Source organism: Ambystoma mexicanum, chromosome 8 (genome assembly GCF_040938575.1).
Source record: "Ambystoma mexicanum isolate Mex_15411 chromosome 8, UKY_AmexF1_1, whole genome shotgun sequence".
In the NCBI taxonomy this organism is placed as follows: Eukaryota; Metazoa; Chordata; class Amphibia; order Caudata; family Ambystomatidae; genus Ambystoma; species Ambystoma mexicanum.
Window position 1 is genome coordinate 852217462 of NC_090929.1, and position 144179 is coordinate 852361640.

Here is a 144179-nt window from a genome sequence, read left to right on the forward strand (position 1 = left end):
CATGAGAAGACACAGTGATTATCAGTTACGCCCACTAGGACATTTCTGTAGTTACTAGATATATCCTTCCTAACACCACATAGTTGGCTCACTGCAGTGAACCTTGTCTAGGGAGACAAACATTAAGGACAGCCATCGAAAACACCCAGCGATAGAACCCTAACAAACTTCCCATACCTTACTCAAACAGTGACTGAACAAGCCATCAATACCAGCTGACAAGACCATCTACAGACAGAGCCCAAACTTGTAGAGGACAATTCCATGCACCCAGTTATACACCACAAGACAGCCTGACCAAAGCAAAAAATCAACTCGGGATCAGCAAACTAATAAAGACCAAAACAACTCTCAAGCTCAAAATGCTGCGCAAATGACCTGGACCGAGAGAAAGAAAAAGAGCAGAAAAAACAAACACACCTGAACACCACCGAAGGCTCACAACTGCTGAACACACTCCCACAGACAGGAACAACAACTGAATCAATGCTGAGAGAAGAGAGAAATTCCTCTACTTAATTCCATACCTCGCAAACAACCAGTAACCAGAACAAACCAACCTAACGTGCTAATCAACAACAGCAGACAACCAAACACAACCACACAGTAGAAAAACAGACAACGCTAGAAATAACAAAAACATAATCGACGCAATAACACCTTACGTCACTAAAACAAGAGGAACTTCCACTCGACACCCACAACTTTTTGGAGAGGAACCTTATGAAAACAAAAACCCAAGACTAAACCTAGAAGAACTTTTCGACGACACAGACGCACCTGTACCAACACCTCAACTAGAGATCGCCTCGACTCAAACCTTAATACCGGTCAGAAGACAACCCCAACAATAAAGCCCAAACCAGGCTACAACTTTAAACTCCACTGCAACCTAATAAACGCAAGATCCATGTCAAAACACTCAACCGAGATATTTGACCTTCTCCATGACAGTAGCATTGACATCCTATTCATCACATAAACATGGCTGGACGACAACTACAAAATCACACTCCATAGCTACCTCCGAACCAAATTCAAATGCCTTCAAGCAAACAGGAAAGATAAAAAAGGAGTAGGCCTCACAATAGCATTCAAAGGACACCTGAAAATAAAAACAGACAAACCTCTCAACATCATCAACTGCGAAACCATGATCATACACCTAGCAGCAAATCCAAAAACCAACAGCACATTCATCCTGGTGTACTGACAACCAACATACGATGCAACCTTTGTCGCTAAATTCATAGAAGCCATCACCAACATAGCCATAAAGCACAAACATCTAATTATCCTGGGGGACTTCAACATCTGGTTTGAAGAAAGACATGCCAACTCCCAAAACTCCCTGAGTGGACAAATCACAACCATGAAACTACAACAGCTGGTCAAAGGAGTAACACACTCGGCAGGAGACACCGTTGATGCATTATTTGCCAAGGAAAAACGTATCACCACGGCACCACCCATACAAATACTGTGGAGCGACCATCTCATCATCCCATTCGTGATCAGACTACCAACTCATGTCTGCATCCAGCCCCCAAACTCACAACTACCACAAAAAGAAACTGGAAAACCGTCAAAGCAAGCAACCTATTTGAATAACTGGAGATGACCAAACCCTCAACTACAGAATTAGAGCTGGCTGACCTAGATGGGAAAGCGGAGCTACTGCATTAATGGATTGCTGATACAATGGGAAACATCACCCCGGACAAACTTTTCACCCCCTAAAAAAAGGGCAATGGCAAAATGGTAGACCCCACTACTAAGCAGCTTGAAAAAGGATAACAAGTATATGGAGCTGGAATGGAGGAAAGACTACAACCTAAACAAGAAAATACTGTTCCAGAAACAAATCTGTGCATAAAAGAAGGAAATAAGGCGAAGAGAAGGCATTATGATGACAGAATCACCAATGCCACCAACACACAAAAAGAAATGTTCAACATCATTAAAGAAATGAGAAACCCACCCAGCTGTGAAAACACTACAACCCCCTCAGAGAAACTTTGCAACGAATTGGCAGACCATTTCAAAAACAAAATCAACGACATCCGACAAATCATACAAAACAGACCAACCATAACATTCAACCAACTGGACCTAACACAAAGCCACAGCACAAACTCCAAAATGTTCCTGAAATATCAGCAGAGGCATTCGTCTTGCTTGTAAAACACAGCAAGAAAGCAGGATCACCCATATATCCCTGCCCCCCTGACATCTACAAATCAATCCTTGTACACGGAGCGCCATCAGAATACTACAGAAACCTCCTAAATCTCTCACTAGCAACAGGAACTGTACCAAGAGCCTTCAAATCAGCTTATATCAAACCGCTTTTAAAAAACACAAGTGGTGACATAGAAGATCTCTCCAACTACAGACCGATTTCTAACATTCCCAACCCAGCTAAACTCCTTGAAACTTACGTAGACAAATTAACCCAAGAACACGTAGAAAAACACCACCTGCTAGACCAAGCACAAGTCAGTTTCAGACCCGCAAGAGGAACAGAAACAGCACTACTATCCATCTGGGACGACCTAAAAACAAACGCAGACTCAAACACAACCTCAGCCCTGATTCTGCTCGACCTCTCCGCAGCCTTCAACACAGTTAGCCATGACACCTTAACCAAAAGACGAGAAGACATAGGCATAATGGACATGGAACTACTCTGGATTAAACCATTCCTAGCAGACAGAACAAATCCACCCCACGAGTAAATGACTGTGGAGTACCACAAGGGTCTTTGCTATCACCAATGTGCTTCAACATCTACCAGCCTTCAGTAATAAGAATCTTAAAAAATTGAAAAATTACATGCTACAACTACGCAAATGAAACTCAAATCATCTACAAAATCGAAGACACTCAAACCGATCACTCAACCGTAATTGTTAGTCTAAAAGAAGTCTTTAACTGGATGAATGGCAACAACTTGAAAAGCAACACAGCAAACACAGAAATCATGAGTATATCCAAAACACAAGAGAACAACACCTATGTTCCATGACCAACAGAAATGGGAACGGCATCAACACCATCTAAGGTAGTAAAAAATCTGGGGGTCCTGATGGACAACACCCTAACCTTAGAACCACAAATAAATGCAATAATCTAGAAATGCTTCTTCCTCCTTCATACGTCAAGAAGAATCTTACCTTCCCTCTCCTTCACCCACAGAACATTCACAATCGTCGTCCTCATCATGTCAAGAATGAACTATCCAAACAGCCTTTATCGTGGGATGCCAGAATACCTCCTGAAGAAACTACAACTGATCCAAAATTCAGCAGCCAGACTTCTCCTTAAACTATCCAGAAGAGACCACATCACTTGAGCACTAAAAACTCTGCATTGGCTCCCAGTCAAACATTGCATCACCTTCAAAACAATGTTCATAACACACAGGGCAATCAGCGGACAGGGAGCTGAATTCCTACAAAAGAAAATACCAATCTACAAGCCAACGAGGCTCCTCAGATAAAGCAATGAAATCCGCCTGGTACAAAAACCATACCTTAAGAAAAATCTTGGGGGCTCCTCCTTCTCCCACCTAGCCGCAAAAACCCTGGAACAACATCCCGAAAGAAATAAGAAACACCAAAGACCACGTACAATTCAGAAAACTACTAAAAACCTGTCTCTTCAACATCACAGATTCAAATTGAAAATGCTAAACAATCAAACGGAAAACACAAAGAACAGGATGACAGAATCTAGGATGACACTGACAACATCTAGAACCGACTTAAGGAAACTCCTACTACAACAAGAGAGACAATGCTAGGTTGAAAAGGACACAAGGGACACCCATGAGGACCGAATCAGCATCCCTAGCCAACTCCATCCAACAACCCCACCCGCTCCATAATTGCCAGCGGTATCATACTTGAATAGAGTTCTGTGAATGCTAGCACTTGCCACACTTGAACTAAGCTGTGGATATTGACATGGGCCTAAACCGGATGGAGTTGTGAATGATGGCAGGTGTTGCCCCTGGACGTAATTGCAAGCATTGGCATGTGCAACGCTTTGAAGGGGCTGGGAGCGGTAGCCTGAATGAGCAACTGAATACGATGATGAATGCCGACCGCTGCCACATATGGATGGAGTAGCCTTGGCTGACCGATGCCAGGCACCAACTGGATTGGGAACACTCTCTGGGCCAGACTTGAAGGGACACACAAACCCCTGCCTGCCCAGCATACAGACAGGTTTGACGTAGGTGGCCGGGGCCGAACTTGGCCAAGATGTGTGAAAGGGACTGTGAATGTCAGATGGTTCCAGACGTGGAGATGCTCCTGCACCCCACCTGAAGAGAATACGGAAGTTTAGTGCCTCGATTCCGGACAGTAATGCCAAATTAACTGATCCACTAACAATTTCTCCCCTCTGCATACACCTATCAAACTCTAACCAAGCAGAACCACAAGCCTACAACACAACAATCCGCACACCCTTCACTGCACTAAAACAACAAAACAAACCACACATTGACTCGCACAACAGCACACGACGACTACCGACCGGAAAACACCCCAAGCCCAGCCAATGGAGTAACCGGGCTGAGGCCGCCAACAGCACATTGCTGCTCACTGCACTTGTCCAACTTATTCCCACTAACTCACCCCCTCCCCTTTTTTTCAGAGCCGCCAGAGCGCCAGGGGACCACTCTGGTGGTGATAGTGTGTGGTACAAATATCCTTTAACATTAACATTAACATTGATACCCTATACACTTGTGTATAGGCGTGTTATAAATGCCATATCATATCATATCATATCTTTATCCTGCTTCTTCTTTTTCTCCCTCTAACAAAACCTCTCATCCTTGGGTTTCTTCTCATCTCCGTTCAATGTGGCGAGTACTGTGCTGACTTGAACAATGCTGGTCCAGGTCCCACTCTGACTCTTCCTCTTTTTCCTCTCATCACTCTCTATATGATGAGGTGCTTCTTTCTGCTTAATGTAGTTACTACTCTGACGTTCTGCATGTCCAATCCGCTCATCCCTGGCATATTTTCCAAACTATTTCTCTCCTTCTTGCACCACCCACTCCTAGTAATTCCCTTTAGTATAATCTCACTGCTGCCAACTTTGCAATGTATTTCTTTAACAAAGTTGTTTCTCTTTGTGCTGCCATTGTCCTACTACCTCCTCTCTTCCTCATTCTTCCCCGATCTCCCTAATCTCCTCCTTCTCTTCCATCAACAACTTCAAAACCTCTGCACTTCTTACTTGCTGACATCCCACTGGCTCTCCTTTTGATCCCATTCCATCTTCCCTAATTCCCAAAGTCTATATTTATCTTGTCTCCTATCTTACCACTTTTCCCAACAACTCTCTTTTCACCTCTATCTTTCCCTCTTGCATTAAGCATGCTTCTATTGTCCCCATTCTTAAAAAGCCTTCTCTCGACCCTTCTAATTTTCGCCCCATCTCACTTCTTCCTTATCTCTTGAAACTCCTTGAGAGACTCATCTATACTCAGGTTGCCTCCTTTGTCAATGACAACTCTATCCTACCTTCTCTCCAACCTGGATTGTGTCCCTCTCGCGCAACTGAGACGGCTCTTCTCTCTTTTTGTAATTCTCTTGTTTCTGCATGTTATTTGAAGCTTTCCTCTCTGCTCATACGTCTAGACCTATCTGTCTCATCTTGGCTTCCCTTGCTTCATTTGGCTTCACTGACTCTGTCTTTGCATGGTTTAGCTTCTATCTTTCTGAGCGTACTTATTCTGTCTCCTGGGCTGGATCCTCTTCTCACACTCTTCCCCTCTTTCATTGTGTACCTCAATGCTCGGTTTTTGGCCCTTTCCTCTTTTCCTTCTACACTTTTGCTCTTGCTGCTATTATCTTGTCCTTTGGGATTTCCCACCACTCCTATGCCAATGAAAGGCAACATTTCTCTCTTTCCCCACCTTTACTCCTGCTATTCACAATAACTTTTCTTTGTGCCTCCTTACTATTAAATCATGGATGTCAGATCATTTTCTTTTTCTAAACTACTCAAAAACCTAAGGTGTTTTCTTCCCTGCAACCAACATTCCCCCCTTGCCCTCCCTCCTCCATCTCCTTTCCATATATTATTTACCGCTCTCTAGTACTGCTCCCAATCTTAGCCTATACTTTGATACAGCCTTATCCTTTTCCCTTCACATCTCACTATTTCTTGGTCCTGCCGCTACCATCTCTTTAACATTCATAAAGCACAGCCTTTTCTGCCTTTTGGAGCTACCTCTCATCTCTAATTTATTCTCGCCTTTTTTACTGTTCGTCTACCCCCTTTGGTCTCCTTCTTTCCCACCTGGTCCCTCTTAAATCCATTCTCAACACTTCCATACTTACATACATCTCCTCTACCAATTATATCTCCGCAACTCGATTTGATAATCTCTGTCTTTGCTTGGTTGGCTAACCTTTTCCTCCAGGCTCAAATTCAACTTTCTTTGTATGGTTTTTAACTCCCTCCATGGCCTTGCTCCCATTTATCTCTCTTCCTTGGTGTCCATCTATGCATCCGCTCGTTCTCTGCGTTCAGAATCCCAGTTCTTGCTATCACTCCCTACACCCCCTGTATACAACCACGGTTCTGTTCTTTTTCTCTTCTTGCTCCCTATCATTGGAACTTTCTCCCCCTTCTTCTCCATTCTACTACCTCCTACTCTGCCTTTCATACTTCTCTAATGTTGTATCTTCTCCAATCGCAACTTCCGGCTGCATTTAACCTAATTACTTGTTACTGTATCTAGCCTTTTCTTGAAACACTTCTGTGAAGCTACCAAATATCATGTTATTGTACTGTAATCATTGTTATGTCCAGTGCTTCGGTGTAAAGCGCTCAATAAATAACAAATAAATACCAAAAAAAGCCTTTTGGCTAATCTAGATTTGCTTTTCTCAGGACCTCTCTGATTCATGTATTGCCTTTACAGTGTTCAACTTGTCCTTGTCTGTTGTACTTTCCTACCAGGGCTTTGTTTTATAGGCACATTTGCAACTGCCTGCTGTACTCTTCTGCCAGAGCTTTCTCATATAAAATGTGTACACCTTTAATGTGTCTGGTATACTTCCTTACAAGGGCTTTTGCACCTCTCCAAAATTGATAGTCTCTTGTTTCTGCTCCTTCCGATGTTGTATGTGCCTAGTATTTTATTCTGCAGGGCCATCTTTCACATTTGTATTGCATACAGTCACAAACTTGAAAGTCGTGTGTTTTCCTTTCATTCCCTCTTTCAAAGAAATACTCTTTCACTTTCTCTCTCTCATGTGCTTCATTAATGTTTACTATGTTTTGGCATGGCTGTCAATACGCCCCAACATCCCCGCTTCCCCTTGGTGGACTCACCGCCTTTGGCTGGAGTATTCTCCTTCTCTCTTGGTAAGCTAGCAGCAGTTATTTGGCATATCCTCTTCAGTTGTTGTATCCGCTTCTTGGCTTCTCTATGTCCTGTGTCCCTGCTGGGCTCTTCTGCTTCATGTCTTCATGCTCCAGTAAGCAGAAGGCTGCCTCAAAACACCTGCGAACGCCAGAGAGCCCTTGCATGGCTTCTGACGTACCCTCAGTGTGTTTCTTCTCACAGTCATCTTCCCTGTTTTCAATTCTTGCAGCGGTCGCCTCCATGGCCTTCTCTCCAGCCTCACGGGTTCTCTGCTCATTCAGCAGCTGCTCCACTTGTTTAAATCTCCTGGGCACAGTTATGCACCCTGAGTTCCTGGCCTTCTTTGATCTTCATTCCTCTGTTCATCTTCTTTGTTGCAATTTTCTGGTAGTTATGGAACTGGAAGTCCATTCTTAATATTTTATAGGTATAGTCTGGAAAGTCTGGGCAACTATTCTTTAAAAGTAAGTCAGTTGTTGATGACTTGTTGGTAGAAACTGAAAATGTGTTTTTATTCATTTTAGAGGGTATGTCAGATCACAATGACTTACATACAGCTCTCATTATAAGATCTGTAGCATCTTTTCTAGGTGGATAAGGGGAGGTGTTACAGTATCCCACTAAGGCATTAGGCAGGGATGGGGTATCCTCAAAAGTAGAAGGGGGACACCATGTCCATTCCGATGGCACCATGATATTCTCCCAGAGGTTTTCTCCCTCATAAACCTCCCCCAGGGTCAGAACCTGGTAGCAGCTGCCATCTGCTAGCCACATGGGGGGAGATCACTGCTGGGATGCATGACAGTTGCCATATGGCAATTTTCATTGAATCTGCTTTCCCTTATCTTTCCCATTCAACTTTACACTTGATATTTTTATTTATTTTTTAATTATCCTATTAATCTTGTTGAGATCTTGTTAAACAGAATATGATATTGTGCCTCCTTTATTGTATACATTGATCTAAGCCCAGTCGCTCTGTGAAGAAATCCGCGTCGCAAAGTTCCGATCTTAGATCGACTGAAGCGCCATCTTAGGTCCGTCCGCCATTTTGATTTCTATTCTAAAGTGATTCTGTGTTCTAAAATGGTGGACAGAGTTTCCCGCTTGTAACTGAGCCATCCTGACCTTTGTACATAAGTTAATGGGCCTGTTCACGACTTGGCCGTTACCGCCGGTGGTATTACCGCAGGCGGTAATAGCCCTACCGCTGAACTCCCCGGCGCTAATAGCGCCGGATCACGAGTTCAGCGGTAAAGTAATTCCCCATTCCCCATTGAGCCCATTCGGGAATGCCCCATTCCCCATTGGGCTCAATGGGGAATTTTCACGCTCTTACCGCCGGCGGATTTCCCGACGGCGGTAATAGCGCACATTTTCGGTGGATTTCCCCCCAGCTCAGAGCTGGGGCGAAATCCGCCGAAGCCCTGATTCGGTGGACCCTTAAATCCGGCGGTATTAGCGCTACCGCTGGATTTAAGGGTAACCGCTGAAGTCGTGATCAGGCTGAATGTCTAAACTGTCCGTTGGCCGAATGTTTGGGTCGAGTAAAGAGACCTTGTCCCATACCTGACTTGTAGACAGAGGATTACCTGCGCCAACAAGTCCGATCCGCGGACATACATCAACTACAATGTTGTGCCAACACTGAACGTGGACACTGGCTGAATTGCATTATATAAGACATGTGTTAAGGCTTATTGTTAAATCCGGGAATACATTGTTGCCATTGTGACTTGTCGACATGTAAACTGAAGATGATCCACATGCATATAGTTGGACAAACTAGATGTGAACTCGGCACAAACCCTAGACCGAGTATCATTAACCTGTGGAGGGGCTGGACATTATGATAAGAAATGTATAAAAAGCATAATTGTTTAGACGTCCAGTACCTCTAACTTCACACACCGAAAGGGCTGGTATTCGCTGTAATGTACTGAGGGCCAGATAGCTATATGATACTTTGTTTCTTTGTAAACTGTACAGTCTTAGAATAAAGATCTGTGAATCTTTATAAACCCGTGTCTGGTGTATTTCCTTTTGGGGTACTCAGCCTCGATATTTCCTTTTGTTTTTACAATGTGTGCTGCTCATGTTGGCACCCTTAGTTTAACTTGTGCCATAGCAATGTTGCAAGATGCCCTGTGACATACTTTCTTGTAGACCAAGCCCTATCTCATTTTAACTTTATTTTTATTGTTTAAAGCGCTGTATGGAGTCTGGATAACCAGCATTTATATTTATTATTTATATATGTGTTCACTTGTAATGCACTGTTGCCCACAGGCATCAGGGTGCAGGGAAAAGAAGCAAAGAAGGAAAGACAGGCAACGATCATCCAGCATTAGTTACTCGAAATTATGGTTTATAACCTTTTTCTAAAAGCTCAACAAATTGTTTTCCACGTGCAGAACTTTCAGAAGTTTATTCCACAACATGGTGGCCTGGATGGCAAAGGATCTGTCCATATCCCCAGCTCGTTTACGCTTAAGAACAGACAGTCATTTACTCTTAAAAACAGACAGCATTAGTGTGGGTATCTTTAAAAAGTAGCACAGTATTGCAAGTGGAGGTCTGAGAGTCAGTTTGTGTGTGTCTACTGGAATTAGTCCTTAGACAGGTGTTTTTGTAAAAGCCATATTTTGAGAAATGTGTGAGATTTCAGAATTGTGGTGCCATTCCGAGCTGACACCGGGATTGAGATTCAGAGGGTGGGTGTGTGACAAGAGAAGGATTGTTTGCGGGTCCTCTTTGCAGACAAGCTGTGATTCAAGTTGGTTTATCAATTTGCTCCATGAGGAGCTTGTGCAATCCGGTATGTGGAGCTTTGCTGCCAGGTACGCTGGGGAGCTACTAGTGATTCATTTGTAGATGATACATACAGTTTTAGTATCCTTGCCTGGAGAGGAATTCAATGCAGTTCTTGTAAGATGGGGGTGATTTGGTCAAATTTCCATGAATCCATAATAAGACACTGCCGCATGATGTACTGCTTTTGGGGGAGCTAATGGGCATCTGCATGCCTGTCAGAAGGGCATTTCCCCCATCTTTGCTATCATTGTGCACTTTCACTGTTCTCATAACATATTTAAGCAGCCTGTGGTCATGCAAATGGAACTATTTATGTATTCCCATTGAAACAGCCCCACAAAATTAGATGTTAGTTGCAACTTCAAGTGTGTCAGCAATCACCTAATGCTTCTTCTGTACCCTTTGAAATGTCTCCCTAACATGTACTGGTGGTAGTAATGTGTGGTTGTGCATTCCTTTTGCCAGGTAACATCTGAGAGTTGTCACTTTTAACTACAAAATGCCCTTAAAGTGTGTTTTAAAAAAATACATTTTTACATAAGCTACATATCCCTGCGCACTGCATGCCCTACTAAATTTCATTACCTTAATGATCTTATGTGAAAGTGATACATATGCTGCATCTGGTGTATGTTCAATTACTCGCTTGTCAAACTACTACCCCAATAGGCTGCCCAAACAAAAAGGTATTGTGCATACCGCACACTAAAGGCTGGGTTGTGGGTCTGCCTTGCAAACTGCCAGGATCTGCAAAGAAAAGGAATCCTTGCCAAACATGATCTGTGTGTCCTTAAAAGTGATGCATCCAACCACATATGCATATGAAAACATGTGCAGTGTATGCATCTTACGTTATTGAGGCTCCAATGTGTTCCCTATATAATGCTGCAGCACTATCAACGAACGAACAGCACTACTTCTAATAAGTAGATCTATTTGTAAGCATACATGAAAAAGGCAGGCATCTCAGCTTCAAATGCAGCTATCACCTATATCCATTGTAAGGGTTCAGAAGAAGGCAACTACCAGGAGGTGTCATGGTGGTTGGCAAACGTTTGATTAAATTGAAAAACCTAGCTATCCCTAACTTTGAGTGGGCTTTTCCCTGCCTCAAACTAAAATCAAAGGGGTCTGTCAGAATGTCCGTAACTGAAGAGAGCACCGTCCTGAGTCAAAATCGTACCCCTGTTCCTTACACTAAAGCTAAAGAGACTTAATCAAAAGTAAAGTTCTCTCACCAGGAGGAATGACTCCTTTCTCCTGGTCTTTGTTTACACACAGTTCCAGATATAGCCAGGAGGAATGACTCCCTTCCCCTGGCTTCTCTGGTAATGTTCAAAATGGATAATGGCTTTACCAAAGTTCCAATTGTGTCGAGGGGAAATGACTCCCATCCTCTAGATGTTAGTTTCAACAGAACGTCTCAGTTAAGGTCAGGGGGAATGGCTTCCTCTCTCTCTCTCTCCTCAGGTAAATTTCACAACATTTCCAGGCTCTCGTTAGCCTGTCAGTATTTGTTTCTTTGCCACTGTTTGGAGGGTTTCTCCCTCCAATATAAGCCTTGTACATATTTGGGTCCCAGACCCTGTTTGCTCCCCCTTTCTTATCAGGCACACTTTGCTCTCTCTCCTGCCAAGTTCTGCCATGATGAGGATGGCAAATATGCTGATATTGGTTACTTTGGTGTGGGTGCAAGACCCTGAATCCTATTTTACTTTTATTAGGCCCACTTCATTCACTCCCCTGCCAAGTACTGCCACGATGACTTGTATCAATCTAGGTTTCACCTTAGTTCAGGTCCCAGGCCCTTGATTATCTTCCCTTCTCACTAGGTCCACTTGGTTGACTCTCTTCCCAAGTACTGCCACGAGGAATATGTTTCATATCAATATATACTTAACATTGGTTCATCTCCCATACCCTTCGTTCTCTTCCCTTCTGACTAAGCGCACTTGGTTGACTATCTTTCCAAGCCATGAGGAAGATGCTTGTTATCATTATCCCTGAGCGGTTCATCTCTCTACCACATCTCCAAGCTGCTACAGGTCCCTGTGACATGCCCATTACCTTAATTGGCTCTGGGACTCTTCCGGGGTGCTTGTGTCTTCTTGCTGAGCTGTGCTGGACATCACTGGCTGCTGCTACTCTCACTCCGCCTACCTTCTTCCCGGTCCCTTCACCGATGGTGTAGATGCTGTTACTGGACTGCTCATCCATCTCCAAGAGCTTGCCCCACTGTCTTCCAGGCTCCAGTCATGTCTGCTCTACATCACCTTCTATGACTCTTGTTATTGGCCTCTTGCCTTTTGAGTGGCCTGCTCTAGGATTTCCACCGCATCCTCCACATCTCCTTTGAACTTCCTGGGCTGGACTGCCATTCACGCTGGTCTGCAGCTCTCTTCCTTAAAGTTCTTTGTCATTGTTTATTTATTTCTCAGGACGACTCTCCGCAGAAATCTATACCGTTCATGTATCTTTTCTGTGCCATTCTCCTTGTGGCTCCCTGTGGTCACCTCATCTCAGCACTGGATTTGCTGGTAATCTTCATGCTTTGGCTAATCTTTTTTCTGCCAGTACTGGAGTTAGTCATACTATCAGTATTGCTAGCAATCTTCTTTATCTCAGTAGAAATAACTGGTTTCAAGGGGTTTGGTGGAAAGGTGGTAACAGACTTGAGAGTGTTAGGTTTGACTTTTACCCAGGTGGTCTCCTGCCCAGGAAGGGAGTCCCTCCCAATGAGGTCCTCCTGCATTAAAGTACCACTAAGATGAATATTGTGTAGCAGCCTCACCTCCCTAGCCTTGTGAGAAGGGGCTTCCACCTGAGGAGAAGTGACAACAACTAGGGAATTGTCACATACCCTCCCCCTAATGCAGCTGGCTCTGCCATCTCCTAAAGGAAATCAACGTTGCCCTGTTCTTTTCCTTTCGTATGCTCTACATTAAAGCAGAAGTGCTGTAGGTCTAAAGACCAGTTTATTATTCTTTGGTTGGTATATTTTCTTAAGCTTAGAATGGTTTGTTATCAAATTAAATTTCCTGCTGCCAGGTAATACTTTAAGTGCCAAATCACCCACTTGATGATCCATGCCTCTAGACTGATGATAGGATAGTTCCTTTCCCTTAGGAAGAGCTTCCTAATTACGTATAAAACAGGATTCTCTATCCCATTGTACTCTTGAAACAGTCTGACTCCTATCCTCACCTTAAAGGCGTCAGTTTGAAGTATGAATTCCTTGTTGAAATTGGGGACCATTATTGTTGGCAAACTGCATATGATAGACTTTAGCATGTTAAAACTAGCCTGATCTTCTTTTCGCCAATGTAGCTTTTGTGGATCAAATTCTTTAACTTACCAGTAAAACAGGAGGTGATGGCAAAGTAAATTGGAATGAACCTCCTATCGTACCCGGTAAGTCCCAGGAATTCTCTCAGGTCTCTTTGGTTTTTGGGACCATTGTTATCTGGACTGCTTGAACTTTTTCCACTTGTGGTTGGAGAAGCCCATTCCACACAAAGAATTCCAAGTACTTCACGGCCGACTTGGTCTAGGTGACACTTTGCAGGATTGTTTGAGCTCTGCCGTTATCTCATAAAGCTGGAACATGTGGTCCTCCCAGGTCTTACTATGCATAACTTTATCTTCTAGATATGCACCCCAAAAGTTGGAAAAGGGCTGCAATATCGGATCCATTAGTCTTGGGAAGGTGGCTAGTGCACCATGGAGTCCAAAAGGATAGACTGGGAAGCAGAATAGTCATCTAGGGGTGAAAAAGACCATTATTTCTTTATCCGCTGGTTTTAATGACACCTGCCAATCGCCCTTGCTGAGGTTTATCACTGAGATATAGACCGCTGATCCCAGATGACCAATAATGCTGTGAATCCTAGGCATCAGGTAATTGTCGAACTGGGATATAACATTTAATTTCCCAAAGTCTATACAAAACCTCCATGATTGTTCAGGATTTGCAACCTGGACTATTGGTGAGGACCATAGACTTTTTGAGGGTTCAATGATGTTGTTTGGTTTTTGAAAGATCTGTAGGGAATAAGTTGTTTTCAAACTCATTTTCCGACAGCAAGGTAGTCATCAACACGGTTGAGGATTCTATTGGGTCTTCCCTCCACTCCATCAGGAGATTGACATGATATGTTTGAGACTTGAGTCTCCTATCTGGTTGTGAGTTTCAGCAGTTATATGGTCCAGTTATTTCTAGGACCTGTAAGTGTGCAGAAGCAGAAGTCTAACACAGGGGTGGAAGACTTTTATGTATACCAAAAGAAAGGAAAAGAAAATCCTATTTTGCCCTATTTACTATGATTGCTTGCCCTACCTCAACAAAAAAATATTAAGGACCCAGTCAGGATGTCCGACAAACAAAAATGTCCACTGTCCTGTTTCTAAACCTTTTTCTGTCCCTACACTTTCAACCTTACTAAAGAAAAAGCGGGTGTCTTTTTAATTCCAGAAGGAGGTCCCTCCCATTCTGGATGCTGAAACCAAAGTGCAGTTATTTTGCAAAAGAATATATACATAGTTCAATGTTCACTGTTCACAAGTTCAGTCCAAATTAAAGATAGCACAGTTCCCCTCTCTCCTGGGGGGATCTTCTTCCTGTGTTCCTGGTGCCACTTATGTGCAAAAGTTCCTCAAAATCCTCTGGGGAATTCATTTCCCCCAGCCTGTAGCACAAAATGATTCTTTCCAGTTCCTTGTTAGGTCTGGTTCAGTAACCTGCCAGACCTCAGTGTAGACTTTTTCAATCGTACACAAAGTCTGGTCTATTCACCTGCCATACTTGTTTTTCACACCGTTCAGTTCCAAATATATTTGTGTTTTTGGCTCCAGCCCAATAGTTCTAATTCTTCCTGTATTGAGGTGGGTCCTCAACCCTTATACATTCCTCTGGTGGGCTTTACCCATTTTCGTCTGGGCCTCAGACCATTTTCCTTTGTCTTGGTGGGATCCTGTCACCTGGTGTCTACTTGGACAGACCCAGTATACTCCCCTGCAAGGTACTGTCCCACCTAGCTGCACTCTCAATGTTCGTATCTGACTGTTTGCATCCTCTGTTGGTCCCTTGTGCCCATCGAGGCGTGTTTATCTGTTTATCTGCTTCACACAGTTCATATTATATTGTATATTCTCTTTCTCACCCCCTTGTGCTATTTAGGATGTTTTTATTTGGGTTCTAAAGTTTGTATCTACGCGTATGCTTCCGTTTTCATCCCCTTGTAATCCTTGGGGTGTTTTTATAAGGTTTGCAAAGTTTGTATTTAACTGTATGAGATCCCTTTCACCCGCTTGAGCTCTTGCTTTTTCATCCCCTTGTAATCTTCAGGGTGTTTTAATAAGGTTTGTAAAGTTTGTATTAAACTCTATAGGATCCCTTTCACCCACTTGGGCTCTTCAGGATGTTTTCATGAGGTTTCCTAGCTCCCTCAATGACCCAATGACCGGTCTTGCCCTTTCCCTACCTTTAGGAATTCTTTTGGCGGTCTCTGGTCTCATCTGGAGGTGGAGCAAAGCTTTTCTGTTCCTGGCGCGCTCAGCATTCTCCTTCTCGCGGCTCTGCAGCTCCAGCGTCTCTATCCTCTTCGGCTGCCCGAGTCTTTTTTCCTTGTTGGTTTTCACCAGTCTGGCTTCCCAAGTGTCTGCCACTTGTCAGGTCGGCCTCATTTGGACCACTCCTGTACCTCTGACAGTCTGCGTTCTAAACTCCAATCTTTGGGTTCCTCTGTACAGGCCCAGCATCTCGATCCATGTTCCTCCGGGGCTGGCTTCTCGACACAGGACCAGCGTCTCTTTTCCTGTTCCTCCAGGGCTGCCTTCTCGACGTGGTATTGAGTCCTTCTTGTCTTTTTACCACCAGGCTGGCCTTTGGACAGATGCACTGCATGTGTTGATTTGAGGGCCTTCGCCTCCTTGCTTCATCTTCCTCATTACAGTGATATTTATTTTATTTATTTTTAAGGTGATTGGCTTTAAAATAAACCTTTCACCTGTACAAAACATTTAAATCAAGACAGTTACAATTACACAATTTTTGAAAGAAGGTTAAAATCAATGTAGAACATTATAATGACCTTCTGTTAAACATACAAAATGACAATGGCTTAGCACAGTCCACTTAATATCTATTAAACATGCAGTTATACGTGTGCAGTTCTCATATGCCAATCTTTAAAATTCAGTATTATATAACCAGCCTAGACCAATTATATGACCATTTTTAAATGTTTGCCCATCAAAAACATTGTCCACCAATCATCTAGGCTATTTGCTTTGAACTTTTCAAAAATGTTAATCGAATGCTGTGTTTGCTTACCAGTCAAGCCCCTGCAAGTCAACAGCAGGTGGTGCAGACTTTCGTTGGAACCTTCTGTGTTACAGTATCTACAACAAACATCTGCTTCAAACCATTGTTTCCTGAAAATCGAAACCTCTTTAGTCAGATACAAATACATACAGAAACGTAAAAACTGCATTCTTCAAAAACCACCACACGGAAACTCGCTAAGATATTTTGGGAGCATGTTGTATGCTCTGTTTTCCATTGAAGAATTCTGGTTAGATGTTAATTGTGATCTTTGTTTCAATGTTTCCTCCCACTCTCTCCTCCAGAGTTTCGCTTTTACTGCATTCGGGTTTTTTACATAAAGTATCCTCCGTAAAGCACAAATCTTTCAGTGTTTTTTGACAAATAGCACTCCAATCGTTTAGTATTGGTTCAGAAAGGGATGTTAAGGTCTCTTTTAAAACTTTGAAATCCTTCACAGGAGAATTCTCCAAGCATTTCCTATACAAGGAAAGGTACTTCGCTAGGTTATAAGGATATGAGACCGTACTCATATCTTATGGCATAATCGAAGTCCCTTTTGGTAAGTGCAAAATTCTCCTCCAAAATAGGCCTTTTAATTTTATCCATACCGAATATGTTGTTGAGAAAAAAACTTACGGCCCATAGGTCAGAATGGCAGCTCTTTTCATTTTATAGAACGATAATAGTGGCTCCAAGGAAGAGTACAATGGCCCTCATTACAACTCAGGCGTTAAGGGTTAACGCCACCGTTAACCCTTAACGTCTGATTCCCACCTTAACGCCTGCTTTTTGCAGGCGTTAAGTTCCATGGTGCTAAGGCACCTTGGTGCTAATTACGGCATTGTAATTTACGGTGCCGTAATTAGCGCCTTCCCCACTCCCATTATGCCCTATGGGGCAAAAATGGGAATGGGGAAGGGAAAATGGGAAATGGGGATTTACCGCCCCACTCACCTTGTAATGGGGCGGTAAATCCGCCATCCACCATGGTGTAAAAGTAGTTTACACCATGGTGGTAAAGTTGGTGCACTTAGCACCTCAGTTGTAATGAGGGCCAATATGTTTTAAATATGATGGAACCTTGGGCAGCCACGTTTTTCACATTGACCCTCAACTGAGAAAGTCTGGCTCTGTCATTCATGCTAGTGTTCAACAACATACCCAAATAGGTAAATGACTGTACTGTTTTGATTTGCCCTCCTTCAATAGACCAAGTTGTAAGATTCAAACTGTTCCCTTTGGCCCGTTGAGTTATCAAAATGTTTGTCTTGGCTACGTTGATCTTCAACCAATTCTGATCCAAATACAATTGCAGAGCCTTCAGTTTACGCTGTAAGCCTATTGGTGTCTTATCAACCAAGACCAGGTTATCTGCAAAAAGCAGATGGCCAACAGAACTACCATTCAACATTGGAGGAAAAGATTGAGGCTTCCGCAAAGCGAGTGGAATATCTGATATAAAAGAACTAAAGAGATCTAGCACAAAAGGGCACCCTTGTTTTAGATCCCTTTTTGTGGTTGTAGGTTTGGACAGCTACTCCCCACTGTCTAGCCTTACCCTCAGGGAAGTGTCTGTAAAAAAGCCCAGATTGTTTGCAGTAGATCTAGCAGGCATCACCATTTTATTAATTTACGCCACAGTAACTCCTTATTGACAGAGTGAAACGCCTATTCAAGATCCGCAAATGCAAAATACATTTCGTCTTTTTCCATAATTGAACGTGTCTTGAAGATATTTAGAATAAACACATTCTGACCAGTGCCTATGCCCCTAACAAATCCAGACTGAAAGAAATCATAGCACCCTGAACAAGTGGCCCGATCCGCCAATCTTGCCAAGAATGAAGTTGCAAAGATTTTTCCTATCACATCAAGAAGGGCGATACGGAGGTAGTTCTTCAGATCCTCCCTAAAGCCCTTATTGAAGATTGTGAGAGTTGAACAAGGTCTAGAAATGAGTCACCCACTGTTCTTCTGAAACTGCATTGATCAATAAGGCAACTTTTGGCATGCCTGTAGAATTTAGCAGCTGTCAAGATTCACCCAAGTTTTTACTATGTATTTTTGATAGCATATTCTTTTCACCTTTTAACACAATAGCCCGCCTCAACAAAATAAGCCAGTTTTTGTATTTCAGTCTCCTCTTTCTTAGTAGAATTAGCATACTACAACCTCCTACTTGTTTGATTTGTTTTATATTCCACCCATAGTGCCCTTTTTTCATGGGCAACCTAGTGGTTGTATGTAGGTTTGTGAGTATACTCTCTGCGATTGCCCCACCACTTGGTAGAAACAAAATCTGTTACCAACCAGGGTTAGTCAATGAAGGAGTGGAGCTTACCCTATACATGACCTTGAACCTTTTTGTAATACATTTTGCACTAGTATTGTCAGGTGATTACTACCTTGAGAGATGTCAAGGTCCACTCTGTATGCCACTTTAAGAGGAGAGTTGTTTGACAACCATGGCAATTGCAAGATATCATGGTCGCTGGTGGATGAGAGCAAACCCTCAAATTGAGTGATTTGTGGCAAGAAATTACTGCTAACAAAGATACAATCTAAGACCACACTCTTGTTACCAGATTTCCACATCATGCACCCCGGGATGTCACCCTCTATTTTCCAATTTGGCATATGCAGATTCATGTTGGACATTACTTTCAAACAAAGCACTTTACTTTTGGCCAAAGCACCAACTCTAGTGCCCCCCCCCCTTTTTTTGGGTTAGCAATTTAAATTACCACATATTATTATGAAAGAGTTATGCAAGAACTCACAACTATCATTTAAAGTGTTGATAAAAGCATCAATGAAGTCCTGGTCTTTGACCCCCCTCAGGTTCCAATACAGATTGTATAAAAAAATCCACTCAGGCGCATATGTCCCTTCCAAATATTTACAGATGACTAGCATTTGTACAAACAAGCATTTTTCCACTTCTACCTGGAAATCTACACCACTCTTAAAAGTTCAACAAAAAGTCTCAGTTAAGGTCAGGAGGAATGGCTCCTTTCCCCTGCCTTCTTAGGTAACCTCCACAGGCTCTCCTTAGCCTATCAGTAGTCTTTTCTTTACCACTGTTTTGAGGGTTTTCCATCCAATATTCACCTTGTACTTTTTTGTGTCCCAGACCCAGTTTTCTCCCCCTTCCTTGTTTGCTCCCCTCTTGATTCACTCTCCTTCTAAGTACTGCCACAAAGAGGATGACTAATATGCTGATATTGATTACTTTGTTTTGGGCCCCAGACCCTGCTTTCTATTCTTCTTTTATTAGGCCTACTTGGTTCACTTCCCTTCCAAGCACTGCCATTAGGAAGATGACTCATATCAATACAGGGCTCCACCTCGGTTCTGGTCACAGACCCTTGATTCTCTTCTCTTCTCACTAGGTCCACTTGGTTGACTCCATTCCCAAGTACTGCCATGTGCAAGATTCTTATTATTCTCATGTGCGGTTTATCTCTCTCTCAAACCTCCAAGCCCCTACCAGTCCCAGTGACATACCCATTACTTTTGTTGGCTCTGTTACTATTGGCCGGTCCTCCCTGTGTGCTTGGGTCTTCTCGCCAGGCGGCATGGGCTTCTCTGGCTTCTGCTGCTCTCGCTCCGCATACCTTCTACCTGCTCTCTTGACTGATGGTGTAGGCTTCATTACTGGATGGCTTGGTCAACCTCGCAGAGCTCACGCCACCATCTTTTAGGCCCCAGTCACGTCCCTGACCTGCTCCACAACAATGGCAGCAACAGACAAAAGGACTAACATTGTGGGCCTCTTGCTTTTGGGAGCGGATTGCTCTGTGGTCTTTCCCATCTAGTCCTCATGTCTCCTTTGAACTTCCCATGCTGGACTGCCATTCATCCTGGTCTGTTACTCTCTTTCTCAAAGTCCTTTGTTTTTATTTATTTCTCAGGACAACTCAGCAGCAGAAGTCTATACAATTCCTGTATCTTCCACGTGCCATTCTTCATGGCTCCTCGTGGCCACCTTGTCTCAGTAATGGCCTTGCTGGTAATCTTCATGCTTTGGTTGATCTTTTTCGTGCCAGTAGTGGAGTTAGTCATATTATCTGTTTTGTTATCAATCTTCTTCATCTCTGTACAAATAACTGGTATAATGTTACAATAACAAACGTAAGTGCTATCAAGAGGGGAGTTGGTGGTAAATTGGTAACATGCTTGAGAGGGTTAGGTTCATGGTGTTGTGCCAACTTTTATCCAGGTGGTCGTCCTTATTCCCAGGAGGGGAGTTCCTCCCCAAGAGGTCATCCCAGATTAAATCACCTTATGGGGAATATTGGGTAGCAGCCTCACCTCCCTAGCCTCATGGGAAGTGGTGCGTGAGAAAAATTGTACTTTTACGTGCCTGAATTGCATCACTGTAAGTCAATCATGAAGGGCCCATACAAAAAGCATCCTTCAAAGGGACATAAGATCTACGTAAGACAGTTTGCCACCACTCACAGGGAGTCATTCTTGGCACTAAATGTCCCTGCAGGAACTTCTTTGTAGGGAATACTAGCCACAAGACCAAGTCCAAATGGAATGAGCATCGCTCCTCCATCTGTCTGAAAAATCTTAATTCCAATTTTGGCTAGACTTTATTGAGAACCATCATGGTCTAGCCCAACTTCAATTCAGTATCTCTGGAGGTAATCCTGAAACGTCAACGAGGTGGTAACAATGAGACATTTTGGACCGATTTCTTAGATAATATCGTGACCGACTTTATCTAATATAGTGTAAACATTATATAATAAACATTCACATTTAACCTATATGGTCACTAATGAATATGATGACGGCTTTGTTTGGTTTAAGTGTAAATCATGAAATACTATGATTGGTCTCTATTTGTTATACGTTACGAAAACTACGTATAGTTTATGTATTAGTAATTGTACGACATACTGTCAACATTGTTCGTCTCTTTCTCAGTTTTGATACAATCTTGTAAACTTCATTGCTTATTCTTATTATTATTGTCAACAATATAATGATATTGTTTAAACTTGAGGAATTTCTTTGGGGATATCCTTTGGTAGTACCTTCGCGACCAATATGTTTTGACCATTCTGTTGGAATTAAAAACCCACATCGTGACATGCATGAAACCAATGAGAGAATACCACACATTGAAGTACAGGAACAGATGTATTGAACAAAAAATGTGGTGAAAGATATTCAAAGACCAAACAATGTACATAAGGAAAAAAATGCAGAATGTCAAATAATGATAAAAAAAGGAAATCAGAATCCAAAATATATGAAATCAAAAATGTCTCCTTCCAACAAAGCAAATCCAAAAAGAAATGAAAAAGTAAAATCCATTGCTCCATGGAAAAATCAAAAAAGAAAATGCCGACAAATCCACACTCCAACTATTTACAAGGATGAAATCCTGGGTCCATGAGCCCAACTGTCCAAATGAAACCTACAAAAATACACTAACTAATGAAGAACTATATACAAAAATGTGGGGTATTGTCCAAGTGCCCCAAACAAAAATGAAAACCAAAATGAAACCTAACACTAACTAACTAACTATTTACAATGGCAGCGGGCTAGTCCGATGGCTCACTTTTTGATGTCCTGGGCCAGAGCATCATCGAACTCCCGCTCAATGTCCTGGAGGTGGTCCTTTTCCATAGCCCCGAGTGTTTGCAGGGACGATGACATGTTGACCTCCAACTCCCTGCAATTTGCCTCGAGGCCTCCACATGGAGTTCTCCGCCCTGACCATAGTGAGCTGTGCCTCCTCTGCCCGCTGCCGCTCCGCATCTATGGCGTGGCCCAACCGCTGCCACACGGAAGACACTTGCAATCCTGGGTCCTCCTGCGCTCTGGCCGATGCCTGCCCCTCCGATGTTGAAGGCCCCGAGCCATCATTGCTCCCACCATGTTGCTGCTGCTGCTGTGCCTGTGCCTGCGCTCTGGCTCTTGCTGCCTGCACGTCCTCCTCCGGCTGGGGTGCAGTTGTCGTGGTGGCCACCCCTGCTGGACGTCCGACTCCCGACTGTGGCAGGGATGTGTCCTCCACCAGCCTGGCCACTGGGTCAGAGGCAGCTCCACAGGGTACCCAGGTGATACATGGGTGGGAAGATGGCATGAAGGACGACTGGCGCGGAGGGGGTTCAGGTGAGGAGTGGGTCGCAAGAAGGTCCAGAACACGGAGGAATCCAGCACTGGTGACCCGTCCCAGTAGGTCAACACGGTCAAGGAGGCATCCGAGATGACATGCAGTGTCTTCACGAAAACACTGCTGGTCACCTCGCATGCCCCGTTGATGCAACACTATCCCAGCCAGGACAGGCTCAACCCGGTCCTGGATAGCCACGTCCACAGGGAGAGGAAGGCCAGTTGTTGTGCGCCCATCCCCTCCCTGAAAATGGGTCTGGATGTAGGCATTGCTGCTGGTGCCGGATGATGCAGTCACAGGATCAGGGACAGTATTACACACAGGCACCTCCGCAGCAGCCTGTGCTGCCTCCTGTACCTGCCCCTGCACTGCACCACTGGCACCATTGGAATCCCCATCTCGAGATCCAGTGTGTGTCCCTTCCACGGCCTCCTCCTCCTCCAAACCCCCCACCAACCTGGATGACTCCATGACATCTTCCTCCGTCTGACCCTGTGGGGTCTCAGCTGCCCCTTCTGCTGCCGAGGAGTCCATCACCAACCTCCGCCTCTTAGACCTACCTTCGGCAGCTGCGGCCTGGGACATGGCACCAGACTCCTCACTCCCCGAAGAGATGAAAATCTGGGAGGGGAGCAGGGCCTTGCATCTCCGGCTGGTGGTGTGATCCCTGCTGCTTTGCTCCACAGCACCCTCTCCGCCCTCTTCATCAGTTTACGCTGCAGACAGGGAGTTATAGAACACAGGCATCAGGGCACTGTACAATGGACTGATACACACATGACAGTTGCACATGAGTGGCAGTGTCAAACTTCAGACATGGCATTGCACTCCCTAACACACATGTCATTTCTACTCACACACATGAGCAATTCCACAGCAATATTGCACCAGGCAGCACCATTCATACACATACAACAGCATCCGAAGGTGAGCCTGACGTCACATGGAACACGGGGAGTACACAACACATGCACACACACCAACAAACTTACATGCATGTGTACATGTCCACCAACTGTCAGAGTGATGAGATCGCCATTCATGTCACATCTGGCATTCAGCCTTCTACATGTCAGTGTCACATGCATCCATGTTGCATCATGGTCGCACACTTGTCAAATACACACATATGCACATGTACACAGTGCAGATACATGCAGCTGGAACCAACATCCATGTGTGACACCACAACCATGCCATGCCAACCAACCATGTACATACACAGTAATTCAAACATGTGTGCTCCCACATCTGCATTTGGCCTACATGCTTATCCACACATACACCATCCATGTGTCTCACACATGAGAGGACTCGCATGTGTCAGCCTCACGCCCCTGTACATACACATCCATACATGGCCCGCCAGAAACACATGTGCAACCTGCACAGTACTGGCACACCATGACACGCACAGCGTCCAACCAGTATGCATGTACACTTAGCGCTCGACTCCAGATGGGTCTGCCTCTCAAGGACCTGGACGTGGAGCGCTGGGCTTATGTGTTCCAGGGCCCTCATTTGGTGGTCGGACAGGTGGCCCCGGCGCCCCTTGGCATCGCTGCCTTCAAGAGGCGCTGGGCCTTGTTGAGGGTCCTGGACCTGAAGTCCTCCCAGCGCTTCTTGACATGTTTGATGTCGCGGACTGCCACCCCCTCCTCGTTGATGGCAGTCACGATGTCCATGCAGATCCTGGTCCGTCCTTCATAGTCGGCGCGCAAACTTCCAAAGAGGGAATCATACTGCCCCAGGACTTGCTCCACCAGGACACCAATTTCCCTGGCACTGAAGCTGGGGGCCCTCTGCCTCTCTGGCTGGGGGTTGCCAGTGGTGCCAGATGGTGTTGTGCCCGACATGGCAACCCCAGAGGCAGGTGTGGGTGGGCAACTGGGTCCTGGGGCTGGGATGTGGAGCGATGGTATCCCAGTCGGGAGTCTTCAGTTCCAGCAGGGGTGGTCACACCAATTTCATCCCTGGCTGACATGCAGGCAGCAAATAGCAGGGCACGTGGGCAGCAGACAGGCAGGCATCAGCAGATGGCAGGTGGGAGCGTGCTCGGGCCTCTTGGGCGCAGTAAGTCGGCCTTCTGGGCAGGGGCTTGGTCTTCGTATGTTGTCGCGAGGCCAGCTTGATACAGAGTGATTTGACACGTGAAAAAATTGCACGTTGCGTGTAATTCAAGGAAAGGCCCTTATCGCGTAAGCACGCCTGTGACGTTACACGCGCGGGTGTTTCCCTCGTGACGGGTGCATAGTGAATCAGCATGTGAATACACCGCAGGTATGTGAATTCATTGGACCAAAGGCCCTTTAGCGCTTCAGCGCATCAGTGACGTGACGCGCAAGGGTGTTTCCATCAACACGGGTGCATGTTCATCGTACACGTGCAAAAACTGCATGTCCGAGTGTCAGCTCGTGTAATTGGAGGAAAGGGCCTTAGCGCGTACACGCGTAAGTGACGTTGTACGTGTGGGCTGGTTTAAAAGGTACGTGTAGGACGCCATTTACTTGTACGTGCCTTTCGTGGAGAGCGAGTGGGTGAATTTTGTACTTCTTGTTGGTTCACAGGCGATTACTTCACAGCTTTTCAAGTTCGTACTCCCTGTTACCTCTGACAGCGTTCAATTTTTTTGTTGGGCCTGTTTCCTCAAACAGCGTTCACTTCGTCTTTTGTCCTGTTTCCTCGCACAGCGTACAATTCTTCTTTTGGCGGGGGTGTTGCCAACGGTGAGTCGCGCATATATTTACCAACTGTGCTTGCCCCATGTGTCGTGTACCCCTTCAGAGGTCATTGTAGGCTGCATGTATCACGCGTACACTTATTTTTGTGTTTCTGGGTGCGACAGAGTAGTGCAGGTTCATTTTTCCACGCACGTGGTCTATGATGGGTTGCGTGCACGTTCATTTTTGTTTTCATGGTGCCTGTGCGTTGCGTGACCCGTCATCTTTCCCCAGGGGTCACAGACAGCCTTGCTAGAGCACTAGGGTATGTATTCAATCTAGTACGCTACCCCTTTCACCACCTATTGCCCAGGACAATAGTTTACTGCTACTCACATACGCACAACAACATCAGTGCCATGGTTGGGAGGCGACCAAGCGGTAAGGGAGGCAAAGGTGGCCGACCTTCAAAAGGTGGGCATGGTGGGCACGGTAGGGGGCGTGGCCAGGATTTGCATGGTGCCCCTAGACCCCCATGTGTGGAGGACCAATCAGGGACACCCATGCCCCAACCCCCCATGGTTATGGGAAACGTAGCTGACACCATCCCAGCTCAGCCCTTGTTGGACCGGCCCATTGTGGCACCTGAACCGGCACAGGAAGACTCCCAGGCTGACTTCCAGGTCAGCAAGTCTAAGCTGTGTGGCAGTGCAAGTTGGTGTCACCAGGCCACGTGGATCTGGGCAGCAATGTTATCTGCTGCCCCAAATAGGTAGGGTGGGGAGGCTGCAGGGGCAGCTGCAGCTCTATCCACCCCAGCTCTGAGTCTCCCAGCCGGGACAGTGTCGGTCCAGGTCCATCAAACCGATGTTGCCCCTGCCAACATCACCCTGCAGCCAATGCCTGCACCAACACCTGTGGTCATTGTGCCTTCACACACTCCAAGTACACAGTCCACCGGCGCTTCTGCCCTTACTGACCAGAGCGGCATAAGCCACTCAGGATCCGCACCACCTTTGAAAAAGAAGAAGAAGGGTGCTCTGGAACTACAGGCTGAGACCCCAGACACGGCTACAAACTCCGGCACGTCAAGGAAGCCTAGCTTTAATGACGCCGAACCTGATGTACTTGTGGCCTATGTGTCGGAACATAGCCGCAAAATGGTGGTGACTGCAGGGTGCAAGACCACACCTGGTCAAGGTAGGGCACACTGGCAGACCATCGCGGACCACATTAGTGCCCTTGGATTTGTGAGGTGCACAGCTGATGATTGCTACAAGTGGTGGAATGACCTGAAACGCAGAGCAAAGAACAATCTGGCCTCAAATCATGCCTCTACTCTGGTGACTGGCGGTGGGTCTCCACCAGAGGACAACCAACTCACTGAACATGAGTCTTTTGCTGGAATCTTCGTCACAGAGGAACAGATCCAAGGCGTGGATGACCTACCTGATTACAACGCATTGTCCGGTGAGTGCCCATGCATGTGTGTGTAATCCATGTGTATGTTGTTTGGGTGACGGTTTCTGATTGAGTGCCAGGTGAGGGTTTGTACTCCAGAGTGGCATGGGTCACCCATGTGCTTCCTCCAATACATTCACGTGCCTTGGATTTGGGTATGACAGTATCCCTTCTGCCCACAGTAGCCAATTAGCGCCACATTACTGCAGTTGCCCTTGAACTGTCATCTTGCAACAACATTGTTCAGATTTTTTCAGTGTTCATTCAGGCTGATTGTTTCAATTCTCCCATTTCTGCTACACATTTTTCAGCCCTAATGCCACATATGTGACATGCTTCTGTCATTGATTACACCACAAACTGGGCCACATTTGTTACCTGGTTATGTGAATGATTAGACCATTCAGGCCGATAGAGTATTGGCCTGCTCACATTTATTTTTAGGGCCTGTTTGCATGTGGAACATGATAGTTGTTTCTCGTCATGTTAAAGTGACCAACCATTGATGTGTACATCTGCCTACAATCACTGTATTATTGTACACTGGATGTGTTGCAGTGTGTGGCACATGTGTGTGCTGGCATGTGTCATGTATGTGTATTGGACATGCCTCTCACAGGCTAATGTGTGATGCCAGTGCTACCCACCATGCAGCAAGTGTGTTGCTTTTCAATCTTGGTGTCCAAAGTGTCTGCTTTTTGCCTCCCCTTCCAACTCATTGACAGTGCACGCATGCCAGAGCTATAGTCTCTGTCTTGTCAGGCCTATGTGTGTGCTATGGTGCTCATGCCTGTTTCAATTTGTTGTATTTCATGTTTTTGCAGTTGATGACGCACTTGATGCTGGTGAGGTTGAGGAGATGGTGCAGACCCAGGAGGGATCTCAGCCACGACCGGGCACCAGTGGAGGACGTGGTGTGGTGGTGGGTGAAAACCCTTTGTTACTGCAGACCATGCTGTCCAGGGGTGTCTTTGGGTGCACCTCCCCAGACCTCTATTCAGGTGCTGAATCGGATGATGAGACTTATGTGCTGTCGCAGGTGAGTGCTTCTGGCAGGGATTCTGTTCTGTCCAACCCACCTGCACCAGGGGTAGAACCCTCTATGGGGATGTCAGTGTTGGTAGGTCCGCCTTTGGCGGTTACGGATTCAGGGTCACACTCCACACCATCTGATCCTGTTCCTGGGCCAGCAGATCAGAGGGGGAATGCAGTCCTGCAGCCTCAGGCAGTGCCAGCACACCAAGGTGCAGATTGCCTTGCCCCAAACAGGTGTGGTGCCCACCGACGCGATGGCAGTGAGCCACCAGGCAATACTGTATGGGAAAACTCCATGTACGGTATGGCAACCCAACAGGCAGCATCAGTTGAAATGATGGCTCAGGCAATGGAGAGGGTGGCCACTTCCATGATCCCCCCTGAAAGGCAGGTGGAGCAACAACCGCAGGCAACAGACTCCATTTGCCAATCACACAGGGAAGACATGTTGGCGTCCAACACGGACTGACGGGCGGCACTGGAGACTCTGTGCGAAGCCATATCAATAGAGTCACAGGACCACAGGGAAGCCCTGAGGGTAGAACTCCATAATGTCAGGGAGACTCTGCTTGAACTTGAGGCTTCCCGAAATTTTAGGGCAGAACAGCAGCTGAAGCAGCTCACACGTTTGCTCTCAGCTGAGCTGCAGGCAACCCGTGACGAGATCCGGACATCAAGCTAGGCCATGCGTGCAGAAATGCAGGCAACCCGTGAGGTGCTGCATGGGGATCTCCGCACTATCATCCTCCAGAATCAGACCTTCCAGACCCGCATGCTTGCTGCCATGGAGGACCATACCAGGGCTTTGCATGGGCTGCCTCCCATAGCACCACTACCTCCTGATGCAGCAGCACAGGGTGAAGAGACTGACAGCAGTTCTCCCACAATGGCATAGCTGTGCAGGCCATGAGCCCATGGAGGTATTTTTTTTTCTCGCAACATCCACGCAGGTGGGTGTTGTTGTACACCCTGTCCTCAAACCTCCTGGGTGGCCTCCCCCCGACCCCCTGGCCACAACATGGGCATTTTTTTAAATGTTTTAATTTTTTTACAGTCTGTTGCCTTGGTGGCTCCCGTGGGCATCCGCTGTGTATTCCGGCTGGGCACATGCAGGCTTGTCCTGAGTTTGGGTTAGATGCTTGGGTTTGTGACACACACACCCCTCCTGCTTCCCGTTTCCATGGGCTTGCAAAGGGTGTGACCAAGTGACAGTGACTTACACAGTGACATTGGGCTCCCATGAGCTGTGTGGGCAGTCTGTAGTCAATACTGTGTGGACATCCCTAGTGGGTATTGTTGTTGTATTGAACACTGCATGGTGTATTGATATGTGCTTGTGCATCCATGTCTTCCTCAAAATTCGCAGGTACCTTCTTCATGTCTTCACAAGGCCGTCTCCTTTGCCGATGGAGTTCATGTTGTATGCAGTACACTGACACATTTGCGTGGCAGCAGCACTCTGCAGTTGGAAGGGGTCGATGTGATGGCTTATTCAGGTTGTAAAACTTTGACTTTGTACTGTCATGTTTTTGCAATGTTTCATGCTGTGTTGCTGTATTGTGTTGGTGGTTAGTATTTGGTCATGTGTGCTGTTTGTTATTGATTACTTGGAGCATATTGTCAATGGGCTGTTTCCATTCGGGACAGTGCACTTTGTGACACTTGTGTCAGGTCTTGTGCATTGCTTTGTTTGCTTTCACATTGCATGACATGCCATGGTGTGTTGGGTGGCAGAGATGGGGAGGGGTTTGGTCACATGGCGCTATTTACTTGTTGTATTTTGATAGGGGGTAGTCATTCATGCAGCATGAATGTATGTCTTTTAATGACACAGCATTGGTTGTCTTTTGGTAGGTAGGGATGCACACAATGTAACACTTCCAGGTGACCAATCTCAGGCTGGTATGGTTGTGACAGTTGACTGCCCCTTATGTCATCCTCATTGATAGTCAGCTGGTATGTGCCAGGGCTGTGTTCACTCCACAGGGGTGTGATTTTAGGTGAAGTAATTAGTCACCAGCTGCATACGGGCTGCCTCACCACGTGTCCTTTCCCCTCCCATGCGCAGTGGCCATGCATGTGGTTGGGGATGTTGGGGCACCACCATGTCCACCGGCAGGCCCCGGCATGTTGCATCGTTGTGCAGGACACATGGTGCCACTATGATCCTGCAAACTAGTGGGGGAGCGAATAGCAGCTGCCCACCAGAACGGTCAAGGGAGCAAAAGCATGACTTGAGGACTCCGAATGTGCACTCCACTATGCCCCGGGTTGCAATAGCCACGCCCACCTGGTGCCTTTCTGCTTGCCGCTCTGTTTCCTTACTTAAGGAGCCCTCCAGCTTCTTTTCCTTTGCAGATGGGGAGCAGGTGCAGTGAATCTAGGTCACCTGGCCTAAGGCCCGCCCACCTGGTGCCTTCCTGCCTGCTGCTCTTTTTCACCACTTAGCAAGCCCTGCCCACCTGGTGCCTTCCTGCTTGCCGCTCTTTTTCACCACTTAGCAAGCCACGCCCACCATCTTGTATCCTGGCTTGCAACATTATGTGTTACTACTGACTTCTGCAATTGTATTCGCTCTCCACTCTTGCTTCTCTACTCTTTTTGACTACTTACTCTCTTTTCTCTCCTCCTTTCCCTTCTCCCTTTTCCTATCTCCTCACCTTACTTTCTTCTATGCACTTACTCTATCAGAATTATCCCTGAACCTAATATAATAGCAACCTCGTCTGTTTCCTCCACCCTCTCATTACTGTTTTTTTCCTGCCCACCACCCCTCCAGCACTATCTGAAATGTTGTCAGGCCTAGTATGATAGTTGCTTGTTTTGTTCCTCCCCTCCCTTTCTGCACCCATCTCCCTCACCTTTTATTTATCTCCGGCTCTATCAGAAATGTCGTCAGGCCTAGTAAGGTAGTCGCCTGTCTGTTTCCATTTACTTCCCACTCTCCCCCTCCCTTCCTTATCTATATCTTAGCTCTTGCACTATCTGAAATGTCGTCAGGCCGAGTACGATAGTTAATTTCACATCCTTACTGTTCATGGCCTGTAGGAATCTGGTTGTATTTTCCCTTGTTCCCTCCCTTGCCTTGAAGCACTTTGAAACACATTGTGTATAGGCGCTATATAAATAAACGATCATATCATATCATATAAATATGGGCTGTGGTGTATCTTACCTCGGGTGGTGTGGTGGGGTTCCGAATTGGCATCATCATGTGGGTACTCAGAAGGTAGGCACTGTCCCCTGGGGAGGTGATGATCGGTATCATTAGTGGGGTTGTGACATTACTCAGTATCTGACATGCATGCATGTGCAGTGGCATTCATACTCACCTCACTCGCCATGCCGCCCAACTTCTAGGTCCCAGTTTAGGGTTGACATTCTGTATATGAAACTGTCATGGGTGGACTCTGGATAGTTGGCATATACTGAGGTGATGATTCCCTTGGCATCACATACCACCTGCACGTTGATGGAATGCCAGTGCTTGCGTTTTCTATAGATGTGCTCTGATGCCCTGGGAGGACGTGGAGCCACATGGGTGCAATCAATGGCATCTAGCAATTTGGGGAAGTTTGCCACCCCGTAGAAATCCTGGACAACAGCCTGACTTTCTGCAGGTGTCTGGGCAGGTATATGTGCCTGTGGACTGATGGCGTGCAGTCATGATGGCCAAGACCTGGTGTAGGCAGCGTGACTGCGTGGCCTGTGGCACCCCCCCACTATGCCACTTGTCCGCTGAAATGACCCAGTAGCCAAGAAGTGCAGTACATTGAGCACCTTTTCCAAGGGGCTCAGTGCTTGGGAGCACAGGGTGGGTGATGTGAGGTCATCATCCCACTCACTCACCTGGTCGAGTATTATGTGAGGTGGAAACCTGTACCTCCTATACACCTGGTCATCAGGCATCCCAAAAAGGCTGGTCCTGGGTGTAAAAATTCTGGTCCTGACTATCATCCTCCTGCGGTATCCCACGACCACTGCTGCGAGGAACGGTATATTCATCATAGCGTCTGAGCTTCTTTGTTGTTTGTGCGTGCTTTTATGCTGCGCGGGTCCACGTACGCCTGCTTCCTGCTGGCGTACGTGTTTCCGGATTAGCGTGTCTTTTTTGACGCACACATTAGCCCTGTTTGATTCCATGAATACGTGTTGTAGGCGCGCGTGTGGCCGTTCCGCGCATTTGCCTCCTGTACTTCCCCTCGTAACGCCCACATTTTCACGCGTTGTTCCCCATTCCACATGTTACGCCCCCTGTTCCGCCTACTTTTGTTGTGTGCGCTGCGCTATGTGCGCTTTCGCTGTGCGCGTAGCGCACGCTGTTTGGTGAAATGTGCGCCCGCGTGCACCACGCAGGAATTCAGCGCACATCCATGGATTTACACGCGCACTGACTTCCATGAATCGATGTGCGCGGGTTTCGCTGTGATTTTCGCACTTGCGCTGTGATTCACATGCTTTTGCACGCTTGCGCAGAAATTTTTAGCGCACATTAATTCCATGAATCGGCCTGCATATCTTAATCCTTCATTGTAAAATGGAAACGCTGGAAGATGAAAGCTTTAGCTGAAAAGTTTAGATACTGTTTTCCGTGGGTTTTAAGGGTTTCTCTAAAGCTCGCATCTTCGGGAATCATCGCCAGAGTATGGGCAACAGATCTTCCTACACAGCCTTATGAGGAACAGATATCCAAAGACCCAATTAACTCTGACATGGTAGACATCGAAATGGCATGGAAATCCTAGGCTTAAATTAAACGTAGCAAATACAAGTACTTACATGGTGCATAGAGTTGTATCTGCTCATTGATTTGGGCACACCATGACTTGCAGTGACAAATGTGATAGTATTGACCTTTGTTTACTGACAGCGCTTGAAAAAAAATGTTTTTGCCATCCAATGCAAATGTACTGACATCATTAATAGGTATCGTCGTGCATAAACGGTGGCTTCCTCCATATGCATGTATTGCTAAGAAATACCCATAGACTAATCATGTTTCATGTGTTTACTTTTAGAACACCAGGTACTCATCTTTGCCAGGCATTAGCATTAAAGGAGCAAGCAATCACCTCATTATTAATAATCTGGCATTGCTATCAAGAGTCATTCAGGTAGTCACACCAGTGAAAGGAGGTGAGTTCAAAAGCATGCACATATATACCATTGTGGCAATAAGACCCGAGGCAGCGTGCCAATACTGACCCAAGTAATGCCCCCGGGGCCGTAGTTACCGTCAGCGGTATTGGCCCGCCGCCGAGGGACTTATTGCCATTACTACCGCGGCCTGTTAGACTGGGGTACTAATGGCATTTTTTTTCTGTTTCGCGCGTTTCGAAATAGCGGCCAGCGGGAGCGGACACGCTGGGGGCAGAAGTGTTCCCAGCGAGTTCGCTCCCAAGACCAGAAGAAAAAAGAAGGTAAGTGGGGTTGGGAGGGCGGAATGGAGGGGAAGGAGAAGGAAGAAAAAAAAAAACCTACTGCGGTCTCCGACGGGGGACGATGGAAGCCTCCAGCCGTGAAGAGGCTTGGATCAGGGATGGCCCCGCTCCGAGTCTCCACACGGCTGGAGGTTTCCATCGTCCCCCCCGCCGGAGATCGCGGGATAGAAGGTAAGTGGGGTGGGGTGGGAGGAGGGAGGAAAGGGACAAAGGAAGCCTCCAGCCATGGGGAGGCTTGGAGTGGGGATTGCCCTGTTTCGAGCCTCCTCATTGGCTGAGGGGCTGCCACGCCCCTCACCGGGAACAGAGTACCCAGCACGCACGGCTTACAAGGGAATACCGTGTGGTATGGCTCGCAAATGAGTCAATCACCATGCTGTATTCCCGTTGCGCTGAGTGTTGCGGGTACTAATGGTAGGTATTGCAATCAACAACCAAGTATGAAGGCAACCATCACGATTGGGCATCACATAGCCAGGATCTCAGCCAATTTCCAGATATTACCATCAAACCGTAATGTACTCACGCCAGGCATTTCCATTAAACGTCCAGATAGTTGCAACACTGTAGGCATTGTCATCACATGTACGAGTATGCATGCCACTGACTGGTATTGTGATCATAATGCAGCGCATTCGCAGGCATTGCCAGCAAATGTCGAAGGGATCCCATCATTGTCATACACTGCTATCCATAGCCACGCATGCCATTGAAAGGATTTGCCATTAAAAACCAATGTGTTCACAGCATTGTGCCATATTGCTACCAAGTGCCTGACTCCCCCACACAATGCTATGCATTGCCATCCAATGTCTCAATGAATGCATCATTTAAAAGTATTGCCACAAATAGCCCAGACAATGTTTCTGCCGACTGGAATTGCCATCGAAAATCCAGCTTCTCATATCATTGAAACTTATGCCTAATCAGAGGGCTGGGATACTATTCCTCATTCCCACTTTTCTATGATTGCTAACGGGGAGAAGCATAATTGTCTCGATCTCTTATTTTGCAATGATTTTTGAGACACATGTTTTCACAGAGGACTCATTTGTGTTAAGCAAAGTGCAGTAGTCTTTCCGAGATTTCATGTGTTTCAACATGCAATAATATTTTGCCTCTTGGAAGATGAAAGCGCCACCAAAGTGCTTAAAAGAAAACACTACAGACGATCTCGCTTACAAATACCGTCCTGCAAGGTAATCAAATCTGCTTATTACTTAAACCTCAGAATATCAACTTCATTTCCGGCTTAATCTTTGCGCTTCCTCTATTCACTGGATGGAAGCACCGGCAGTAAAGCAGGGGATAAACATGGAGTACATGCCCCCTCTAGCCGAACAGAGGGTGGAATGGGCCCTGTTTCCCTGCTCTCGCCAGGCCTCCCTACTCTACCTCTGCAGAGTTCTCCCAACCTTGTTCCATCCCAGACTTTCTTTAGTTTTACTTACTGTGAATGCAACCAAACGTCCAAGGCCAATTGGTAATGATGTGTTATTATATAGCACTTACGCTTAAGGGCTTTATATATATAGAACAAATATATGTATAATATCACCTAACCTGTGTTTGTACTCATTTATCAACCTCAGAAGGATGAAAGGCTGAGTTGAGGTGTTAAAGAACAGACTAAATCAGTGACTCACCCCCTTTAGTCAAAAAAATAGTAATAGGACTCTTGAGTGGGTACCTTCCCAAAGAAAAGGTCATTTAGCCGTGTTCGTTCCCAAGGAGGGTGCCTATGGACTATTTTTTGGTTGTTTAAGGCACTTAGGTTTAGTCACCCTAAGATTCCTAGGATCATCCAGATGTGGACCCCTGGCTCACTGTGCTCAGAGAGGCACAGCTCCACCTCGCTGATGAGGCCCAACAAGGCTGAAATACGTGTCTGGGCGTGCTGTTGGTACTCTTGTTCAGAAGAGAATTGCCATAGCATTTCGGTGCTGGACTGCCCATGTGGGCGGGACAAAGATTGATATGCAAATGGATATTTTCCTTCTGTGAAAGGTATAGTGAGCTAAAGTGTGGCTGCCAACTCTTGAGTGAGTACCTTCTGAAAGAACAGGTCATTTAGCCATGTTTGTTGACAAAGAGTGGCGCCTATGGACTATTTTTTGGTTTCAACCCCTGAAGGGTGCCTGAAATAAACCTTTGATGAGTTTAGCAATTATTGTATAGAATTCCAGAAATACAAATGTGTTACCTCTATTCTTTCTTATTTAGGATCATTGCTCAAAGTGTTACACTTGTGGAACCCCCTTTTCTTTTTTTAAGAGGCTGCACAGGAAAGACTGCCACTCCAGAAACAAAGAGCCACATCGTGCTGACCACAGCCCAGGAGCTTACATTAAAAAAAAAATCTTTTTTTAGGGTTAGCAAAGGACACCACAGAGGTAGCAAGGGAGACCTCATGGGTCACAACTGCGACCCCTGGCAACTTCAAAATGACATCCCTGTACATACTTAGCCAAGATTAAGACACGGAAATGCAGACCCATAGATACGTGGAGTTTTCCTTCTCATAGAGGACAACCCAAAAAAAAGCATGTCCTTCTTCTTTTCATGTTCAGTACAGATGTTATGAGACTTCTAATGAAGAGCATCATTGTGGGTGTACATGGGACAATATGTGTGTGTGCATATTTTCTTAGGTATAATGTGTAACCAGTTTCTACATGCAGTCCTCCTTTAAACTCTCCCACTGATTTGGCAGAAGCAAACCTGCTTGTAAACAGGAAATAGGCATGCCATAAGCCACCTGAAGTTCTACAAAAAATGCCCATGTCTACAAACATGACGTGTCTGACAGTAATAAGATAATGACTCCAGCTACCTAAAAGTTGTGGCTCGCAAAAACGAGTGACTCTTTGATGTTTGTCACACCGTAACTCAAATATTGTATTGCTGGCAACAGTAATACATAGTAAACAACACCACTACTCACAGTTCTAATGCATTTCAAAGTTGAAATTTATTCGGCATGTTGTCAATTCTTAAATTGTTTGAAACTAAAAACAGTGGATAGAAATACTATTGAGATTGATAACTGTATTATTGCTATTGCTATGAGAACACCAAACACCAAGCCAGTGTTTGTGGGTGTTTAGGAACTTAACATACATTACAATTAATTCATGTGATGTGGTCACATTATACACAGTGCTTCTATGCACAAAAAGCACATGTATAGACACATCTGTAAGCCCTGACCGGGGAATTTCTTGGGCAACATCTGTTTGTAACACCTATGGCGCATTCACAAATCTCTTCAAACACTGCTCATGCGAGGCACCCTCATTTATTGAACACTTCTCAATTTGGGACCACATGTGGGTCAAACAATGGTGTGACATCATTGCCATACTAGGAAAAAGGTGAACTTGCGGTTACCGATCCTCATAAAGTGAAAGGCAGTTGTGCCTTCAGGGGCCCCTGACAAATCCATTTGTTTTTCTCCTAACATACCCTTCCTCTCAGGTAGCTGCATTTGGGGGGTTGCCGGTCCCCACCAAGCATGAAACTGGAGAAATTAAAGAGACATACATAAATCGTTAAGATCGATCTGAGGAGTGTTGGGTTATGTTGGAGCCTCACCCTATTATCAATGCTCCATTTAGTTTTGGGATGTGCTGATGTTCCCTCACTCTCTGACTTCAATATTTACATTGATGTTTCTTTCATTCTCCAAGTGAGTCTGTGAAGTCAAAACCCATAGAATGTAGGCACTAATCTTCCCATAACAGAAACAATTCGGATTCACTCGATTTGCAGTGACTTTAATCCCAAACTGTCAGATGCCAACTGTCAAATCTGTCATTCTGTCATTGGTCCCTTCTGTTGTCACTCCTTTATCTCCTAACAACAGGTCCTCCCCTATTTCACAACCACTGGACTGTCCTCCTATTGTGAAGCACCTCACTGCAGAACAGGCAGGCTGTCCAATGGAAAGACACGTGCGATGTCATTAACCCAGGTCTCAGAAGTCAGGGATGGTTAACTTCCTGCCATTCAATCAACTACTCACACTTGGGAGTTATTTAAAATGCTACAGGCGTCTATGTTCACCCTGAATTCCCATAAGGAATCATTGTATGCTCCGCCCACCCCAGCACTTGAGTAATAGCTGAAACCAACAGATTGTGGCTCATCCCAAAATAAAAGGGGGGCAATACCTACATGCCAAAAGTCTTCATTTATTAGTGGAACAATGCAAGAGCGAGTCAGTGATCTTCATGAGAAAGAGTGCTTATCATTTATGTACAGCACCCTAAAACCAATTACAGGTATTGAAAAGCAAAATGAAAGACTGCACATTTAATACAGTGCCCTTTTCATTACCGATGGACTCTCCTTTTGAAAGTCTCGAATTTAAGAGTACATTAGCACAAAAAACGGCTGATCAGTTCTTGGCACATGGAACTAACAGAAAACACAGAAATGCACTCTTGGGTTTGGAAGACACTACTGACAGATGCGGTTACATGAGTGTTCCAAGATGTGCATTGGGCCTCTGCTTGACTGCCTGCTTGTGAAATCCATTGTGTTGGCAAAGAACTGAACGATGAAGCTCTTTTGATAAAGTGGTCTTTCCCCTGAGATAGGTCATAGCCATAAAGTGGAAGATGACCGTGGATTTTTTGTTGAATTTCTGGCAATAATCATTCAATAATTTCTGCATCCCTATTGAACATTAATGTGGTGATGAAACCACGACACCAGAGAGGTACGCGCCACATCAAGGAGAGGAATAAAGAGGACGGGCCAGGTGTGGGCTCGTTTGCATGCAAGCCCCTTGTCACAGTTATTTATGTGACCCCGTGGTAAACCAAACAAATGGCGATGAGGCCGTGGATGAAACAGCAGGTGACCAATGCTGAGTCCACCAGCTGGCTGCCAACAATGGACCTGCAGCACAGCAGACCCTCGCTCTCCAGGCCTGAGTACAGGGAGGACAATCCTCTCTCCCCTGGAGAGTTCTTGTGTGCCTAGGCCATGTACTAGTGAGTTCCACCTCACAGCGCCACCTAGTGGTCATCATCCTCACCCAGAAACAGCATCACTAGCTGGCGACCAGACGGACAATCCTCAAGCCCAGCCACACAGCCGCCCTCTGGTGATCCAATTAAAGAGTAGGAAGAGAAGAAACCCTAGACGTAATTGTGCAGGAGAGTGCCACGCCCCAACCCACCATGTACAGGGACACACGGTTTGACTTGTTGATTTGAACGGGGAGGGCAAGCATATTGAGCCATCTTTCACGACCACTTGAAGGAGTGCCATGCAGCTAGGTGTCCATCCACCTAGAGCAGAAAATCCACCCCACAGCCCATAATTTCACAGTAGCACAGTTCCTGAATTTGACATGCAGGGGCCAGCTGCAACGCTGATGCCCAAATGGACGCTCTGGATGGAACGCCTCAAAATGTATTTTGACACTGGAGGAGTAGTGGAAGATGCAAGGAAAATATTGATGCTCTTGTTCTATGCAGGATTTGAGGTGTACAAACTGTACAAGGGACTCCCACATGGTGACACTCCTACAGTGATGCAGGCAGGGCATTGAATAACTACTTCACCCCAATGGTGAATGTAGATTATGAATGGTTTCAGCTACAACAAACAGCACAGGGAACCAATGAATCGCTCAATGGATTCTATACCCGACTATGACAGCTGGTGGTGACGTGCACATTCCTAGATGAGGAGGAGGAACAGAGTGGCAAGATCATCCAACAATGTAGCTACAACCAGCTTCAAAAGCAGATTCTCAAAGAACCAGGGCTGCCATTGGTGAGAATATTGGAGATGGGGGGAGCACATAAGATCACCACTTACAGGACAGGGCTACTCAAATGGAGGATGCAATGAAGGGGCTAAAGATTGAGGAAGCACAAGTTGTCAGCTATTCACCTCAGAAAACCTACAAATACAAGAAGGCAAAACCACGGCCAACCCTACTTCCACAAAGGAAAGAAGACAGCAGATGTCCCTGCAAGTTATGCGGAGGAACACTACCACATAACAAGGGGGGCCCGGTATCAAGTTGCCAGTGTGCCAGGTGTTGGAAGCTGGGACAATTTGCAAATTTCTGTAGAGCTCTGTGGCCGATAGGGGCAGCCTGAGGTCTTAACCACCATCAAGAGGCAGGACAGAAAAACAGAGTCGCCTGTGAACTACTACAAAGATGCGGAGATTGCCATTATCGAGGAGAGTGACAAAGAGGAGGTCTTCTTCATCTCGCTGTTGGTACTTGGAACCCAATTGAGGAGACTAAAGCCATGCTGCGAGGTGACAATCTTATCTGCACAAGTGCGAGTACTGATTGACACTGGGGCATCTCTGAACATTAAGCCCATAGGCAACACCACGACTAAGCCACAAAGAATATGAATGTTCACCTATGGTGGAAAACACCCATTCCGTTGGAGGGGGAGTACCAGGTGACGGTGGCTAACAATGACCTACAAACACCAGCAACAGTGTACGTAACCAAGGAAGTGAAGCACACACTTCTGAGTTCCAAGACATACGAGAAACTGGGCCTAGTACATTTGATATTCCAGGTATACCTCACAGACATCAAACATCTATGCAGAGAGTATGATGACCTATTCCATGTCATAGAGTGCTTCAAAAGTCAAGAGGTGTGCTTAGATGTGGACAAAGAAGGTGGTAGAAGAGCTGAGACACATGGAACAGACGGACCTCATTGAAAGGACACACACTGTGGGTGTCACTAATAGTGGTTCAACCCAAGCCTAAACAACAAGGTAGTGGTGAGGATATGTGTAGACATGAACATCTCCAAAGCAATCAAGAGGATACAGCCCCAACACCAACTCTCAATGACATACTGACCAACCTGCAAAGTGCGGCAGTATTCTCCATTATAGACCTGTGAGCAGGTCCCACCAGTTCCCACTACATGAGGGTTTCAAGATTAATCGCAACATTCTCCTCTCATATCAGGCCTTTCTGGTACAAAAGGCTCAGCTTTGGGGTATCCTCCACAGCCAAAGACTTCCATCATACCATCAGCCGGAGTACTGGCTGACCTGAGAGCTGTCATCAACAATAGTGACAACATGCTGATTTACTTACGCACCGAGATGGATCACTTATAACTACTGACTGCTGTATTTTAGCATCTGAGGGACAAGGGCCTCATGCTGCACAGAGAACAATTCAACTTCCTCCAGACCTGAGTACAGTTCTTCTGGTTTGTGTTCCAAGGACAGGGGATAGTACCAGACCTACAAAAGGTAACAGTGATACAAGTTTTCCAAACCCCAACAAACCCTTGGGAGGTAAGAAGCTATCTGGGCATGGTAGATTTTTGTGGCAGCTCATCCCGAACCTAGCCATGATCATAGACCCTCTCAGGCATCTCATCAAGAAGGAGGTGGCGTGGGCATGGTCGACCACAGCACAGAGTGCATTCGAACAATCAAAGGGGATATTGGCTGTCGAAATAAAGATGGTGTTCTTTGATCCCAGGAAGTCCTCAGAGATTTGGCCCCATGGGTCTGGGGTCAGTACTGGTGCAAACTGAAAGTGAGGCGGTACACATGAGGCAGCAAGGAGTTATCACAGAGAAACATTACTCCCAGATTGAGAGAGAGGTACTTGCAGTGTTTTGTGAGTGCAAACACTTTAACCTGTACATATTGGGTCATAGTGCTAAGGGACAACCTACCAGCGAAGACATGGTCCCAATGACACAATGGCAAGCCAGGAGTGTGGACTTTGGTACGATCCAGCAGGACAAACACTTCTTGCTGCTGCTGGTAGTTCTCTCTGTTTCCAGAGGTATGGTTCATACAGTCCACAGCAGCCAAGTGTGTGATCCTGGTGTTACAGGACATTTTCATGAGATACGGACTTCCGCTCTAGCTTAGGTTGGACAATGGAGTACTGTTTCAAGAGCAACAATTTTGGAATTTTGTGGAAGCTCAGAGCATATGATATATCTGGATCACGCTGTGCTTGCTGAGGGCGAATGGAGATGTGGAACGTTTCATAAGAGCCCTTCCTTCTCTTTCACCCTGATCTCAATGAAAGAAGTGGAAAGCATCATCAAAGGCCTCAAGCCCTCAAGATGCCAAGGAGACTCCTGCCCAGCTCCCACCATCCAGGAAGGCACCAGCAAACTGGCCCCTTTCATAATAGCCTTAATCTACGCCTCCTTCAAAACAAGTTCATTCCCTAGTTGGGTCATGCCCCTCCAAAAAAAACTAACCTACACCCCAACAACCCTACTAATTACAGGCCAATCCCTATGGTCCCCTACATCCTAAAGATCTTAGACAGAGGGGCCCACTTACAAATCCAGAAGCACCTGGAAGAGAACAATATCTTGGGTCTTAGACAATCTGGCTTCAGACCAAGGCACAGAACAGAGACAGCCCTTCTGGACCTAAAAATTCAGATGGACGAGGTGAAGGACAAGGGGGAGCTAGCCATTCTCCTGCTGCTTGACCTCTCAGCGGCCTTTGACCTCATTGATCATCAGATCCTCAGGGAACATCTGACAGCCTCAGCTGCTTTCTCCAGCCAGACGACCGCCTGGGTCCAATCCTTCCTAGCTGACCAAACCACATGGCTCTTCTCCCAGGGCTTCAGCCCATCCCATCCCCATCCTCTGTGGCGTCCCACAAGGCTCATGGGTCTCGCCGATCTTATACAATATCTTCACAAAGCTATTGTTTGACCGCCTTGATAACCTGGGTGTCACATACACAAACTATGCTGACGATACCCAAGTTCTTATCACCCTCTCATGTTTCTATGAAGAGGACTCCATACGTATCAACAACCTCTACCTTGAGATCCAAGCCTGGATGGCAGAACACGGCATATACCTCAACGACGAGAAAACTGAGCTCCTTCTAGTCGGCTCCCAACCACGGCTAAACAGCCTGGACCTCTATTACGCTTCTATCAACATAGATGGTAACCTAATCACTGTGGCCAAAAATATCAAAACCTTAAGGGTTTATTTAGATTCCACACTATAGCTCAAAAAACAGGGAAACGCCACAGGCTCCTCCACAGATAACACTAATAGGCTCATCAACTCCTGCAAAGCCTTCCTCCCATCCTCCAGTTGCATCACATTAGCCAGAGCACTAGTGCTCTCAAAAATCGACTACTGCAACACCTTCTTTCTTGGCACCTCAGAGCGCAATCTGAGCAAATTGCAGGTACTACAGAACAATGCCCTCAGAGCAGCCCTAAGTATCCCATGGCACTCACACATCTCCAGCTTTAGACAAGATGCCCATTGGCTCCCTATACGAGACAGAATTACCCTTCGATCTCTCATCATCGTCCACAAATGCCTCTCTAATGACGCCTCCAAATAGCTAGCAGACAAATTCAACAAACACACCTCAACCAGACCAACAAGATCATTGTACTCTCACTGCCTATCCATCCCCAAATTCTCCCTAAAAAAAGAAGGCACCTCCAGTTTCCCAGTCCTAGTCTTGACTTGCCAACAAGAACTCTACCACTGTCTGACACACTAATCACTGTATTGGTTTTCCTGGGTTTGCCCCTTGACCTCCACGTAACTCAGTCAATTGCACTTACTGTTACTATCTTGTATGTCTATTTTCTCCTGTAACCTGCTCCAAGTCTCCGGCGCCCAGTTACCCCAGGGTTCGGAGCGCAGTATAAATAAATACACTAAATTAAACTAAACAAGGTCTTTCGAATTGCACTACAAGAGGGCATGAAGATTAAGGTGGCACCAGTTACATTCCTCATGGTATATCAAACAAGCTCTGTCTCAGCGACATGGGTGTCGGCAGCTGAAACACTCAAGGGGCAAAAGGTGTGTTCAGCGATGCCCAAACACAGCTCGAGAACTATGCCTGTGGTGAACAGGGACAAGGTTCATGTTGCAGAGCAATTGGGTAAGGCAGTGTGACAGCGGCTTGTGGTGTCAGATATCTGGGTAGGAGACACGGCAATCAGCAAGAACCGTCATGCCACAAAAAATTGTGTTCACCCTACAAGGTCTCCCCATGGACAAAGACACACAGAAAAGAATTGAGGGTTACGGCAAGCAGAGGCATAGAGAGAGTTATAACGAACTGCAGCTGGTTCAGGAAGATCAGCCGACAGGTAGGCGGCAGGCCTCAATATTGAACATATGACAAGGAGTCATAAGAAGAAGAAGAAGAAGAAGAAGAAGAAGAAGAAGAAGAAGAAGAAATCCTGACATAGTCAGGCAGGCAGATCCCCAACAACCTGGTGAGGATGACGAGGAGGCCACCAGAAGATTACAAGACTATATATAGTGGAATGAAAGTAGTGGCACTGATAGTTTGGAACGTTAAGTTGTTGGTTCATTTTGCTTTGTATTATGGTTAAGAAGGGATATGGTGATGCAAGCACGACACCAGCTTGTGCATGCCTAATCAAGGAGGGGAATAAAGAGCACATGCAAGGTGTGAACTTTTCAGTTTGCATGTGAGCTCATTGTGTCCGTGTCAGTTATTTATTCAACTGCCAGCTCAACAATTAAGGGTGTGGAAACATCTTTCCTGTAAAATTCAGATAGCTTTGAGTCATAGTTCGTTTCATCCTGATTCTTTGAAGAGTACCAGTTCCAATCTCTGAGGCTGTTCGGAAGCACTACACAGTATCATTGAGTAAGGCACCCACATTTATTCTTCACATACTTCCCTATACCTTTCAGGCTAACTCTGCAAAATAAGAAAGTACATTCTAAATACATGAAGCAATAAGTAATATAGTGCACATTTTCAACAAGGCAGAAGGTAAAACATAAATGCCCAAACCTGAGTGATGAGAAAATCTGCTGCTCAGGCCCTTTGTCTGGTCCTCATCTAAATATCTTCTGTGGTACTGAATATATGTGATGCTTAGTTTATATGTGCATTTCAGTGGGCTTTGCTGTCATGGGCGTAGGACATGGAGGGAACAGGGGGGGCAAATCCCACCACAATTTTAAGTGGGGGATATATAATGGCATTTATCCCCCTCAGCAGAATTTTCTCTCAGTGTGTAAAATACGGTCTACAGCCTGTGCAGTGATGTCAGCATGCAAACCTCAGACTGTCTGAGCGGGTAATAATGATAAACCAGCCTTTGATTGGAGTGGACTAGGCGAGTTGTAGGAAGTTTTATTTCTGACTTTTTGGACGCTTGCTTGTAATTGGTGCTGCCTGGTCTGTGTTTTGTAGCTCCCAGGGCTGTCGAGAGCTTGACATTTAGTTACCAAAAGAAAATCCAAAACACTATGGTGACTGGCGCTCCACTGTAAATTTTATTCAATTTGTGCTTTGCTTTATGTCCTCTACACGTGTTTCAACACCTGCTTTTACAGTGGCTCATCAGGAGGTAAGCTTCATATTTGAAATACAATTGAGCAAACAAGAATAAAAGAAAAAGAAACAAAGAAATACATTTAAATCATGTGTTGGAGATTATGATTCATCTCATATGTTCATACATTTGTTATCTATAGTTGTTGTAATAGGTCCTTTCATATATGCCAGATACATTGATCTCAAGTGTTTTTAAAGATTTCATTTTCAGAATGTTTAGCTCAAACAAATTTTAAAATGCAAAAGAAGAGAGCTTACTTTTCGTTCAACTTGTTTCTAGAATCCTTCTTTTTTTTATCAAGAAATAAGTTTCCTGTGCTCTTTTGGTGAAATTCTATTGTTTCAGAAAGGGTGCTGAAGTCTTTACTTCTAATATTCCTTTATATGCAGTCCCTACAAATAAGGACAAAGTTATTTTGTTAGAAAGTTGCATGGAACTAACTTTCTTAAATTAAACTACCCAGTTTAAAAAGTGGTTGTTTTTTGTTAAAAAGATAAGAATCTACTTTCATAGACTCAGAGCTTCCTGGTCTTACCTCTTTGTTTTTGGCTCTTGATTTGCATGTAGTTCTCGTCTGGATCCCGGGCTGCTGCTGACTGTGAAAAAGTGCCCGCTTTTTATACGTTGAAAAACAGTGTGATGACGTCACGCCTTTTCAGCATGATGACGTCACGCGTTACAACGTGATGACGTCATGCGTTACGGCGATAGACGCCATTTTGGATTAAATGCTATGGCATCGTGATGACGTAACTCCCCCCCTCATCTATTGGCCATATAGATGTGGGGGCGCCATCTTGGAGTCATGTTTACTCCAAAGTTACTTATGCGAATAATTCTTTTGATAGGTGAATACCCTCTTTTGTTTCCACATTCATGTAGATTGACGATTCTGATAATCGTAAATTTACTGGGGACATCGTTGTTCCAATATTTCAAAAATTTGCGTAACTGCCACAGAAATTTGTTATAAAAATCACGCTTATGTAATCATGTTTTGATATTAATTAAGTTAAAGCGGGCGATCAATTCAGCCTGATAAGATAAACAATTGTTTTCATTGCGCTGGAAATGAGTTTTTACGGAACTTGTGTTATTAATGTTACTCATGGAGTCTGGAAGTTAAATTTTCTAGACTCGAGCCTTTTGTTCGATATTCGTCTTTCGATGCCTGTTTTCCAAAAAATAAAGTTATTAATTAAAGTAACCTTTGGTAAGGTCTGAGGTCAAAATAAATTAAATTAAATCTTGTTTCAGAAATAGGAGGAGATACATTGCAGATGACACAGTCACATATAACATAGATAGAATACAATTTTACAAAAAATGGTGCAATTCATGGTCCGCGTTGATACTGTCCATGGAGAATATCCAAAATGCTTCACGTTTTCGCAATTCCTTTTCTCTATTTCCTCCTCTCTCTGTCTGAGCGGGTAAAACAAGAACTCGGCTGCTCGCTCACGTGTGCTCCCTCCCCTCCTGCACAGAGGCATTGGTTGAGGTGAGAGCGGAGGGGGTAGGGGGGAGTTGAAAGGGAGTGAGTTGCAAAGTTACACATTGTGTTAAAGGGGTCAATGAAGCAGTGGGGGAGGCACAGATGAAGGCTAGAACAGTTGTCTTCCCCTCTGAATACATTTCCATTTGGAATTTAACAGGCTTGCTGTTGTTAGTTTGAGTAGTTCATTTGCTGGAGGGCATCACATTGGGTGGAAGAAAATGAAATGTTGGTGCTGGTTTGTTTCATCTCCGGTTATGTTGTCTTTGGGACATTTCTAGTGACATATGAACTTACACACCGGAGCTATCTTTGCGTCTGAATTCTGCATGGGCCACAGGAGAGGGTAACACTGTTACCACAGGAGGTCGACATTAAGCCAGAAATACCCATAGGTTTTCATAGAAGGCTAGGTTGACTTGGGTTAAGTAAAGAAGTAAAGGGGATTTTTGCGTAGCAAAGTGTTTTATTTATAGCACTTCGATGTAACTCACAGAAGTAATTGGGAGAGGTACTTTATGTGCTCACCAACTCAGGCGAGGGAATCAGGATGTATTGCTCAGTGGCCAGCAGAATGCAACTAGGGGGCACTCCACTTCCAGAGGGTGCGCTGAAGTTTCCCTAAGTGTTGTCGGGGTATCTGCTTTCAATCATATGCTCCTTGAATGACGATGGATTTTCATCTCACTTTTTTTGGCACGACTTCAATATGATCATCGGAGCAAATATGGTTACGCGCAGAACCTGCTACACTTTGCATGAACTGAACTGACTACCACCTATCCCGTCTATCCCTGACTGCTGCAACTCGACGGAGAGACCTCATCTTAGCTACCGTACTTAAGGTAAGTCGAAGGGGGCCCCCTCTCCCAGTTGCAGTGCAGGCCATCATGGGTTGGGGAGGATTTATTAGAGGGAACGTCATAGTTTTTAAACACGCGCAGCATGTTGCGAACGGATCAGGGAAGGAATTCTGGCCTCTTAACCCATTTCATGAATTGAGAAACCCAGTGAGGGGCAAACCCTCGTTTTACTTCATGAATCAATCATTATAACAGGAAAAGACAGTGGGCCTCATTACGACCCTGGCGGATGGACCATGGTGCTAATAGCACCATGGTCCATGCCGGTAACTTTCCGACTCCGCCATGGCGGAATGGGGAATTACCACCCCATTCCGAGGTTGGCGGAGTGGTAATTCCCCCTTCCACCATGGCCCTTCCCCATTCCCATTTTTGCCCCATAGGGCATAATGGGAATGGGGAAGGCGCTAAGTACAGTGCCGCAAATTGCGGCACCGTACTTAGCACCAAGGTCCCTTTGCGGCATGGTTTTTAACGCCTGCAAAAAGCAGGCGTTAAAATCACCATCCCGCAAAGGGACCTTGTAATCAGTCGTTAAGGGTCGGCGCCGTTTACGGTGCCGTAAAGCCCTTAACGCCTGACTCATATTGAGGCCCAGTGGCTGTGGCTGAGGGGAGGTGTGTGCATTACCTTTAGTTGTAAATCAGTTTAGGCCCATTGGAGGCAGATATGTTCCCGCAACCACTAAATGTTGAAAGCTACCTCTGTCCTTTTCAAACGGCTCCTACAGTTTTTGGTGCAACGTTCGCCCACGCTTTTTAAAGTCCATACAAGAATTAAAGTAATTTTACTGTTGTCACCGTCCAGACGTAACTTACTGTTCTTGGTAACGTAAGGGGATCTGTTGAAGTGATATTTGGCTGGGTGGCTACTCCCACCGTGGCAGATGTTTGCTGAGACAGCCACTCCAGTCCTGTGGCTGCAGAGACTGCTCCGAGGAGCGCAGCACACAAAGCCTGCCCACCTCATGGCGCATTTGGCTGGTATGGTTTCCCCTTAGCTTTCGGCCCAGTGAAGGGAGCCCGAGAGTAGGTGTTTTCGGGACAGACATAAAAGATCTATCGATCATGAGGTCCACAGGTTTGATTGTGTGTGGGATAGAATTGGTGCTTTATTCTTCTGAGGACTGAGGTTGCCCAAATAAATGCCATTGCAATATTTTATAATAACCCATGCTGTTTAAACACCCTGAAACTATTGTGTCGTTAAAAAAATGGCGAATACGACTGTACCATTGAAAGTAAACATAGTGTTATTAGCGAAGACAGAGCTGGAGTCGGGTGTCACCGGTAATGGACAGTGTAGAAGCGCGTGTTAGCACTTACTCATCTGGTCTCAATATATATACACTTATCAGTGAATCTATCCCTTCGTGGTGCCTGGCTAATGCAGATTTGATGCCCCTGCTCCATGTGCCCTCTCTCCCAAGCTGATTGAACCTCACCCTCACCAACCTGTACACTCCCCCGCCCCCTTCATGTGCCTTGCCTCCTGGGTTGCTGAGCATTGCTACTAAGCAGCCGCATGGCAGTGCCCACAGCCAGTCCTGGTATTTTAGATGGCATGTTAGAATTTGTAGCTTCACATTTACTACAAAAACCGTGGACCTCCAAGTCCCAGCAGACAGTGTTCACAACCAGTATTGGCAAGCTGTTGTGAGTGTCATGGGGCCACTGCCAGCTGTCAACCGGCTCACTGTGCTTCCTGCCTCTCGGCCTAGCAGCTACATGAGCTACTGGCGAGGACAGGAACGTTGCCGCAAGTGGTCTTAGTCCAGAGACCGGTGTATCTGGGGAGGATATACAGACTGCAGGGGCTGTCTGCGCAGACACTGCAGCCCCACGGGGAAGAGGGACAGTTAATGTGTAATGTATTGTTTTCTATGCAATTGCTGGGGTCCTGCGCCAGGCAGTAGTATGTTGCATGTACCGCTGCTTGTCCAGTACTTATTGCATGCAGTGCCATGTTTTTTCAGGATTTACCACATGCAGTGCCTCGATTTCGGTGCAGACGGAATTTACTGCCACTGCTTGCATGGCTGTAAAACCTGAATCAAGCGATGTGCCATGCGGTTTCTGCAAAAGTTTGCTAATGATTTTACCGGGAGATTTACTACCAAACCTTAATTGAGGCCCTACGCCCCTCATTACATGTATGGTGGGAACAGTAAAAACAAGTGGTATTTTGCATACTTCCTATTTTTAAAATACCACCTCATTAGCGGTTGGGATCACAATGGCTATTTATAGCATGGGTTGGGTTGGTGCCGTTGTTCCAGGTGAAGGAGTTTGAGCGCTGGTGTCCCAGGAGTTCCAGCAGGTGTCGGTTCCAGCCGGGAAAGGAAGAAAAGTTACAGGCTGAGTGTGAAGGGTTTCAATTATAAGGGGACGGGGGGCGGTTACGACTATTTTAGTGCGTGTGGCTGGGAACATGTGGTGGGGGGCATGTGTGCTTGTCGGGAATGCGGGGTCAGCTCGGGTTGTCGGTGTCGCGGTTAGCATAGCAAATAGCAGAGATAGGGCAAAAGGTTCATGCCATAGTGTCCGTCTGACATGAGATTTACATCTGTCTATAAACAATGAATCATTTTGGGAAGGGCTCTTGTTGTGAATCTATTGAAATCAGGTAGCATTATTGAAAGGCAAAGCGCAAAGGTGTTATATATGGGAGTGTGGTAGTTTTTTGTTGCCGGGTTCAGGCATGTGCGCAGGACGTTTAGCATGATTGCCCAAGTTTCAACTAGTCCCAGGTAATGTGTATGCCTGCCCTGATCCTAGTCCGGAACAAGCACTTGAAGGACAAGGTGATTCAGTGAGACACACAAAGTGGTTTTAGCCAAATGCAATGTAGCATCGGTTTTGCCACAGGTCACCTAAGAGGTAGAACAATCAACATATTACAATGAAAGGATTACATGGGGTGCACATGGAGAAGGGGTTCGGGCATTTTTGCAGGTGCATTATGGAAGTTGTAGATCGTGCTCAATGGAGAGGTGCGCACTGCATTTTGCAGAGGACAAGAGGTTGGGGGGCCTGAATTGAATGGAACGGGTATGGTTTTGCTGGGGGTCTGTCAGTAAACAATTATATGTGCAGTATAATAACAGAAATGAATGCAAGGAGCACGACGGTTGAGCCAAGGGCGGTGGGTCTGCGGGTAGTAGGATGATATATCCTATTGTGGCAATGGACATAATTCCTCTTTAATAATCAGGTGTTAGGAGTGCTCGAAGGGTTCCGGTGTCCTCAAGTTTCAGTGTTCGAGTGAAGGAGGCTTTCAGTTTCCAGTAAGGAAGGAGCACCGTGTCCTGGGCAAAGTACAGGAGGTGAATATATGAGGAAGGAGTTATAGTTTGTAATGGGGATGGGAAGTCATTCATTGGTAGGTTGTGTAGCCATTTTTTGTTTCTTTAGGACAAATGGCCACATGCGTGCAGGGGTGGGCAAACGTCTTTATCCACGAAAGAGCACAAATGGTTCCTATGCACAAAATGAGCAGCCAGTGAAAGAGGGGGGTTGGCGTAACAGGCCATAAAATTGCTCTGGGAAGCGGTCTCCATGCCGTGCATTTCTGTGTTATAGGCCCCTGTGGGATCGTAAGTGGGCGCTGTGCAGGGTTGCTTCAAAATACATATATTGATCTTAAATTGGGTACGGTTATGGCGAAATGTAATGTTGGCCAATTTAAAGTCCCCATGTACCCACAGAGGTTCGGGCACCAAAACCACAATACATAAATAAAAAAGAAAAGTCCCAAGGTGTCCCCTGTCCCCCACAGTTTTTATGGGTCTTCTCCGCCCCTTTTTGCTCTTCTATTTTTGTAGTACAGATTGAGGATTAACAGTGATTGTGTGTTCCCACAACAAACTTCAAAAGAAGACACCTGCCATGAACAAAGAAAAGGGATTTTCTTTTCTCTGTTTCTGGCTGTCCCTGGCCAAATACAGAGGTAATGATGGCAATCACTAGCATGCCTGTGGGCATCAAGATATTAGCTATTACATCTTCATTTCATTTGTAACGTATTGTTTAAAGCGCAGACCTGGACCGAGAGCAGTGGAGCGCTATACAGAGCGTGGGTAGCCAGCATTAGGGGTTGCATCTTTTAACAGTAGTGCAGTACTGTGAGTTGTGGTCTTTGCATCGGTATGTGGGTCTATTAGAATTAGTCCTTGATCAGGTATTATTGAAAAAGCCATGTTTTCAGAGATTCGCGGGGGCATTCCGACCCAACTTTATGTGCCCCATAAGCCCCAAGGGTAGGTTTAATTTGTTTCTAAGTGGAACTCTGACAGACATAGCATTGTACCAATCATATAAAGTGTTGATGAGAGCCTTACTCAGGGCCCGCTCTTAGAAAGATTCAGTTTACCCAACCAAAAGTCAACAAGAACAGAGGAATCTAATGTTAAACCACAGCCTCTAAGAGCACTGGTAAATCCTAAACAAAAAGCACAGTCTATATTCACGTGTCATGTGTATATGTCACCCTTACCGAGGATCGCTCAGCAAATTAAATGATGGACACTATGAAACTTGATCATAAATTATGAAATATTAGCACGCAGAAGGTGTCAATCAGAAACCTCGTAATGAGGCCACTAAACGTCTGCTAATGGCTGCATTCTGCAGCATTTGAGAACTTTCTATCACCCCCACTATTCTTTTGTTGTTAATTCTCCCACTGTGACAAATCCGTGCCTTGATTTATCACCTCACTTCAATGGCTTCTCACTTGCTCTCCAATTGCTGCCATGGAAGTAGAAAGGAGGCTCGTTCTTTAGTGATTGATATTCATTTCGGTTTTCATGGTGTCCATCTTTTTTTCGCACAGACTGAAACCCAATCAAGCTTTGAGTGCCCTAGCACTGATAGCCCTATAGGTCTATACGGCACCCCATATTGAGCGTTAAAGTTTCTGGAGATCTTTGTTATGGCCCATTCCTAGCTTGGGCCTTTAACATCGTCTGTGGGAATTTAAGGAGAAGGGGACTACAAGCCAAGTGAGAGGCTTAATAATGCTCCCATTCTACTTGAACCGTCTCATAAACCTATGAATAACCTTCAAAGGTCCATGTATTTCACGTATACACATCCTCAATGGTAAAAATGCACTGTAGCCAGAAATGGCTGTGTTATTGGATGTGAAAATAGTATTTGTCAAGTTTAATTGGGGTTTCTTTTTGGATTAATATCCATATTTGGACAAGGTGATTTGTTCTCAGTACTATAAAACGTTTGCATATTAAATCTTTTAACTGGGTTAGGTCAGCTGCAATTAACACATTGCGGACCTCTTTTGTATTGAGTACCACTCCACTAGGGGGCCTGCTGTCCTTTTTCCTTTTGGCCATGGAATCATTATTCATAGCCATAACAAGTAATGCAAAACTCAAGATCATAACAACTGCAGGGAAAAATGCAATATGCTGATGACATTCTTGCCAGCCCAACAACCCCAAAGAAACAACCCCAAAGAATTACGTCAGTGAGCTTTCTCTCTCTACTGGCATTAAACTGAACTGGTCGACATACGAGGCATACCCGATCACTAAAACCACCACATACAGACAACTACATCTCAGAGTACTGGTTACAGCCAAAGGTTTGAACAACCTTAGAAATAAAGTGACATGATAATTGACACAATGTGAGTCCTAGGTAGAGTAATTAACTCTATAAATGATCAAATTGTATATTTACTTATCAGGAAGATCATTAAAATGCTGGTGGGCCTAAACACAATTATGCACTTAGAATGCTTGCATTAAAAAATATGCTATCATTGTGTGATGAAATTACTTCTGCCCAGCGGGAGTACAAGAATGAGCAATGCCTAAACCGCCCACTCAGCCCTAACACTTCTACAAAATAAAAGTGATCCCAATCTTAAAGATGAAACAGGCACAGTTAAGACATATATCTCCTTTGCCTTTGGTGGTAATGTGGGCCGAGGGAAAACTATACTCTCAAGTGTACTATGAATGTGAAACAGTAGGACTCCAAACAAGCTAAGCAACCATAACGCCACCACCGTGCACTGCTAAGTCTAACACCTAGAACATCAAAGAAGACATCACAACTGTCATTGATGACATCACATATCTAGGCTGCTTGTTTCTGCTCACTGACATATCTAGGCTAGGTGTTTCTGTTCACCGACCGTCAGTATATGAAAATTCAAAAGTTGCTATACGTTAACCCTGTCATATGTTTTTAAAGTACTTTCCTTAGGGTTTGGTCTCAGCTTAAGGTGCATATACAGAGGGCAATAAGCAGGCCTCAAACACACAATTCATTTGTATACTGGAAGATGAACTTTAAAGTTATTGACAATTTCTGGTGATGTTGTTTCTTTCTTCCTTACTTTAGTTTCCCTGTATGTGCCCCTGATTTGTATGCATTGTGGGTCGTCATATGTATTGTTTGTATTGACACAAGTGTGCTGTGATTCTTAAATTGTGAGCTATTTATTCCACGTTTCAAATTACTCAACCATTGCATATGTTTATGCATGATTAGGTTCCTGTATTAACAACAACACTCCAATATAATGTTTTGTTTAGATGTTTACATTCTTTAAAACATTAAGAAGTTCATGATTGGTCTCCTGATCACGCCTGACATTGTGTTACCAATATTATAAATACAACCCCATGTAGGGACTTTTCATCAACATTAATTTCATATATAATGTCATCAGTATGTCATCAATGACATGTGTGATGTCATCTTTGCTGTCCTGGTTGTTAGTCTTAGCAGTGTACATTGGTGGCCCAAGTTATGGTTGCTTAGTTTAAGATAACCAGTGAATTTCTAGTGTTTTTCGGTTTTACTTGTAACCATAACATCCCTTTAACAAAGTATTTTCAGTGAATTTCATAGGTTTTTATTAGTGCAGCTTAACCATAACATCCCATTAAGAGGGATTTTTCTCTTAATTTCATAGGGTTTTATGAGTGAAAATGCATCATGACATTACATCACTTTATACAAGTTATTAATAATTCCTCACATATATCACAGATGACATCACACATGTCATTGATGACATCACTGATGACATCACAATTCTGGTTACCTCTTTTTTTGTGCACTGACATATGTAGGGCAGGTTTTCTTCACTTACAGCCAGCAACTAAACATGCAAAAGGTACTATGTTTGTAGATCGTACCTTTCTCATATGTTGTTACACTGCTTTCCTCAGGTTGCAGGCACATCATATAATATATATATACAAAGGAGAGAAAGAAGCCTGAAACACAGCAATCATTTATGTGCATGAAGTTAATTAGTGAGGTTATGAACACTGTCCGGTAATAGTGCTTGGTTTTTGCTTACTTTACTTTCCCTACACATAGGCCCTCATTACGACCCTGGCGTTGAACCATGGTGCTAACAGCACCATGGACCAGGCCGGTAATTTACCGACTCCGCCATGGCGGAATGGAGAATTACCGCCCCATTCTGAGGTTGGCGGAGTGGTAATTCCCCATGCCGCCATGGCCCTTCCCCATTCCCATTTTTGCCCCATAGGGCTCAATGGGAATGGGGAAGGCGCTAAGTACGGTGCCGCAAATTGCGGCACCGTACTTAGCACCAAGGTCCCTTTGTGGGTTGGTTTTTAATGCCTGCAAAAAGCAGGCGTTAAAATCTCCAACCCGCAAAGGGACCTCGTAATCAGGCGTTAAGGGGTTAACGGCGCCGCCACCTTTTACAGCGCCGTTAACCCCTTAACGCCAGGGTTGTAATGAGGGCCATACTCTTATTTGTATGCATTGTAGTCTTGTTATGGTTTGTGTGCAGTAGAACAATTATGCAGTAAGGGAGGCATTGTTAGGTACTAATTACATGTTTCACACTATCCAAAACTCTGAAATGAAAGCATTCATCATTTTACTATCCAACATGGATGGTTTTGAATATTGCACCTCTTTGGAGCATGCTGCAGAGAATGCCTACGTGGGTACATGAGTGTGTACATTTACTAGAAAGAACTGAATAATGTAATGGGGTTTATAGCAATGCAGCACTTAATGAAGTATTCGCTGAATGATAGTTCTTCCAAAGATCTCTGAAATTTTTTTTGCCAACATTACAATGACAATCCTGTGTGGAGACTGTGCATGAAAACTAAATGCACATCTAGATGTCATTAGTGATGTCATCAATGACATTTGTGATGCCATCTTTGATGTCCTGGGTGTTCGTTTTAGCAGTGCACTGTGGTGGCGTGAGTTATGGTTGCTTAGCTAACCATAACTGGTGAATTTCAGTTTTTTTTTGGTTTTACTTCGAACCATAACGTCCCTTTAACAACGTTTTTTTACTGAATTCCATAGGTTTTTAGTAGCACAACTTAACCACAACGTCCCTTTAAAAAGTTTTTTCACTGAATATAGATATAGATAATGTAAATATTCTCAATGTTTACTAAAACTCCCTTATCTTATATGCACATAAAATAGAAAATACTAAACCCCCTGCCACGCTATTAATTTTGATGACCACGGAGCCGTGCGCATGTCCGCGGGCGGACGTGGTCACCATCAAGACTACAAAAACTCAGGAGGTATCTTACATTATTGTATCATACAATAATAACACCAAACATGTTCAAAAACCACTGCATAAATACATTACATTCAATAATAAATAAAAAGTGCAAACTATATATGTAACACACCAACCTTCCAATTACATAACATATGCAACATAACGCAATATACCAAAACAAAACAATTATGCCTCCAACAGAATTACCTGCACAAACTGCACAGCAAAAATCAGCAGCACACGTGCACAGCAGTAACACCAAAACCTAGCAACAAACTAGTGAGTAGACAACATTTATTTGATATATTTGTAAACTTTCTGTATTAGGTACAGTAAACATAATCTATTTATTTAATTCTTTATTTATTTGTTTAATCCACAAAAGATTTTTACAAAATGAAACTGAGATATATTTTACGCAGTATTTGTCTCTTGAACATTTGTCTCTTGAACATTTTCTTTTCTTCTGGAGGGAAATGTTGAGAACATGGTAGTATTTTTTGTGGTTAATTCCGATTTAACAGGTTATTTACAATGTACTCAAGAATTATTGACGTGGCAATAAGCCAACTGGATCTGTCGCCGCCTATCAACTTGTACCACCATGTCTCTTCATTCCATTGAGTATCGTAGTCACACAAATTATTTAGATAATGAAGTCTAATCAGGTGGGTTCCTGGACATGAAGTCACCAAATGCTGTACAGACTCTTTGACCTGTGCCGGCTGGTTTTGACGATAACGGCAAAAGGATGCCTGGGAGAGGCCCCTAATATGAAGAATTTCATTTGTTGCAAGCCAGTTGAGTCTAGCTCTTAGAATTAAATCACGTGCACCTTTATTTGGAAATTTTATTATGAAGTTTTGCAGCTCATTTAGTTTTATTGTGTTGTGCGGAAGATGAGCGGTCAATTTATTTTTTGTCGCCATGTCTGTTGTTTTTGCCCAATCTAGTTCTTTAATTTTCCGTAGGACCTTCCCTGGGTCCTGAATGAGTTTGTCTTCATTTCAGACAACTGAATCTAATAACATTTCATTTTCCTTTTTCCATTTGGTGAGTAGATTGCATTTCTCCTCCTGCATTTCTTTGTTAATCATTTTGTATATTTGATTACTGTCTGTCATTCTGCATTTTCTATATATCATTAGTGAGTTTCAGCTGACAATGCATTGAAGGGACATAAGACTCAGTTTACATCTTATTACTATTCCAGATGTTGACTTTGGTAGGCCTATAACGGATCTCCAAAATGCGGCTTATAGTTTGGGCCAGATTTCAATTGGGATGGTTGCCATTCCCTCGGCCCCATATGCCGCGGAGGGGACTACCTTCATTTTATAAAAGTTAAGCGTTGGTATCAGTGAATAGCGGACATTTTCTATCAATCACTTTAGCCTAGGCCGCTAGCCTTTTGAATTTTCCATGAAAGGTTTCTTGCATTGTTGTTTCACATTTGGAGCTATCCAAGGTGACTCCCAATTATTTGAAGCTTCGGACTGTCTCTATTTGGGCATCTGCCATGTACCACTTGTTCTTATCGGATCTTCTGCTGGCTTTTAGCAGGATCATAACTTTGTTTTTCCTCTGTTGTCCTCTAGATGTTTTTTCTTGTGTACAGGAGCAGGTTATTCATTTGCCGCTGAAGTCCAATAGGTGTTTGGTCGAACAATGTTAGATCGTCCGCGTATAAGAGCCGCAAGATTGTTGTTCCTCTGATTTTAGGTGGAAATGCTTGTACATCTGCTTCTGTGCTTTGGAAATCACCAATGTACGCCAGGAAGAGCAATGATGCTAGAGGGCACTCTTGCTTCACCCCATGTGTGGTTGGGATCTCTGCTGATAAGTCCCCCTGTCGATTTAATCTTACTCTGATAGTTGTTTTGGAGTGTAGGGTGTGAATTGGCGCCAAAAGTTCTGTTGGACACTTCCAATCTGAAAGTTTCTTCCAAAGGAGATGTCTTTCTACCCGATCGAATGCCTGGGTAAAATCGATAAACAAAACAAATAGGTGCAGTCCGTATTGTTGTGCTTTGCTCATGAAAATACTGAACATGAGGATGTTTCCTGCGGACCCGCATTTTATTAAAGCCAGTTTGCAAATGGTCATTGCAGATTGCTGATGCTGGCCAAGATTGACATTTTTTAATCAATACTGCCCCAAAAACCTTACCAATGGCATCGAGCAGTGCTATTGGGTGGAAGTTTTGGGGGTCACTCTTGTTCCCTTTTTCATAGATTGGTATCACAATCGCAGAGGTCCAGGATGTTGGCAGTGATTTTGTCTCTGCACATCATCTGAATATTAAACTTAGTAAGGCTGCCCATTCACTGGAGCGAGATTTTAACTCGAAGTTTGCGATTCCATCAGGGCCCGAGGCCCTGGAGTTGTTGAGTTTTCTGATTAGGTCTTCTATATCTTCTCTGTTGTCAAGCTTGATCAAATCTGAGCTGTTTAAGTGCACATCCTCTTGATGCTCATTATGGACGGATTGAAATACGCTTTTAAAATGTGTTTCCCACGTATGTTGCCCAATATTATTCCATATTTGATCTGCCATTGGCATGTCAATAGATCTCAGCATGGACCAGAGTTCTCTGGAATTGTGGGTGCTTATGGCTTTAGCAATCGCTCCCGGGTCCTGTTGGTAGAGCTTTGCCCGATGGTATTTAACTCATGCCTTGTAGTTCTTGTAACCTCTTTCATTTTTGTGTTTGCTTGTGACGCTTGTAGGGTCCCTGACATTCTCTTATCTTTTCTGAATTCTCGTTGCTTCTCCACAAGTTCTCTGTTGTAGGAGTGATTTATCAGTATCTGAGAATGCTTTTTGTTTGCCGATTGGTGTTTATACGACCTGAGTAGTGGTTGGTAATCAACTGATTTTGTTTCCTCAGTTTGCCTACACAACTGATATTTTAGTGTCAAATCTTTGATGGCGTTTGCAGTAAGTTTGATTCTGGAGCCTTGTGTATTGGTCTCAATTTGCATTTCCATTCTTTCATTTTTCTTGCAAGGGATGTTCCATGTCATTTCCAGGAGATTATGATCACTGGCAGTTGTTCGTAGTACTTTGAACGTGTTGGTCAGCTGTAACAGTGGCTTAGAAACAAAGATGTAGTCAATTGTGGCCTGTGACTCAGCGCGTTCCCAAGTCGGAGGTCTATTTTGATGTGTGAAAATTACATCTAAGTTATGTAAATCTCTTGATTGGACCATGTCTAACCATGCATGACCTCGTCGTACTGTCAGAACGGCCTTTAGTGTGGTTTGTTTTGAGTTGCCCATTTGGCAAACTGCATTTAGATCGCCACAGATGATTAGATATGGCGTCATGAGCGTTGCCAAGGACTCGTCGATCACGTTCTCCATCATCTCCATCACTGCAATAAAATTTGCCGGATCTATGGCTGCTGGATTCCAGTAAGTATTGACTATGCTACTGTGTTTGAGTTGTTTTGTTCTTTTTTGTTATTCATTTGCTCCCATGTTGCTGTGACCGCAAGAACAGATGTGTTGGCGATCAAGATTTTATCCAGTGTCAGGCCACAACCATTTCTACACACCGTTAGAATACCTGAGGATGGGCGACCAAGATGGCCTTTGGCTGCAGAGGCAATTGCAATTTCATAACCCTCTATGGACGGTGGTTTGGCTAACCATGTCTCCTGCAGTCATATGATGTCATATGTTCCCAAGTTTACATCACCGGGGACCGTTAAGTGCAGGTAAACTCTTGTGTTCCAAGAACATAATTTCAGGTTGTGTTGGAGAGCGGCCTTCTGACATTCTGTTGCCTGATTGCCCACCTCCTCTTCGAATTGCTATCTCTTTAGATGTGATATGAACGCTTTCGGTAGCTATGACCAGATACCTTGTATATTTTCGTATTTGCTTGTTGTCACCGTTTGTGACCTGTTACTCTGCACAGATTGTGTGATGGTTCTCGTAGTTATTCGTGCGTTTTCTTTTGTATTTAACAGTGTCTCATCCATATTCGATTTCTTGTATTCATGTTTATCTGGCCTTTGCATATTTTTGGCTGTCACGCTCCTGGAAGTGCTGCTTTTTCTTGTCGAACTTCCTTTATCATTTATTTTCTGCATGTCTGTCTTTCTTTTGGTTTCAATTTCTTCCTGAGCCGTTCTATGTGATGACTCTATGGTATTTTTCCGGCTCACGTTAGAAATGACCTTGTCTTGCTCCTTTCTGCTATGTGTGGATTTGTGGATGTGCAGAGTACTTTCTCTAGAATTGTGCGACGTTTGACCTTTTGATGTTATTTCAAGCATGTCGTATCCCATTAGTGCGGTTGTGCCCTTACATAGGAGTTTTCGTACTGACGATGACTCAATGTACAGATTAGCTGACGCTCTTTGATGGCCATGCCATGGTTCGACAATAAGTCATCTGATTTGATTGTCTGAAGATTCGGTATATGGAGTAAGATCGCAAGAACAAGGTTACAATGTCCTTGTTACTTGCTCTCTGTTCCATTTTAAAAGTCCATCTTGCCTCTTTTGTTCTGGCACTTCTTGGATGATATATTTCTGTTTTGGATCATTGTGGAAAAAGTCCATTGAACATCTACGGTGAGAGTGTGATTGCAACAAATTTCTACAGTGAGGACGTGACTCCGGACAGTAAATGGTCTTGTGCATCAGATTTGTCATGTATGTACTGTCTGTCTGAACACGTCTGCAATCTTATGCTGTGTTACACACTAACAGGGGTGTCGGTTGAGAGCCCATGTTTAGGCAAAGTTCTGAATTTGTTATAGAGTTTCCATGATCACTATCCCTTTGAGGGCTTGATGTGTCAATCAGCATGGCTTGTTTGTCTTTATCCATCGAGGCAGGTAGATCTTAACCTACTGTGTCTATAGCAGGAGTGTCATTTGCTGATATTTGCTCTATACTAGAATCTGATGTTCCACCTTGGTTGCCCTTTTCTGTGCAATTTTGGGGCACTTCTTTTTCATTGCTCGTTGTATGTAGAGTGCAAAGTTGTTTTGCTGTATCAGGCGTGGAGAATTTCTCAGTCCATACGGCATCACTGCCTAGTATGTCTTTCATTGGCACCGTAGTGTTGTGTATCTCAAAAGGCCTTGTGGGAATCAGCGCCATTGTCTTTCCTGGTATGAGTGTAAAGGGAACTTTGCACTTCTCTGCCACATCTTCTTTGTTTTGCACATAGGAAGTTATCTTTCACTGCCGCTAACATTTCTGCATCGGATACTTCCTTGAACTCCTTGTGCTTCGTGTGAGATGTGCCTTGAATAACTCTGTCAGGATGCGCACAGTAGTGGATTTGGCTGTGCCTGATTTCTTAATACAACCACTGCCTCCACGTTTGCCTTTTGGAGCCATCTCAGCTTTGCTGGCACTCTCCTTCCCTTACCTATTGGAATTAATTGTGATTTGATTTTTGTTTTTTTGTTTTTGTTTTTTTGTTTGAGACCTCAATTTCCATGATGTGTCTCATACTTTTTTTCACATTCTGTGTCAATGTTGGCAGGACTATTTCGGAGGGTTCTGCTATGAGTGGTTCCTCCAGCTGTGTTGACTCCGCTAGGATCAGCTCCTGCTACATTTGATCCTCTCGCTCTGCGTGGATCTGGGCTTTCGTACTTGCCCATACGGCCTGATCGCAGGCTGACAGCTTCCTCTCTCCTAAAGCGTCAGCGTATTGCACCCAGGCACGTGACCTTCAATAGAGACGCTGCGGTCACTTTTCCCCTCATCCTTCCGAGCCACCAGCAATGCTGCACTCGGTGTCCCGCCTCGCCCTCCCTCTCGAGCACAAAGGCAGAGCCTCCACTGCAGCACGGCCTGGCGGGCTGCCGACCTTAGGATGAGGGCACAGTTCGTTCATTGGGGGTCGAGCCTCTAGCACTTCGGACCCCCTTGGTCCTCCTCCACCTCGGCTGGTAAATTCATGTTACATTTTTTCTTCTGCGCAATGGTGTGTTTCTTTGAGGCAGTATGTGCTGTTTTTGTTGAGCTATGTGTCTGGCCTTCCTTTAAACCGGCCTCTTTAATGAGGTGTTCATGGAGATTATTGGCTCTGTGGCCTGCTTCTGGGCCTGGTGTTGTTAGTTTTGCTTCTTCTACAGCCTGCACTTTCTCGCTGTCTTGAAACAGACAAGAGCTCCGGAGGCGTCGGCCATCTTCGTCCTCATGAGTTGGAGTACAGGAGACAAGCCTAGCAACCCTCCCAGCCATATTTTAATGTCTTAAGAAAAACCAGTGAGCTGTTGTTAGTTTGTTCTGCCACAAAGTCTGGGAAGTAGGGGTCAAAGGGGAGCTTGCCCCAACAGTCTCCCAATTTCCCCGCCCACTGTTTTCCTTACCTGGTTGTTTCTCTGTTGCCCTCCAGCTGCAAATGTGTTGATCTCACCAATTAAGGAGGGACTTGACCAAAGAGGTTGGAAGGGTGTGCTCCCAGCTCCGAACTCGCGATGGACCAGGACAGACCACTTTTCCACCCACTTCTCTGCACGCGCTCTGTAAATGGGGTTTTGTAGAAGAGTCTCTTAGTGTGAGCCAAAGACTCTGCCTCTCTCAAGTAAAAGTGGTGAACAGACTTGCCACGACAGACCCCTTTTCCACATAATATTTGATTTCTTTTTACACAGAAATGTCTACTACTTTGGAATGTCTGGAAGAAAATGTTCCTCATGATGAAATAAGTGAAAACATTGATGCCAATGGAACACACTACACTTCTCTATATAAACAAATTATTACCCATGACTTTATGTGTACTTACTTTTAAAAAAAATGTTTTATACACACCATACAGAAATTCAAATTAATACAGAAACAGACGTTAGAAAATCATCTGCAGCAAAAAATTGATCTATTAAAATAATACTGCACTCAGAAATATTGTATTCCCAAGTGTTCGGGCATGTGCTTCTAAGCATACATTGAACGATCGTACAAACATGTCCTATGCACCTTACCGTAATTTTCCTATTTTTTACACATGCGAAATCAGGCAACAGGGTGCGGCCATCTTGTGATAATCTTATCCGTTTCCGCATCACCCAAGGTGGACTGCCCTGACAGCACTAATTCCTATACCCCGCCCCTGAGGCTGACATCACCAAACCTAGTGATATTCTTCAACTTTCTCCAGGACATTACTATACACCGTAGTAAAACGCACACAATAATCACCTACGTGATAACGATAATTGTCGCAGAACCCGTAATATCAACACACATCATCTCACAACACAGCGCGTCCCAATTTTGAATGTAAAACCATACTTTTAAAGGAAATAGCAACACTGTACAATTTGTAAAGTACTTTTATTTCACAATAAGCGCTCCAAGAACATCCGGCGATTGCCATATTCAAGCAAATAGGTAATTTTTTTCTTCGTTCTCTATCCACAAATGTTTATCGTAAGTCACGCGGTGTTCCTTTTGAGTAAAAGAACGCAGTGGACGGACAGTGAATCGCAAGCCTTTGGCATGAACTTGGCGCTAGGCCACCATAAACAATGTCAAGTTGCTCCTTATCGCTAGTAAGGAGTACAGGCATATGGGCCTGTGGCGACATGCCAAATAAAGTGTCACTGTGATCCACCCATTTGCGTATATCTGTAGCTGACGGTTAAAAAAAACGTCAGTTGGTGTCTGGAATCCATGACAATCGCAGTAAGCCAAGATGTAGCTGTTTCAAAAAACATAACAGAAATGTGTATCAGTAGCCAATCTTTATTAGAGTTTACAATTTAACCATTAATTTGATCCCCTGTTACAACTATTGATAAACATGGACGTTAAACAATATGAACTCAGACAAAACAATGTGCAAAGTGCTCTTCAGTTTGCTTTAGAAGTTACTCTATTGACTGTGGTCAGCTCAAAATGGAATGCTGAGGCTAACGCTGCAATTAGGGAGCAAGATAAAACCAAGGATAACACATAGATGGAATTTTAATTAAATATTATGGTTGAATTACACGTTTGTGCAACTTGGGTAAACCCACTACAACAACCAATACAATGTAATCCACCCATAATGTCACTGAATGATAATTTGACTAGTTTGTGTATAAAATCGCCCAAAGTAAAATGTACATAATATTCGGCATTCTATCGTCGTAACACATGTTCCTTTGTCCAATTTTTGAATGTTGAACTTTATCATATTTGAAAGTCTTACATCCCTCCCTTCATACATTCCTTTCAAATCCTCTCTTTGTTTCTAGGTTGAAAAACAATTGAACCTTATACTGTGTACCATGCGTGGGTTTCTCAGCTAGGAAACAAAAAATCAACGGCACTGACCTTCACTCAGAACGGTAGCCGATAGCCCTTCAGACCACAGTGGCATGACAAATATTTTTGAAAAACATATCAATTGTTTGCTACCATTCACCAATGCGGGCGACATTTCTACGGATTTATTTTGTTCCTCTGCACAACTTCTCAGTCTCCCAGTGAATCCCACAGTCAGGCCACACCACCTGTCACCTCATCCCATCTCCTCCTCCATCACGTAAACATTTTTGAAAGGAGCAAGTCTGAAGCCCTGACAATATGAGAATGTCTAAGCAAGCCCTGCTGCAACCCCGTCCGGCCACGCCGCAGACCCTCACCCTAATGACCACAGTTATTTATTAGTGGCCTATAATTTGCACATGTGTATTTGTAACATCCCACTTTTGGTCACTAGCGAGATGAACTGTGTGGGCATCTTGCCACCTTACAAATACAAACAGATAGTAAATACACAATAGTAATGCTTTCACTTTAGAATGCAGATGGTACCAAAAACAACTGCAAGCTAACTGGATTTACACATAGGTAAACTATCACTTGGTAACAAACCTTCACAACAGTAGTATAATCTACCATGCAGCAGCCACAACCAAAACACGTCACTACACTGCATATATACAACAAAGTATGAATGGGTCAAATATAATGATACCAACATTACTGTAAAATAGAGAATGAGAAGGTCTGCAACCTACCTCAACAAACCACACCCTACATCTTCTTCTTTCCACCTGCTGAGGACAAAAAACAAAACTATTGTCCCATATTGCCCTAGGTACTAAACCAGAAAAGATAACCTTGACATTTGCAAGTATTTTCATTACTGCCTGAACCAAATATTCCAAATCTGCCAACACAGTAGGGGCACTGACATACCCCAAACACAAAGCACCACAGTGCAAAACAACTACATATGTAATATTGACCCTGCCCATATTTCCACAAACTTGAACAATTCCCTGCACATTAAAACCAGGCACAGTGCTCCACACCACCTCCACTCCTTTAACATCAAAATTGTTTGCCACATTCCTACATTTAGCATACTACTCCAAACCATGCACAAACATATCTCCCACCACCACCCTAATGTTCTCCACCTCTACCATCTTCACTACACACAGCCTCTTTCAACACAAACCACTTCCTCAACATCTGATTGGTTGATCCCTACAGTCCCCTTTACATACTGCATTTGCTGAGAAACCTCAGATGTGGCACGCCCTGCCCACGGACACCCATGATGTCCGAGGAGCATGTAACACTGGGGCAACCTTTCTACCCTTTCCACTTCACTTTCTGCACCATTTCCTCATTGGCTACTGTTAAACTGTCACACAATCATCCACCAATCACATCCAAGAACTCTACAGCTAACCCTATCATCACACATCAGCACTTTAGATGCACTATTGATCACTCTCAGTACAATTCGGCTGTCACTGCAAGAGACCTACAGCAACAACTGTTATAAAACTGGCCAATAGATCTACTAGCAGATTCATGCACATCCAAATGCACGAACACAGACTACAGGTATGAATATTTTCTGCACAGTATATGTACAGCTCTTCTAAGAATACATCTAAACTGTAAAATGACATTACTGTCATTTATCCCATCTACTATGATGAAATGTCAATTGCAAACCTGTCTCCTCTCCAAACTTTTGTTTACTCACACAACTATCTAAAAAATCTTTATTTCATATTAAAAGATGGCAGAAATAACAGTATAATTATGAAAAAGACTGTCCAGTGTGTTATAGGTACATGCATCTTCATTCAAGCACACACACATACAATATTATTACAAAGACTCCCAGCTCAAACAACACCACTGCCTCTCTATGAAATCCTACTCCTTTATTTCCCACACCTTCACAAATACATACATTGCATGCTTTTCTGTACAATCTCTGCCATTTAAGCTGTAAAAATAGCAAAAAAATGCATATGATTTATTTCCTCTACCTCTTATCATCCAATAACATAAAATTAACACAACAAGTGCGCTCTATACGTTTACTATTATACTCATTTGTAAAACATACTCCACTAACAGATTCTCAATAAAATATACAGGATGCACGTAGGCAATGAAAGTGCATATGCATACTATGCTCAGTTGTAAGAAAACACTACTACTACAAAAACAAAAACAAAATAATGTCTACATTAACAAAAGGGCTATAAACACACATATTCACAAACTTCTTTCTTTTACAATTGCAGTGAAGACCACTCTCCTGAAAAGCAGAAGCATCTGAAGTACGAACAACAACTTCGAAGAAACCTACTCTTTCCATTCAAAAAAGTAAGTACAATACTAACATAATATTCTAACTGTTACTCAAACACACTAGCATTTTACTGTTGTAGAACAAAGAATTGTATTAACCCTTTCTCATTAGATGTATTATTAGCACTTCCCCTTAACAGTTGCATACTTTATATTGTCATCTGAAGCCCAGTATAGTAACACACAAATACAAGAATAACCTTCCCAACTTGATATAGCTTCCCATTGCACAATAACACATCTCCACAATAATCCTTTCCATCATACTCAGACACTCATGCACAAAGCATGCATACACGGCACAACAGCCCAACCTAATCTTTCTTTTTTTCTCCAATAAACCCCAAAGAATGCCTACCAAAAAGCAACTCTGTAGAAAACAACGCAGAAGTAGAGCAAATCAAATTAAAAGTGTCCAAAATAATCATCCATCTCTACCACATTTTGTACAAAAACTTCAAACAAAACAGCTAATACAGTCATTACGCAAAACAAAACAAGCTTCCAGCACACAAACTTTCCCTCCTCTATCAAAATGTAAAATAATAAAATAATAATTAACAAGACTTCAGCTACCACTGCTGCTAATGCTGCACCTATAAATCTTGATATAGTAGCAACTAACCATACCAAAAAAAAATATTTTACAAAAAATGTTCTGCCACAGAGTCCTTCAGAACCAAAAACAGGAGAGAAGTCATGGACAACCCTTAAAACCTACCGTAGAAAAGTAATCCTAAAAGTTCTCATAGACATTGCAATCCTTCTCAAAAGGAAGTTATTTATTTAATTTTAAACAGAATGAAACCACTAACAAAACTAACTAATACATTACAAAAAAACACTTCTCAATAAACTGAATATCAACAAAACTATCTGCTTAAACATCTGTGGAGGTGAATGGAGTCACACCACGAGCACAGTACCATATTTTAATGAAGAAGCATATAAACAAAAGAAAACAAACCCAATTGCCATACATAACACTGGACGAGAGTATTAAAAACCTAATAACACCATTATGAAACAAGAAACTCTGCTCACAAAAATATCCCCAGAAAACTCAGTATCACCTCTCCATTCTAGTAAACCAAAACGTCCAGTCTACAAATGGCCATGCACATCAATGTGTAACATTGCCAAAAAATCTTTCAAATCTTTATGCCACTTCCTCAATCAGTATCTAAAAAGCAAAGACGAAATCAAAATGAAACTACGACAAAATATGGATGCCTGTCCAGTGCACAAATACATAGGTCTACAAGGACATTAATTAGCCTGCATTTCAGGACCTATTTCCAAAAGCACCTTCCATCATATCAAAATTATATCAACACATCATTCAACTATAAAAATCTGGTCCATAAACTCTACTATGTTAAAAGTCCTGCTTTGGCACTAGACAATTTAAATAACAATCTTCTACATGGTACAATCAAACAACTACTCAAACAAATAGAATATATCCAGAGAAATTTTTTTGGAAGTTAAAGCCACTTACAAAATGCATTAGCTTTAAAACAAACTACCAACTACTGTACAAATATCAACCTTCTATTAAACACATACAAAAAGAAATACAAACGTTTCAAAGTTCCTCCAGTGAAGTACCAAACCATGTGTGTGTGTTGCCGCAGGATTTTTTATAAAAGTAGCACAAAAACTTAGACATAACGTACAAAATAGAAGACAATGAAGATTCCAAATGGTTCCAATTAGCTGTCTACCTTATAGCAGAAAACAAATACAAAATTACTGACTCCTTAATACTTTGCAATTACTGCCCTGCAAAACTTGACAACAACCAAAAACCTTCACATGCTATCACAAATAACTGGGAATTATTCCCACTACCAAAACCCCTGCAACAACTAAATTTATATGAGAGCATCATGATTCAAACAGTGCACCCACTTCAAGCAATAATACGCCTTCAACAAAAACATTAAAATTACCTCCCTCTAAATTAGTGAAAGGCATATGTGTCAAAGTAGTTTATTTACCATTAGATCTCAAAGAAAATGCACACACTCATACACCACAATCCACAATATTTACAACCAAAGTATCTTTTAACGCATTCCTATTACAAACTCTACAACCTTAACTGAATAGCCTAGCCAAAACTTCACATACAAACTGTACAAATGAAACAGTACACAAAGTTTTGGGTTCTGGATATTTGATGGTTGTTTGATTCTATGGGTGTGTTATGCTGCAGTGGTTGTGGCCAGGGCCTAGACTCTTGGGTGCATGACCTACGGCCTTTGGCCATGCACCCAAGACTCTAGACCCTGGAAACAACCACCACAGCATAACTCATCTATGCTACCAAACATTTTGACTGTGGTATATGGGATGCTTATAAGGGATATTAATTACAATCAATCCTCTACTAACAAAACCAACATCATACTAAAGTAAAATAGCTACTAGTGCAATTATTATGACAGCGGACTGCCGTGAACACTGCAGACATGGCAAACACATCAGTGGCACCTACCACCTAAACAAATACAGTATTTGACTCATCTCTTACTCCCCAACCCTCCGCAAGCACTTCTGCACACCAACTCACTGCATTTTGCCTCTGTTTGCCGAGGTACTCTTGGTGGATCCAAGATGGCGGGTGCATCGAAACAATGTGACTCACCTCACGCCTCATCCCAGCTAATCGGCGAGCATGTTGCATGTTCACAGACATAACGCAAGCCGATTGACCAATCGGTATCCTGGCCGCGGAGCGAACAGGGAAGCGCGTCCGCGGAGCGGACACAGATATCACTAATTGTTTTGCCTTATGTTTTGGCCATTTAAAAAAACTACTGGACAGATTTACACCAAATTAACAAAAGCATGCTTTTGGGACTAAGCCACCACTCCTGCTGCAAATTTGGTGGAAATCCGTCCAGCGGTTTGAGCTGTATGCGTGCGCAACGTTTTTTCCCCTTATGTCTATGGGAAAAAATATATTTTGGGCCCTGCCTATAACTTTGCACCCCCTGAACCAAACCTCACAACAATTTGCAAAAAATTCAAAGTGGGCCATATACTTTTTTTGCAAGGTTTGCTGAGGATTCGTCTAGGGGGAGCAAAGTTATAAGCCGCACAAAAAGTGCTCTTTCTATGGGATTAGCAATGTACCCATAACTACACAGCCCATACCGTGGGCTGTGTAATGTAGCCAAATATATATATTTTACAGGTCCTGCAGTAGCAGCCCTGTAGTTATGGTTCAGTTGCTCAACCCATAGGAAGAACAGTTTTGGGTGGCTTATAACTTTGGCGCTTTTTGACGAAATTTGCACAACACTTTTCAAAACATAAATAGGGCCACCACGGAATCATTTTGCAAAGTTCCATGCAGGTTCAGCAAGGGGGGGACAAAGTTATAGGGGAGTCCTAGAACTTTTGAAAGCTGATACACATGAATGGGATAACATTTTGCTCTTGCCTAGTGCCCAAACTGCTGGATGGATTTGCACCAAACATTTGTGAGAAGCACCAGCCTGGTCCCGAAAGCATACATTTTCAAATTATGTGTTAATCTGTCCAGTAGATTTTCTTTTTTTTCAACTTTGTTTTTATTAGAGTTTTCAATATACAAAACATAACACCCCACTACCCTCCTTCCCTTTTTCCCCTTGCCCCATCCCTCCTTCCCCCGTGTCCTGCATTTGGTTGATTAATGATACGCTAAATTTAGCATCCTGGTGAGCTTCAGTAATCACATTATGTCCAAGATTTCAAGCTCTGGGGACACCATTGCAGCATGTAGTCTACTCTGAGGTAGTCCAATAACATGCCCCAGTGCAGAAGAAATTTCTCTTTCTCCCGTTGTATTCCGTACGTAATCCATTCCATTGATACTATGCCCTAAACTTTATGAAACCACCTGACATTCGTATGAGGCCCTATCAGTTTCCAACTCCTCGGCAGAACTACCCAAGCTGCGATCAACAAGGTCATAAATGCTTTAGGTTGGGGTTTTGCTGGGATTAGGAATTCCGGGTAAATATTCAACACATCCATTCCTTCGTAGAGAAGGTAGGTGGCCCTTGAACTATTTCCTGGATCTGAGTCTTAAATTCTTTCCAAAAAGCTTGGATTACTGGGCACTCCCACCATATGGGCCTCTAATCCACCTCCCCAAGCAACCCTTACAACATTCCTGCATTATTTATGGGTACATTGAGTGCAATCTCTCCGGAGTATAGTGCCACTGTACCATCATCTTCTACCATGCCTCTCTGGTTTGGATGGACTGGTTAATTTCGTGATTTGTTGCCACAGGGGTTCCCAATGGTTCACAGATATTTCATCCCCACTAGTACTCTGCCATTTCAACATATACAGCCAAATACAGTCAGGGCCCTCCCCTTGCACAATAGAGTTTTGATACTAGTTGTTTGTCCCCTGCATGAATTGTAATGAATTTGTCAAATGGGGTCAGCTCTCTTTGACCTGCTTGCCTTATATCCAGTTGCTTTAACCAGTGTCTTAGTTGGTAGTATTCTAGCCTATCCTTTTCAAACAACCCAATTTGTTGTTTACATTCCTCAAATGATCTAACCTCTCAGCCCTCCATCACATCAACCACCTTTTTGCACCTCACTTCACGCCATCTTATTAAGGAGCCCTGGCTAATTCCCGGGGCGAACTGCCGATTCCCAAACATCGGGGTGAATGGAGAAGGAATGGTAGACAAATGCCTCAGTCTAATCTCACAATCCCATATATCGCATATCTCTAAGAGGATATGGCTCAAAGCCAGGTTCCTGGGCCTGTCCCATTTACACAAAAATAGCACTCACTCTAAAGCTGTCCCAGCTATGACTTAATCCATTCTAGCCCATGGTTTGGACATATCGTTCAGAGCCCACTCTCGCATGACTCTCAACTGAGCCGCAGCATATTATTTAATGAAATATGGGAGATCAAATCCCCACTTCAACCTCAGTGCCATCAAGTTCTCTAGTTCTATTCTCGGTTGTTTATTTTGCCAAATAAATTGATTAACCAATCTATTATGTTTTTTTTTAAAGGATGAAGGAATTTTCACAGGGAGCGTTTGGAAGAGATAAAGTAACATGGAAGCATGACCATTTTTATTGAGGCGATTCTCCCAGTCATGAAATTCACAAAGGGTTCCATTTGTTTAAATCTGCCTTTATTTTAGCAAGCATCTCCTGGAAATTTGCTCCATATACGGTTGAAATGAAGTTAGTTAAGTTCACCCCACGGCAAGCTATTTTGTCTGATGCCAACCTAAATGGAGACATTTTCTGAAATCCCATCAGCTGGTTTTTAGGAAGCCCTAAATTTAGCAGTTCTGAATTGGCCATATTAACCCTTAGCCCTGACACTTTTTCTGCCCGGGAGAGTTCCTTCAACAGTCCAGGTATTGAGATCTCTTTGTTTATCAGAGTCATTGGCATATCATCAGCAAAGACTGCTATTTTGTGTTCTTCTTCCCCAAATCTTATCCCTTGTATGCCTGGGTTTTGCCTAATGGAGAGCAGAAGGGGTTCTAAGTACAATGTGTACCGGAGAGGGGACAAAGGGCATACCTGTCTCATCCCTCTTGAGATTTGCAACTTTTCTGACAAACGTGAATAAATAGAAAGTCACATTGGGGGTCTGCTATGGTTAGCTTTAACCATCCTTTTGAAGTTTGGGCCCATCCTCACATGCTCCAGAGCATCAAATATAAATAGCCATTAAACTTGGTTGAACACTTTTTCAGCGTTTGGAAGAGATAAAGTAACTGGGAAGCATGAAGATTTTTATTGAGGCAATTCTCCCCAATCATGAAATTCAAAAAGGGTTCCATTTGTTTAAATCTGCCTTTATTTTAGACAGCATCTCCGTGAAATTTGCTCCATATATTGTTCAAATGGAGTTAGTTAAAATGACCCCAAAGCCATCAGTACTGCCGAGACTCTGTGCTGTTCAAACTTTTCTGTTGGATGGGCTACTCTCCTGGCATTGTCCCATATGTGATTGAACAAAAAACACAACTTTTCAGGGTGAGAGGTCCCTCTACTCCCAAATATCAAAATGTATACATGTCACTACACATAAATTCTTTCACATTGGTGTATTTTAATAATCTTCAGATAGAATACCTAGGGGTATTTTGGAGAGACAATACAAATGGGTATGATCCGTAACAAGAGAGGATCTTAATGTACAAAACGTACAACAGCAAAAGATTATTGTCGGTGCAGTTGTGCAATGAAGACAGAAATCAACAATCATTGACATAACAGAAAGAAGTCACAATAACAAGTGTTTGAGCTGTACACTGTTCATGTGATGTTTAGTCGTCGACACAGCAGTGTTTCGGCCTAGAAGAGCTGTAAAGTGCAGGTAGGTGAGCAGGCCTTCATCAGGACGTGTGGTGAAATTATAGTAGTTCCGGGGTATCTATCTATGAAAAACAAAAAAACAAATGGAGTACAGTGAGTGGAGGAGGACCTCAACGTTAAAAGGATGATTCAAAAAAGCTCTCTATGGATGCTAGAAAAATACAACCAAGCTCTCTGGTGGAGAGGCTTGTGTTTTACCAAGGGTTAATCCACTGCCAAGGTAAGACGGGTCTATTCTGAGTACAGGAGCCCAGCGGCCATTTTGCTGCACCGTAAAGAACCACACAGTATGTATCTGTGGAGCCTGGAAAAACACATAGGTCACTGTAAGAGTGCCATCCAGGTAATGGTATCTGACACCATATCTGATGTAATAGGGTAAGAGCTTACCTCAAGTGGTAACAAGTATCTTCTACGCGAAACTGGCGGAAACGAATCTTGCGTGAGTTTCCCTCCTGGTGTGTCTGTAATAGACATGACCTGTGTGCAAAACATGTAATGCACAATTGTAATAATCACCTATTCTATAGTCATTCAAATTAAATATATGTATAATGGGCCAGTGCCGGCTCCAAACATTAAAGGTGTGTTTAAAATAAACATGCTGATATTTCCATGCGTGTGCACCCAATCAAGCTAGCGTGCACTTTAGAGTAGCAAAAGCATGGCGGAAAAAAACAGTATAACAACAACTAATGGCCGCTGGGTGGCTCAGTCGCTATGCGTGTGGAAAGCAGACTGATACTGTTGGAAGTACTGAGGCCTGCACAAGCGCATGTGAATTTGCCAGTGTGTGCTCTACGAAGAGTTAACACACGTAGAACAAGGCAGAACTTGCTTCCTAGGAGATGCTACGACTCGCGTAGAATGGCGTCTCCTCTGCAATGGTAACGGTGAAAGCGAAACCGTCGTCACGGTGATCACGGGTAAACATACCCATGAATCGCACTGATTGGCCACGCGGTGGTGCGCCCCTGGTTGCGCGTCAGCGACCCAGTAGCCAATCGAGGTGGGTCGTGCTGATCCGGGGGGGAGGTGCCCTCCGTGGAGGTGCACCCTGCACTGAGGCACGTAGTGCTAAACAGGCTGAGTGAAGTGTTAGACACGGAGCAACCAAAAGAACATGGTATGTGGTTGCCGTGTGGACACAGGTAAAAACAACATAACGTACACATGGATCGGCCCAGATTATGGAATACCCATGTTGGCCCATTGTGCTGCCCATCTGCCGTAGGGTGTGTCACTACGCCGACTAAGAAGTGCAAACACAGGCCGGGGCAGAGTTGAGAAACCGGTGTGAGTATATGGGTTATATTACGAGCTATGATTCACCACACATGTGCTGATGAAGGTGCCCCCTGTGGAAAAGCCACATACTCGCTCCACGGCGTGTTGAATATTAACTGAGGAAAATGAATGAAATGAAAACTCAGTGTTGTGCGAGTATCCACCTTAATACAAAACAAATGGAAATATTGCTTGGCTGTATGTACATTTGACATGTGGACATTCATTGGTGATACATTGTAGTCTACAGAGGATAACATAATCAACCTAAGGGTCCACGAGATTATAACGAGCACTTAAGGCCCCTATGAGTAATAATCCCACTTATGGGCAGATGCCGCTAGAACCACATACTCGCTACATTGCGTGTTGTGTATTAACAGAAGAAAATGTAACCTCAATGTTATAAGAATATCAACAGTTATACACATGTCCATAGGGACGTCAATGTCAGAACACATCGAAATCTTACTTGGCTGTTTGTACATAAGACATATGGACATGCATTGGTGATCCATTACAGTCTTCAGAGAATAATACAGTCAACATCAGGGACCAAGAGATTATTACGAACTATCAATGCAACCGTGAGTAATCAAACCACTTGTGGGCAGATGTCGCTAGACAGGTGTGGTTGGGGATAATAAAGAAGAGGAATCCATCCAAACTAGCTATCTGTAGGAACTCAATTGGCGTAAAAATGTTTCCATTCCACAGATATATTCAAAACTGTTTTGACAGTGGCAAGTTTGTTCACTAACTGTTGTTCCAGTCTGGTTAGTGCTTTGTCCCTATCTCCACCTCTTTTCTGTGTGGACAGTAACTGCATGATGGTCCACGATATGTCTTCGCTTGTATGACCCATCCGGTTAAAATGCTCGACCAAAGGCTTGTCAGGTACTCTGTTTTTAATGCAAGATCGATGCTCAGAGATCCGCTGTTTAATCGGTCTGGAGGTTTTGCCAATGTATAATAACAGACAGGGACAAGGTATTCTATAAATAACCCACTTGCTGTTACAATTAGTGTGAGTGTTTAGAATGCGATGAAAGTCCTTGTGATCAAAAGTCTTCGTAGGGGTGGTGTAGCGACATGCCACACAATTACCACACGGGTAATGTCCCACCACACTTGGTAAATCCCACAGTGTATTTGGAGTCTTGATCGCCTCAATGTATGTGTGCACCAAAGTGTCCCTTAAGCTCCGTTTTTTATTAAGGTCAAAAACAGGCTTCTTGTCCAGGGTGCCCTTGTTTTTTATCATGTGCCAATGTTTGTTGATCATTTGTTTAGTGAGACACATACCAGTCTGTCCATCTCTTTTTTTCTCCTTTGGTGTCAGGCACACTGTTCTGTCCATATTCAGTGCCCTTTTCTTAGCTTGTTTTATTGATTTCTTCGGGTACCCTCTCTCCTTCAAACGATTTTGTAAGTTGTTGGCGTGTACTTCATATTTCTCTTTGTTGGATCAATTGCGTCTGATCCTCAGAAACTGGCCATAAGGTAAATTGTATCTTAGGCCCTGAGGATGATAGCTGGTAAAGTGCAATAGACTGTTCCGGTCAGTGGGTTTTCTGTACAGTTCGGTGTGGAGATTATTTCCTGACCTATAAATATGTAAGTCCAGAAAATCAACCGCCTGATAGCTCCAATCAATGGTGAAATGGATGTGATCATTACACACATTGATCCATTGGTGGAAGAGGAATAAACTGGCTTCTGTGCCTGTCCAAACGAGTAGCACATCGTCAATGTACCGTCTCCATACAAGAATTTGTGATCTGTATGGGTTAGAGTCATTGGCCCTCATTACGACCCTGGCGGAAATCGAAAAACGATGGCGGAAATGCAATACCGCCATCTAATAGCGCTCGGTGCGATTATGACCCGTCACCGTAAAGTACGATGCCATTAGCGACACCGTAGTGAACGCCAACGCTAACTGCACCAAGTACGCGACGCGCGCCATGCAAAACCGTAATTACCACCATGGCGAATGGTACGCGAATTCTGACCCTAGCGGACATTTACCTAACGCCATCAAGCATGGCGGAAAGTACCATTCCGCCATGGTGAGAAGTACGGCATCGCGAACCAACCGTAAATGGCCCTACTGAGTGCCTGTACACCACTCCCTGGCCACATTGCACAACTCCTCGTAGGTGCAATGAAGTCACACAATGCAACCAGTGAAATGTACAAGACACCCATGCATGCCAACGAACAAATGAATGTAGGGGCTCCAAGTGCCTTGTGAGTGGCCATCCATATTTGCCATGTCACCATTGCCGTACTGATGCAGCACAGGCATGTGAAGGTTCAAGTACAGCAACATGAACTGAAATATGAGACAAAACAACAACAGGCCCCCCATCGCTTCACACCAGTGTAAGGCAACATTCAAAGTAGTATCCTGAGGGAGACTGCACCAGCCCTGTACTCTTGCCAGTAAACAAACCAACCATCAGCATAAGCATGTACCACACAAGTTGGCAGAGTGACTGAGCAGCCAGGCTCATCTCAAGAGGGGCCAATGGGAGCTGCAGGGCACAGATGGCACGAATACAGAAGCTATTCCAATGGACATGACCTCAGTCTCCCTCCAAGAAACGCACGCAAACACAGGCACCTGTGACCAGCCATATTCTGATAATCACATCATTCCACCAATCCACCTGGCTGACCGGCATCTGTTACACAAAAGCTAATCCCCCGCCCCTGAGCATGACATCATTAAAACAGTCATAATGGCAGCCCCTATCCCTGACCTCATTGGGCTTCGTAGGCAAACGCGCCCAGTACAGTACCACGCAACTATACTCAGAAGCCGGAACCCAATGCAGATCTTCTCACAATACATCGCTCCACAAATAGGAATATGCTACATTACTTGCAAAGAATAACGCTACACGGTTAATATCAGAATAGAAATTTAATGCACAACAAAATCACCAAGCCCATACAGCTATTAGGTCATGAACTCCAAAATATATTTCATTATTGTGGGCTGCATCCGCAATAAATGACCAGCTTCTTCTTGTGTGACGCCCTGTACCTTCATGGTACACAGGGGCTACATTCACGTTCAAAAAGGCAACATGGAAGCGCCTAGAACCGCAGGGCCGTCCCATTAGGTAGGCACTAGTCCAGCTGAAAGGTCGATATGTTGCTCCTAGCCACTAGTACTGCGTAAGGGCATGTGGCCCATTGGCGATCGTCCCATAAGATCGTAATGGTGCTCCACTGATTAACACGAAGCAGCAGGTGTCGGGAGTAAAAGCCATCTGCAGGAGTGGCATACAGATGGCAGCGGCAAAAGGGGAGGAGATACCTGTCACCCAAATGAAATGAAAAAGAATAGTATGGGCATCAGAACTTCATTTGAATTACTCACTTCAATGATCACACTAAATCCACAGCCATATGCATGCTAGCCCACTCAAAAGGATTATTCCCACCCAAAAATCACTTGCGAATCATAACTATATAAATCGAGGTGAAAACACTATTACAAACGAGTGTTTGTGTGCATGCGTCTGTTAAAACAGAATCCATTAGATGGGATTAGTAACGTGCATAGACACAAGTGTTTGAAGGCGCGTCGAGACAGGGAGGGTTCAACAAGGGCAGATAGACTATGGTCCCACTATGGCAGCCTGCATCACATAGCGCAGGGGAAGTGGATAGATTCCAAAAAGCCATGTACATGGCAAACTCTCTATTAAATCATCTGTCCATGCATCCATACATCATTCCCTCATCCCGGTATGAAAACGCCTGATTATTTACTCACATAACATGTGAAATTTCCATTGAGTCTGTGCGTAATGCAGTCTGCAAAATCCACTGTGCTCCAGCCCGGAATTCCAGTGTTGTGAAGTAACATGTATTTGGGAACGTCCGGCCTTATCGTCCACTACGCTATTGCGCATCCCATACTATTCATATCAATCATTGCATTCTCGCCATGGACCCTGTCCGAAGGACATTAAACAATAGAACTTTATATCTGCAGTCAGACCTGTGGGCGTCTTCTCGCCGCTAGCTGAAAGACGAAAGCGCTGTCCTTCGAATTCCTCATTTGCAACATCACGTCGAAAAGGCATCTGTGACCTCTCGAAATCACAAATTCATCCATGTAGTGCGGCAGTGTGTGAAAATGGCAACTGGCTTCACTCACAAATGGGACGCCCCGCCCGTCGGTGAACCTCGGTACAGTGCTGCATGAGGGTCCACCGTTAATCGAGCACTACATTCCACTGACCCTTCACAAGTTTGTTCGCGACTGTAAAGATAGTATGTGAAACAATGGGACCATAGCAGAATCAACATATGAAGCAATATTTCACTGCCATCGGGATTAAATACATGATTGTAATAGCAAGATGCCATGCGTCAAATTGCAGCGTTGTGTGCGGGACGTGCTCGCCCAAAGGGGATTGCAGCTTGCACAGGTGGAATGAATCACCACAGGTGGAGGCTATACTGCCTGAAAACACATAAATTGCACACCCAACCCCCTCCCACAACCACACCCACTCCAAAATGCTACCGGCAGGACTAGCGATGTTGGCCCTGGGGGACCTGATAGCACTGCAAGTACTCCAACTTCAAGAAGAAGACGAACACCAACTACTACAACAACCGGCCGCACAGAGGAGACGCAGGAGGAGGAGGAGGGCAAGGCAGGGCCAGCAAGGCCCACCAGCACAGCCACTACCACCACGCAGGCAGCCCGCAATCCCACGCCTCCGAGCTCATCCGTTCAACCTCACTGATGAGCAGATCCACACCCTCTACCGTTTGGACCGGGACACCATAACCGCCATTGTGGACATGACACACGCTGACCTTGTCAGCATGATAGATAGCCCAACCGCCATCCCACCCCTACTTAAGGTGGTGTCTGTACTACACTTCCTGGCCACAGGCACCTACCAGCACACAGTCGGACAGTTGCATGGCATTTCACAGCCACTGTTGTCACGGACACTATTGCAAGTGCTCGATGCCCTCCTGAAGCACGCAGACGACTACATCTCTCTACCACGCTCGGAGCAGGAAATTACGAACACAAAAGTGGGATTCCATGCACTTGCCGGCATACCGGGTTGCATTGGTGCCATCGACTGCACCCATGTGGAATTGGTTGTCCCACATGCCATGGAGGCCCAGTACCGCAACCAAAAACAATATCATTCTCTTAATGTACAAATGGTGTGTGACTCCAACAGGATCATTACACATTGTTGTGCCCGATTTCCTGGATCAACCCATGATTCTATGGTCTTGAGGAACTCTACAATACCACGCTACATGGAGCGACACGCAGGGAACAGATCCTGGCTACTCGGTGAGTCTCATTTCATGCATGATAATGTGGGGTATGTGATGCGGCAATGACCTGGCAGGAAGGGGGGGGGGATGCGTACGTAGCAATGTCATTCCACAAACATCCTTTATTGTCCACATACAGGTGATGCCGGGTATCCACTGAAGAGATGGCTCCTTACACCACTCCGGAACCCACAGAACCAGCATGAGGAGGACTACAACCATGCCCACTCACGTACCCGTGTAGTCATAGAACAGGCATTCGGCCTACTGAAGGGTCGTTTCCGCTGCCTCAGCAGGTCTGGCGGGGCACTCCTGTACCGCCATGAGAAGGTTGCAAAGATGGTCATGGCATGTGTCATGCTACACAACATGTGCGTACGTAGAAATGTGCCCATGCCCCCTGACGCAGAACTACAAGCACCTGAAGATGGTCATGATGAGGGTGGGGATGTGGCAGCACCTCAAGGAGTCCGCGAGGCACAGGAGGGCCGTGAAATTCATCAGATTATCATAGATTCATGCTTCTAGCACTCACGCCTGGTGGCTGATACATGGACACGGGACTTGTGGCACTGTGTGTGTCTGGAACATGCACAATATGGACTGTACGCCTATAAAGGCCTCGTACACAAAGATCAATGTCCACACATCTCATTGGATGATTGTGAAATGTTTATAGCATATGTGAAATTATGTTACACACCCCATCGACCCGCCACCCAAGTAAGCCCAACACACCCCCTCCACCCTCCTACCTCCCCCCCGAACACCAGTGTCCAAAGATGCTCATTGTCAGTGGGCAGACGCTATTGCAAGCCCCCTCTCCGGGTATCAGGGGCACCCCTGCCTGTGGAGCGCAGGATCCTCCCAGATCTACGTTGGGGGCTGCCCTGGACGGAACTTGCAACGGATGATGTCTCTGCCTGCTCACGTCCATGCATGTCCCTAAGGGTTTGTGAGAGCTCAGTGAGCACACGGCGCACAGCGGCAAGTTCAGCACATACGTCTTTGGATGTCGCATGCAGTTCACCCCTCAGGCTCTCGGTGCTTCTCTCCATTTGTACCCTCAGGCTCTCGGTGCTTCTCTCCATTTGTGCCCTTAGTGTCTCTGTACTTCTCTCCATTTCTGCCCTAAGTGTCTCAGTAGATGTTTCTATGGCTGCCTTAGTACCCCCACATTCATCAGCATGCTCCTTGAGGAGCGTGGCCAGTTGCTGCTGTTGCACGATCACCTGGTCGAGGGACTGTTGCCTCTGCTGGGCCATGCCCATTTGCGGTGGTGTCACAGAGGGGCTGATCACCTCATGTTGCCTTGCCACAGGGCTTGTGGGGGATGGCCAGTCGTCTTGTGGGTGCCCCTGCGTGGTATCCTCATGGTGTACGGGATGAAACAAACAGGGGGATTGAGACAGGTCATGGATGGATCCTACATCGACAGCACTGTTTTCTGTGTCGGAGCATGCTGCCATTAATGCAGTGTCACCTATGGTGCTGCTGCCACCAGAAGCAGTGCCTTCTGTGGCATCCATTGGGGGGACCTGTGGTGCTGCTGTTGTGGGCATGCTGGCTGCTGGGGTGCCTGTTGAAGTCCCCTCCTGTGTGCTGCCACTTGATTTGTGCTGCTGCCGTGTCTTGATCCGTGCAGCTGAGGTGGAGGGTCTTTGGCCGTTGGTCTTGGCCCTCTTTGCAGGTGTGCTGGTAGGGGTGTCCTGGAGCTCGTCGTTTGAATCGGACCCTGTGGTGGAGTAAAGGAGGGCGAGAGTTATTAATGGGTCTGTGGTAATTGGAATGGCAATGTATCACATGCATTGGGGTGGTACCTGAGGGTGATTTGGGTCAGGGCCTTGGAGGTGGTTTCATTTTTGTGTGGATTGAGGATGCAGTTGTTTTGCAGCCTGCAGTTAGGGTGTGCATGCTGCACGTGTAGAGGGTGTTTTTAGGATTTTTAATTATTTATGTATTTATTGTGACTTTTAAAGTGCGCTATCAGGCCAATGTATGTGGACGTTCTCCTGGACATGTGTTTCTGTTGCACTATGTGGACACATGGTACTTCACATGATTGGACATTGTGGATTTAGCATTGTTTTATTTGGCCCACCTACCTGATTCTTCGGATGTCTGCACTCCTTTCTCCATCCCTCCGACTCCCTCTATACTCTCCATTCCAATGGTGGAGGCACAGATTTCTTCCCAGGGGGTCAACTTGATGGGTGATTCCGATCCTCCCCCGGTAGCTGTGGCAATGTTACGGTTGGCTGATAGTATGCTCCGTACGCGTATCCGCAAGTCGTCCCATCGCTTTCTGCATTGCTGTGGGTTGCGGGGTGCGGTCCCCACCGCACTTACCCGCTGTGCCACCAGGGCCCATATGGCCTTCTTGTTCGCAAGTGCCGTCCTGGTCATTTGCGTCGAGAAGACGACGGCAGCATTCTCCTGGAGGGTCTCTGTGAGCACGGTGAGTTCCTCATGGGAGAAGTGGACCTGCCGCTTGCGGTCGCACGCTTTTTTCGCTACTTTTCCCATTTTTATTGTTTTCACTAGGGTGGATAACGGGTTGGGATGTGTCTTAGGGTAGGATTTTTAATGGTTGTGTTGGGATTCTGATTTTATAGGTGTACGGCGTGCTGTTTCCCGTTCCGGGACCATGTTTTTACTTCCGTTTCCGTATATTTACGGTCACCGTATTTTCCGATTGCCGCTCATTACGCTATGATGGGTGGCGGAATTGCACCTAGGGCGCCGTACGACGGCGGTGAGGGGCGTTTTGGGGACATTTCCGCCATCGCGGACTTTGCACTTCCGCCATGGCGTAGTGCTCGTGCCCGATGGGTCAGAATTAGCCGCACTTTACTCCGTCGTGCAATGGCGGAAACGCTATTTACGCTATGGCGGTCAGGTCAGTTACTTTCCGCCAGGGTCGTAATGAGGGCCATTGTGTATATGATCCAATTCATACTGAGCCATATACAAATTGGCTACATCGGGGGCAAAAGTGGCCCCCATGCTTGCGCCCTTTATCTGTTGATACAATTGATCCTTGAAAAGAAAGAAGTTCTCTGACATTGCGAGTCTAACACATTCCAAAATAAAATCAGTTGATGTAGTCGTCACATCATTCATTTGACTGAGGCAGATTTTCAATGCTTCAAGTCCTTCTAGTTGTGGAATCGACGTGTAGAGTGCTTCCACATCCATTGTTGCCAAAATACAGTGTTGTGGTAAATCAAGATCTTGTAGAAACAGAATGACAGCGGTGGAGTCCTTGATGTACAAAGGCATCTTATTTATGAATGGTTTGAGAAAATAGTCTGTGTATAGAGGTAATGGTTCTAACAGAGAATGACATGCTGAAACAATTGGTCTACCAGGGGGTTGTGTAGGATTTTTGTGAATCTTGGGTAGAATATAAAAGGCTGGTATCCTTGGGTGTGATTTGTTTAGGAAGTGCCGTTCTCCCTCGCAGATCCATCCTTCCTGTTCAGTATGTTTAGTTAGACTAATAACCTCTTCCTGGAGTCTCATGGTCGGGTCCCTCATTAGTATCTTATATGAGGTGTCATCGGCAAGGAGGCGCAGGCATTCCTTATCGTTATCAACTGTGGACATAATAACAATCCCGCCCCCTTTGTCTGCCGGTTTCAAAGTACCCGAAGAAATCAATAAAACAAGCTAAGAAAAGGGCACTGAATATGGACAGAACAGTGTGCCTGACACCAAAGGAGAAAAAAGAGATGGACAGACTGGTATGTGTCACAACATACAGCCCGTTGAGCAATCTCACTAAACAAACGATCAACAAACATTGGCACATGATAAAAAAACAAGGGCATTCTGGACAAGCTGCCTATTTTTGCCTTTAAAATAAACGGAGCTTAAGGGACACTTTGGTGCACACATACATTGAGGCGATCAAGACTCCAAATACACTGTGGGATTTACCAAGTGTGGTGGGACATTACCCGTGTGGTAATTGTGTTGCATGTCGCTACACCACCCCTACGAAGACTTTTGATCACAAGGACTTTCATCGCATTCTAAACACTCACACTAATTGTAACAGCAAGTGGGTTATTTATGGAATACGTTGTCCCTGTCTGTTATTATACATTAGCAAAACCTCCAGACCGATCAAACAGCGGATCTCTGAGCATCGATCTTGCATTAAAAACAGAGTACCTGACAAGCCTTTGGTCGAGCATTTTACCGGATGGGTCATACAAAAGAAGACATATTGTGGACCATCATACAGCAACCGTCCCCACAGAAAAGAGGTGGAGATAGGGACAAAGCTCTAACCAGACTGGAACAACAGTTAGTGCACAAACTTGCCACTGTCAAAACAGGTTTGAATATATATGTGGAATGGAAACATTTTTACGCCAATTGAGCTCCAACAGATAGCTAGTTTGGATGGATTCCTCTTCTTTATTATCCCCAACCACACCTGTCTAGCGACATCTACCCACAAATGGTGTGATTACTCACGGTTGCATTGATTGTTCGTAATAATCTCTTGGTCCCTGATGTTGACTGTATTATTCTCTGAAGACTGTAATGGATCACCAATGCTTGTCCATATGTCTTATGTACATACAGCCAAGTAAGATTTCTATGTGTTCTGACATTGATGTCCCAATGGACATGTATATAACTGTTGATATTCTTATAACATTGAGGTTACATTTTCTTCTGTTAATACACAACACGCAATGTAGCGAGTATGTGGTTCTAGCGGCATCTGCCCTTAAGTGGGATTATTACTCATAGGGGCCTTAAGTGCTCGTTATAATCTCGTGGACCCTTAGGTTGATTATGTTATCCTCTGTAGACTACAATGTATCAGCAATGAATGTCCACATGTCAAATGTACATACAGCCAAGCAATATTTCCATTTGTTTTGTATTAAGGTGGATACTCGTACAACACTGAGTTTTCATTTCATTCATTTTCCTCAGTTAATATTCAACACGCTGTGGAGCGAGTATGTGGCTTTTCCACAGGGGGCACCTTCATCAGCACATGTGTGGTGAATCATAGCTTGTAATATAATCCATATACTCACACCGGTTTCTCAACTCTGCCCCGGCCTGTGTTTGCACTTCTGAGTCGGCGGAGTGACACACCCTACGGCAGATGGGCAGCACAATGGGCCAACATGGGTATTCCATAATCTGGGCCGATCCATGTGTACGTTATGTTGTTTTTACCTGTGTCCACACGGCAACCACATACCATGTTCTTTTGGTTGCTCTGTGTCTAACACTTCACTCAGCCTGTTTAGCACTAGGTGCCTCAGTGCAGGGTGCACCTCCAGGGAGGGCACCTCCCCCCTGGATCAGCACGACCCACCTCGATTGGCTACTGGGTCGCTGACGCGCAACCAGGGGCGTGCCACCGCGTGGCCAATCAGTGCGATTCATGGGTATGTTTACCCGCGATCACCGTGACAACCGTTTCGCTTTCACCGTTACCATTGCAGAGGAGACGCATTCTACACGAGTCGTAGCAACTCCTAGGAAGTAAGTTCTGCCTTGTTCTACGTGTGTTATCTCTTCGTAGAGCTCACACTGGCAAATTCACATGCGCTTGTGCAGGCCTCAGTACTTCCAACAGTATCAGTCTGCTTTCCACACGCATAGCGACTGAGCCATCCAGCGGCCATTAGTTGTTGTTTTACTGTTTTACTGTTTTTTTCCGCCGTGCTTTTGCTACTCTAAAATGCACGCTAGCTTGATTGGGTGCACACGCATGGAGAAATCAGCATGTTTATTTTAAACACACCTTTAATGTTTGGAGCCGGCACTGGCCCATTATGTATATTTTTAATTTGAATGACTATAGAATAGGTGATTATTCCAATTGTGCATTACATGTTTTGCACACAGGTCGTGTCTACTACAGACACACCAGGAAGGAAACTCACGCAAGATTTTTTTTCCGCCAGTGTCACGTAGAAGATACTTGTTACCACTTGAGGTAAGCTCTTACCCTATTACATCAGATATTGTGTCAGATACCATTACCTGGATGGCACTCTTACAGTGACCTATGTGTTTTTCCAGGCTCCACTGATACATACTGGGTGGTTCTTTACGGCGCAGCAAAATGGCCGCTGGGCTCCTGTATTCAGAATGGACCCGTCTTACCTTGGCAATGGATTAACCCTTGGTAAGACACAAGCCTCTCCACCAGAGAGCTTGGTTGTATTTTTCTAGCATCCATAGAGAGCTTTTTTGAATCATCCTTTTAACGTTGTGGTCCTCCTCCACTCACTATACTCCATTTGTTTTTTTGTTTTTCATAGATAGATACCCCGGGACTACTATCATTTCACCACATGTCCTGATGAAGGCCTGCTCACCTAGCTGCACTTTACAGCTCTTCTAGGCTGAAACACTGTTGTGTCGATGACTAAACATCACATGAACAGTGTACAGCTCAAACACTGTTGTTATTGTGACTTCTTTCTGTTATGTCAATGATTGTTGATTTCTGTCTTCATTGCACAACTGCACCGACAATAATCTTTTGCTCTTGTATGTTTTGTACATTAAGATCCTCTCTTGTTACGGATCATACCCATTTGTATTGTCTCTCCAAAATACCCCTAGGTATTCTACCTGAAGATTATTAAAATACAACAATGTGAAAGAATGTATGTGTAGTGACATGTATACATTTTGATATTTTGGAGTTGAGGGACCTCTCACCCTGAAAATTTGTGTTTTTAGTTCAATCAAGTATACCTACCTGGGTCTTTCAGGGTTTTGCCAGGTGCCCTAATATTTAAATCATTGTCCCATATGTGTCTTCCACAGATAAGACCAGATTGGTCTGTCCCCAGTAGATCTGGCAGGAGAGGCACCAGTCTTGCCGCCAGAACTCCTGTGTAGATTTTCGCATCTAAGTTTAACAACACAATGGGATGATAAGGCCCACAGAGTTTCATAACCTATTGGGCTTACCTAGCACTACAACTTTGGCCTCTGCCATTGAAGGGGTAACCATTCCTTTGTGGGCAAATGAGTTAAAAATAGCTGCAAGCCTTGACCTTAATTTTGTGCAGAACTTTTGGTAGAAACATTCCGGATAGCCTTCTGGGCCTGGAGTTTTGTTTCACGGCAAGCTGTTGATTACCACCTCCACCTCCTCCCCAGTAATGTCCCCTTCCAATCGCTCCCTATCGGAATCCAACAATTTCTTCAATGGAAGTTGACCAAAATATTTCTTTACTTTCTGCTGATCTGGGCTATCGGACCTATATAGGGAACCATAGAGCTCCTCAAATGAGTTCATAATCCTCTCTGTCTCAGTTGCAATTGACCCATCCTGCTGTATCAGGACTTTTATGGTACGCTTTGACGCCGCCTGTCTCAAATGTCTTGCCAGCAGTCTATGTGCACTGTTCCCATTTATATAGTAATGCTGCTTGGTATACAGTAGAGCTTTTTCAGACCTACGCTCCAACTCTGCTCTAAGGTCTTTCAGATTTTTATATATGATCCAACTTTTTTTTTAGCCAGTGTTTTCAAGGATTCCACTATCTGGGTTTCAAGTTCTAATTCCATACCCTCTCTCTTTTTCTGATTCTGGGACTGTAGCACAATAATTCCCCGCCTCCCGCATTACCGCTTTAAAAGCCTCCCATATCTCTCCTTGTGAAGTTTCTCTGTTCTCATTATCAGCAAAGAATTCCTTTATCTTATCACCCACACTTCCCATTGATATTTCATCTGTCAAGATGTTGCGCGGGAATTACCATGCCCACAACGCCCTACACGGTTACCATCTCTGTATTGTAATTATTAGTGGAGCATGGTCAGACAATGAGATTGCTCCCAGGTTCAGGTCTTCTACCTCCCCAAGAAGAGCTGCTGAGACCTAAATATAGTAAATTCTATACAATGGGCCTCATTCTAACCTTGCTGGTAAGCTTACCAGCACTGTTGTTCCCAGACCAGCAAAGCACAAATCTGCCGGGCGGGGGCCCTCCCTCCCGGCAGGTCTGACTTGCTGGGCAGCATGGCTCCTGCCTGCAGAGTTTCATGGAAGCACTGGCACTGTTATTAATGGTGCTGGTGCTTCTGTGGTCCCCATTCCCATAGAGTCCTATGGGACTATGGGACTCTATGGGAATGGGGAACAACATTTTACCGGCGCCTGACTTCCCAGCCGCCGGTGTTGTAATCCCCCAGTGTTACCAGCAAGTCAGGCACTGGTAAATATGTACGGGTCCGGCAGCAATCGGCCAGTATCCCCGGCATGGTTATTGCTCGTAATGAGGCCCAATGTCCGGTATACGTGTGAGAAGCAGGTGAACCCACTATCCTCCCCTTTCTTCGCCCGCCATACATCCATGGGAGCCAAGTTATCAAACACTTCCCTTAATCTCATGGGTGAGGTGTTAACCCCCTGGCTACTCCTGGTACATCTATCTTTGATGGGACCCCAAGCCAAATTAAAATCCCCTGTGAGAACAATCTCCCACACTGCAAACTTTTCCAATTAGCACATTAGTTCCTATAGGAAGCTAACCTGATTCACATTTGGTGCATAAATAGTTCATAATCTCTTATGTCCCAATTGCACTTGCACAAATAAGAACCTACTCAGGTTGTCATCCAGTGTGTGTAGAATGTGTGCTTGGATGGAGCCCCAGACACCTATCAACACTCCTACAGTTCTTCCCAGCATGTTTGCTTGGTGAATCTGGGTAAAGTGGTGAAAGTGGAGAACCGATCTATCTGCCTTTTTCATATGGGTTTCCTGAAGCATAATGATATCTGCCTGATAGCGTTGTATCATCCCTTCAACTTTTTCATGTTTGATGGAAGATTTTAGCCCCCGAACATTGTACAATATGATCTTTAAGGACATTGGGCCTCATTACGGGCCCAGCGGTAACCTGTCAGTGCTAACGGCAGGAAGCCGTCGGACCCTTCATAATTTACTGCCACCTGACTGCCTGGTGCCACCGGGCTATACACAAGTCTGGCGGCCGGTAAGTCAGGCGCTGGTACATTTGTTAATCCCCAGTCGCATGGACCATGTGGGAGTGGAGACACGGGGGCACCAGCACCGTTAGCAATGGTGTCCGATGCTCCTGTGACAAGTCTGCCTACCGTAGTTGCTGCGCTCAGCAGTGTCAGACCCGTCGGGCACAGTGGCTCCAGCAGGCAGACTTGTAGTTTGCCAGTCCAGAGACAAGGATGCCGGTGAGCTTACCGGCACCCTTGTTTCTGGACTGGCAAACATGTAATGATGCCCATTGTAACGTTGATGACTCTTTCCTAATCTTTGTATCATTCCTAACACCTTACCTCAACTTTGAAGTGTTCTGCAGGCATGAGTCCCAACCCGCCCCCTTCCCTATCCTTCCTTCCTCCAAACAGCCCCCCTCCAACTTCCCAAAACCCAACTCCCCTTCTGCCCCCTTCCCCCAACTCATCACCCTCCCCACTCCCTCTTCCCGGTCAGTGCCTGAGTTCCCAAGAACCACACCAGATACTATCCTGGGGCATTCGACCTGGTTCGACCCTGGGAATTAACACTGCAAGGGTAAACTACACCTCATAACGGATTCCATGATCAACCCTTATTCCCTCCCTCCCTCCTTTGGGCCCCTCTCCTCCATGTTATATTTTGTGCTGCCCCTTCAAAACCCCTGCTTTAACAACCCTCAAAGTTACATATGGACCAACTGGGCCCCATCCAGGCCCTTTATGTATGCAATCCTTCATTTGGCCTGGGGATCTTTCAAAACCATGTCTCTGCCATCCCTCCTTACCCTTCTACTAGACAATTCCCACAGTCTGTTGCCATCCACCTGGTGGGTGTATCCAGATGTTTGTGCCTTTTCTTCTTCCATGTTCATCACCAATAGCCCCTGCTCCAGATTCATGACTCTCTGTTTCTTACCATCCCATGTAAACAGGAGACTGGATGGGAATGTTCACTTGCAGGTGATGCTCTTTGCAATTAAAATTTTAGTCGTTGGTTGAATAGTCTTCCTCTTATGTAATGTGGTTAGGGCCAGGTCTTGGTAAAAGTTTATTTGGGATCTGTTGATCGTTACTCTTGAGTGGGCCCTCGCTGCTTTAAAAATGTCTTCCTTCATTGTATTTGAAGATAGGGCCACCAGGACCTCTTGTGGCCTTGCTCCCGGATCCTGCCTTTTAGGACCCACTCTTTGCACCCGATCTATTTTCACATCTGCTGTTTGAGTCTCTGTCAAAAGGGTCCCAAACATTGTTGGATAGTGTCCCTCAGTTCGGCATCTAGAATTGATTCACTCAGACCCTTCACTCGAATGTTTGACCTGCACTTGTAGCTCAAGATTGCTGGTAGCCCTGGCGACCTGTTCCAGTAGGTCCTCATTTTGCTTAACCTCCTCAGACATTTCCAACATACCTCATTCCATCACGTCCACTCTTGTGTCCAAGTCAGTAATTTCTTTCCTTACTTTGTGCCGTGACCTCCACAAATCGTCGTTCATTTTCCCTAGCTGGTCCTGAAATGACCTCATCGTTCTGTACTCCATCCCTTTAAGGCACTCTTGTAAAATCCTCCTTATTCAGGGCCATAGTGTGTGTTCCTGCTTCCTTGGATTCGCCTAATGCTTGTATCTCAGTGGCTAAGTCTTGCTCCTCTTCCTGCTGTTGTCGCCAGCAACGTTCCAGCTGACCCCCTTTCGAGTCAGTTGACCCCTTAGGTTTGGGCAGAGTGGTCTTTGCCTTGGCCCCTGGCATCTGTAATGATCTTTTCCACGCCTTTTTCCCCCTTTTAGGTATATCTTCAGTAATTGTCTCTGCAGGGCTATGCACACTCCTAGTTTTATACCCAGCATTGTCATATGGCTAATATCTTTTATTCCACTCAAGACAAAAGGGGGGAGGAGTGCACTACAGTTCTCATATGCTCCCCATAACAGAGTGGTATACTGGACCAGCACTGGAAAGTAGCAAGCTAGCTTTGATCAGCCCTCTATTGCTCTTGTCAGCCAGATGTATGTTGCTGGACTATGTGTTACGAAGAAAGATGGGCCCTTCAGATGATGTTTGCAAAGTGCCAGCAGAGGAAGGGGCAAAGGTAAGGCTTCTATCTCTCCTTATGCCTCCACACCACAATCCTTTTCTTCCTCTTCCTTCTCCTTTGGCGGCCCGCTAGACTTCTATTACCAACATCTTCTTATTTCAGCTGTTCCAGGACCCCCACCACAATTTCAGCAATGGGTTACCGTGCACGCACCAGATAGCTCTTTCCCACAAAACACCTTGCTATGGGTGGGTGCCGGGGGGCACCCCTGTCCAGGAGCTCAAGTCCTGATGCTTCAGGAGTAATCCACCTCCCTCCTTGCATCCCCCGCACTCACCACTGTTGCTGCACGGAAAGCCGCTCTCAGTTCCTCTCCCCGATGGAATTGCTACATAGGTGGATGCTGGTATCCACGTTTCGTTGTCCCTTGATTCTGATCCTCCAGCTGCTCACTACACCAAAACAGAGTCCAGTCAAGGTTGCTTCTCCCGGATGGGATAACTAAATGGATGACTGTGCTACAGGGTTTCCGGAATCGCACCCCTCACTCTCAGTGTACCGCAATGTCTGCACTGGCAGCAGCTCTGTTCGGTACCCTTCCTCTCAGGACGAAGAGGCATGTGTAATACGTCTGCTGGATGCCGCTTTCCCCTGATCAGGCAGAGTTTACCCTCACGCTGGCTCCAACAACCCAGTTCACCACGATCGTCTTGCTTCAATGGGAGTCCCTGGGGGGGGGCTCTACTTTCTCAGGTTATCAGAGAAACAGCAAAAATTGTTGTTTAGATTGTCGGCCCATGGGCCTGCTTCTGTAGGCCCAGACGGAGGAGTGAAATCACATCCTCACACATCGGTGGCATCTTGGAATCCCCCGTAGATTTATTTGAAATACCCAAAATGTAATTAAAAAAATATCTGAGTCTGCTCCACGGAGGACTCACTTCCTGATTCAGTGTCCACAGACACCTCTCGACCAATCAGAGAGAGCAGCATAACATTTGCAGACATCGTAGGCGCCTGCTGATTGGTCAATTAAAAACGTGAGGTGTGTCAAAACTTTTGTAATGGATACCATGTTGGTTTGACGAACTGCACCCTTAGTCCGCAGCAGGCATAGCAGTGAAAACATTAAAAACACTACATGCACTTGTAAACAAATGAAACAATCCATGGGAAGGTGAGGGGTGATGAGGATGTGATGGGATATGGCCATAAAAAGCCAATAAAACTGGTGTTTTTTCATGCCTGTTCTCTGCAAACATCTCAGATGTTCGGTAACATTCCTGTGATTTTTTGTGAACTTGACAAATGTTCGAGGACATCGATGCATATTTCTGCATGACAGGGTCTGTGAGAAGCAGTTTTTGAAGTGCTTATGACTTTGGCACCATTCAATGAAACTGCATGAAAGTTTGCCATACAGTGTTAGACCCACCTTTTAATGGTTTTACCAAGTTCAGTGCCGTTTTGCCAAGAGGGTGCCAAGGGGATAGCCCAAAATGCTTGAATGACTTCTACACTTGGTGCCATTTGACAAATCTGCGCAAAAGATTGTAGAGCGACCCAAAGACCCAACTTTGAATGTTTTTGCAAAGTTTTGTGGGATTTTGTCAAGAAGGGGCAACATTTGATTGGGGTCCTAACATTTTTAGATGGCTTATAACTTTGGTGCCATTTGACAAATTTTGCACAAAAGATTACAAAACTATTTCAGACCCAACTTTGAATGTTTTTGCAAAGTTCACCACCGCCATGCTCTGCTAAGACTAACACACAGGACATCAAAGATCACATCACAAATGACATCATCGATGACCTCTGAACCTGCTCTGTGACACTGGAGAGCAAGCATTACAGATCAGGAGACTGATGCAGGAGGGCATAGGTGTATGTTATGCTTTTGTCACAGAGCTTACTGATAGTGGAGTATGATTAGAATACCACACTTTCTGAGATGGAATTACCCACATCATGAAATTATTCATAAAAATTTAAAAAAGCAAGGGCTTCTACACCCAAGGCAATTCCGCACAATCTGTATTATTTTTAAATTGTAATGTTTGACGATACAATCAATGAAAAATTAGTAACGTCTTAAAGATTTCCATGTCATAATGAAAAATGCAGTGGATCTTTTCATTGTTTTAATAAAAAATAATCTACTTCGAAAATAAGTAGACAGTAAATCATTTTAAGGAGATAACGGTTTTCTGTACTTGATTTAATAATGAATTGGACCTCTCGTGACTCCATAGTCCTGTACCGTTACTGCCACCTCCAATAATTGCCTTCCCTTCCCTTCCCTTTTCTGTTTGTGTCCCACTACATCCTCTAACTCCCACACCACACCTTAGCTCACCTAGTGTAGGAGGCTTTTGTTTTCTTTTTATATATATGAGGGTCAATGCTTCTCTTCTTTTTTTAATAAAAAAGAGATTAGCAGTTTATAAATCTTGCTTGGTGTTATTAGGAAATGTAATTAATGTTAGCACTGTTTTTGTCATTTTCTTATTAGGAATAATTCTGATAGCCTCTCATAATTCCTTTTACGGAACCTTTGGGTTATTTAATGAATTAAATGCACACTCAAAATGACAAGTCATTGTTTTTTAGAGGATTTGCGCCCTACTGTTTTATGGCACTGCAATAATAGGCAGGCAATGCTGTGAAATGAATGGGAGTGTACTGAAAAGTCAAAAGAAAGTGAGTTAATTTGTCATTGTCAGCAATAGTATGTAATTTAAGCAAATATACTTGTTGTTAGTCTGTTTGAAAATTATGTAGACAAGTGTTAGCAACCAAGCATCTTTTTCAAGGTGTTTATAGATGGGAAATTACAACGTAACCGTTTCACAAGTTTAAAAATAAATGACTAAAAAATAAGTAGGGAAGAGGGCCACTGGTATTCCTTTTTCTATTTCCACGGCTTCTATAGTTGGGAGTGGCAAAGTGGGGAGCTAGGGTGGATTGAGGAGGGCAGGTGAGGATGTAGTTTTCGGGTGATTGGGGTGTAGTTGAGAAGTGTGCGAGAGGACCTGGAGTGAAAGGTGACAAGCAAAGAGGTGGTTTGCCGGCCTGAAAGTTCCCTCAAGTAAGTGGAGGGGAAACAGGATAGATGGGGAAGCAATAAGGGAAAGGGAGGCAGGCAGCAGTTCAATTCCAGGGGATGTGCAGAGCTCATTGGTGGGCTTGCCTTGTGAGCCGCAACTTGAGATAGGGCCCTTGCCATACAATTTGGAGAAACTGGCTTTCCTTTAATTTGGTTCACTTCAATTTTGATGAAACATGTTCAGTAATAGTGCTGATATGGCCAAGTGTGGTGGTACCCTAGGGGTATTTTCATTGAACACGGTTTTGGATGAAATCAAAGTCTATCGAATTATTTCTGCTGGAACTATTTTGGGTAAATATTTTAAATGAATGAAGTATTTATGGGTGGCCTTTTTGAAGAATATAATGTTAACATTTTATTCATGAATGTTTCATTTTTCTCTGCCTGGGGTTTAACCCCTCGTTTTGAATGCCCTTATTTTAATATTTTTGATTATACCTTCCTTTAATGGCTCTTGTGGCTCATCCATTTTTTTTCATGAACCGTTGTATTGCTTTTAATTGATTTTATTTTATTTTCTCTCATGTTATCTTACATGTTGAATCCATCTAATGATGTTGACATTTGTTTCCTCCATAAAAATATGTTCACTACTTTTTTCATTCATTTTGTGTTTCTTGAATAGTTTTCTTTAATATTTAATGATCAAATGTAGCGCTCTTTAAAAGTGGTGCATACCATACAGTTGAACCACATAAAAATGAAAGGTAAGAAACAAACCATTATGTTTTAGACATTTTGTCTGATCAGAAAATTAGGCTTAATATGAGAGATTTACAATTGGCATAATAAAATGTGGCCCAAAATGCTATTGATTTGCTTAGGCTTACCTTTGTGGAACCTCAAATCACCACCTTTAATTTAAAAATAAATCAACTAAACATATTTAGTGGCAACTATGAGATTATAGCCTAACAGACCAAAGGAGGGGTCATTATTGCAGGTTAATGATCTGTTCCAAAGGTATGGCCCAACGTGAAGCTGAGGGCCATAGATTGGGGGCGGGGGGGAGGATTTATTCCAAGTGATAATACACAATTAAAGGTCTAAAAAGCTATTAGTTCATAGTGGTAAAAACAATTTCACTTTCAGAGTTGTGGAGGTGAAGAAAAACAATGTATTTAATAGTGAGTGCAGTGCAGTAAATTGTTAAAATGTGTTAATAAATTGAAATATTGAAGTTTTATTTTGAGGTATATAGATAACAAGGTTGTCTTTATAAGTAAAGCATTTGAATTGTAAATTTATTTGAACTGGAAAGGTTTTTACATGAAGATGCATTAGGGTCTAATGTAAAAGGGATCCATTTTATCATGCAACAGTGACAGCTTTTTCCATGTTTAACTATTAATTTAGAAATGTGATATTATAGTGTCTAGTTGAAAGAAATATTGTTGGGAAATTGATTTGTTGTTACTTGAATGTAGGTACGTGCTTTCTGTTATAACCCTGTCTTCTTTGGAAGTCTGAATGCTTTCAATGCAGACAATTCTATGGTGTTAGTAACCCGTTGCATGGGCTATACTGGAGGGTAACAACCTGGCAGCCTGAGCACGGCCATCTTCACAGTTCCTGGGGCCCAGGGTGTGGACAGCCTTAGGCCCCTCCCGAAACCCATGTCCTACTCCCACTCCCCTTGAAACCCATGTCGCCCCCGCAATACCCATGCCCCCCTCCCAATGTAAAAAATGAAGGGATTACATACCTTGAGTCCAATTCAACAGATACTTCTCTAAGCTTTAAATGGAATATCTAGTTGTTAATAAAATATAAACATCATACATCTCTGTGATGTTTCCCCAAGAGGATGCTATATTTAGGACATTTCACTTTTTTTTTTCAAATAATATATTAATTTTGAATGAAAATAAAGCAAATGGATTTTAAGCAAGCATTTCTTCAACAAAATGAAAACCTAACCGTTCAGCATGAACATTTTTTTCTGTATGAATGTGCCCACAGTACAAGCATTTGGAAAAATGTGACCTGACAAGGCAGTACAGGAATGAAGAAAGCATGTAACAAACATAAACATTCACTTGGCATTTCATTTCATGCCCACACAGCAAACACATTCAAGTATTCTTAGAAAGAATGAGATGACAGTGAGTATATGCTTTCTACACCACCAACATTAAGCTATATGTTGCCTTCTAGATTTGCATACTGCAAAATCATTAATTATGTCCAAAAATCCTATCTCCTGAACCATTTCAAATTCAATACTTAATAGAGCCAAATAATTCCGTCTGGCTTGAAGCAAACCATTTCGCAGCTCACTTTTTATCAACTTCAATTCTTAAAATGAATGTGTCCCACTGCAATTTGTCACCATCACAGAGAGGAATATACGTAATGCAATTTCTAGATTTGGGAAAGCAGTGCCAAGCTTATTATTTTTTATTTTCTTGTAAATACATGAAATTGACATGGTTTCTTTATTTTGAAATGTATAATGCCTAAGCTGCTGACATTTAGAAATTAGGTTCGATTTCTCAAGATCTTGGTGGTAGATAAGAGGCCAGCTTTATACAATGTTCACTCATTTATTTTCCATCCCTGTCTCTCAGGTTCATGAGGAACCCAAATCTATTGCTAATATCTTTGTATGCATCACCCTGTCTTGTTAACACATTAATTATTGAGTCCATGACTGGCAAGTATGTTTCTATGTGAAATGTCTGCTGTCTTTGAAGGACAGTGCCTCAAGCAGGTCCTTCAAAGCTAGTTAGTTGGGAGCTTTGCTGTTTCATACATTTACCTTAGTCACTGAAATCTGCCTTTGGAGCTTTTGGCTTTGCCTTGACTTCATATTCACCATATTTGTCTCTTATTTCTTCTACATACATCGTCAATGACTGGATGATGTTAACTGCAACAGAGAGGTTGATATATTTTTTTTTGGAACAATTTTGCTTGTTTCATTGAAACGTAACAGAATCTCATTCCAAAACAATGGTCAGAAAAATGGCTTCCAGCTTGTCCATTTTTTAAGACTTTGTTAAGTTTAATTTCCCAGGTAGATTTGAGGGCTACTAGGGGTTTGTGGACCCAGAACTCATTGAAAGCTCAACTCCTTAATTTCCGCAAAAGGAACACAGACCCAGACAGACAGCAAGTTCAAACTGTGGTTTATTGCAGCCAAAACCAAAAGGGATCAGGACATGGACAAAAGAAATCCAGGGACATCTCAGTGAGCTCTGGCTTGCAGTACAGTTTTGATAGACTTTTATATCACAAAAACGTCACAACCTGGGTCCCTCTCCAGAAAACCTATCATCACTCGGGATTGGGTGTTGAGTAGTAGTCCACCTATAGTGGACCCTAAACGTGTTAGTTTGCTGGCGCTCCCATGTCAAATGTCAGGCCTGGCCTGTCCCAATAGTGAAGGTACTAAACAATGTTTCAGTGTGAGGGTCTGATCATTGGCTCTCACCCGTTGCTACCCACCCGAAGGGTCCTAGACTGTTATTGGCTACAGCTGGAGTCCCCAGGCGTTGGATCCAAAATGATTCCTAGCTCTCAGTGTACCTAAACAAGGTAATAAGAACAACTATGTGTCTGCATTGTAACATGTGAGCACCACCAAAATCTATGAAAGTGCCCGTTCTCATCAGGCACATCTTGTCTCTGGTTGTAATTACTTTGTTGCAGCTTCTGTCTGGCTGCGTGAGGTCTGTCCTCTTTCCCAGCTGCTAGTTTCGGTTCATCATCGGCCCAGCCGGATCATGTGCTCAGAGACCCTGTTTTGGGCTTCTGGAGCTCTGAATTACTCTGATTTATTTGCATTTACTGTGCCGGTTTTACTGCAGTTCAGGGAATGCAATGTCCCTTGTACCTCGGTGACCTTGGCAGCAGGCCCTGTCTCACATGTTCGTACCTCTGAGCAGCCTGAATTCACTCAGCTCAGCTTCTGCCAAGGGTCTGTGGCCTGTTGTAATTTTCCTAAACCATAACATGGAGTCTACAGTGTGCTATTCTATATTCCCCATATGTAAGTAGCACATGGCTCTGCCAGGTCCGGTAGGTGCCTCTACAGTTCTATAGGTTAGTTTGCATGTAAGCATCTGCAAGCTTGCACAGGATCTCTTGCTTCTTGCGGTTTCTGCGTTGCTGCGGTTAAGCTAATGGCAAAATAATAAAGGCAAAGACAGTATGTATATGTATCTGTCCTCTAACTTGTAGGACTGTTCCGCATATGTTCTTCATGTATTTGGGTGTGTGTTTTGTGAACCCAATGTGCGGATGGAATGTGTGCTTCATGTCAAACGCTGCTAGGTGGTGGTGTCACTAACGACGTCCTGCGTGGCTTCTTGGTGCTTCAGTCAAGACTGTCAATTGAGGTCTCCTTAGTGGTGTCCTGATGCTCCTTGTCCACTATGGGTAGTGCTTGCACAGCTCCTGGGCTGTACGGTTGGCTGAGTGGGTACCTTTCAACATACTTGTCTATCATAGGAGCACTAGGAATCAGTCTGAAATTGTATGGGTGATCATGGTGTCTTCAGTTCTTCTTCCGGGCCATATGCTTTATGGGAGGGGGAGCAGGATTAGGATTTGACCACCACTCTTCAGCTTAGTGCATTGTGTGTGGCGTTTTTGTTTGTGTGTTATCACTACTCAATGAATCAAGAGCACCCATTCTTTCATAGCAATTACACAGAGCATTGAAAGCATCTGCATGAGCTAACCATCTAGTGTCAGACAATTACTTCACAATCTTGTGAGCTGGACCTACAGAAGACACCAACACATTCCAGCGACGAGTGGAAGCCGAAAGAAATGTGTACACATGTTGAACAAAATCAAAATAACAAACTACCTGCATGCTGCACTCAACAGCCTTGACACCAACTAAAGTCAAGAAATGTCTTGCACAGAGAACATAAACAGCAAATGTGTTGATCTATTTTATCGTTTCCTGCAAGCCTGAGTACTGTCCTGCCATATTGGATGCATGACCATATGACCGGCCATGGCAATCTGATATGGGGATACCTGCCCCTTCCAAGAACTGGATGACAACATCAGTAAGGTACTCTGATCCATGGCCATGAATTGGGAGAAACTCGAGAAATCTCTCCTTTGGTACATCATCCTTTAAATATCGCAATGTAGAAGTCAACTGATCAATGTGATACACATCTGGAGTGGAGTCCACACTAAGTGAATAATACTTTGATTCTCTCAGTTCTGAAATAATTGCAGAGAAAAACATTTTTCTCATCGATGTGATGAATTCTTCACAAATATTTGCTGACAGACAGGAGGGATTTCCCTTTTCAGCATTTCCATATTTTTTTATGTGTTTGGCCAGGAAGGGATCAAATTGGCTGATCAGCTCCAAAATCCCTAAATAATTTGCATTGTGCTGTGATCCTATAATCTGATTATCTCCTCGGCATCCTGCCAGAATGTTTTTCCACGTTTTAACTTGTCAGCTAATTCTGAATCAATGCAGTCTGTTTCCTTTTGATGTTTCCAAAGTATCACCCTGCACTTTTCATGCTCCGGACCATGCTCAGGACTATGTTCATGATCATAAATGCAGGAAGATGCATGCTTCCAATCGTTAAAACCATTTTTACTGAGTGAAGAATCAGTACTAGAAAACAAACGGCAGACAAAGCAGTAAACTGAACTTTGTGATTGGACATACAACAAGCAGTCACGGTTTACAAGTTTGCCATTCCTGATTTGTTGCTTAAATACTGATTGTGTTAAGCATCTTTTTGTTTATTTGTCACCAAGTTCCTAAACACCGGTTGACTAGGAAAAATTGCTGTTGAGGTTTTTGACAGGCTGCCAAACATTTTTATAATCCAATAGTACCCTAATTTGTTTACTATATGACCCAATAGTGCAGGATCTGTGGAAGAAAATGTGATGTTCACTGATGTTGCTTCCAATATTCATTCAGGTTGGTTGTCATCTTCTTCTGGTGCAGGGGAATGCTGCTCAGCCGCAATTTGTAGATGACCACTGCTAGATGGAGGCGGAAAAGACAATTCCCCCTCAGTGGACTCTTCTATGGACTCAGCCTGAGCCTCAATGTGATCACTTTCGCATTGTGGTTGCTCCTCAATAGAAGTATCACTACTAGATTGTTTGGGTTGTACTCAAAAAAGGAAGACACTTTTTGTTGATCACCATGCTTCTCTTTTCTTTCTACTTTTTTTCTTTTTGCAGCTGCACTTTCATATGAATGCATTATTGTGAGATCACGTATTGATTGGATTTATTTTCTTTGCTAACTCTTGAAAAAAGCTGGCTTGTGGCATCTTGTGCTGGTGACTTGTAAACCTGAAAAAACACAGTAAAAGGGAATCATTTTAGTTCTGCACTTTTGAAGTTCAAAACATGCCATGAAATTAGAACATGGGGCTAAGGGTCCTCCACATACCTGCTGGTGTCATGGGCGTAGGACATGGGGGACAAATCCCCCCACAATTTTAAGTGGGGGGATATAATGGCATTGATCCCCCCAGAATATGTCTGTGTTGTGCACAGTGCACTGTGTCTCTGCCACTGTCTGCAGTTGCATGCAGCATGTAAATAGACCTCTGTAGGCTGTGCACTGCTGAAAAGTGACTTTGCACTTCCAACTTCAAAAACCCTGATTCATGGAACTGTGTAAAGTGCATTTTTTGCACTAAAATAAAAACACTTTGAACGGTTCCATGAATCAGGCTTTGGGTCAGCAGTGCAAACTTGCAAAGTCACTTTCGACTGTGCAAAAGATTCCATGAATCAGGCCCATAATGTGTCTTTACATGACTTTGGCGAAGACCCCTGAGGTTTCTCTTGCTACTCCGTGGTCTCCCTTGCTACCCCTATGAAAATCTCCCAAAAAAGTGTTCAAACTTTTTTTTTTTAAATTGAGGCTCAAGGGCTGTGGCCAGCAGCATGTGGCTCTTTGTTTCTGGAGTGGCAGGATTTCTGATAGCTAAATCCAGTAAGATAGCTAAGTCGGTTGAGTGCTCACTGCTGCAATGTGTGTGTGACCTGCAGGTTGCAGGTTCGACTCCCAGCAAGCTTAACTTAGTCTTTTATCCTGCTGCGGTTGTAAATTGTGTACCAACACAGGGAGGGTAATATTGTATGTGTATTTGTTCTATATGAAGCGCTTAAACATAAGTGCTATATAACAACGCATCATTATTGTTTGACCTTGCATTCCCAGTGATTTAGTACTATGGGCCCACGCGCTCCGATATTAATGATTCATATGGTGATCCATTCTTGTTTGAAACGTATATCACTTTACAGTGATATCGTAACCATATTTTTCGTAGTGTGCTTAGAAACAATGCTATGTGATGCCACTTCCTGTTTTGTCAAGGGATGAAAGGTTGTGTTCCATTGCTTCCTGTGATGTCACTTCTGGGTGGGGTCAAATTACATCACATCCTGTGATGTCATCAGAGGTCAAGCGTAGTGTGATGTCACTTCGCTACCCCGTGGCATTTTGGTGAAATTACGTCCCTGAAGTAATCATAGGAAACCTTTGCCACAACATTTCAACTTTGTGTTTATTGAAAGTTCCTTTGCAACACAACCCTTGCATTGGTGTGTTTACAACAACAGGGCCTTTTCAGCTCCTGCATTTGTGCATCACCAATCCAATGCTTTGCTGGTTGCATAGTGTCATGGGAACATAGCTATTTATTTATGTATGTATTGGGTATTTAAAAATCGCCTAGACAGAAAATGGTGTTTCAAGGCACCACAAGACAAAATAGGAGGGCGCAAGACAGGGAAGAAAACACCTAGGACAGTCCTACTAGGTATTGCTGTTAACAATATAGCAGCTGGAAGCTGCTGTCTGTCAGACAGCAGTGAGATAATAGGTCAGTAGCGCCTGACCCTTATTCAGATATCCTGATTCCTTCTCTTAAAATATCTCGGTGAAGCAACTGCAAATGCACATGTTTGGGAAACCAGTAAGGTCGAAATAGAGAAGTATCCAAAGCGACCTTCATTATAAATTCCACTCAGCCTCATGGAACCTCACCAGTCCGGAACCCAGGGTCTTTAGGTCCTTTAATCGCTGCATACTCAATTGAAGTTCTGTCCCATTCAGCCGCAGTACGGCCCAGAATGCTGCAAAACATGCTCACCTACACCAGCTTACGCCACCTCCCACAGATTCAAGGCACACAGCTGAGAAATAGATGTTGCGGCTGCCAATGCTCTATTGGTGTAATCAAAATGTTGTAACCAGGTTCATGCTCAGCCACTCGATTTATAAGCACTACGTGTGTCCTTCACTGAAGTCCTGGTCAAAACAAACATTGGAAAGCCAGCAGTTTTGGCTTGTGTACAAGTATGAGGCATTTGCCAAGCACTGCTGTTAGATGCCCAGGTACCCACACCACAAGTGACTTTGCTGAAACAAAAGCCCAAACTGTTGGCATTGCGAATGCTAGTTCTTTTTTAAATCAATTAGGATAAAATCAATAGAAGAAGATATTGTGTTCTTCAATAGAAGAAGATATAAGTTCTTAACGGTAGCATAAACATCTGCTTGGCATTTTCCAGTGTACGCGCAACTATTGTTGTCTTCAAGACTCTTTTTCCTGCATTACAGAACTGGTAATGAGGCCTAATGTCCTTTGTGACGTAGAAGCAAGAGAAATGTGCATGGAACGTTGGGTACACTTCTGTTCCCAGCGCGTCCGCTCCCGAGGGCCACCATGGAAAGGGAAAACGGACTACATTTTCCCTTTCCCGCCAGCCATTTTTTTGGTGTTTTTTTTTCTGTCCCGAAACACAGCCGCTTTTCAGCACAAAAAAATGCTTTTAATGCCGGCTAAGCAGATCTTGCGGGCTGGGGTACTAATAGCTATATGCCTGTCGCGGCGGGGGCATTACCGACTCTGGTTATGAAGGCCCCGCGGCATTACCTGAGTCAGTAAAGCCCCCGCCGCTCGGGGAATATTGCTTAATTGTCCAAGATACCTTTCTACCTCCTCAGTCACAAACTGTGGACCGTTGTCACACAGTGCACTGGCTGGCTCGGTTGGGCTGTCACTGAAAACACACAGAGCTCTCACTCCAACAGCCCGCTGCACACCCTGTTCCGCTATACAGGAAAGAGGGCTTTTTAATGCTTCTGTATGGCCTGGTGCCACACCCAATAGACACTGTGCCAGGTGAGGGGATGCCTTCAGTCCTAGCACAATAGTTTGATCCTAACTGCAGTACATGCTGTTAATGGCCTCTGGTATTCACTAAACCATGCTAAGAGCACGGGGGGCCTGATTTAAAAAAAATGTGGTAACATTGGGTGTCTGTCTTAAGCCACCTCTCCAATATTCACATCACACATTAGATTAAAGCGCTCCTTGAGGGGATATGAATTTGTGAAGAAATGCTTATGATCATCACTCACTACAAAATCATTGGCAGAAGATATTACTCTGTGGTTTGTGTCTGCAGCAAAGTCCCTGTTAAGAGGGTTGTAAAGCTTGTGAGATCTGTGGATAAGGAATAGTGGGTGGACACCCAATCTTTTTGGGACCAGCTATGCTCAGTCCATGGAGCCTTTTGACCTGGGAATTGGTAACATTTTTACGTGAACTGAGCATTCTTAAGTGAGACGATAAATTGAAGGATTTTATACTCTGAACCGCATTTCTTTTTCTTAATTTTCTTTTCTTCTTTTCTCTTGTTTTATACAGTGATGATATGTGTAATTTAATACTTACTGCTATTTTATTTTGTGAAAAGTCGAGTTCTTTGACTGAAATACAATACATTTTAAAAGAAAACTAAAGTCCCCAAGGGGTCCCCTTTCCCCCCAGATTTGATGTGTCTCCTACACCCATGGCAGGTGTGGTGATAAATCTACATGAACATGGGGATAATACTGAGGGTTTGCTTAGCTCACACACTAAATGATTATTATTCAAAGACAACATTTTCAAATGAAGATAGCCTGAAGACAGTAAGGATGATCATACACTTATCTGCAATTGTCAGTTGCCTCTTCTTCACCTGTTAATCCCTTCTTGGAGTGTCAGTGCAAAACAAACATCAATATCTCAGAAGACTGAGTTAGGTGGTTGAGCCCCACTTAAGCATGGTCATAACTGAAGCCCAAACATGCGTGCTGACTTCTAGACTTATCCCTCTGGGATCCTGTAATTCTCACTGTGTACTGCTTTGAATGCTGCCATTGTTTGTTGGCTTGCTTCATTGTCGATTGCATCATACTCCTAGCAAGCTCCGAGGATATCTCTATCCCACAGTGTCTATATACCAGTGTCTGTACGAAATAGTTTATTTTGCAATGTATCTGAAATCTTGAAAGTACATTTGCAAAATGCATAGGGATTCTTAAGGTTCTGTTCACTTGCCATTGTGGTACATTTAGGCTGAAATTCAATCAAAAGGTAGAAAATAAAGCTACACTCATACTATTTTTGCGAAAAGGATTTCCATAAGAATTCATACATTTGTCATGAATCATAAATTAGAGGGGCATGCATATTTTTGCCACACTGGGTTTGGCAAATCCTAAACAATTGGTTAGCCTGACTGGGGTGGAAGACGGCGAGGATATTGTGCTAAGTAACAACATGTACTTTCATTAAATCCCCAGGAATCCTTAAAGGACAGACTGTCAAAGGATTTGCCCTTAGTGTGGAAAGACACGCAGGTATAATTTGCAATTTTGCATTTATATATTGACGTCCCATAAATGACAATTAAGAACATGATATCACAAGAGTGATTGGAAAGCTGTCTTTGATACTCAAGTCTATGTATCATTGATATTTACATCAAAATAAATAAGTTGTCTTGCGTAAGCCAAGACACACATAACGTTGTGATATACATATGAATGGACATTATTATTATACATAGCAACATGCATTGAAACTCGTACACAGAGAACCCTTCATTTATCAGTCATTCATCCTTTCGGCCATTCCCACCCATTCCTCCCCCTGCCCACCCAAAACATCTCCTCATGGAAACTCTTTGAGCTCTGTTAATTTACCATTCAAAGTACCTGCCATGATTTGTTCAAAGCAGTCTTCTAAGAGTTAATGACTTGCCCGTGCAAAGTGCTGTTTTTACCCTTTCTCTGTGGCTGTGTGCACATTTGTGTTCATCATGCCCCTTAGTATGGCACACATGTCCGGTCATGGGCGAGAACTTACTTTTTCACTTACGGCACAGCAAACCTACACTGTTCCTCTATTTTCACTCTAATGATGGCTGCCTTCTTTAATGTCAGCAAAATGTCAGCAAAATCCCAGAGTGGTTGTGCCCTGCCCGCTTTGATATTTTGGGCCATAGCTACCAACTCTCCAACATTCTGACTGCTCTCAATATCTATGAACGGGCACATTTTGTGGAGCAGAGCCTGGAGCTGTAACCAGGGCCATTTTAAGCACTTTTGGGGCCCTGGGCATGGCCATCTTTGGGCCCCCCCCCTCCACCAAACCAAAGGAATAAAGGGATCAAGAATACTGGTTGCACCCCTCAACCTCCACCACTCACGCTCACATAATAAGCACTTTTACTCCCTTAAGTCCCCTTGCCCTCTTCATTCTTGCTCTAATCAGATGATAAGCAAGTAGCATTTGAAGACCAACATTAGCAGTCAACAAAGGGGTTACTGTTCTAGTACATACAGGATATTTTTATCAATAACATTCAGGAAGGTAGATGTAGTATTAATGCAGGACCGTATGTAAAAGGTACACGTAACCCATACTAGACAGAGAACTCGCATTAGCTGCCTCACAGAATGCAAAAGTGCTCATCCATGGATAGAGACCTCCAATTGGAAGGAAGGAGAACGCTTCACATATTGTAGCATGGATAGTGGAGGCAGATTAGAAGCTACCAGCAAGGTGTCTTTATCCAGACAGACTGAGATTAGAAGTGGGATAGGGTTTTCAAATAGTGTTGCCATTAGATATCAAAGGAACAAATGTCTGTGGTGTGTGATATAAATATGCTCACTATTAACAGAGTGAAACCATGAATAAGGCTTTTATGATGATCATACCATGAGAAGGAAATCACTTGTAAGGGCTGACAATTTTGAAAGGTTTAGGGACTGGCAATGTTGAGAGGTTAGGCAATACAAGATTAAATGAGATGCCCAGGATCACACATTGGTTAAGGGGTGAAGCTGGGATTTGTGCCAACTCTGCAATTTCTGCATTTGAACAATTTCTTTTACAGTTCTTACCATCAACTAAAACAATCTCATTTTATAAAAAAAACGACTTGTAAGGTACACAAATCACATTACCAAGCATGATCATTTTTAAACAAAATTTTATAGAAGGGTGTTATGTAAAATGGGAATGATTCTAGCTTCATTCTCTCCATCATACAGGGCAGTATATAAGAACCAGCATACCAATCAATGTGATTTAACACATTTAATCTGGGTTTGTCTTTTGTGTTTTAAAGCTTTAATTACTTCTAAAACAATGGCTTGTGATATTTTCATTTATAAACGTGCATAAAAACCTTTAACTTTTACCAAAAAGCAAACCGTTTTTGGGTCAAACAAGCAGACCTTAAAATATGCTTGCCTGAGGCCTGCAACATCTGGTCCACTCTCTTCTGTCTACCAACCCTTCCACCCAAATGGCCTACATAAGAAGAAAGATCAAGTAATGGGCTAAACGATACAAGCAGCATGCAAGAAGGCAAACCTCACAGAAGACAGCACAGCAATGTAAGATATATTAGCTAATTTGACCAAGATCATTGTATCATCTGCTGGCAAATCCAGGATACAAACATGAACGCTGTTGTTCCATAGTCTTGAATTTGGATATTTATACACCTCTTGGACTAACAGTTTATGCCATCATCGGAGGCGATTGCCCAGGTTTTACAACACCCCATCTGAACAAACCAGTTTCTAGACCTTCCCATATGGATATGTTCGTTTGTATAGCAACCCCTATTTGGTGCAGGTACTTTGCTGATAATAGCAGATGGTGTTCTGCAAAACCAAGTACATAAGCAGGTAGTTTATTGACCTTCAGGCATAGAAAAGGCTCAGCCGGCCTTGCTGGAATTGATATTCTAATTTTACATATGGACACATATCTCTGCAACGGGTGCATCACACACTGAACTAACCTCTGAACATTTGTGGCACTCAGTTTATCAAAATGCATTTCACTGCTGCCTATTCCGCATGATCAACATAATTCCCACAGGAAGGAAAGAATGCTAAAGAGTTGTGCTGTAAGGAACACACAAGCTAGGTATTACATAGCAAGCAATACATGATTAACTGATCAAGGCAGAATGTCCTTGTCAAAAGAGAAAGGCAATGGGTTTAGAGCCTCAGCAGCACCCCATAAAATATTCTGACGTGTGCTATTTAAGACTGGTAAACAATGGCATTAACAATGGCGTTCCATGGAACGCGGGCTGACTTTAGCGGTTTCAGCCTGCGATCCACAGAACCTAATTGGATGCTCCACCCGCCCCGGATGATAATATGAGTTATGGGCCACATTCCAAGCATTCTGATTGGCTGAGACGAGGACAATAATGACTTTGATGTGCTAATGTGACAAAGTCCCCTACCTGGCTGTGTGGAGGGTACTTCATTGAGCCATTCAACAATGGGCCTGGGGCTTAATGTTGAGGATCCCTGGTACAGGTTCTCAATGACCAGGTCACTTGGGAGGGCATAGTCACTGTGGTTCATACAAACCCTTCCTCTTATCATCCAATACCATGCCCCTGCCGTAAACCAATCTCTTTGAAAACTCTTATGTTAGCCTGGAAATCAGTCAATAGACACTGAGCGAGATCCCCTTTACACTGGAATCCAGCAGGTGCAATGTTCACTGGACAGGACTCGCCAACTGAGTTGACACTTGCAGGCTTTGCACACCAATGTGGATCTACATACCATGAATGGCAAACAAGTACCATCAATATCAATATAACGAGAAACATTATGTAGAAAAAAGAGAGGTTGAGGCACACACTCTAGTTCCCAGCTTTGTATACCTGCTGCATTTCAGTTGCTCTTCTCCTCCAAGTGCTTTCATGTCTCTAACTATCTTCAGGGAGGCAGTCTTTTCAGGTGTTACTGATTAGTCTCAATTTTGGTCTCAGGGAATTCCGTTAGCTGTAGTCAATTCTGGTAACCAGGAACCAACTCCCCTCCAATAGCGCAATTCTTTCCCATGGTGGGGGGAGGAGGGAAAACCATCAATGTGGCTTTCCTAGGTAGGGAAAGCCATGATACCATGACCTGTCTAACCTCAGCTACTGTACCAGTAGTACAGCAAGCATATGGAAGACGGTATCCATTAAGATTACCATATTGAATGTACCCTTGAGTTGATGCCAGCCTACAGGATGAACTACCTGAAGGAATATGAGAAAGAGCTAAGACAATGAATTGATGACATCACAAGAAAGAGTGCCCAATGTCCCGAGTTGCTGAATGAAAACAATGTATGGATCCAGGAAGAGAAAGGATGAAGTAAAGAATCAAGTGTACTTTAAGGTGTAAAAGAAGAAGATTACATGATAAAAACTGCTATATTACCATGGGCTGTGCTATGACTATCTATGTGGAGCATGCCTTATTTGCAATTTTAGAGGAATCCAAATTACATTGACAACACAAAGAGCTTCAGTTTATGAAGTAATGATCTCTAACCGAGTATTAAGATTGTATGGTGTAAAATAGTGAACCCAGACATGTTTATAGCTGAACCTGTAAAAGAAGGTGATCATGTGCATGTATGCGCTAATTATGTTGAATTCTATGATGATATACCCCCTGTGAAAGAAAATACTTTAGTGGGAGGGGAGATTCTCTTTATTGATGGTTCTTCAAAAATTGACCAAACTATTGGGGAGAGGTATTGAGGATCTGCAGTTGTAGGACACAGATTAAATGTTGAATTTGAGTTAGCGGCAAGTGCAAGACGACCATCTCATTTTTCACCACAAGCAGCAGAATTAGTAGCGCTTATTTTTGCAATGGAGAAACATAAGGATCAGGAAGTGACAGTGTACACTGACTGTGCCTACGTGACATCAAATGTACATTCAGGGCTGTCACGTTGGAAAAGGAGGATATCTCCACGCTGACGGCACTCCAGTGCATAATGCGTTTCTATTGGACAGGCTCATCGAGGCACTACAACTCCCAGTAGCCATAGTTGTCATAAAATGTGCAGCGCATACTAAACTAACAGACTTCATCTCTTGCAGAAATGAATCCGCAGACTTGGAAGTCAAAAGGGTTGGATATCCCTACGAAATTTCAAGTTTCAACACTGAAAATGTTAAAGAAGTATTATGCAGCTGCATTGCCCTGTGCATATAACCAGAGAAAATGTTGCTGCCACCAGCGCAGAGGACTGGTTTGTTCTCAATTGATTGGAACATGTTACACAGTTTATTGTGAATTGCAACATGTGTCAGAAGTTTACAGCTGGGCATACATTAAGAACAATCAGAGGAGTCATACCCCGTACAAATGGCCCGTTTCAGCATTTGCGTATCGACTACGTTGATATGCTGCAGAGATGTAATGGCTATAGGTATCTGTAATTGGTGGGGTGTCGCTTTTTTCTCAATGGATCGAGGCAGGTCCTTGGACACATCCTGATGCTACCTGCACAGCAAAGTTTATAGTGCGCAAAGTATTTCCAAGATGGGGTGTGTGCGAAAAATTAAGGTCAGATAATGTGCCACACTTTGTCAATGATCTGTTTGAAAACATAGGGCGTCTGTTGAGCATAAAGCATACGTTTTCTTCTGCTTAACCCTAACAAGCAAACAGGATACCTGAGAGGCTCAACTGCCTAAGTAAGGAAAGGATAGCATAGATCAGATCGACTTTGAAAAAGGGACGGCTATATTGCCTACCCTTAGCCTTGTATGCCCTTCTAAATCAGCCATGTTTGGACCATCACCTTATGCCCCATGAACTAGTAACAGGGTGCTGCAATGGGTTGCCCCTTTCAACCCCACATAGCTAAGACTCTAGGTGATGAGATGCATTATTATTTAACATATATGACATATATATGTCCCTCAGTTGTGGTAAACCAAGGTTTTTTTCCCCCCTCGCAGGATTCTCAAACTTAGGTGGCCTCTGTACCTAATACGCACTCACTGTTTCTGAAATGTGGTAAACTAGGGTTTTTCCCCCCCTCGCAGGATTCTCTAACTTAGGTGGCCTCTGTACCTAATACGCACTCACTGTTTCTGAAATGTGGTAAACTAGGGTTTTTCCCCTCCTCGCAGGATTCTCAAACTTAGGTGGCCTCTGTACCTAATACGCCCTCACTGTTTCTGAAATGTGGTAAACTAGGGTTTTCCCCCCCTCGCAGGATTCTCAAACTTAGGTGGCCTCTGTACCTAATACGCCCTCACTGTTTCTGAAATGTGGTAAACTTGGGCTTGCCGCTCACTTCCTGCCTGCGTGCTCTCGTTTCGTCTGGCTTCCCCCCCACTCCCTCCTACTCCATGGTGCTCTCTATCTCGCCTATCTTCTCTAACTGCTTCTCTATTGACTATCCTGCTCTCCTCACTAAATCTGGTAGGAAGAAGCTTAAAAAGGACATCCTGGTCTCCAACCCAGGCCTCCCTATCGCTGACACCTGCACTAGTGCCTGCTCCAAGGAAACTCTTACTGACATCCTCTTTTTCGTGCCTTCGCCTGACCTATGGACCCTCCATATGGTCTCTGTGCTCTCTCCTTTCTCCTCTTCTCCCATTAATGGTGGCACCCGTTGGGATGTCCTCTTGGCCTCCTTCCACTCCTCTAAGGCCATCATTAATGTCTACACTAATGGGACCGTCTTGGTCCAAGGTCCTCAGGCCAACCTTCACCTCTTCGATAGACGCTTCCCACGCCTCATCAACTTCCTTTCCTCTCCTGCTGTCCCCCCTCCTCTGTCCTCGGCTACCTTGCCTCTACCCTCCCTCCCTGCCCCCTCTCGTGCTCCTTCTTCACCTCCCTCTTCTACACCTCAGCAGGGCGTACCTCTGATCTGTACCCCTCCCCGGAAGTCCTTCAAGGATGGCAACCTTCTCCACATTGCCACTCTTAACTCTTGCTCTGCCATCAAGCATTCTTCTGATATCTGTCACCTGCTTGAGGAACTGGACCTTGACATCCTCGGTCTCATTGAGACATGGTTCGCGGCCAGCTCTGTCACCAGCTCTGACACACTCCTACCTGACGGTTACAAGATCCTCTCCTTGCCCAGACCCAACCGTGCAGGGGGGGGTGTAGCCCTTATCTTCCCTGAGTGGATTCCTGCCACTGTCACTCCTACGCAGACCTACTCCTCTTTTGAATGCCTTGTCTGCCGTCTCTCTCTCTCTCCTAGCCATTCCCTTACCGTGGCTACTATCTATCGGCCACCTGGTCAAATCTCCTCCTTCCTCTCTGAGTGGGCTGACCTCTCCTCCTCACTCCTGTCCTCAACCACTCAACCCCCCTTTCTTGGTGACTTCAACATCCACTTGGATGCCTCCTGTCCCCCCACGGGACTCTTTCGTGATCTCTGAGACTCTCTCTCACTCTCTATTCTCCCTTCTGGACCTACTCATTCTGCAGGGCACACTCTTGATGCTCTGATCTCTTCTGACCTTCCCCTCTCCGTCCCTCTCTCCACTCCTCTCTCCTGGAGTGATCACTTTCTCCTATCCTCCCACCTCACCCTCCCTACCCCACAGGCAAAGCCACCCTCATCACTGCCACCGACGTTCTCGGTCATCCGACCCATGAAGCGTGTGTCAGTTGAGGCTTTCGCTGCCACCTTCTCGCCCCCACCTCCCCTTTCGGCTGACTCCCACCCTGACACAGCCCTCTCCATGCTCCACTCTGCTATATCTGATACTCTTGATATCCTTGCCCCTGTCATGAGAATCTGCCTGAAGCCCAAAGCCAAATGTAACTCCTTGTATGACTCGGATCTCGTCACCCTTAAACGCAAGTGCAGGGTGGCCGAGAGGAAATGGCGTGCCTCATGTTCATTCTCTGACAAACTGGCCTGCCGCCTGCTCCAAAGGCAATACCGTCTCTCCGTTCTCATCAAGAAGAGAGCCCTTATCCAAGCCCACATCTCTGCGGCATCTAACAACTCGGCCGAACTCTTTAAAATCTGCAAGGAGCTTGCCAACCCTGCTGCTGTCTCTACCTCTCCTGTCCCCTCCCAGGCCCTCTGCACGGCACTGGCCTCTCACTTCATCTCTAAAACTCAGGACATCCTGTCCTCACTCTCCTCCTTTCACCTCCCTCCCTCTCTTCCCGGCTCTTCCTCTGGCCCTTCTGCAGCCACCCCTCCTCCCTCCTTCTCTGCCTTTCCCCTTTTTTCTGCTGACGAGGTTTCCAGACAAGTCCGATCTATGAAAGTCTCGTCTAAACAGGTTCACCCCTGTTCCTCCAAAACTATCAAGGACCACATCGATTCCCTGGCTCCGGCCCTGGCTGATTTTTGCAACCACTCCTTCGCCTCTGGAGTCTTCCCTTCCCCCCTTAAGCACTCCCTTGTGCAACCTCTTCTTAAGAAACCCTCTTCTGACCCCTCCTGCCCGGCTAACTATCGCCCAATTTTCATCACTCCCTTCCTGGGCAAGCTCCTGGAGAAACTGGCCATCTCCCAGCTTAACCTCCATGCTGAATCTGTTGGAAGTCTTCATGACCATCAATCTGCCAGAAGCACGGAAACTGCTCTCCTGAACATCCGTGAGGACCTGCTCTTGAATCTCGACTCCAACACTCCATGTGTTCTCATCCTGCTCGATCTCTCTTCTGCCTTTGACACTGTCAACCATGCCATCCTGCTCAACCGTCTCCGTGATAACCTGGGTATCACTGGTCAGGCTCTGGCGTGGCTGACCTCTTTCCTCTCCAATCGACCCTCCCAGGTCCAACTGGGGTCCTTCCTCTCTGACATCTTTTTCTCCACCTGTGGTGTCCCCCAGGGATCAAATCTCTCCCACTGGCTGTTCAACCAGTATCTGGCACTCCTTGCCCACCGCATCGCCGCTCTCTGCCCCAACTTTCAGTGCTATGCCGACGATACCCAGCTAATTTTAAGGCTACCCTCGGCCTCCTCCTCTCCTTCCCTCATCTCTGACTGTCTGTCTGCTATCCAGGAATGGTGTGCCGCCAATGACCTCTGCCTTAATGCCAGTAAGACTGAGATTCTACTCATCGGCACACCCACCCCCTCCTTCCCTGCAGCTCTCTGGCCGGCCTCTCTTGGCCCTCTTCCCGCTCCTACCTGCAAGGCAAAAAACCTCGGGGTTATCTTCGACTCCACACTCTCCTTCTCTCCTCATATATCTGACGTCTCTAAGAAGTCACACTACCAGCTGCACTTCCTCAGAGGTATTCTTCCCTTCTTCTCCTTCCCCCAGAAGCTCACTGTCTCCCGAGCTCTGGTTCTCTCTAAGCTGGACTACTGTAACAGCCTCTATCTTAATCTGCCTGCCTCCACTCTCCGCCCTCTGCAACTCATCCAGAACAGAACTGCGAGACTTGTCCTTGGCCTCAACCCCAGGGACCGTATCTCTCCAGGACTGAAATCTGTACACTGGCTCCCAGTGGCTGCGAGGATAAAGTTCAAAACCCTCTGCATTGTCCACAAGGCCTTCTGGGGCCTGGGGCCTAACTACCTTCAACTCTCTCTTCCTAAATATCTTCCTTCCCGAGCCCTTCGCTCATCCATCTCCAACTCCCTCAGGGTCAGCCGCTTCTCAAAGCAACGAGTTGGGGGTAGATCTCTCTCTGCGGCAGGGGCCTCCCTCTGGAACAGCCTTCCTGCCTCCCTGAAACTTGAGGAGAACCATCTCCGGTTCCGGAAGCACCTCAAAACCTTCCTCTTTGCTTCTGCTTTCTCTCTCTCTCTCCCCTGCTAATTCTTCACTGAAACTGCACTGAATCTGCAACTGGGCCACTGTCACCGACCCCGGTCCTGGGCCCATCCACTCTCCACTTGCACTGCCTCCCTGGCAACCCCTGCACTGCGGGACTGTCTCTGTATCCCTACAGCCCCCCCTTCCCAGCACTTGTCTGCACTTACCTTGCACTTGCCACCAGCTGGCCCTCTTACTTATTTATTTTATTTTATTCTACTTACCTTGTACTGCACTTCCCCCCTCCCCTTCCCCTTGCACTTTCTCCCTTCCCCCTACCCCTGCACTTGCGCGATCTGAATGACACCTTGCCTAGTAGGATCGTTGTCTGTCTTCCCCTTGTTCCCCCCTCCCTGCCTCGTCGCGCCTTGAAACACTTGTGTATAGGCGCGTTACAAATGCCATATCATATCATCATACCAATTTTTCTTTAATTTCAGATCAAGTCAAGCATCACAGCGAGGGGTCAAGGAACACGGAAGAGGACAGTCCAGTAACCAATCCAAATGAATTATTATCACCATCAAAGTTTAATCGACCTTTTTGTGTAGAAGAAGTTTTCCCTACTGCAGTTAGGGTGGCTGGAAGAAGAGCTTGGTTACATTTAGGAGACATCAAAATGTACAAAGGCAAGACCATCCATTTAGTACCCGCTGACCAGGAAGCAAGACAAGAAGAAGAATTGCTGCGTGTGCAGAATCGTTTGATGACCAGGAAGAAGGACGATAAAACAGAGCGAAAAAATATTTCTTTTTAGACTAAAATTCATTGGACAATCCTAAAGAATTTTACAGGACGTGCATACACTTGCAGAGAATTCTAGAGTTTAAACTTACTTTTTATAGATTCTTTGAAAAAGTAAAAATATATCAATGTTATGCCCAAGCACCAAATCCTAATTAGAAATTCAAAGAGAACTCAACACCCAGATTCATTGTTGTGAGCATATCTATTTTATGAATAAACACATGCCACCCATTGATAGTGACACACATAGGCTTATGGTAGAAGATTTTGTGTTTATACTCCAGTCGTACCCTACCCTAGAGATGTTGATGTTCTAGCGTTTCTCCACGATCCAAAGAATAGCCCATTCATAAGAAGTCTTTTAATTATAATAATTGAGCAGATTGTGTTACTGCAAATGTGATTGAAAAAATGGTATTAAACATGATTCAGGAAGAAGAAAATGCAGTTGCAGGGAGACTAGCAATTCAAACATAATTGGGGTGGCACACAAAATGTTTTTCTAGACTCTTATGCATGATATGTATATGCATGTGTTTTCTCTTTTTCTTTCTGTATCTTACATACTGAAGTCTGTATCCTTCTGATGGTTTAATTGAAAGCACGACACATGTGATCTTTCCCTTTATGAGTACAAATGATGATAATTTATTTGACCTGTTAGACCGTGTCAGACGACATAGGAGGGATGCAGAAGAGGATAAACAGGGGATGAATACCTATCTTGATAATTCAGCTCACTTGGGGAATAATATGTGGTAACAACATATGAAAAAGGTGGGGGAGAGTGTATCAGATGAGAGCTGCTATGTCTGCTCTCTCATCCCCTATGCCATGAGTACAATAAGAACATGTGTTTCAAAAGAGATGTCGGCACATGATGCAAAGTGCCTCAACTAACTTCAGTTCTAAGGGAGCTGGGCAACCCTGCAATGGTGTTCAAGGTAGTCATTCCCATGCCAGGATGACTATATCAGGACAATGAAAACAGAAAAGGAGTATGGATGGACGGACAAGATGCTTGTGTATCCGTCCATGGGACAAGACAAAGTAATAGTTGAAGAAATGAAGAGAATGAATTGCTCTGACAAAACTGAAAGAAAAGAAATGCAAGGATGCTGGGCGTGCTCACAGTGGTTGATCTATGGACAAGTGATTACGACTAAAGGATGGGAAGATGGGATGATGTCCTGTGCATCTCATCTACTAAGGAAGGAACCAGTATACAAGGTGCAGAAAGTGAATGATGGATACCTAAAGTCATGGGATAAGAACTCTAAACTGCTGACATGGGTGAACGGCGAATGAGGACCAATGGCTGTAGTCCCATTCATTAATGCAACATTGTGCTTTCGAAAATGGTAAAGTTCAAGTTGGAGAAAATAAAGAGTGCAAGAACATAATTGATATTCCAGAATGAAGAGAGGGACTGCTGTCCTAATGGATCGATATTGGACATGTGGATCCAGAGCTTCTATGAAGTTGCCCAGGAAATGGGGAGGAATTTGTTTCATGGTACTCATCCATGTTCCAGCCTTGGTGATTCCCCAGATGGATTTCCAAAAGTGGATGAGCACTTGATAAAAAGAAGCACTTGGTGGATGAAGAGAGACAATTATTTCTCATCATAATCAGTAAAGGCTTATGAAGGCATCCCTGATGAACACAAGTTGTTCAGCAAGACTGCTATGATAATGACATCTATATTCATGCCTGGACTCCAAATAGTAGTGAATGCCAAATGTCTTGAGATTACCAGGTGGGAGCTGTTACAGACAATCAATGCCACTATACAAGGATTTAAAGCCATAAATGAAGAATTGAGGGCCATAAGGTTAATGACCCTCCAAAACAGGTATGTCCTTGACATGATTACAGCAATGGAAGGAGGTGTTTGTGCCAAGGCCGGGCCTTCTTGCTGTACATTTCACCATCTCATGAGGGTGAGAAAGGGACTTTAACAGATGCTATAACCATGCTAACAGAATTGCAAATGAAAATTGAAGAGGAGAAAAGGCTATTGGAGATGACGATTGGTTTCCATACCTATTTTCATGGATTCCCGACCGGGTGGCGAGTATATTCAAGTTTCTTGGAGCAACATTGTTGAAGGTAATGTTCAGATTCAGTGTTATATGGATAATAATTGGACAATGCCAGAAAACAGCAAACATGGCCATAGGAATGAAGACCATGATTGATGTGAAGGATGAAACAGAAGGCAACGTGCAAACTGAAAGTACCATTAAAGACCACATACAAGCTAGTATTGTGGCACCTGAGGGAATGAAGTTCCTGTATCCAAGAGACCCTAAGAATTACATTGGACATTGGGTCTAGTGCCCCAAGTGGAGAATGTAATTGCATGACCTGGATTGTGGATGAACACATCAGAAATTCGGACACCCCGAGGGGGTGACAAAGATATGGATACAAAGGAAACCTTTCTTCAAGAGAAGATTTAAAGAAGAATGAATACTTGAGGCGGTGGTTGAGGACTCGACCAGAGGGGGGAATGTAGAGGAACAGACGTACATATTCGCAGGATATCCTACCACCCAACATCCCCTTTATTGGAGCCATGAGACCATGCCCTGTCTTACCTCAGTTACTGTACCAATAGTAGAGCATGCATATGGAAGACGGTATCCATTGAGACGACCATATCGACCGTACCCTCGATTTGATGGAAGTCCCACAAGGAATATGAGAAAGAGCTAAGAAAGTGAACTGATGTCGTCATAAGAAAGAGTGCACGACATCCCAAGATGCTGAATGAAAACAATGAATGGATTCTAGAAGAGAAAGGACGAAGTAAAGAATGTAGTGAACTTTAAGGTGTAAAAGAAGAAGATTGCACAGTAAAAAGTGCTGCAGAAATAAATCGGAAGTGTGATGAATGTACAGACGCTGAAACTCAAGGTAGATCAAGTCATCGCATAAGCTAGCTGTAAGTAGTGAATAGAATGCAGGAAACTAGACATTGGTATCATGACATAATAAGCCAAAGAACCATGGAGAAAGAATGAAAGGCTGTGTAGAAGTAGAATAGCAGGTTATTGGAGCTACATTGGGAGGCTGCCTGGCCTGAAGTTAAGAATTCAGAGTCAAGGCCAGCTATCTATGCTGAAGGAGAGCGTGTGTGTGTGTGGAGGATGAATCCTATCACGTTAAGGTGCAAGAAAGAACAAAAAGGATGGCAAGTCTTAATTAATTTAAAACATTTCAAAGCTTGCAGAATGAGCAGAATCATGGTCTCTTGTCACGTGAGTCAAGGATGGAAATAGAGCTTGAACTTGGAGTTCCAGATATGATAGTCAATGCCCTCACTCCCTTTGCATTCCTAGGACGAGAATACACTACAAGGCCAAGTACAAAGAAGATGTCATGGCATAAGTCATGGGTGATGAGAGTTGCTGGGCTAATTGGGTGGTAGAGCAGCGTCATGTCCTATCTACTTGCACCTGGGTGTTGGCTTACATGCTGCTAAATTAACCAAATGTTCCAGACATGGCACTAGTGTGCCAAAACCAATTGTATTAGTCTGTATAACAAAGTACCCTATAGCTTAGAAAGCCAAATAAACATTGTGTAACTGATTTTTCTTAAATTACACGTATGAAGAGGTAGGCATAAATTGTCCACCTGATATTGGACAGCCAATATCAAACCTAGCTCTGATATGATTGTATATCTAGATGTGTCCCTTAACCATTCCCACTCCTTGATAGGTTTTTCCCTATTGTCATGTAGCATGACATCAATCTGACGCAAAAAGACGTATATAATTGTATTTTTTGTGGAAATTGCTGAGAGAATGAGCGTACGCCCGTTGATGTTCGTTGTACACTCCCTGTTTTAGATAATTGCTAATAAAACAGCAACTTGTCATCTTCTTGAGTTTGTCCACTTATTTGGACTCAGAATTATTCTGGTGTAATCCCATCCAGCTATGCACGTTCCAAGGGACATAAGGTCAGATAGGTTTGTGGGATCCAGCAAATGTTACTTCCAGCTGAACCGCCCCAAATCTCAGTTAAGAGCCATATACCGTCAGGGAATTTCTGGCGATGTTTGGGCAGATTTACTGGAATGGCTCATCCTTAATGGGCTGATGGCCGTGGCCTACCACCCATCTGCCCAATTACGAAAGAGCTAGCAAAGTCGAATGACTGTAGTGCACAAAAGCAGTCAATATCCCTCAAGGAATCCTGAGAGAACAGTGTGCTCAATAGGATATGCCTGGCTCTGTTTATATGTCACAGTCAGACATGGCCTGGTTGGTTTGCTGGCAGTGACACAGCACAGCGAAAGGGCACTCCTGCAGAGCCTCTTCTCAGCACTGCAACTGTGAAGTGTGGGGCATTGAGGTTTTAGAGCCCCTGACCTGCTCAATAACTGCATTACTGAGGCTCTGAAATTTCATGGAGTTTCTTGGTTCCTGCTGACCTGGAGGCACGCACTGATATCTGGGAGATAGTAGCAGAAGAACTCGCCTGAGCTGGCAGTTGAGATAAACAAATGAAACGTGTGTGTGTGTGTGTGTGTGTGTGTGTGTGTGTGTGTGTGTGTGTGTGTGTGTGTGTGTGTGTGTGTGTGTGTGTACTTGAAACTGTGTCAGAGAGGGGTGCGGGTGGCTGTGAGCATTTTTCTGTAAGTGGGGACGTTTGTATGTAATGCGTTTGTGTGTGTGTGTGAGCGCGTGCGTGCGTACGTGCGTGTGTGTGTGTGTGCACTTGTTTCTGTCTGTGTATGTGAAAGGTAGTTGTATGCCCAGAGTTGTGCCAATTTATTGTGACTGACCCAATCACATTAGGAGTGAAGGAAAAATGCATTTCGCTTTTTTCTTTTTTTTTTGCTGACAATGTTGCAGTATTAAACTACGTATACATGAGAATCCACATTACAAAACAGTAAGGGGTATAGGTACCAAATACTGGGCGACAGAGAGAGAAAGTGCTTTGTTCTTAGCAGTGGGGTCAGGGACCTCACTTTGCCACCTAGATATGTATATTTTCTGTTTCCAGTTTCTGACTATGCAGACTGTGCACGGTGACTGAAGATGAAACCCTACTGGCTTTCAGGTCCTGCCCATGAATTGAACTGTTGGTAATACAGTGATTTTTAGATGAATCAGCGAACAGATCTGATGTAAAATTATTTGAAAGTTTAGCAAGGAACCCTAAAGTGGAACGCACCAAAAGTACCTCAGCAGGTTGTCTGACTGTTGCAGAGACGTTATCTGTGCAGAACTGCTGGTGGATCCTATTTATTTTGCCAATTTCTACAGAAAAATGTGCTGCAATATTAACCATTTTGACTTGGAGAGAAGCAGTGCTCATATTCAGGATGAGGTGAGAGTATTACTCAGCCTGGGTAGTGTAAATCTAAAGTTGCCACCCAGAGCACAGTGTGTGTGCAGTGCTCTACCGGCATGACACTGCACAGAATCTACTTTACAGAATCCCTAGGCCTACTTCATGACGAGGCACAGGGCTCTCTTGTTATGCGCTTGACCCTTTCTTCTGGACAGATGCGTTGCGATCAAATGTCAGCCTTTGCCCTCGGATATGCTTTCTTTTCATTCCAAGGTCCAAGCATATTTTTCAAAGCGGTATTTCATCAGGCTACTTTCATTTCAAATACATTCACGTGTTTTGCTTTTCACTGTATTTGTAATAGCGGTGTCAAGGGAGGCATCTCGGCGAACAAGAAATAACTGGGTAATATTTAGAGCAAGTTATTGGTGTTTTAAAAATGTCACCAACACTGCATGGCCGATGCAAGGACATCAGTGGCTGTTTACTGGTGCATAGGAAGAGTTGCTTCCCAACAGACGTGTTCACTCTTTGCAATACATAATTGGAACTGCACTTCTATGGAAAATGTAACCTGATTGTGCCTCACTTTTAATTACCAACAAAGCGTTCACGAATCTCGGAACTCGCTTCCACCCCACATTCGACACACTGAAGACTACCTGTCTTTCCGCAAACTACTGAAAATGTGGCTCTTCCCTTAAAGAATCGACGCTTAGAGAAAATGGAATGAATAGCCACAATAAACAGTAATCCAAGGTTGCTTGAACAAGGAAAATAAAAGAGAAAAGGGAGTCGATGGAACGGATAGAAAGACTAAAACGGATAGTATAACTAAAACGGATAGACTGAGTGAAATAGAGTGGATGGGACAGATAGAGTGGATGGGACGGATAGAGGGGATGGGACGGATAGAGGGGATGGAACGTATAAAGGGGATGGGACGGATAGAGGGGATGGGACGGGATGGGATGGGACGGGATGGTACAGATGCTGCAGATGCTACGGATAGCACGCTGCGGATGCTGCGGGCCTTTATGGATGCTGCGGCAGATGGTACACATCTGTATCTCCTATACATGCTATATACCTGTATCCCTATATTATCTGTATCACATGTTTACCCCTATCCATCCTGTCGCTTTATACACGTATGTCGCTATGTATGCCCCCCCTGTCCTGGGCTCATGCCTGGTCGCAAGCCCTTTACTGATAACCACCATATCACATATAACACTACTACGCTCACTCTCTCTATACACCATCAACTAGAACACAGCTATACTACGATAAATTCGGCCTAGCTGTTCTCATACTAACATAACCCCACGAACACCTCATCATCCTAATAAAACGCAGCTAGCTGAGCACATATCGTCTAGCTTAGGCGTCTCCTCAGGCCTAACGCAGCCAGAACTAATTCTGGGTGTCCACCCTCCAGACTGAACACATCCAACTGATTTCCTCAGCACCACACCTACCGCTAAGAAGCATCTATCATGCAACAACCACACCAGCTGCACACATATCCGGTGCGCCCACGCACCATATGAAACTCTCTCTCTTTACTGACTTGAAGTGTAGTTCCAGAGGGCGTTCAACCTACCAGCACTTTGAGGTCATACCAATGATATATAAGGTGCTATATAAATGCCAAGTAACATAACAATCAAAGAAGATTGATGACAACTAGCTCAAATCTTTCTCCATTGTTTAATAGAATACTATTATTTACAGTACAGGTGCTAAGAGAAATGTATACATGAAGGGGTGAACTTGGTTCCCCCTCTTCTATTCATTTGAATATGGAAGGGCTCTGAGGACAGAGATTGTGGCCCAGGGTGAATCAATGTGTGGCCGTGTATAATGTAGAAATTGGGAGAGGAACTGTGTAAGGACACTCACCCGCTGCTGCCTGTGCGGCTCACGTTCTGTGCATGTAAAGGTAGATTGCACTGTAAAATAGTGCTCTTTGCGAGAGTAGCTTGCCCTGCTTGTTCTGTACATTCTTTGTAGGTGAGGGACTTTTCCATTGCAGCTGTCTGTGCAGCACATGTTCTTTGTGTGAGCGCACTTTTTAAAATGATGTGTGGTTGTCTGGCTATGTGTGTGGGCAGGCATGCGCGAATGTGTGTGTATATGCATGAGTGTCTATGTGCATCTGCGTGGAAGGTGTACCTGTGCCCAGGGCAAAACTGATGTATTGTTATGGCAGTGTCGGCAAACATGCTGGACACCAGCATCATGCACATGATTTAAAGTGTCAATGATTACTTGTGAGGATAGTAGTCTCAATGGGCCTCATTACGACCCTGGCGGTAAGGGGTTTACGCCAGCGTTAGCTGCGCCGACCCCTTACCGCCAATTACGAGGTCCCTTAGCGCCATGGAGCTTTTAACACCCGCTTTTAGCGGGTGTTAAAATCCATGGCGCTAAGGGACCATGGAGTTAATTACGCCACCGTAATTTACGGTGGCGTAAGTAACGCCTTCCCCACTCCCATTATGCCCTATGGGGCAAAAATGGGAATGGGGAAGGGTAAATGGGGATTGGGGACTTACCGCCCCGCCAAGGTCGGAATGGGGCGGTAAGTCCGCCAACCACCATGGCGTAAACGTAGTTTACGCCATGGTGGTAAAGTGACGGCCCAGGCGGTAACTTACCGCCTGGGTCGTAATGAGGCCCAATGTGTTTTACAGTGGCATTGAATACATACAATTTGGCTACCAGTGCCAGGAAAGCAATTGGTAGTTGAAATAATGACAGCTGGCATGGAGACGATCATTCTAAAAGTGTTTTACTGTGGCAATCATTATATATAGTATGGATAACAGCATCAGGAAACATTTTACAGCACCAATGATTACAGATAGTGTGGAAACCAGGAAAAAGGAGACCTTTACAGGGGTGAAAGTGATGATATATAATGTGGACAACAGCATCCTTAATGTGTTTTACCGTGGCAGTGATGTTATATATTGTTCACATGCACTGTTGGTGACCTGGCATCCATTAGATTGTTTTCATGGTACTCTAAAGGACATGTACATTGTATTGTTTTTACCAATTTATTGCCAAATAAGTGCTGTCAAATTGCACCATGTCAACCATTTATTAGAAACATTTTCTCTGGGATGGTTCGCCCAATAACCCTGAGTTGGTTCAGGCTTCCTCAGTACACTTGGTTGCTCCTACTCACAAATGCAATGTTTTTACACCGCTACTATCAAACATTTGTGCAACAGCCACGGCAGGTTTGGGTTGATTCTATAGCATTATATTGAGAGACCACCCTTCACCTGGGGAGATCCTCTGCCCCTCAATCATGAGCCTTAGAACACTTTGCTTAAGTTTTATTTTAGCGCTTGCCTTATTGATCGCTCATATAGAGCCACATAAATCCCCTCTGCCCCCTGTGCCAAGTGAGCCAAGAACCAGGCTGGGGTATACAAAGAATATATATTTAGTTCAATAATAGGCCAAATCAATAACATGTTGATTTAATCACACAAGCCATCTTCTTGGAACACAGGCTAATTAAACTGGTCGAAATTCTCTTTTCCCATGAATCCCGTTGTATGTTGAATTTCAATAATAAAATATTACACAATACTAGAACATATTATTCAATGTTTCCGGCTGAGTGTTTTAGTGTTAAAACATAGGCACACATTTGTTTTTATAAAACTAGTTCACCTGCAAGGCTTGATACATGGAGATCCCCGTGCACTCAAAATGCTAGCAGTTGAAATTACAGATTTGTAAAAATGCTGTTGGCAAATATTACTTCACCAAAGTGTTGCTTAGAAATAAAACAGGACATACATCACATGTTCAGTACTGTATACCTGAGGTCTCACTGCTGCAGATCACTTCTCCCTTCATTCCCAAAACCCCAAGCATCAATGACACGTAGCACCCTTTTGTTCAAAGGCCAGGTGTCGGGGTGGGGACAGTTTAGAAGTTCTATTTTTCAGACCCCACCATCACTTAAAGGCCTGTGTTCGGGAAGTTGAACAGTTGTGAATTTGCATTTGTGGGCCCAAGGGCACCGCTTTGTTAAATACAATGTTGAAATAGTGGTCACAATAGGGAATTTTGGTTTTAAGATGTGGATACCTTTTATTTAAAAGCACGTTTTTGGGACAAGTATCTTATGGGTGGAAAGGCAAGGTTTGGGGATGGTGACAATTATCAATTTCGTTTGGTGGCAAGTGTATCGTTTGTTTAAAACAAGTGTTGGTAAGGGGTATCGGTTGGGCATTTCGTTCTAGAAAAGGAAACCCTTTTTCATTAGGAAACTCAGGGGTGAACCGGAAAAGTAAAGCCCCTAAATCAATTTAGATGACTATATTGTATCTTCCCTCTAGGAGAGAGGGTGAACGTTTCAAATACTTGCAAGCCTCCCTCCCCCCGCATCAATCTATTTGGGAGTTATTTTAATTCATATACAGTCAAATATGCTAAAGACCTACAACATTTCCCCCCCCACCCACTAAATGAAGAGAACCCACCAATGAAGAGGAATTAATTAAATAGATCCTCTAACTTACTTTTGGAAATCTCTGGGCTTGGCACTAATGGAGACTGAGCAAGGCTTCGCTCTTAGGGAACAACAGGATTCTGGCCAGCACTTCAGTCAATGGGATTCCACAGCAATCCTCCCTCTATAGCTGTGAGGAATTCGACCATCCGCATGGTGGGTGTGCGCTCACCTGGGTTTTTTTAAATTTTATTGAAATTGAATGATGGCAGATCATCTTCTGGAAAATGTGTGAGGCTAATCCGCACACATTTTCCTATGCTCACTGCACGACATACACATAGACCTGTGTATTATGGGTGGACACAGCCTACAGGTGCAGTCCTCCCTGTCTTACTTAGTTGGGATGTGACAGATGGTTACATAATGCATCTCAGAAGGGAGAGGGCCAAAACCTTCCCCCTGCCATGGACAGCCTAATTAACTACCAAAGGCTCATATGATCCACCCTTTCTGTTTGTTTACACTCTGCAGATGCCAGCAATTAACATATTTAACATACTAATAAAGTATACTTCAAACATGCCCATATGGGACCTGACTGGACTGCAGAGATTAACAAAAGACAGGAGAACAACCTTTGATATGCAATGTGTCAACCTGAAGCCAGTTCCCGCCTCTCAGTATCAAGGGCAGTGACATGTTATGCCTGAAACTATGTATTTAAAGTAGTCATCCCCGCAGGGGGACCACATTCAGAAGGTACGAGTATGTGGTTTGACAGAGACCAACAGTCTGATCCTGCTGCAGCTTCAGGGGAGACCTGCAGCTTTAATCAGTGACCACCGAGAGCTCAATTAACTAGAGAGTCCATTTGATCCACAACAGACAGGAAGATGGGTGGGACTTAGTATTACATGTTTACATCCCTTTACCTTTTATGTTGCAAAGCATTCTGGTTATGACCTCATGCATAAATGAGATTGTTGGTGGGGACCCTGGATTGGTTCATTAAGGTAGGCTAAGGCCACACCAATCAAATGGGACCATTTGGCTTTAAAAGAGAGTTGAGTCCCTCTTATGGGAAGATCATCTAATGACTTTGCAAGGAGTAGCAAGATGAACTCAGCATTGCGCCCTGGCTGAAGGTACAGTCTGCCTTACATCTTCCGCTAGTGAAGGAATGCCAGGACTGCCAAGAGGGAAGCAATATCCCTCTCCTAAACATCTCCCCAGGAACATAGGGAAATACTTAAACCAGAGAACCCTCCAGCACCTCCATAACTGGTACCCAGTCAGCACACAACATGCCCTGCCAGGCTCTGCAAGCAAGCTTCCTAGGTGGGAAGTGCCAGAGAGTCTCTGAACCAAACCAAAGACAAAGCAGTTGCCTTCAACCCGGTCCTCAGCCTTGGGCCGTCTGCCTTAAAGCACAACACAAGCCCAGTGAAGAAGCTAGGAAGAGTGCAACGACAAGCATTCACTGCCGTCCGCATTTAATGAAATTTTCAAGCGAGTCGAGCACCTCGAACTGACTGCTGTCACACTGTAGTCGCTAACGTCATCTGAGATGCATCAACCAGTGCTTCAGACCCACCAACCAGCACTGAGACAATGATTCCTGCTGCTGAGTCGCCATGTAGGCCAGGGTGCAGCTGTCGGTCAGGCATCGCTCGCCGAACTGCCTGCCGCCTGAAACCCCCAGCTGTCTCCCATCTTGAACTCTGTCGCAGGAGCTGCGGATCACCCTGAAAATGACTTGACACTGTCCAGCACCAAGAATCTCTACAATCACAAGGTACATTGTGGTTCTGTCCGTCTGGTCCATATCCGAAGGACACTAGTGAGATTTCAGGGCCCATTGCTCCCTTTGTGTTGAAAGCAAGTATTCTTGAACTATTGTGATTAATTACTTTACCGACTACCCTCCTGTCAGTGCATCTCTTTTCCATACTGAAACTGGCTGTCCTCTGTATTCCTTTAGAGGGATGGTTGTATGTTGTAGTGTGCTAGAACTGTCTGTTGAATAGTAATAAAGTCGATATTTCTATATAGCCTTGACTGGACAGTCCCTTTTATCATTGGGTAGTAATTGTATTTTTGCTATGTTGCAACTAACCAATGATCCACAAACTTGCGCTGCCGTTCCGTCCACATTACCAAAATTGGACAATGAGGTTTGTAATTTGCTTTTGTTACTCTTATGTTACCCAAATCCGTAAATGTTCAGATAATAAAAAAAATCATCTATATTAGGTCAACGATGGAAGGATTTTTTCCATACTTGGAACATGAGGGTTGTAAGATTTTCCCACTATACTCTTATTATACTTGGCATAGGGACTCATTCATCTCTACAATTGATTTTTTTGTTATATCTGACAAATTACTGAAGCTTTGTTCTCAAAGTGTTTCCATGGACTTGGGTCATAGTGATCAGTGTCTTATATCAATTAAATTGGACTTACCATGGGTGCAGTTGGCAAATGTTCCTGAATTGGCTCTGGTCGAAATAGAGCGTCTCCCGGCACGATTTGATGGAACACATGTTTATGTCACAAACTTGTCGAAAAATTAAGCAGGATGTTTTTATACGATCCCAGTGTTGACTATACAGTACAAGATTATGTTCATCTGGAAACCCTTAACAATGATAACATACGGAACTCTCTGATCTGGTTATCTGAAAGGTACATAAACAAGCAGAAAACTCATCCTCATCACTTTGATTCACACATAGCCGCACTCAAAAAAACAAAAACACAGTGAGTTGAAACACTTAGCAGCACAAAAGTCATCGATTGGCAAATACAAAGCCACTAAAAAGCGAATTGTATGGCTATATAATGCTAACTGTAGAGGACATTGTCATCTATTGCATCTTCGTGACAATCAAATATATTAAACTATTTATGTAAATATAACACTAACTCTATTTGGCAGATGTTAAAAAAATCAGAATTTACAAGAGATGGCTCTGCCCAATGTAATTTCGGGTAATGCTTGGTCTATGTTTATTGTGGAAAATGTTAAACTCCTTATGAACTTTCTTGCCAACATTTTACTGTAAAAAAATTACACACTCTACCTCTTTTTTTTTTGGTCAATTGATGACATTATTTGGGCTATAGGACAAAAATAAGTTCCCAACATAGGAACTTACGTCCCCTGCACACTATCTAGTATCTGGATGACCAGACCAACATTTATAGAAAGAGTAGTAAAGTAACTCTATGAAATAAAGTCTTAATAAAGGACGTGTTGGTATGAAAAAAATACAAATTCTTAAAAAAGGACAACATTCAATCGTTTAAGGTCACAAGAAACAATCTTCATTATTTATTCTTGATAGTGCAGCTGTGGTAGGCCCAACGCGTTTCGAGTGAAACAGACACTCTTCATCAGGGGCAAAAACAATATTCTAGGAAAAAATATGCACAATATTTAGTATAGAATAATGTATAAATCCAAGTGAAAACTTTTTACCAAATGTCTTTTCTGACTCGACAAAGCAAGTTGTCCCATGATTTTGTACAGTAATTAAAACCCTAGAACATTCAACATGTATGAGATTTGCTGGATACAGAAGAGTAACTGACAACAAGTAAATACTTATTCATATATTTTGGAAAAAACAGACATTAATTGTTTAGATAATAAATAATATAGTGTTAATGTGGATCACAAAACAGATAAGTCACAAAAGCATGAAGAAAAAAAAGGGGGAAAGAGAAAAATCTAACCTTGTATGTTTTATATAAAAAAAGGGGGACTGGACGGGGACTGTGACAGGAAACCCAGTCATTCATGTATGCAAGGAACCCTTTATCTGAAAAAGTAGAGCATAACAGAACTCAGTTCAGTCAGAAGTGAGTTAGAGGTCTGAAACAAGTCAAAACATGGAGATACACTTACATGCTTAATTGTTCATCCGGATGGGGGAAACCATCAATTGAAAAAATAAGCGGATAAGAAAGCAGAGGGTCTTGTAGTAGTGCAAGGGCTTGAACACTATGGATAAAAGTCCAAAGACAGAAAGTCAGGGTGAGGAAAACTATATGGAAGGAAAAAAAGCGGGTTCAGCAGAACCCAAAGGTAATATAACTTACCTAACTTACTACAGCGTTGCAGACAGAGGGCAGGAGACCGGCAGGTAATCCGATTCCACCTACAACTCCGCCGCCATTTATGTACTATTCGTTAGTATGACGTCACCATGCGCATGCGCGTGATCCGTCATTATTAGAGCTGCTGTGAAAGCGCAATAAAATTATGCGAAAATCGATGGCATTGCCCCGTATACGGAACGGATAGTGCCTTTGTCTAGAAAAAGCGAAAAATAGGTATAGATGTGTGACTACCAGTTTGGGAGTGTTGATACTCTGACGTCATCACGCAGACGCGTGCATGACGCCACTTGTAAACAACCAGTTGGTATAGGAAAAAACAGTTTAGAGAAGAGGAGGTGCTATGTTCAACAAGGCCTAGAAGTTGTCCAGGAAGTAGCATGAAACGATCAAATGTCAAAATACTAAGTTCAAGGAATCGCTAAAGATAAGGTATGAATAGAGCATTACCTAAGGAAGGGCAAAAGCCGAAGGAGGCGTAAAAGTGTACGTCGGGGAATTAAAGAGGAGCTCACTGCAATCTGATGACTTAGTAGAGACAGTTAATATTAGATGGTATAATAAAGGTGTTTCACAGGATTGACAAAGTCCAGAACTGCAGAAGGACATTAATTCAAAGAAGCATGGAAATGATGACAATAGAAGTATTAATCAAAAAATACAATTGTTATAAGGTGCCTAAATACATGTTCCATTAGGTAACATCTTAACAACATGTCTCAACATGTTAACATCTTACATTAGGTCACTTTTTAAAAAAGAGTGTCTCAAGCCCAAAAAGGCAATCTGAATGCACCACCAGCGCTATTGTCTAACTTTCTATGTAGTCAAAACATAGAAAAAAACACTGCCCACAAATGTGGTTCACATACTTATGATTAAGTTATAATCTATTTAACAGAGAAACCACATATATGGAAATGACAGATGTGTCTACATGAAATCTTTAAACTGATAGACATTTTGGACAAGTGTACCCTACAGATGACTGCCAACAAGCTGCCCCTTGGAATGGTTCACAGTCTTTAGGTTAGGATCTGGTCTTCTCAACTATCATTAGTTGTGGAAGAATTTGCCTAATATTCACATGGAATAATCCAGGTAAAAGGAAGAGTAAGGAATAATATATGCTCAGATAAATGGGCCTAGGTAGTAGTCCTCATTGAGCCCAAGAGGGGCCATTGCATCTAGCCTATGTATCCAATACAGTTCCCTTTGTGCCAGTAGTTTTGGTAAGTCACCACCTCGTTGGAGGGGATGTACCACTTCTAGTACTGCAAATCTCAACTGTGAGATGTTGTGTTTATGGTCTCTAAAATGCCTGAAAACCGGTGATTTGACATTTTTAGTTCTGATTTGGGATTTATGTTCAGTCCACCTTTCCTTCGCTTTTCTACTGGTTTTCCCAACATAATATTTCCCACAAGGGCATCTGATGGTGTAGATGACATTTTTGGAATCGCAAGTAGCAAAGCTTTTTAAAGGGATCTTGTTGCCATTATTCGGGTGCCTAATATAATTGCCTTTAATGATGTTTGAGCAATGCTGACAATTTAAGCATGGAAAAGTGCCATTTTTTAATTTTGTCAATACCCTTTGGGTGGATTTTTTAGGTCTTTCTGCTCTGATTAACGTATCTCTGAAGTTTCTTCCCCTTTTATACGCTAACATTGGAGGATTTGGAAAAAGGCGGTTGAGATTGGGATCTGATTTGATCAGATCCCAATTCTTCATAATGATTTTTTTGACTTGATAACTCTGTGCAGAGTATTTCAATGTATAGATCAAATTCGATTTCTTCTGTGTGGGTTGTTTGTTAAGAAGTTGATCACGAGGATATGATTCAGTCCTCGTAATTGCTTGTGTCAACACTTCCTCCGGGAAGCCTCTTTCCAGGAATCTTGATCTCATAGTGTCAAATTCTGTCTGAAGTCTCTGTGTGTTGGAAGTAATCCTTTTCGCACGTAGCAGTTGACTGAATGGTAAATTTTCTTTTAAGTGTCTCGGATGGAAGCTATTGAAGTGTAGGGAGCTATTAACATCAGTCGGTTTTCTAAACATAGATGTAATCAAGACCGTGTCTTGCCATTCTACAGTTACATCCAAAAAATTCACACATGGTGAACCGATTTCCATAGTGAATTTGATCCGGGGGTTACACTGGTTGAGATATTGCCAAAAATCGGTCAGCTCTTGTTTTGTGCCTTTCCAAATCCCGAAGACATCATCAATGTATCTTAGCCAACAGTGTATTTTATCTTTCCAATGTGGGTGGTCTAGGACATGCGTCATCTCGAAATGGAACATAAAAATGTTCGCATATGAGGGGGCTACTGCTGAGCCCATAGAGGTGCCTGCGATTTGAAGGTAGTACTGTTCATTAAATCTGAAGTAGTTGTTATAGAGTATCAGATTAATAAGTTCAATGGCGAAGTTTTTTTGGATCTGGATTTCGTCATGTCTTAGAATGAACCATTCCAGGGCTGCTATGCCCTCATCGTGGGGGATTGAAGTGTAAAGACTACTAACATCCATGGAGAATATTAATGGATCATCAAAATTGATCTGAAGGTTCTTGATACTTTGAAGGAAATGTGTAGTGTCTTTCAAATATGTAGGTATTTTTTGTACCAGTGGTTGTAGAGCCGTATCAAGGTAGACAGCCAAGGGTTGGAATATGCTGTCAGTGCCAGCAACAATCGGTTTAAATGGGGGGTCTTTGGAGTTTTTATGAATTTTGGGTAATCCATAGAACACAGGAATTATTGGATTGCTTTTAATCAAGAATTCTTCGGTTTTATCTGAAATCCAATCCATAGTACTAGCTTTCTCTACTGCTTGTTTGATAATAATGCTGATGTCATTTGTGGGGTCATGGTCCAATGGTAAGTAGGTCTGTCTGTCTTCCAAAAGTTTGAGACACCCAGTGTTGTAAAACATTGTGTCCATAAGTACAAGTGCACCCCCCTTGTCAGCTTGTTTAATCGTCAGGGAGGCGTCATCAGCAAGCTCCTTGATAATTTGTAGTTGATGTCGCCGAATATTGTGTTGGGTAGATGTGTCGTATTTAATTTTCCTCAGATCACGAGTAGTTTTAGTTTTGAATAGATTGATGAGTGGGTTGTTAATTTGTGGATGGAACGTGCTCGGATTCTTCATCTCTAGAAAGTCATGTTCTTTAGCTGGAGGTAATTGCCCCAGGTTATCAAAGAAGATCTTGAGTTCCATTTTGCGTATTAATTTGAACAGATTGACTTCTTCTTCGAATAGATTCGTTGAATTTGTAGGGATGAATGAAATCCCTAAACTCAGAGTGTCAATTTGAGCTTTACCACTCCTGTTACTAGGGTGTGCCTATGGGTCCTATTCTCCTCTTTCCATTATTTGGGCTATAGGCAAACTCAATCATTCAATGGCATCTGGTCCAGATGGTATTCCGGCCTGTGCTTTAAAGGCTGATCACACTTTTTGGGCAAAAATGTTGTTCCTAAAATTTCAAAATATTTTTAATACAGGTTTTATTCCTCACTCATGGCACATCGGCCTGATAGTGCCCATTTATAAAAAGGGAAATCCTGCGGATCCTGTAAATTACAGGCCAATAGCCCTTATGGACTGTTCTTACAAAAGCTTTTCCATTCTTTTGCTTTATGAGATGGAACAATTTATAAAATCGCATGATATTTTATCTCAGAACCAGACTGGATTCCGTAAACAAATGGGTACATCGATTAATGCGATCATTCTATCTCACATGTTATATTTGTGTAAAAAAACATCTGGTGGGCAATATATATATGGCCTCCCTAGACTTATGCACAGCATTTTATTGCGTTATTCGCGACAAGCTGTGGTACAAGCTTAGAAAACGTGGTTTCCCTGAAAATATCATTCAGCTTTTCGCTCTACTACATACAGATACATATTTTAAAATCTGTATCAATAGTCAGGGCGATGTTACTCATGAATTTCTTACCTGTACGGGAGTGAAGCAAGGCTGTATCCTTACATCAACCCTTTTCAACCTCTATTTGGTGGATATCGAAGCAATTTGGGAACAAATACTGTGCTATGCCGTAAAACTCTGCCATCTTAAAATACACTGGCTAGCTTATGCCGATTGACATGTTAATCTTTGATAAAACACCAATGGGTCTTCAAAACAAACTACAGGCGTTTTCCATCTTTGCCCACCATCATAACTTATGTGCTAACATAGGCAAATCAAATATTCTAATATTGTCAGGCTCTATGTTGAAATATTTGGGTTTTGATATTACCAACGATTTTTTTAAAAAATACTGGCGTGACTTTCTGATAGCTAAAGTGAGACCATTGATTATACAATAAAAAAGAATCCATAAAAAATACTGCAAATTTTCACTAAATCCTGCAATTCAATTCTATCTGCTAAAGATTGAACCGATAATTTTGTATAATATGGATCTATGTTTGCATAACATTGATGAGTTACTAAATTCTATACAAGGCTGTGTGTGGAAACAGGTCTTAAATTTGGCCATTTCAGTTCCAAACTCGTGCATAAGCATATAATTAGGTCTGTCCAGCTTGTCCTCGCGATTCTTGTGGCATCAACTAAACGCTTATGTTAACATGTTAAATCCCCCAAGAAATTCTATTTATGTTGAATTTAACAGGATTTTGGCCGTAGACAATCCATATTCAATATTTCTCTTTAAGAAGAAAATGGATCATCCCCTTCAACATATTAATATTACTAAAGAGGATTTGTTAATTCGATTGGGATATTCTAAAAAAAATGTGTATCAGATGGATTGGGTCGATTCGAAGGAAGAAATTGGTTCCTATCAGCTGTATAAAGAATTTGCCTTACATACACACAAAAGAGTTCCAAGGTTGATATACTTGGAGTGCTTCCCTGACACTATAGTACGGGACATCTACATGTGGTTTTGTTTAAATGAGCTCCATTCTAAAGGCTTTTTCCATCTTTGCCCACCATCATAACTTACGTGCTAACATAGTTAAATCAAAGATTCTACTATTGTCAGGCTCTATGTTGAAATATTTGGGTTTTGATATTACCAACGATTTTTCAAAAAAATACTGGCGTGACTTTCTGATAGCTAAAGTGAGACCATTGATTTCACAATAAAAAATAATCCATCAAAAATACTGCAAATTTTCACTAAATCCTGCAATTCAATTTTATCTGTTAAGGATTGAACCGATCATTTTGTATAATATGGATCTATGTTTGCATAACATCGATGAGTTACTAAATTCTATACAAGGCTGTGTGTGGAAACAGGTCTTAAATTTGGCCATTTCAGTTCCAAACGCGTGCATGCGCATAGAATTAGGTCTGTCCAGCTTGTCCTCGCGATTCTTGTGGCGTCAACTAAATGCTTATGTTAACATCTTAAAACCCCCAAGAAATTCTATTTATGTTGAATTTGCCAGGATTTTGGCCGTAGACAATCCATATTCAATATTTCTCTTTAAGAAGAAAATGGATCATGCCCTTTAACAAATTAATATTACTAAAGAGGAATTGTTAATTCGATTGGGATATTCTAAAAAAAAAATTTTGTGCCAGGTGGAGTGTGTCGATTCGCAGGAAGAAATTGGTTCCTATCAGCTGTATAAAGAATTTGCCTTACATACACACAAAAGAGTTACAAGGTTGATGTACGTGGAGTGCTTCCCTGACACTAAAACATGGGACATCTACATGCAGTTTTGTTTAAATCAGCTCCATTCCAAGAACGCATTAGTCAGTGGGTGTAGTTTAACTCATATATTTGTCGCTTCTGTCAGAAAGATCCACAAAAGGAAACTATCAAACACCTGGTTATTTATTGCAGTCAGTTCTAAAATGAGAGACTGGCTTTTTTGGGGGAGAAAAATGTTGGGAACTCTGTTTCTACACAAGAAATGCTATGGTGTAAATGTATGAATAATACTCATAAATCATTCATTTGTGCTTTGGGAAGACTCCTATCTACAATTGAAAACGAACTCTTGCAGAGAATGAAGTGTGTTGTAAATGACTTAAAGTAGTCTTATGTTAAATGTATACATCGTAACAATTAATATTGGACATTGGTCATATAATACAGAAAATGTCTTCAAGTATGGTTCTAACAGGTTGTACCATTAGTAGATTTCATCTGTTGTGAAGATCTGGTTTTAGCAAGTCGGGACATTTTTTTTTTTTGCTAAGGGTTACTGTGATAATGTAAGGTAAAATGAATTTTAAACTGGAAATGATAGGATTATAGATATATTCTTTTTTTGATTTTTAATTGTTTGGTACAAAAGGTTAATTTTTAGATATATATGTATCTAAATATCTGTAAGTGTGAAAAGTGCATTTTATCTGTGAACTAAAACACGGTATTAATAAAGCATTTTTTTTTTAAATGTACTTGTGTTTCCAATCTGTTTGGATGCCTTCTCGTGTACTAGAGGTGTTTGGCTGATTGATGGTTTTGAAACCGATATTCATCCCTGGACCACTAGTGGCCCGGATGTTGTTTTGTAACAGTTGCTTCAGTGAAGAATCACAGCCTAAATTTTCTAGTCTCCCCAGCAGTAGAAATCTCCAGCCCTCTTTCAGTATTTCCACCCAGATGAAATTTCAGCTGATCTACTTTGGTGATTTTTGGTAACTGCCCCGTTTTCCATAGTACAAGACCTCTTTACTCTGTAAGCCCCACCCATGGAAAGTAAACATTAGACAGTGCAGTGCTAATTTATGATCTTTCAAACAAGACTGGGCAATTATGTGTCTCTTCGCCCCTCAAGTCAAGCCCCTCTTTGAAGATTGGTTCAGGGGTCTAGAACAGAAATATTGCCAGTCCTCTTTGAGATTCACATTTTTTTTTCCATGTCCAACTTCAGCCAAAAGTACCCACATGGGAAATGTTGTAATTTACCAGCAACTTTCATTATATATATTTTACAAGGCCTAAGATAGCAGCCCTGTAGTTATGGTTAAATTGCTCAACTCATAGGAAAAACACATATTGGGAGTCTTATAACTTTACTCCTCCTGGATGAATACTTACCAAACTTTGCAAAGAAAAAGTATACAGCCTTGTCTGAATTTCTCGGGCAAGTTTGGTGAGGTTTCATCAAGGGGGGCAAAGTTGTAGGGGGTCTCAAAATGTCTGTTTTTCCATAGACGCAATGGAAAAAACATTTGCTTATGCCTACAGCCCAAACCGCTGGACTGATATTCACCAAATTTGCGGCAGGAGCAGAGGCTTGGTCCCGAAAGCATCCCTTTGTAAATTTGGTGTAAATCCATCCAGTAGTCTTCTTTAAAACGGCCCAAAAGTAGCTAAAATAAAATTAGTGATATCTGGGTTCTGTCCGCTGACTCACTTCCCTGTTCGGTCCGTGGAAGGGCCCCCGATTGGCCCAGAGGCTTACGTGATATCCGCGGACATTGGACATGCCCACTGATTGGATGGTGAAAGCGGGAAGTGCGTCAGATTTTTGGAAAGGCCCGCCATGTTGGATTCACGGACATCAGCCTGTGTCCGCGGACTTCGCAGTAAAAACCTATTAAAAAACATAACATTGCATTTGTCAAACTCATCAAGCAATCTCTGGTGATATGAGGGCTGATGAGAATGGGAAGGGATATGGTCGTAAGAAGCAAATAAATGCGTGTCTGTCATCCACGAAGTCCGCGAACAGTCCAGATATTCGGGTACTGTCCTGTGATGTTCACGAACACTTCACGTGTTCGGGGACATCTATGCCTATTTCTGCATTACAGGGTTGGTGAAAAGCAGCTTTTGGATGGCTTATAACATTTGTGATGTCATTTTTGATGTCTTGGGTGTCAGTCATAGCAATGCACGGTGGTGGCATGAGTTATGGTTGCTTAGCTTACCATAACTGGTGTTTTTCTGAGGTTTTTTGGTTTTACTTCTAACCATAATGACCCTTTAATTATGATTTTTCATTATCACAGCAGTACTAAGATGCACTTTTGCACTTCAACATGAACATTGTTTACATGTACTATGCACTTTAATGTTGATAAACTTTAGGTTTATTCTCCAGCAGTCCATGTATGCACTTTTCATTCTATTAATTTTACAATGAAGATAGGAACACTTTCAATATATCTGCAATATGCTATCCTTATTGTTTTCCATCTTGACTACCTGGAAATTCACCAATTTGTCCTATGATGTATGAATTATATTGTTATCCTATTTATCCCTACATGGACGGAGAGCACTATGCACTTTATCACTACCGTTTAGAGTAATGTTTGCTGCTAGGCACTATACACTTTATGGTTATCATGTTGAACGATTATTGCTGCTATGTTTATTGTGCACACACACTGCTATTCTGTGATTTTACAGTGTCCTTGCATGGCTGACATTAGTAATGTTATTGCAGCGGTCTCTGACAGCCATTCATAACAGTGTAATCGGTTGTTCCACTCCACAATTGATAAAAGACATACAGGCTGATTCATGGAATTAAAGTGCACCGAAAATGGCAGGGCAAGCATGCGAATCGCAGCGCAAGCGCGAAAATCGCAACGCAAGCGTGCCAAAGCCATGCACATAGATTCATGGAAGTCAGAGCGCGTGTAAATCCTGGGATGTGCACTCAAATCATGGGTGGCGCATGCGGGCGCACACATCATCAAACGGCGTGCGCTACGCGCACAGCGAAAGCGCACATAGCACAGCACACATATCAAAAGTGGATGGAACACGGGGCGTAACACACGGAATGGGGAACAATGCGTGAAAATGTGGGCGTTATGGGGGAATTACAGGAGGTAAATGCTCGCAACGCCCACACGCGCGCCTACAACACGTATTCATGGAATCGAACAGGGGAAACGCATGTGCCAAAAAAGACGCGCTAATCCGGAAACACGTATGCCAGCAGGAAGCAGGCGTACACAGCCCCATGCAGCATAAAAGTGCGCACAAACAACAAACAAGCTCTGACGCTACGATGAATATACCCTTCCTTGCAGCAGTTGTCGTGGGACACCGCAGGAGGAGGAGGATAGCCAGGCCCCAAATTTTTACACCCAGGACCAGCCTTTTTGGGATGCCTGATGACCAGGTGTATCGGAGGTACAGGTTTCCACCACACATAATACTCGACCTGGTGAGTGAGTGGGAGGATGACCTCACACCACCTACCCTGTGTTCCCAAGCACTGAGCCCCTTGGAAAAGGTGCTCAATGTACTGCACTTCTTGGCCACTTGTTCATTTCAGCAGACCAGTGCCATAGTGGGAGGGGTGTCACAGGCCACGCAGTCATGCTGCCTACACCAGGTGTTGGCCATCATGACTGCACGCTCCTCAGTCCGCAGGCACATATACATACCCAGAACACCTGCAGAAAGGCAGGCTGCCGTCCAGGACTTTTACGGGGTGGCACACTTCCCCAAAGTGCTAGGTACCATTGATTGCCCACTTGTGGCTCTACGTCCTCCCAGTGCAACTGAACACATCTATAGCAACCGCAAGCACTGGCATTCCATCAACGTGCAGATAGTATGTGATGCCAAGGGAATCATCACCTCAGTACATGCCAACTATCCAGGGTCCACCCATGATAGTTTCATTTTCAGAATGTCACCCCTAAACCGGGACCTAGAAGCTGGGCGGCATGGTGATACATGGCTGCTTGGTGAGTATAAATGCCTCTGCACATGCATGCATGTCAGATACTGAGTAATGTGACAACCCCACTACTGATACCCATCATCACCTCCCCCAGGGGACAGTGCCTACCCTCTAAGCACCCACATGATGACGCCAATTCGGAACCCCACCACACCACCTGAGGTAAGATACAACACAGCCCATATTGCAACCCGGGGCATAGTGGAGTGCACATTGGGAGTCCTCAAGTCACGCTTTTGCTCCCTTGAACGCTCTGGTGGGCAGCTGCTATCCGCGCCCCCAGTAGTGTGCAGGATCATAGTGGCACATGTGTCCTGCACAACGTTGCAACCCGCCCGGGCCTGTCGGTGGACATGGTGGTGCCCCCACATCCCCAACCACATGCACGGCCGCTGCGCATGGGAGTTGAAAGGGCACGTGGTGAGGCAGCCCGTACCCAGCTGGTGGCTAATACTTCACCTAAAATCCTACCCCTGTGGAGTGCACACAGCCCTGGCACATACCAGCTGACAATCAATGATGATGACATAAGGGACAGTCAACTGTCACAATCATACCAGCCTGAGATTGGTCAACTGAAAGTGTTACATTGTGTGCATCCCTACCTACTTAAAGACAACCAATGCTGTGTCACAAAAAGACACAGATTCATGCAGCATGAATGACTACCCCCTAGTAATATACCAAATGAAAATAGTGCCATGTCAGCCAACCCCTCCCCGTCTCAGCTACCCAACACACCATGGCATGTCATGCAATATGAAAGCAACCAAATGAATGCACAACACATGACACAAGTGTCACAAAGTGCACTGTCCCAAATGTAAACAGGCCACAGACAATATGCTCCCTGTAATCAATAAGAAACAGCACACATGAACAAATTCTTACCAGCAACACAGAACAGCAACACAGGATGAAACAGTGTCAAAATATGACAATACAAAATCAAATTAGTGCAAGTCTCACAACCTCACTAAGCCAGCACATCGACCTCTTCCAACTGCAGAGTGTTGCTGTCAGGCACATGTGTCAGTGTACTGCATACAACATGAAGTGCATCTGCAAAGGAGATGGCCTTGTGAAGACATGAAGAAGGTACATGTGAATAAGGAAAAAGACATGGATGCACAAGCACATATCAATACACCATGCAGTGTTAAATCCAACAACAATCCCCACTAGGGATTCCACACAGTTTTGACTACAGACTGCCCACACAGCTCATGGGAGCCCAATGTCACTGTGTAAATTACTGTCACTTGGTCACACACTTTGCAAGCCCATGGAAAGGGGAAGCAGGAGGGGTGTGTGTGTCAGGAACCCAAGCATCTAACCCAAAGACAGGACAAGCCTGAATGTGCCCAGCTGGAATACGCAGTGGATTCCCACAGGAGCCACACAGGCAACACACTGTAAAAAAAAAAAATCAAGAATGGCCATGTGGGAACCGGGGGGCGGAGGCCACCCAGGAGGTTCGAGGACAGGGTGCACCCCAACACCCACATGCGTGGATGTTGAGAAAAGAAAATACCTCCATGGGCTCATGGCCTGCACGGCTACGCTATTGTGGGAGAACTGCTGTCGCTCTCTTCACCCTCTGCTGCTACATCAGGAGGTGGCCGTGCCATGGGAGGCAGCCCACGCAAAGCCCTGGTATGGTCCTCCATGGCAGCAAGCATGCGGGCGTGGAAGGTTTCGTTCTGGAGGATGATGGTGCGGAGATCCCCATGCAGCACCTCACGGGTAGCCCGCATTTCTACCTGCATGGCCTTGCGTGATGCCCGGATCGCCGCACGGGTTGCCTGGAGCTCTGCTGAGAGTGAACGTGTGAGCTGCTCCAGCTGCTGTTCTGACCTAAAATTTCGGGAAGCCTCAAGTTCACCCAGAGTCTCCCTGAGGAAATGGAGTTCTAACCTAAGGGCTTCCCTGTGGCCCTGTGACTCTACAGATATGGCTTTGCGCAGTCTCCAGTGCCGCCCATCAGTCCCTGTTGGACGCCAACATGTCCTCCCTGTGTGATTGGCAAATGGAGTCTGTTGCCTGCTGTTGGAGCTCCATCTGCCTTTCAGGGGGGAGAATGGAAGTGGCCACCCTATCCATTGCCTGAGCCATCCTTTCAACCGATGCGCCCTGTTGTGCTGCTATACTGTACATGGAGTTTTCCCATACAGTATTGCCTGGTGGCGCATGGCCACCGTGTCGGGGGGCACCACACCTGTTTGGGGCATGGCGATCTGCACCTTGCTGTGCTGGCACTGCCTGAGGCTTCAGGACTGCATTACCCCTCTGATCTGCTGGCCCAGGAACAGGATCAGATGTTGTGGAGTGTGACCCTGCATCCGTAACCACCAAAGGCGGAGTTACCAACACTGACATCCCCAGAGAGGGGCCTATCTCCGGTGCAGGCGGGTTGGACAGAACAGCATCCCTCCCAGAAACACTCACCTGCGACGGCACATATGTCTCACTGTCCGATTCAGCACCTGAATCATAGAGGTCTGCGGAGGTGTACCAGAGACACCCGTGGACAGTATGGTCTGCAGGAGGATTGGGTTTTCACCCACCACCACCCCACGTCCTCCACTGGTGCCCGGTTGTGGCTGAGATTCCTCCTGGGTCTGCACCATCTCCTCTACCTCAACAGCATCAAGTGTGTTATCACCTGCATAAACATGAAAGACAACACATGGAAACAGGCATGAGCACCATAGCACACACATAGGCCTGACAAGCCAGAGATCCAATACATGAATAACACATTTCCCACATGACTATAACCCTGCCATGCATGCACTGTCAATGAGTTGGAAGGGGAGGCAAAAAGCAGACACTGAGGACTCCAAGATGGAAAAGCAATACATTTGCTGCATGCTGGATAGCACTGGCATCACACATTAGCCTGTGAGTGGTATGTCCAATACACATACATGACACATGCCAGCACACAGATGACATGTAGAATTTCCATAGTACTTTTGACAAGTACAGCCATATGTTAGTGAATGAGTACTGTCACCCATCCAAGTGAGATGGACATTATGAGATGAAAAAATCAAAATAGTGTGACAAAATATGCATGTGCCACACACTGCAACACATCCAGTTAACAATTATACAGTGATGGCAGCCAGATTGATACATCAATGGTTGGTCACTTCAACATGACAGGAAACAACAGTCATGTTCCACATTCAAACAGGCCCTAAAAATTAATGTGAGCAGGCCCTTACTCAATCAGCCTGAATGGTCAAATCATTCCCATAACAAGGTAAGAAATGTGGGCCTTTGTGGGGTGTAATCTATGACAGAAGTATGTCACATATGTGGCATTAGGGCAGAAAAATGCGTTGCAAAAATGGGAGGATTGAAACAACCAGGCAGAACAAACACTGAAAACTTTGAACAATGTTGTTGCATGAGGACAGTTCAAGGGCAACTGCAGTAATGTGGTGCTAATTGGCTACTGTGGTCAGAAGGGATACTGACATACCCAAATCCAAGGCCGGTGAATGGTTTGGAGGAAGCACATGGGTGACCCATGCCACTCAGGAGTACACACACTCACCTGCCACTCAATCAGAACACATCACCCAAGCAACATACACATGGATAACACACACATGCATGGGCACTCACCGGACAATGCTTCATAATCTGGTAGGTCTCCCACGCCTTGGATCTGTTCCCCTGTGACGAAGGTTCCAGCAACAGACTCATGTTCAGTGAGTTGGTCGTCCTCTGGTGGAGACCCACCGCCAGTCACCAGAGTAGAGGCATGATTGGAAGCCAGCTTGTTCTTTGCTCTGCGTTTCAGGTCATTCCACCGCTTGTAGCAATCATCAGCTGTGTGCCTCACAAATCCAAGGGCACTAATGTGGTCTGCGATGGTCTGCCAGCGGGCCTTACGTTGAGCAGGCGTAGTCTTGCAGCCTGCAGTCACCACCATTTGGCGCTATGTGCCAACACATAGGCCACAAGTGTATCAAGTTCGGCGTCATTGAAGCTAGGCTTCCTTGACGTGCCGGAGTGTGTAGCCGTGTCTGGGGTCTCAGCCTGTAGTGCAAGAGCACCCTTCTTCTTCTTCTTGGAAGGTGGTGCGGATCCTGAGTGGCTTACGCCGCTCTGGTTAGTAGGGGCAGAAGTGCAGGTGGACTGGGTAAATGACCAAAGGTCTTGGTGCAGGCATTGGCTGCAGGGTGATGTTGGCAGGGCCAATGTTGGTGTGATGGAAACGGACCGACACTGTCCCAGCTGGGAGACTCGGAGCTGGGGTGGATTGAGCTGCAGCTGCCCCTGCAGCCTCCTCACCCTGGCTACTTGGGGCAGCAGATGACATTGCTGCCCCAGATCCAAGTGGCCTGGTGCCAGCAACTTTCACTGCCACACGTGGCTTAGACTTGGTGACCTGGTAGTCAGCCTGGGAGTCATCCTGTGCCGGTTCAGTTGACAAAATGGGCCGGTCGAACAAGGGCTGAGCTGGGATGGTGTCAGCTACATTCCCCACAACCATGGTCCTCCATACACTGGGCTCTAGGGGCATCCTGCAAATCCTGGCCACGTCCCCTACCGCGCCCACCACACTGACCTCTTTGAGGTCGGCCACCTTTGCCTCCTTTACTGCTTGGTCGCCTCCCAACCATGGCACTGATGTTGTTGTGCATATGGAAGTTCCAGTAAACAATTGTCCTGGGCAATTGGGGTCAAAGGGTTAGGGTACTAGATGGAATTCGTACCCTAGTGCTCTAGCAAGGCTGTCTGTGACCCCTGGGGGAAGATGACGGGTCACGCAATGCACAGGCACCCCAAAAACAAGATTACATGTGCAAGCAACCACTGGTAGACCACGTGCGTGGAAAAAAGAACCCGCACTACGCTGTGGCACCCTGAAACACAAAAATAAGCGTACGCATGTTACACGCAGCCTACAATGACCTCTGAAGGGGTACGCGAGACACGGGGGCAACCACAGTTGGAAAATATGGGCGCGACTCACCGTCTGCCTCGAAAAAGAACATGAAAAAGACATGCGTGTGCGCGTTGGCAACACCCCCACCAAAAGAAGAAAAGAACGCAGTCTGAGGAATCAGGGAGTACGAACTGGAAACGTTGTGAAGTAATCGCGTGTGAACCAACAAGTACAAGAATCAACCGCTCGCTCTCCACAAAAAGCACATACAAGGAAATGGCGTCCTACACGGATCTTTTAAGCCTGCCCACACGTGCAACGTCACAGACGCGCATACGCACTAAGGCCCTTTCCTCCAATAGCACGCTGACGTGCATTATTTTCATGTGCTTATTCACAATGTACCTGTGTTGTGGGAAACACCCGTGCATGCAACGTCACAGACGCGCTTACGCGCTAAGGGCCTTTCCTCGGATTTCACGCTGACGTGCAATTTTTTTCACGTGCCAAATCACTCCGTATCAAGATGGCCACGCAACAACACACGGAAGACCACACTCCTGACCATAAGGCCGAATTACTGCCCCCCAGAACCCCAAGCACGCTCCCACCTGCCATCTGCTTCTGCCTGCCTGCCTGCTGGCCACGTGCCCTGCTATTTGGTGCCTGCACGTCAGCCATCTGCAGGGGTCCAGTTGCTCTGACCACCCCTGCTGGAACAGTAGACTCCTGACTCGTGTACCATCTTGCTCCACAGCCCAGCCCCAGGACCCAGTTGCCCACCCACACCTGCCTCGGGGGTGCCATGTCGGACACAACACCATCTGGCACCACTGGCAACCCCCAGTCAGAGAGGCAGAGGGATACCAGCTTCACTGCTGCAGAAGTTGGTATCCTGGTGGAGCAAGTCCTGGGGCATTATGATGCCCTCTTTGGAAGTTCACGCGCCGACAATGATGGACGGAAGAGGATCTGGACGGACATCATGGCTGCCATCAATGTGGAGGAGGTGGCAGCCCGTGACTTGAAACACGTCCGGAAGCGCTGGGAGGACTTCAGGTCCAGGACCCTCAGCAAGGCCCGGCGTCTCCTGAGGGCAAAGCATGGGAAGGGGCACCAGGTCCGCCTTACCAACATGCAGATGAGGGTCCTGGAACGTATAGGCCCAGCGCTCCACCTCCAGGTCCTTGGGAGGCAGACACGTCCGGAGTCGAGCGGTAAGTGTGCATGCATACTGATTGGATGCTGTGCATGTTGAGGTGTGGCAGGTGTGTACAGTTTGCACATATGTCTTTGAAGGACCATGTATGTATGTGCATGTACAGGGACATGAGCCTGCCGCATGAGACTCCAGTCATGTGTGAGGCACATCAATGGTGTATGTGTACGAAAGCATAAGGGACAAATGCATGTTGGGGTGCACACATGTTTACATATCTGTGTATGTACCATGGCATGGTTGGGGTGTGACACATGGATGCGGGTTCCACCTTCATGTACGTGCATGGTGTACATGTGTGTGTGAGGGTATTTGACATGTGTGCCACTGTGATACACCATGGATGCATGTGACACTGACATGTAGGAGGCTGATTGGCAGATGTGAAATGGATGCCGGGATTGCACTGCAACAGGTGGTGTAGATGTACAGATGCATGTACGTCTGGTGGCGTGTGTGCATGTGTTTGCCAATCCCCGTGTTGCATGTGATGTCAGGCTAACATTCGGATGGTCATG